Source organism: Polyodon spathula, chromosome 8 (assembly GCF_017654505.1).
Source record: "Polyodon spathula isolate WHYD16114869_AA chromosome 8, ASM1765450v1, whole genome shotgun sequence".
NCBI lineage: Eukaryota > Metazoa > Chordata > Actinopteri > Acipenseriformes > Polyodontidae > Polyodon > Polyodon spathula.
Window position 1 is genome coordinate 8,854,015 of NC_054541.1, and position 144,179 is coordinate 8,998,193.

General features: G+C 38.8%; 5 protein-coding genes and 1 long non-coding RNA gene across 14 annotated transcripts in view; 3 read left to right on the forward strand and 3 right to left on the reverse strand.

Moving 5' to 3' along the window:
• The window catches only part of uckl1b (uridine-cytidine kinase 1-like 1b), a 21,426-nt gene extending 11,960 nt beyond the window's left edge, over nucleotides 1-9,466 (reverse strand). For 2 of the 4 annotated variants that reach the window (XM_041256616.1, XM_041256617.1), the window contains exons 1-2: nucleotides 9,353-9,466; nucleotides 930-1,123 (exon numbers count right to left, since the gene is read on the reverse strand). In XM_041256616.1, the coding sequence (XP_041112550.1) occupies nucleotides 930-1,123; nucleotides 9,353-9,411 (253 nt within the window). In that variant the 5' untranslated portion in view covers nucleotides 9,412-9,466. Of the gene's footprint in view, nucleotides 1-929; nucleotides 1,124-7,185; nucleotides 7,528-9,352 lie in introns of those variants that run through there. The other 2 variants (XM_041256614.1, XM_041256615.1) reach the window with 1 other exon arrangement.
• Nucleotides 9,467-13,525: 4,059 nt separating this feature from the next.
• On the reverse strand, nucleotides 13,526-31,094 carry LOC121319314 (zinc finger protein 512B-like). Of its 3 annotated transcripts, XM_041256619.1 has the most exons (16): nucleotides 30,954-31,093; nucleotides 27,278-27,357; nucleotides 24,416-24,544; nucleotides 23,516-23,700; nucleotides 23,160-23,374; nucleotides 22,349-22,420; nucleotides 22,002-22,133; nucleotides 21,352-21,476; nucleotides 20,054-20,146; nucleotides 19,327-19,425; nucleotides 18,560-18,727; nucleotides 18,005-18,208; nucleotides 14,818-14,919; nucleotides 14,431-14,493; nucleotides 14,089-14,187; nucleotides 13,526-13,902 (listed from the first exon to the last, which is right to left on the reverse strand). In XM_041256619.1, exons 1-16 carry the CDS (start codon nucleotides 31,057-31,059, stop codon nucleotides 13,606-13,608), a joined length of 2,169 nt encoding a protein of 722 aa, XP_041112553.1. In that variant the 5' UTR covers nucleotides 31,060-31,093; the 3' UTR covers nucleotides 13,526-13,605. The 3 variants fall into 3 exon arrangements, with proteins under 3 accessions (XP_041112553.1, XP_041112555.1, XP_041112554.1); XM_041256621.1 differs by lacking the exon at nucleotides 18,560-18,727 and having other exon boundaries at nucleotides 30,954-31,094; XM_041256620.1 differs by lacking the exon at nucleotides 24,416-24,544.
• A 7,990-nt stretch (nucleotides 31,095-39,084) lies between these two features.
• On the reverse strand, nucleotides 39,085-77,541 carry LOC121319315 (sterile alpha motif domain-containing protein 10-like). Its single transcript, XM_041256622.1, has 5 exons — nucleotides 77,357-77,541; nucleotides 63,222-63,403; nucleotides 49,679-49,847; nucleotides 43,778-43,918; nucleotides 39,085-39,702 (listed from the first exon to the last, which is right to left on the reverse strand). The coding sequence occupies exons 1-5, from the start codon at nucleotides 77,367-77,369 to the stop codon at nucleotides 39,683-39,685; spliced, it is 525 nt and encodes a 174-aa protein (XP_041112556.1). The 5' UTR covers nucleotides 77,370-77,541; the 3' UTR covers nucleotides 39,085-39,682.
• Nucleotides 77,542-84,927: 7,386 nt separating this feature from the next.
• LOC121319316 (pre-mRNA-processing factor 6) lies at nucleotides 84,928-103,735 on the forward strand. 2 transcript variants are annotated; one of them, XM_041256624.1, is made up of 22 exons: nucleotides 84,948-85,017; nucleotides 85,081-85,336; nucleotides 86,053-86,212; nucleotides 86,640-86,758; nucleotides 87,187-87,265; nucleotides 87,602-87,778; nucleotides 88,321-88,473; nucleotides 88,667-88,761; nucleotides 89,050-89,206; nucleotides 89,453-89,615; nucleotides 91,534-91,652; nucleotides 93,782-94,000; nucleotides 95,041-95,163; nucleotides 95,424-95,545; nucleotides 96,005-96,143; nucleotides 96,419-96,538; nucleotides 97,723-97,899; nucleotides 98,097-98,230; nucleotides 98,401-98,492; nucleotides 100,896-101,010; nucleotides 101,352-101,478; nucleotides 101,709-103,735. In XM_041256624.1, the coding sequence occupies exons 1-22, from the start codon at nucleotides 84,963-84,965 to the stop codon at nucleotides 101,859-101,861; spliced, it is 3,054 nt and encodes a 1,017-aa protein (XP_041112558.1). In that variant the 5' UTR covers nucleotides 84,948-84,962; the 3' UTR covers nucleotides 101,862-103,735. The 2 variants fall into 2 exon arrangements, with proteins under 2 accessions (XP_041112557.1, XP_041112558.1); XM_041256623.1 differs by having other exon boundaries at nucleotides 84,928-85,336.
• Nucleotides 103,736-108,850: 5,115 nt separating this feature from the next.
• On the forward strand, nucleotides 108,851-112,830 carry LOC121320252. Its single transcript, XR_005950800.1, has 4 exons — nucleotides 108,851-109,063; nucleotides 109,420-109,485; nucleotides 109,921-110,073; nucleotides 111,194-112,830. It is a non-coding gene; the product is annotated as an uncharacterized LOC121320252 (long non-coding RNA).
• Nucleotides 112,831-114,585: 1,755 nt separating this feature from the next.
• On the forward strand, nucleotides 114,586-117,904 carry LOC121319318 (protein AAR2 homolog). 3 transcript variants are annotated; one of them, XM_041256626.1, is made up of 4 exons: nucleotides 114,586-114,691; nucleotides 115,467-116,234; nucleotides 116,392-116,621; nucleotides 116,996-117,904. In XM_041256626.1, exons 2-4 carry the CDS (start codon nucleotides 115,475-115,477, stop codon nucleotides 117,161-117,163), a joined length of 1,158 nt encoding a protein of 385 aa, XP_041112560.1. In that variant the 5' UTR covers nucleotides 114,586-114,691; nucleotides 115,467-115,474; the 3' UTR covers nucleotides 117,164-117,904. The 3 variants fall into 3 exon arrangements, with proteins under 3 accessions (XP_041112560.1, XP_041112562.1, XP_041112563.1); XM_041256628.1 differs by having other exon boundaries at nucleotides 114,589-114,691; nucleotides 115,470-116,234; XM_041256629.1 differs by having other exon boundaries at nucleotides 114,591-114,691; nucleotides 115,448-116,234.
• The last annotated feature ends 26,275 nt before the right edge of the window (nucleotides 117,905-144,179 follow it).

Consider the following 144,179-nt stretch of genomic DNA (forward strand, 5'->3'; position numbering starts at 1 on the left):
CAACACCTCACACATAGACCTTACAAGAGAGTACCAAGTCTGTAATAAATGAGGACTTATATATATATATATATATATAATCTATATATATTATATCTATATATATATGTGTGTGTGTGTATATATATATATGTTGTATGTATACATATATATTATATATGTGTGTGTGTGTGTGTGTGTGTGTGTGTGTATATATATATATATATATATATATATATATATATATATATATATATATATATACACACACACACACACACACATATATATATATATATATATATATATATATATATATATATATATATATATATATATATATATATATATATATATTAGTCAGGGCGGAGGAGACTCACTCTTATACCAAAAGTGTCAACTATACAGACACAGGCTGACAATAGCACCTGCTTGTCTGCTATTTAGTCCTACAGCCACCAGAAGTCTAGTGCTGGCATTTAATTAAATTGATAAAAATTATAATTAATCACATCATCATAGCCGGCTTTACTATTGCTTAAAGAGACATACAGTACCTGTGACCCCTGGGATATGTCGAAGCCAACAACTAATTAAGACTCGTCTGTGGCTTTCAACTAGGACTACTCACATGCAATAATGAGCAAACAATCATGTGCTGAAAACATGGAAGCATGGTGTAACTAATTCTGATCACAGTTGCAACATAATGGTTGTAAAACCAGTTTCCCTGATTAAGCTGCAGCTAATGTTGAGCTATAATAAATCTTCAATAGTTAAGTAAAAAGCTGGAAATATATGATTTGTAAAACTGAAATTTGAACCCCAATTTTCTTTTTTTCTTTTTTTTTTCTTTTTTACTATGGCTTGAGTCCGTCACAGAACTTGTAAAACCACTACTGTGTGGATGAAATCGGACCTCAATACAAACAATTTATTGCTTCGCTTACCAATAACAAACGCTTCTTTTGATTGCGTTCCCTGTTCATTGTACCAAGGAGGCCGCCCGGCGGTGTAGATCGTCCTCTTGCTTGTTCTCAGCAGAGGTGGTTCTGATTTGCATTGGCTCGTGGTTCTTTTACGCGGGGACAGAGTTGTGTTCACCGGAGGAAGAAGTCTGTCTAACGACTCTTCACTGCTGCCACTGGAAAAAAAGAAAGTAAATACAGGATGTTGCTAGGAGTATCAGCTGCTCTCTGTTCTTAACTTGGAGCTGGAATTACAACTTCTTTCATTGAAAACGTGTCATCATTGCTTTGATTGTAGTTTATTCCACTTTGGTAGCTCCCACATTGATATCCCTCAGAGATCACAAATTGCAGGTTTGAAAGAACTGTTGACACTGCTGCTTATTTCCACAGAGAGCCATAGCGATAACTGGAGCTTTGAAACACAAACGTTGTAAACAACCAAAACGTAGCAAGCCCAGTCTGCTCATGCTTGGCTCAGCAGCTGTGTTATTTACCGGCATGTATTTATTTATTTATTCTTTATTTGGTCATAACACTGGCTACTTATTCTCCTGATGAGACTTATTAACAAACATGGATTATTTACTGCTGCTTCTCTTCCTTGTTATCAATGCGTTTTGTATTTAGTATGTAAAAACGTGAATCTAAAGGAGCTTTTACAATCTCCCAAGACATCAAGAGAGGCCTGGTTAAAAAAAAAAAAAAAACCTTGATATAAAAAATAAACATATTTAAGGGTTAATGTTCCTTTTTGCCACCAGGAAAGCACTACATAGAAGCCAGCATCATATAATAATAATAATAATAATAATAATAATAATAATAATAATAATAAATTACTGCACCTTTAAATGTGATAATGTTGTCTGCATTTTAAATGCTACAAAAGGGTATATTACATTGTGTTAATAAACACATTAGTAAGTCAAACGCTTAGAGACAATGGAGTAATGCTCATTATTACTTACTGTAAGATAATTGTAAAGTGCATCAGTGCTATTTAAACTATGTTGGGTATGGGGGTTTCTTTCTCCTAGTCAGGGCTCCAGACAAACTTTTTGACTTAGCACCATTGGTCACCAAATCCAATTGCTGGGTGCTCTCATATTCAACTGCTTGCAACAACTTGCTAAGACACTACAATGATTCTAAAACAGCAGGTTCATGTTTCTTCCACTCACTTATTTTTTTTACCTCATTCTGCTGAATGGTTGACCTATGCAGCAGATGACGGCAATGGTCTCTGTGAGTTTGTTCTGCTTTTTCCGATAATAAATGCACCACAGCAAGCACGATGTCATGCATTTTTAGATATTTTCATTAGCACAATCTGAGAGCTTAATTTAATGCGTGACAGTTTATTTTTTTACTGCAATCAAGTAAGCTGCAATATACTTCATTTTTAATTCTCTAAATGTTTTTTTTTTTTTTTTAAGTAAATTAAATGTACTAATTGCAGTCCCAAGTATTTCGTTCTGTTTTCACCTTTCTTTTATATCTATTATAACTGGGAATGTTGCAGCTGCTAAAGATGCAATACACGGGAATACACCTCTTTGTGTTGACACAAAGTTTTATTTAGGCAGCCTATGATTTGACTGGGTAATGTTGGTTTATTGGAGTTCACAAAGACAACTTTTCCAGCTTGCTACAGTAGCTTTTTACTTCCTTTTTTTGTTAAATGATTTATCTTTTTTACTGCGCTACAACATTATTTTCTTTACTTGAAGTTGTCATGGCATCTTGTTAATGGCACGTGTGCAACACACAAACCTTACTTGTATTTTTATTTTCGTGTTTCTCTCCCAAATGGCAGCCTGCCCACATCATTCTATTATCAGGCCAAGGATACTACGAAGAACATTACCTGGAAAAATACTTTAGGGGTTACAGGCTATCCTCGCATTTATGACACAACTGGTTCCTGAAAGTCGCATTGTAAGTCGAAGCACATTTTCCCAAAGGAACAATGTTATAAATTGGGGTTACACCGAAAGAAAATGGAGTATGTGAGTCAAAAAAATGGCATAAAAAACAGGAAATCTGTCCAGCAAGTAAAACAGCGTGTAGAAAATTCCAGAGAAAGGGACACTGGAAGTGTGTTTGCCGTAGCAAAGTAGCGAGAGAAATTACAGAAGCAGCAGAGGGCAGGCTTTATTTCCTGGGTTCAGTCCACAGTGCTACTAATGGTGAAGACAACCGAACAGTGGAAATTCAAATTGGAAACACCCCAGCAAAATTTAAAATTGATACAGGAGCAGACGTGATTAGTGAAGAGACCTTCACCAAACTCTCACCAAGTTCAACAAAGATTGTGCTGACTAGACCAGGAGGTCAATTAAACTGTTTAGGGCAGTTTCAAGCAAGCACTACATATAAAAACAAACCCTACTCCTTCCAAGTGTCATTCTTGTACAGAGTGTAAACAACCTGTTAAGTCATTCCACAGCAGCTGAAATGGGATTAGTGAGACATGTAGAAGTAGTTTGTGGGGTGTTTGGGGAGAACGGCATGCTTGCAACTGAACCGGTTAAAATCTCCTTGAAAGAAGGTGCACAACCCTACGCGGTCCACGCAGCCCGCAGAGTGCCTACACCCTTGTTAGCTAAAGTTAAGAGCGAGCTACAACGAATGGAAGAAAACAGCATAATTGGGAAATAATTGAACCAGCAGAGTGGTGTGCCCCCACAGTGCCAGTTATGAAAAAGAATGGAAAGGTCTGCATTTGTGTGGATCTCAAAAGGTAAAACAAAGCAGTCTAGAGGGTGAGGATCATATTACTTACCTCACAAGAGATAATTTCCAAGCTATCAGGAGTGGCAGTCTTCTCTTCACTGGATGCTGCTTGCAGATTTTGTCAAGTTCCCCTGCATTGTGATAGTAGTAGACCGACTACATTTATAACCCCCTTTGGGAGATACTGGAAGCTCTATAGAAGAACATGGCAAAAGACTGGGCCGAGCCTTACAAGTCATTGATTCGGCAAGAATGAAACTGAATCGGGAGAAGTGTGTGCTGAGACAACGACATCTTCGCTTTCTGGGACACCTGATTGATGAGAAAGGGGTCACACCTGACCCAGAGAAGGTCAAGGCAATAGCAGAGGTGCCTCCACCAGAAAGTGTTCAGGAGCTGAAACGAGTTCTCGGCATGATTAACTACTTGGGCAATTATATTCCCAACCTAACAACTGTTGGTCAGCCACTCTATGAACTCTTGAAATCGGATACAGTATGGACCTGGGATCATGCACAAGAACAGGCCTTCCAAAATCTAAAAACAGCAGTCAATCACCTCACCAGTGCTAACATTCTATGATGTGACAAAGCCCACAGCCTGTGTCTGCTCAGTACTACTTCAGCTGGCGGAGAGGACTGGAAACCAGTATCGTATTGTTCCAGACGACTTACAGAAGCTGAGACCAGGTATGCTAAAATTGAGAAAGAATGCCTTGCGAGTGTGTGGGTATGTGAGAGGTTTGATAAATACCTCTAAGGCTTGGAAGACTTCAAGTTAGTGAATGATCACAAGCCTCTTGTGCCATTAATAAATAGTAAAGATCTGGACAACATTCCGCTAAGATGTTAAAGACTGCTCATGCACTTAATGCGTTTCAAGCCTACAGCAGAGTATGCATCTGGAAAGACACTGGCTGTTGCAGACGCCTTATCCAGAAACTCAGTGAGTGACTTGGAACATGTTGACACCCATGAAGATGTTGAATCACATGTTGCAGCAGTATAAGCAGTTTGCCTGCTTCACCACAGAAGCTCAAGTGCATACGAGAGGCTACAGCAGCAGATGGACAGTTACAGACAGGGCTACAGTTCATAAAGAAGGGATGGCCTGAATACATACAGAAAATTCCAATTGATGCAAGAGAATACTTTCCTGAGAGAAATCAGCTGTCTGAGATCAATGGCCTCATCACAAAAGGAAACCATCAGAAATTCTAGAAAGAATACACGACGGACATCAAGGCTTGACTAAATGTAGAGAGAGAGCCAACATGTCAGGTTGGTGGACGAACATGACCACAGAACTAAGGAACAAAGTGCAAGCATGTGAATCCTGTTGTGAAACAAACAGAACACAGCAGAAAGAGCTACTCATTTCCACAGAGCTGCACTGGACCTCTGTGAAAACAACAGATAAGTCTACTTGACTACTACAAGACTCATTGTAAATCTGCACTTACCAACCACCACCAGTGGGCAAGTTGTGGTAAAATTAAAGGCCGTCTTTGCATGTTTTGGCATCCCAGACAACGGTCCACAATTTGTAAGTTCTGAATTTAGAGAGTTTGGAATGCGGTTTGACTTCAAACACACCACGTCCAGCCCACATTATCCACAGAGTAACGGTCACACTGAGAGAGCAGTGCAAACAGCGAAGAGGATCTTGCAACAAAAAAGATCCACTGCTTGTGTTGATGAGCTACAGGTCTACACCATCCACTGTGACAGGGGTCAGCCCTGCAGAGCTTCTGATGGGATGGAAAACTAAGACAACGCTGCCAACCCTAGAGACAAACCTTCACCCCAGATGGCCAAATTTGAAGGAAGTCCAACAGAGATGCTAAAGCCAAAGAAAACCAAGCTTTCTTCTTCAATCGTCATCATGCAGCAAGACACCTGTTTCCGCTGAAGTCTGGGGATGCTGTTCGTATGAAGCTAGACGGACAGGAGACCTGGACTGTTGTTACTGGATGCAGCTTCACACCACGATCCCACATGATCAAAACACTACAAGGGGCCCAGTTCCTACTTAACCGTCTTCACCTACAGCGGTTGCCAGCGGAATGTTCGCCTCACCTCCCAGTTCCAGATGATGACAACCCTGTCGTGAGTCTAGAGCCCGGTACGCCAGAGCCTGTTCCACCTGGGACTCTTACCCCTAACAAGGTTACCATGACTCCTACATCCTGAGATGGACTTACAGTTACTCAATCTGGCTGTGTTGTTCGACCAGTGATTCATTTAAATTTGTAAAAAAAGAAATAATAAAAAATTTAAAAAAGGGGGAAGATTGTCATGTAATTGTTATCGATGTCATAAAGTCGAAGCAGGGTAATAATGCAAAAGAGTCGTAAATCGAAGCATGGTAAGTCGAGGATCGTCTGTATTAGCTTACTGCTGCATTTACTCTGCATGTGGTTTTAAATTCCTGTAAACTGGACAAATTAAGGGTTGTCTGTAAATACTGTAGCGTCGGGTCTCGCGGACCCATTGAAATAGACTTGTTGCTGTTGCAGCTTGGTTCCAACCACGTCCGCTCTTTCCCTCCTGCTGACTAATAAAGCTGCAACCTGCGTGCTGTGAAGGAGTGCTGAGTGACAGCAGAAAGAGCTAAAGACCGTTTGCGAGCTAAAACAACGGCACATAAGCGCCAATCCAATTCTGCAATAAACGGCCCTTTCCAGCGCCAAAGAAATCTTTAGAAGTGTGTCCTTTCTTCCCACTGGAACCCACCACACGCCACTGCCACAATGCACTAAAAGAGTGAAAATAAATGATTTCTCAACGGTCCACTTCTATTAAATAAATGATTGATAACGGTCCACTTGAAGATATAAATATATATATATATATATATATCTATATATATATATATATATATATATATATATATATGTTAGTGACTGGCTCAGTAGGTTTGGCTAACATGCAAACTAGTTGTAAGAAATGAATAACTGCATAATACTGGGGGAAATATATAATTTTCCCATAATCATGCTCAGTGTTATATTGAAGTTCTATTGACCTAGATAGTGGATTTATCTAACAAGGCACATGCTGATTTATCTAACAAGGCACATGCTGCTGCTTCCTCCCCTGAAACTACGTCACTCTGTTTGCCAAACATGCTTGTACTTTCTCCAAAGCTAAAGTCCAAAAAGCACAACAGAAATTGTACATGCTAATGTTTTACAGAAAACACCTGGCTCGTTTGTATATCCAGTGTAAAATCTCAACACAAATAAACTGAAAAATAACTACAGAAAAAAACCCTGTAATGAATCCCTGTCCTTTGTCTCTTTCTTGACCTTGTACTTTGCATATTGAAGTTATCCACATGAGATTTATGATAACACTCAAACAAAAATGCACCTTAGTTATGTATAATACAGACCACAGGCCTGTGTCACAAACACTGCAGTGCTAACAAGTTTCAAGACAGCACTTAAAATATTTAAAACACTGAAATAAACAACGAAGAAAGAAAACATGCTTACCTGGTATCAGATCTGAGCGCCCAACAGCCAGATATCCTGGCTCCAGAGTATGCTGGAAGAGTGTTCATGTCTTCATGCACACACAGGAGAACCTATATATCCTTGATACAACACCCTTAGCTCACAGCCCCTGAAACCAGTGCTTTATAGTGCAATGAACATATAACAACACTGTGCAGTGTAGTATTTAGTGTCCCTGTCCTGTGACTCAGCACTGGTGTGGGATGTGGGGAAAATGAAACTATAGTTGCTTATCTGTTTTGTTTTATCTTTACTGCAGTGTTGGTTAGAACATTAGCCTGCAATTGCAACTGCTTTCAGATCTCCACACAGCCAACACACACACACACAAGAGGATAACTTATCCTACAGATTACGTTCATTACATGTTATTAATAGCAGCCTCTTCGTAAGAGGCATCCCCCCCCCCCCCCCCCCCCCCCCCAGCAACATGCACTGCCCGTTTTGGAGAGGGGCTGTCATCTGTCTCTGACATTTAGCTTTGTTGGAGGCGCTGCAAAGGCTCCAGCTAGACACTGCTCAAAAACCACAATCACATTTGTGTTTAAAAGCTACATATAGCACGACTGACATATGAAATATTGTGTGAAAGCCCGATTTCTGTTTTGTAGGTAACGACAGGCGTCTCCGCTGCCCCTTTTGGAGCCTCTGCCTACGCATAAACAAATTGATGAAACTCAACACCTTCCCAGCTGTATGTTCCGTGTCCCCCCCCCCCCCCCCCCCCCCAGCCCCCCCCAGCCCCCCCCACCCCAAAGGCCAATCAGAAGCTACCTTAAGTAAATGTGATCTTATTGTTCTTTTATATACATTACAAATTCCACATGAATCCTTTGCGAGGCTGAAAAGAAGGTAAAAGGCACATGGAAGATACCGGTGCCCGGTACACTGGGAAACGCACCTGCAATTCCTGCAGTGTTATTTTGTTAACAAAACGCAGGTACGATTTACTCAAAAGTCTTGAAATTATGTATTTATTTTTAAAATCTAACTACAAATAACAATACAATAAAATAAAAAGGAATACAATATTTGTCATATGTCTTTCATGTCCGGATGCTCACACACACATATTTTATTTATTTATTTGTTTATTTATTTAAACACGTGAAGTCAACAGCACTGCAAAGTCCGTTCTGCGGAATGGCAGTCAGAGTCCTTCTAAAACGACTGCACGCTGTTTGGAGATTACTGTAACCTTGTTATATAAAACATACCTCTCTACTCCCCCTTGCTGGTAATACTGCAATAACAGAAGCATGTGCAAGCCGTGTGTTTCTGCACAATCAGTAGACAGGGCTGTGTTTCTGTTCACTGTTTACACAAAGTAATCAGTTTACTTCTGAACGCTTTTGCGATAATATATATATTATATAGAATATATATATATAAATATATTATATATATATATATATATATGTGGTGTGTGTATAAAATGATTATATATTGTAATGATTGTTTAACTTTTATAATTAGAGGTTATTTAATGAGTTTAGGACGCAAGGGTTTTTTTTTTTTTTTTTTTTTTTAGAACAGTACAATATATTATTCATTCAAGTGTAGTCATAAAAAATGTTATTAGTAATAATATTCTATAATAATAAATTGTCCGAACCGCAGAAGTATAAACAGTCGACAACCCACTTGGCCACGCTGGGTGAGTCATTCATTACAACGCCGTGCGACAGCAGATTAGACGACAGGACCTGCATGTATGGACTGGGGCACCACACTGGAATGACTGCTGGCTGAACAGATTTCAGATCCCGTGTATTTATTAAACCGACATACACATGAACAGTATATTTGCTGCAGAAGTATCACGAACTAAGCGGTAGTAATAAACGGTCCAATTTCGCGTTATGAAATAATGAACGACATCATTTCTAAAAACTAAAAATAGTATATCAACTTGTAGAATATTTACAATATTTACCACTTTTTTTTTTATTTTTTATTTGTGTTTTATGCAAACTCCTTGCTCACAACATGTATGATTATGTGACTTCCTGGATTTGACAGCGCCAGCGTGCATCTATACTGTGCGTTGCATGATGATGACAACTCGCGTCGGGTCACGGAGTTGAAGTGTGTGTTACAATGAAAAAATGAAACATTACCAATTACATTATAATACATGTATTACCTGTCAGACCGAGTTGTGGCTTTGTCCATGCTTTCGTGCTCGGGGACCTGAATCTCCATGCTAACGTCGGATATTGTTATTCTTCTTTATCAGCTGTTACGGTATAGACGTGGCCCATTGCATGTTGGGGTTTGTCGTCCTGTCGTCGGAAAAGCCTGTCTGCAGAACTTATGGTATGTTCAGAAATAGAACTACATTTTCCAGAACTCCTGGGTCCCTATTATTTTATGCACCGTGCTTGCTGGAGTGTAGTTCATATAAGGGTAGTTTTAAGAGAAGCTCTACCACAGCCTGTTTTTGAACGGTGAACAAATATAGCCACCAACTCTGAATTACGGGAACGGCCTGGCTATTCATGCACGAGACGTTCATACTTAGCATTCTGCAACTATAGTGAACCGGTATAGTACTGGACACATGTTTGCAGAGCGGCCTTGCATATCAATGGGTCTAATTGACTAAACTTTCACACCAAGTTTGCACTGTGCTCACTTAAGCATACATGGAAAGCATATATAATAAAAAATGTTATGTATTTATTTTTAAGCTGGCTCATTAGTGGTCTTATTTTTTAAACATTAAAAAGAAAAAAAATAGTAGTCTAGTGTTGTTAGTGGCAATCAGGCATGAAGGGAGAACACAAACACACTAGGCAGTCAACAGTATCAGAGTTCTGTTAGAGTGCACAGAGGCTATGAGCAGAAATGATGTAAATAGACACCAAAGAATAATAGATTAATTAGGGGCAAAGCTAATAAAGAGTAAAAGGGAGCTTGGTAGAGGTACATCCTTTCTTTTCACTGCAATGCATTTGATATGCTTTATTCTCAGTGCATGACTGCAACCCTATATATAGCTCATGGGTACTGTAAGCGTGTAACGCTACCCTAGTCCAGTTGCTGGACAAAAGTCAATCGTTTGTGGACCTACAATACACATGTTTAATTTTCATTTGTATGATACAAAAATAAATAAATCTATGCCCATTTAGCGGCAACAGCTGTGGAATTTTTACAGTTATGATATCTGAGGATTCCAGGCCACTGTGATGTCATACTGTTGAGAATATATCACTTGGCAAGGGTATAGCAGGATATTTCTAACCTGCCCCTTTTTATTAACAGTGCTTCCCTTACCTATAGTGGAGAATATCTTGCTTTACTAGTTAAAGTAACAGTACATAAAAAAAACAACTTTATTCAACAACATTTTATTATCTAGATGAAGGGTAATTATACACAATTAATACAACAGATTGTAAAATTGTAAGTTTAGATTAAGCAAATATGCAGGAAGTACACCCTTGAATTAATGACTCAAATATAATAATCACTTTAGAACAGAGAAAAAAGAACATTTTTAGAATCTATTACTGTAAACTTGCTACTCTCTGGATGGATGTAATGAATAGTTCCTTCACAGATTCTAAACACACTGAATTTCACGAACTAGTCGTGGAGGCTTTGAAATAAACTGCTTGCAAAAATCGAACGTCGTGATTGCTTACTTTAACGGCTTACTGTAAATGACCTACCGGTACTACAGCAGAACTCTTAAAGGGAAAGTCAAATCATATGCAACACCGATGATTGCCAAAAAACGTATTGTATCACACAGTTGTAGCTAGATCTACAGTAACAGGGAACAAATCAGTAGACCTACAAGATACAACTTTTGCTTGCAGGTTCTTAACATGTACTGGCTTTCAATGAAAAAAAGATTTAATTAACCTTCACACCTGAGACTGTCACCCTGGTGCACCTACCAGCTTTGTCTCAGTCAATGGAAGCACACAGATGCAATGGTTAGGTACAAGTCTGGCTGAAGATTTTAAAAAATAGATTTTGGAAGCCTCTTCTTGCTGTTGCTCTCATGATATTCCATTTGGAATCATGTGGATCTGATCCCACTCTTGTGCCAGCCTCAATGAAGCTGCTTGAACTAGAGTCCTCAGCCATATTATATTTCCATAGCTAGGGGGTTTGCAATCGTTTCATCGATTTATTTATATGCAAAGTGCAATACAACAAAGAGTTTTAAAGTGCAAGGCAGAACAGGCTTTTAAAACCGGCATTAGATATTTTCTCTTACCTCAAGGGAGTCTCCCAATATTTTAGAGATGTTGCAGTTAAATGATATCATCTTTTTCTTCTGTTTTAGACTGCATATTTATTTTTAATCTTACCAGTAGTATAAAAGGATTCCCGCTCCCTGTTTATGGTGTTCAAATGTAAGTAAAAAAGCGAATACAATGCATTTAGACTATTGCGATGTTACAGTATTGAAAACTAGCATCACAGTACTGCTACATTAAAAGAAAACGTAATTAATTGTAGCTCTCAACAAAAATGGTGTTCGCTCCAAATAAATTGCCAGTCATTTTTTTGTTTTGTTTTTTTTAACACCACAAAATTAATTAATCCTTCAAAATTTCAAATGATATTATATATATTTTTTTCTTTATATCTAATTTAAACTTTTTGAAAGACAAAAAAAAAAAAAAAAATAACAAATGTGCCATGCTGGCACTAACTCACTCACGCACGAGCACAGCTGAGGAAAGGTCTATATGACAGAATCAGGTATGTGATGATGGAGGTTCTAAGGATATACGGTATCTTCCATGAACTTGATAGGGTTTTTTCATTACTATTTTTTTGTAAACATAATTTCTTCCTTTACAACTAACATTTCCTACTTGGCTTAAAACTGCTGTCACTTATAAAAGTAGTATTACAGTATAATATTATACAATATAATCAGCGGCTGACTTAACTTTTCTTTTGATCTGAGGGAAAGTTTAATTTTCTGTATTTAATGAGGAAATCTAACAAAACATCACAACCCCAGAACCACCGCCTTTGCACACAGAACCTTACAAACATATGCTCTGGGGGTACAATATACTCCGCTCCAACAATTAGAGGCTACTCTGGGATGGGAGTATTAAACGTTACAAATCCCCAAATCCTACAGTCATTTAAATGCAAAGCTGGTACAAGTGGATGTGTCAGGTAATGGTAACAAGCAAATATTAAACATTGCAGACTATGCTGAAAAAGGGGTCCCGATTCTTCCATATCCAGACTATTTTGAACCATTCATACAGCGGTCAGTCAGCACAAACACTCATACAGCCTGGGTATCTATGGATTATGCACACTGGAGCGCCTGCATAATCAGCTTTATAAACATACATATATGTTAATATCCCTTAACTGTCTGGAGCAATGTATTACATACACATATTTAAAATCAGGAGGAAAAGATGCTTGCTATATTCTAAAGTATATTCAGCTGCCATACAAAATGCACTGATCAAAATAAAACAGTAAGGACAAATTATTCTTCAATCCCCTTCTGTTCTGAAAATGTTGGACAACAAAAAAAAAAAGCAACTCTTTCAAGTGAGATATTGAAAGTGGAAATGGCTGCCGCTATCCAGTTATGTGAGTGGATTGAGATACACTGTACTGCCAACCTGACCCCCAGACCTGTCAACTCACCCATACTCACCGGGAGTCTCCTGTATTTTGGAGCCTTCTGCCAGGCAACTCCCGGGACAGATTTTCTCCCGTATTTTGCTCAGAACTCTACTGTTGAACCCCCTTATGTCAGCAAACCTTTAATGTCTGCAAAAGTCATGGCCGGTGTGTGGTTACTGCAATCCTCTGGCAGGGTTTAGCACAGGGGATCCCTGTGGCAGGCACGCATTCAGTGCACGAGGCAAGTTCACATACTTAGCCACACATCTGCACCCCCCAGAAAGTAGACAGGTATGGACCCCTTTGATACAGCAAACCCTGTGGTAAGAAATGAACCAGAATGAGGTTAATAAATACTGTATCTTACAGTGCATTTTAACACCTTCCTTAAACATACATACAAGAAAAACACTAGTGGTTAAAAAAATATTTTAAAAAACAAACAAATAGACTTTATATAACAGGGGGATCCCCAAAATATAGAAACCTAAAAACTGGAGTCTACGGAACTTGATTGACTGATATAATATATATATATATAATATATATATATATAAAATATATCATATATATATATATATATAGGTGCAATCTTATTTGGATTTACTTCCTCAAGTAGAAGTAAACATAAAATAAGACTTCGGCCGCAATAGAAGCCAAACTAAATTTGTATCTATTTACTGTCAGCCTGATTTTTTGTTTTCTTTTTTTTTTACACATTTTTCTTCAAAATCCCAGCCAAAGCCCTATGAAATTGTTCTTTCTTTGTTAAGGTTTATTGGGCCCTTTCTTGGCTCGCCCCCTTTTCTTCGCAGGTGGTTCTGTGTCTTTTCTCTGGTCTCCGGTGATTTTGTTTGCAGCTGAAGCCGCGGTATCTGTTGCATTTGTGGAGCTAGTCTCTGATTCAGCCTTTTCCGTGTCTTTTTGCGGTGGCTCCGGGGGCCTTACTTTAGGCTTCCTGCCCCTCTTCTTTCCGGCTGTGCTGTTCTTTCTGTCTTTCTTTACATTGTTGAGTTCTTTCCTTTTGCCATTTGGAGAGACCGGGTTTGAAGTCCGGAACCAGTTCTGTTCATAGATCAGTAACACAAAATAAAAAGCAAGGTGGTCAGATTCAATTGGCACTACTGTACAGTAATCACCTTCACGTCTACTGTCAACCCCTGTTATCTTTCCCTTCTACTTGGAACAGAATTGTCACAGCAGAGGTCACACACAGGCAAGTTCCCCTGAACACAGAATGACACTCCTTACCACCGAATGGGTCTTGCCGATGTGGTATTTAACTCCACTCTCAGAGCTGAACTCCTTCTGGCACAGCAGACACCTGTACTTCCCAACAGAGCCGCCTCCCTGCATGAGAAAACACAGCAGCATCAGGCTGGGTTCACACACTGATGAATACTATGTGACACGTGGGATCTCTGCCATTCACTTTCTTTTCAACTCCTGCGATAAAATATCACTGATAGCAGTAGAAGCAGAGGTGACCGTCTACTTTACAGGAATAAGGACAACAGGCCAGTTGTGTGGAAACCGTTCCCACAAAGTTTTGGGAAAAAGTTACAGGGAAAGCTTTGGGAAAATTGTACATACCATGTTACAGTTGGCCAAATGGGCTTTTAGACCTGAAACACTGGAGTAGACTGCTTCACAGCGCTGGAAGAAACAAAAACACATCATAATGAAATTAGCCCTGTTGTCATTCTGTTTGAAGCAGTGCACATTTTTTTCAAACTATTAAACAAGATGATGCTCTTATGTACGTCTGCACTGCATATTTCAAAGTAGCAGTTTTCAATTAGAGCCATGTCTACACAAATCTATTTTCTAAGTTATACAATGATTACAGCCATGCTTTTGTCTATGATATTGTTGGCCTGGACTGGGTTTAAATCTCTAATATACTGTATCAGCAGGCATGGAATATTCTTTTCCACAACATAATACATTTCTTTAAGGAGTTTAAGTAACTTGGCCTACATTATTCGCACAGAAGATGAACCCTTTCTCCTTGACTTCTCTCTTCCAGTTATCCAGCATTTTGGGGTTAAATTTTGGAAGCCCAGGGCGAGTGTAGTTAAGCTGAAACACAAAAAACACACACACACATATATATATATATGTATATATATATATATATATACACACACACAGTGCCTTGCAAACATATTCAGACCCCTGACCAATTCTCTCATATTACCGAATTACAAATGGTACATTGAAATTTTGTTCTGTTTGATATTTTATTTTTAAACACTGAAACTCAGAATCAATTATTGTAAGGTGACATTGGTTTTATGTTGGGAAATATTTTTAAGACAAATAAAAAACTGAAATATCTTGCTTGTGTAAGTATTCAACCCCTGTGCTGTGGAAGCTCCCAGTTTGCAACGATGATAGAATTTGCCCTAACGAGGACACAATTACCTTACCATTGGCCTCCACCTGTGAACCATTAAAGTTGCTGTCACATTTTCTGGATAAAAACCCCACTGTTGAAGGATCATTGGTAAGGCTGTGAATCTGAAGGAAAATGAAGACCAAAGAGCATTCTGCAGAAGTTAGAGATAAAGTAATACAAATGCATAGATTAGGGGAAGGGTACAAAATAATATCCAAGTGTTTGGATATCCCAGTGAGCACAGTTGGATTAATAATCAGGAAGTGTAAGCTGCATCACACCTCCCAGTCACTGCCAAGAAAAGGCCGTCCCTCAAAACTCAGCGCTCAAAGAAGAAGGAGACTTGTGAGAGAAGCCACAGAGAGGCCAACAATCACTTTGAAGGAGCTACAGAGTTCAGTGGCTGGGAGTGAAGTAATGGTGCACCAGTCAACCATATCAAGAGCTCTGCATAACACTGGTCTGTATGGGTGGGTGGCAAGAAAGAAGCCGTTACTCAAAAAGTGCCATCTGAAAGCACGTCTGGAGTTTGCCAGAAAGCACGAGAGTGACCCAGCTGCGATGTGGGAAAATGAGACCAAGATAGAGCTTTTTGGCTACAACTCAAAGCTCTACGTGTGGCGCAAACCTAACACTGCCCATGCCTCAAGACACACCATCCCTACAGTGAAGTATGGTGGCAGCATCATGCTGTGGGGATGCTTCTCATCAGCAGGGACGGGGCATCTTGTTACAACTGAAGGAAGAATGGATGGAGCAAAATAGAGGAAAATACTACAAGGGAATCTGCTTCAGTCTGCTAAAAAACTGAAGCTTGGGAGGAAATTCACCTTTCAGCAGGACAATGATCCCAAGCACAAGGCCAAAGCAACATTGGAGTGGCTCAAGAACAAAAAGGTGAATGTCCTACAGTGGCCCAGTCAAAATCCTGATCTCAATTCCATTGAGAATCTGTGGCACTATTTGAAAATTCAAATTCAATTCGGTCCACAAACATTGTCCAACCAACCTGAACAACCTGGAGCAAATCTGCCAAGAAGAATGGGCCAAAATCACTCCGACACTGTGTGCAAAGCTGGTACATACTTACCCCAAAAGACTTAAAGCTGTTATTGCAGCGAAAGGTGGCTCTGCCCAATACTAATGTGTGAGGGTTGAATACTTATGCAAGCAAGATATTTCAGTTTTTTATTTTTCTTAAAACTATTTCCCAACATAAAACCAATGTCACCTTACAATAATTGATTTTGAGTTTAAGTGTTTTAAAATAAAATATCGAACAGAACGAAATTTCAATGTACCATTTGTAATTCAGTAATATGAGAGAATTGGTCAGGGGTCTGAATACTTTTGCAAGGCACTGTATATATATATATATATATATATATCATATATATATATATATATATATATATGAGTTTTATATAGAAGTCAAGTCCTGTTCGGACAAGACATTTGGACTGTATTGCAGTATTTGTACTTTTTGGTTTTGGCATTTGGAGCGGTCTTGAAATTGAGGGTGTGAAAGTAAGTTAAATGCACCTGGTCAGAACATTCTTATTATAACTTTTTGAAAATCCTTTATTACCTATACATCTACACAGAAATACAAGTGAAATGGCAATAAATACACCAAAAAAACCACAATAATTTCAGTTCCTTAAAATCCCATCTGAATAACATCAAATAAACCCCCCTTTACACAAACACTTTAAATATGCACAAGCAGCTGTTGATCCTTGTCAATTTCACAGATTATACTGTTGAGGCACCAGATCATTTGAAACATTTCTAGGTTTTGCAACGCCTTGTAATAACTCAAGTCTAGTTCTGCCTTTGTTAATACAATCATTATTGGCAGCGACAAACTGATTTTGAGGACTGACATGAAGGCGGGAGCTACCTCCCTAGTCCAGTCTCTGTTTTGACTTTTTTTCATGGTTACAAGGATTTTTCTGCCTATCAACTGATCACGTTTGCCTGTGTGTTTTGAGACTTCCCTGCCTGAAACAAACCTTTAAAAGACTATCAATTTACATCACTCATGATTTGTGAGTACAAATGAGTACTATTACATCATTTTTAAAGGAAGCTTGTTATGGAAGCAGTGGCCAGAATCAAATCACTACATTCAAGTGGTCAGCAGTGGATCAATGCCCATTAGCATTATTATCGCTCTGTTATCTTCTATCACCTCTAAATAAAAGTGTTCCAGTGTCTGCGGTGTTCAGCGTAGAGGCTTACACCCACCAGTTTCACACAGACTCCCTCTGGCCTTCCTGAGAACTTCTCTCTTGTTTGTTAGATTAGATTAAAGAGAACTCAAAATGTTAGAGCTCGGTTTCAGTAAACCGACACGCTTTGAAATTCACACTGACAACCAGACTGTAGACAGCATGACGCAAACACATAAGAACAGAACACTGTTTCTGTAAAAGCTAACCTCAATACGTGTATCCTTTTCCTAACAGCTAACACTGCCATATCCCTTGTTCTTACATTTTAAAACTGAATATTGATAAACTGCAGTCATTCAATGGGGGGGTTTCAAAATGAATGAATCTCACTACTATAACTAAGAATGCAAGGCTCTATATTGTCAGTCTTTGTTACCAAGACAGTTGATATAGATTATAATGCGGTATGGTAATACTGAATGTGGTATTTGGCAACGCTGAGTTTAAATGAAGTAATCGTCAAACCAGGAACCTTGTTCCAGCCCATGTTTGTATGTACAGTTCTAGCACTAGATTTGCTGGCTCTTACTCTATTGATGTCAGGGACCAGGTCGTCCTTCATCTTGCGCTTGTTCCACTCCTTGGCCAGCTCATCCTCTGCGATCTCCTGCAGATGGAAGACAGCGACCTGGGCAGACCTACGGCGCACTCTGCCACTGGGGGTCCTCTCGAAGTCCTCTACCTCCTCCTCCTCCTCCTCCCTTGCAGCAGCCTGCTCTGACTGCTTCAGACTCTGCACACACAGGGACCCCAATTCACATTGCAAAATAAACCAACAAGAAACTGGGGTACAAAACACTGACAAGATTAAGGGGACTGTAAAACAAGGCACTTGATAGCGTTGTGTGTCAATGATCTGCACAGGATCTCCCATAAATAAGACCTACCTATTTTACAGTTAACCAAATGCTGTCATGGTAAAAGCAAAAATCTACCAGTCTGCAATTGGAAAACAAAGCCCTGATGTGTCTGTTGAATTTTAAACTGTATAATTTCTAAATGGTGTTTGATGCAATTGTACAGTGCTTCAGGGCACTGTTTATATCTGCGAACGGCTCTTTATAAATAGTGTGGAGGCACTCACAGTGCTGTGCTCGGATCGGATATGGTAGTCGTGGCCAGCCTTGGATTTGTAGTTTTTCCTGCAGTGTTTACAGATAAAGACAGGCTTCTCTATGTCGGAAGGGTCTTTTCCACAGCGCTTCTGGTGGTACTGGTAGCCCATTAGACTGGAAAAAGTGGCTGAGCAGCCCTGGGGGACGACAAGAACAACAGGAGGCCCAAAAAGTGATAATTCCTCCGGAGGAAAATATACTTGAACTTTGACCCATTCGACTCCGAGACCATCACTTTCAATTCAAACACAAAACGTCTTCAGTCACTTGACATCACCCACAGTACAGAAATGTTCATTAATGATCAACAAAATGAGAATACGTTAAAAAAATAAAACATGTAAAGCTGGTACATTCGTATCTCAGATAAACTAGAGGAACGAGAAATTAAAAAAAGGCAATCATCCACATAAAGCTGAAGCACTAATGGATAATGACATAGAACGTATGTACAGCCCTGAAACATGATGTTTAAAAAAAAACAAAAACAAAAAAAAAAAACAGTTGTACTGCTGAACCTCGTCTTCTTTAATAATAGCATCACAAGGGTATCTATGTATGATCAAAAAATAGATGGGACTCTTCAGTGAGTTACAGGAAAACAATTCCATCTCGGGTTTCTGTGACCTTTGATCTCGTAATTTATGACATCACAGAATCCCTAGATGGAATTATTTTCCTGTAACTCACTGAAGCACATCTATTATTCTCTCTCTCTATATATATATATATATACCTCATTAGGACATTTCAGCTTGCCCATTTGTTTGAGAACCTTCCGTAGTCTGTCCCGTTCTTCCTGTTCGTCTGCAAAGCTGTCTTTATGTGCACTGGGCTACAGAAACAGTAAGAGAACAGATCTTCTTATAGTAGGGTGGCAAGCAACGCGGGACAAGACCACAGTGTTTATTCTGCACACGATTACTTTGAATCAATAATAAAAGAATTTTCTCTCAGGAGCATTAGCAGCTTGCACCTCTGGGTTTCCACTGCTAGAACTCGCATTGTGCTGGGATTGATCGGAAAGCTGCAGATCGTCTTTTTTACAGTGGTCAAGACACCACATATTATTTCCTCTCCTCTGATCAGCATTAGCCCCAGGCAGTAACAGCTGCTGGGAACACAATCTGGTCTCCAGGCACATTTTAAAACTTGTTTTTCCTCATGTAATACGCCCGCCTTCAAGCTAGCGCCACGTTTCTATAGTTACTTAAAAGGGATGGCCAGGAAGACTGAACGTTATCGTTAATATATATTAAAAGCATTTTCTATATATATTTACTTATATTTTAGGGTCCAATTGTTAAATCTAAATATTCTGCCCCCCTCCCTACACACCCTCTTGCTTATAAAGTACTGTACCCATTGTGTATTTTATCAAGTACCGATGCTATACAAACAGCATGCTTCATTCAGGCAAAGCTTGCTGAACCCAAGCTCCCAGACGCTCAAGTGCGGCTCACCTTGTTAATGTGTTCTGCCATGGTGTGGTAATTCAAGCCCGCTTTGGACTTGAACTGCTTTTCACAGTCTTGACACTTCAAGGCATCCTGCAGCTAAGAACACAAGACCACAGTCACTGATTTCAGAAAGGACTCAAAACAGAAGCCTGGGACAGGACAAGACTCCAAGCAGAACTGTGTATCCTTGCAGGTGCTGGCTTGCTGGTGAACAGCAGTAGTTGGGAATTGGACCTTTTTATATTATTAAAAGAAAAGAAAAATCTGTGCAGGCAGCACAGGGTTAAAAGGTTTCTACAAAAAAATGTACATTGCTCGAGTAGGTATGAAGCATGATCAGTACTGTACGTTACTTTACTCAACAGTAATTCTTGGAAGGTCAAAACAGCACTGAACCACATATGTGAATGAATTATCTAAGTAATTATAAATGAATAATTTCTAACGCACCGGAATAAAAGCATTGTTTGTTTCCATGGGTAGCACGATCCCAGACCACCTTTATTATGTTTTGGGTTTTTTTCAGTGCCGGTACAAAATGTTGGATCATGTGGCTGCTGCTTTCTTACAGGGACCATCCTTGTATTACTAATAACAGCCTGGGTGTCTTTCTCACAAAATGTATTCTTTGATTTGTCATTCAGACAGCACAGAACTTGCAGAAAGTAGACAAAACTTTGAAATCAGAAGCAGGACAGTGCCCTTTCTATCCTAATAATACAAATATAAACAATCTGAATTATTGTATGGACATTTTTTGTAACACTTTACTACGAAATGTAATTGCATAGGACATCCTCCAACAATGGGGCAGTATTGTGATATGAGGTTAGTACAGATGTAAAATGATTACTATAAACGACCACCCTGTGTAGCAATACAGTGCCAACACATGTTGAAGGGTACAGAGAATATGAAGTAATCATTAGTTCACTGTGAATTCTGCATTTGTTTAATTCTGCCACCTATTGTGAAGTTTTATTATGTGTGGTTTCTCTTATACTGGCTGGAGCTGACCAATGTCCTCTGCTCTGTGAATAACTGCTACTTGTCTATACAGTCCCTTGTCAGTGAGAGGAGAGCAGGCTTTGGTCTCTGCTGGTTTAAACTTCTGCTCACAAAGTGCAGCAAGAAACCAAAACCCTCGCCCGCCTAATGCATAACAGCTGTGAACTGAACCAGGATGTTAAAGAGATGCTCTTTTCAAACATGTCAAGGGCAGGCTTTTCTTACAGTCTTAATAATAAACCATTTAGACAGAAAACACTAACAACAAGAAGATAAAAACCCTCTGCACATACCTTCAGGCAGATCTCCATGTGTTTCTTGAGACCAGGGACAGTTTTCCTGGAGATGAGAGAACAAGTCGGACAGACAACCTCTCCCTTCTCTGCGATAACCTGCTGCCACCTCTCCTCCGGGCTCCCTGATGAGTGACATCAACACAACAGCCCCATCACTATGGTAACAGACCCCCCAGGCTTTTGCTCCAGTACTCCCAAGCTTAGTGATTATACAAAGAAGTAGGTCTACAACAGATCAACAGCATGTAGATCCACCACAGTTTAGATCCTTAAAATATGAAGTCATTAATGCCACGCAGTGTTACTGTACATACACTTGTACTGTTTCGATTTGTCCCTATCGCAGTGTGCACAACAAACCCTTTTCATCCTCTTACAATGAAAGCCATTGCTGTGCCAAACCACAACAATGATTAATAGCCTTACTTTCACAAAATGCATGCAAAACTCTATGCAGAATAAAAATGTGTTTTCTAGAAGCAACTTTTGCGCATCAATTTTCCATATCTGTTTTATAGCGACGGCATTTTGTTAGGAGCTCTGATGCTCCTTAAAATTCTCCCCTGTAATCGTCACTGGATCGAAATCTCTGAGCCTGTTCACATGTATAGCTGCGTTTTGTTATGTTTGTTTCAGTGTGGGTTTACCTGGGGAATAAGAGGCAGGGTCCTTGCGAAGGTTCATGCCCTGTGCTTTCCTCTTTGGCTGTTTATTACAAGCGTTTCCTACAACCTTCTTTCCTTGCCCAGACTTTATCTTCTCTTCTGATTTGCTCAAACCTTAAAATACAGAATAATACTTTCAAACATTTCTCAAATGTTCTGATCTGACTCCTTACAGGTTAGAAAGCTATAACTGGAAAGTAAACGAGTGAAAGATGACATATAGTGGTGTTTACTTGCAAAGTGTTTTACTTTTTACATTCGTTTTTTACACTGTGGTTGAACAGAGCGTTGAAAACGGCACCTGCTACCAGCGCAATGTGTAAAATTACCTTTCATGCCGAACGTTCCTGAAATGGAAGGCTGTTCCCCAGTGAACTTCTTCGGGGTTCTCTGTTTCCTTCCTGGCTCGAGATTAAAACAATCGAGTCAAACCATTATAATCAACAAGAAATACACAACCTTTTTCAACTGTCACTCCTTATCTAAATACTTAGACTGGGGAGATGTCAGCCTCTTTACCACTGATACATACGGTCACTGTATCAATGCATTGACATAATAAACACCAAAATGAACAGCAGTACTAAAAGTACCTTTGGAGCTGTAGATGTAGATGACTACTACATTGATTAAATGACATCGGATTATTCATAATGTCCTACTACACAAAGGAATTTGGGGAAATGTGTACCTTGTTAGTGTCAGCATCGTTCATGACTTATCATATTTTATTTATGCTCAGAAAGATAACAGCATCCACATGTGATGGTTTCAATGACATCACAGTTTGTTTACTGTCTGCTGCACTGTCTGAATACTGGTACCAGACCACAAGGGAATGCTGTTGCTAGGATACTATTAGGAGGAGCACACTAAAAAAAGGCAGGCCTAGTTGTTTTTGTCACCACATACAGCAGGTGACCTTCATTTATTTTCAAGGGGAATGTAATCTTAATTACTGATTATATTCTGTTTCAGTTGCGTGGGATGAATCTTATTGTTTGTTCGCCTCAACCACAACACATCAAAAACCAGCGAGCAATTTGCACTGTTTTTGTGGAAAGTGTTGCGTCTGTGTCTGAAAGGATCAGTAGGGTGCTGTGCCAGGCCCTGCTAGTCTACAGAGTGTAATAATCTTACTGTGCCTTGTTCGTTCTGGGTCCTCCTCAGGGAAGCTTCCCCCCTCACCCTCGCTGCCTCCCGGAGTCGTGGGAGAAGCCTTGGAGTCCGCCCCCTGCTGGTGTTTCCTGCCTGCTTTCTGTGGGACATACTCTCCGTTCTGAGAGTGCTGGAACACCTCCCGCGTCTTCTTCACTTTGCTTCTGATTGGGGAAGCGTCAGAACTTTCTGCGGCTCTGTGTGAAACACACACAAAAAAAAAAAAAAAAAAAAAGGTTCACCTTTTCTGGGTCAGTATACAATGGCGTTGTAGGATCTTGAAAACTGTCTGTAAAGGACATGCTTAGAGAATGTCCCCTGAAATACATGCCCTGTACCGTTTCTTAGCACTCCCCTTGACTGGCGTTGTCTGCACTTCATTGTCTGCTTCATTGCCAGCTGTCGGTTCTTGTGAGACTCTATCAGCATGATTCCATGTCTTGTGCTTCTCCACACGGGTTTTAGATGCAAATGCAGCTTCACAATAAGGACACTGGTGGTTCAGTTTCTCTGATATTGTAGCCTGAACAAAAAAACAAGCAAAGAAATTCTGAATCTTGTAAAGACTGTTGGTACATAGTAGTAGCTACAATGCAATTAGTGCCAGTTCAGATACAATATTACAGTAGAACAGAACACCCTGAAGGAATTGTGTACTTAACTGGTCTCTCCCAGTATCAGTCTCAGCTGTTCCAGAGGTAATACAACTAGCTTACTAAGCATGTTAAACAGGCAAACAATCTCACAGCTCCTCTACGACCATGCGGCGGATAACCTGATCAACTGGCAGAATGCAGTTTCATTCCTGTTTTATGTGAACAGCCTAATACAGCATGAATATGTCTGCAGACAGGAGCGTGGAAGCAGAACAAGAAAAAAGTGGATTAAAATAAAGCAGATCAATGGCCCACTGCTTATAATCAACATACCGGTGAAATATCACTTTACGTAGAATTCAGGGCTCAGTCCATGTATAGGGGGTCTTACTAAAAAAACAGGCACTAGGGCAAAGCTGCATGACCTCTGGAGCAAAAGTCTTCAGTGTGGATAACCACATCGGAAATAGGGACCTGGTTGTAAATAGGTTATTAATGAGTAAGGGCTGTTTATAATAAATGTACTTAATTACACTTTTAATTAAACCGAGGTATTGATTTGATCAGCCTTGGACTGCAACAAGTTAAGTTTAAATGGTTGATGCAATCCCATATTTGAGGTGCTTTCAAGAATTGCCTTACCCCCTGGCAGCGCTGATAATGGTACTTTACTCCACAGATACTTGGGAATTCTAGCCAGCACCCAGAGCTGGGGCATTTTACTCGAGAGCGATTCTTAAACTCTTCTTTCCACTGAGCCACCATGCTTGCCTACACAGTAAGGTAAGAGGTTAGCATTGATTAAACAAGCCAGACACAGGAGTATTAAACAGAAGGAGAAAGTCAGGAAGAGGGCCCAGTGCAAGGTGTTTGTATTAAATAAGAGGTGGTTTAAAAAGGCAGTTCAGGAAAACTTGAGTGACTGTACTTAAATGCCTGTCCAACTTTTTATTTTAAACCATCTGGGCTGAAGGCTTATTATCTGGCCACTGGGTAATGAAATTCAGACTCCCCCTTATGTTTTGGAAATTAGTTAGACCATAGGGTGATTCCAAAGGCAGATCTGCCTTGCAAATGAGTTGTGCTTTAAGTTTACTGAATTTAACTTTTAAAATATAATTGATATGAAAATGTTTTAACGGTGCCAAGCATAACAATAGTTAAGCATTTCAATCCTTCTGCTGAAACATTAAACAGAAGTTCCTGTCTACTCTGGAAACAGAAAACTATCCTAATGCTTGGTCAAATCCCCCAACCTCCAATAAGGAGGCTTTTAAAATGGATTTCAGTTCAGAGCAAACTTTTTCAAAGTTTATTTTTACGAAAGAAATACAGTTTGATATACATGAACACATTTCAAGACAGTAGACGTATTTTTGAATAAACGTCTAGGGTAGTTTCAGGAATATCAAACGTCACTTTTTTGGATATTAAACAATGTATTTTAAGTTATCTTGACTCATTTTAAAGTAGGTTGTACGTAACAGTGCCAGTATTCTGCATCTACTTAAACATCCTCAAGACACACCTATTCAGAAGGCATCTATAAACCCCACAGCTCTTGACCATAATAGACTAGATGGCACACAATTGTACCAGTGCTTGCATCATCTTGTACTTGCACTGAACTGCTCCACATTTTGCCGTATTCTACTATTGCTCTTAATTAGAACTATTTCTGTTTCTTGCAGTTGATTTTACTCTTAAAAGGTATCCGTATTCATGTTTTTTGTAATTGCTCTTATTTGAAAAATCGTTCTTATCCAGTTATTGTACTTACTGTGCTCTTAATTTAATTAAAATATTTGCTTATAATTTAACCTTATAAGAAAATATTTTTACTACAAGATTAACAGCTCTTAGTCAAATTCGCTCATAAATTTAATTGTTTGCTGTATTCTTTATTTGCTCTTATTTGAATTTGATCTTATTTTCTACTGATTTTACTGTACTTTATAACTGCTCTTATCTGTAATGTGATATTTTGTATTATGATACTTTGTAACAACTGTAAGTCACCCTGGATAAGGGCATCTGCTAAGAAATAATAATAATAATAATAATAATAATAATAATAATAATAATAATAATAATAATAATAACACTATGTAACACAATTTTTGTTCCTGGGTAGTAAGTGTTATTTCCTAATTGCTTATGCCTCAAAAGTATAGAAAATGGCTATTATTCCCCACAAACTTTGCTTTTGTGACCAGGACAGTGATATTTCAAAATATCACTATTTCCAATGGGAAAACGGGCAAATGTGTGTCTTTTCGTTCAAATAAAGTCAGAAAAAAACAACATATGAATCCAAATTAACATGTATTTATACTAAAGTAATACAAAAATGACTACAAAAGATTTAGAAGTGAGTAGTTTTTCGAGATTTACGATTATACTGTAAATACACACATTTGCCCGTTTTCCCATCGGAAATAGTGATATTTTGAAATATCACTGTCCTGGTCACAAAAGCAAAGTTTGTGGGGAATAATAGCCATTTTCTATACTTTTGAGGCATAAGCAGTTAGGAAATAACCCTTACTACCCAGGAACAAAAAAAAAAAAAATTGTTACACAGTGTAATAAATAATAATAATAATAATAATAATAATAATAATAATCCAGCTTGGCCTAAACAGTGTACCACACTGGCTTGCACACAGATCTCATTGTTTACAGGTTTGGCATTGAATGCGCCCCTGGCTTCTTCAGTAATCACTTCATGCCTGGAATGCTTTGTACCAGCCTGCCTCGTGCTCCCAGGACCTTACAGACAGTGATAAATGTGACAATGAAAATGCTGTGTTAACCTCTGGGACTGTTTATTTGCAATATCATCTGCAGTGTGCCCCCCTTCAAGAAGAATCATATATTGCTGTTCAAGCAAACCAATACTTGAGGTGGAAGGTTGATGCTGAAGGCTTTATATTTTAATGACATTTCGGGGATGGCTGGTTCTGCACTGCAGACAATGGTGCTGGAGATTAAGGGAATAAAAAAGTAATATAAAAAGAACAAGCAAACACTGTGCTTTCTAATTATATGTATCTAAGCAAATAATGCGGCCGCATCATTACATGCCAGTCACACTCAATCCTAATGCTATATTACCATGCAAGCTTATAATAATCCCCTACCTGTTTTGTTTTTTATTTGATAATTTGAAAATTTGGTACCCATGGACAAGCAATATCTCGGTCAAACTGCCTTTACAGTATTTAATATCAAAGAGAAGCATGGCGCAACAGTTTATATACTACAGCAGACATGAATCCCGAACAATAATGGTAAAAAAAAAAAACTTTCAAATTATGTTTGCAGATCCGCAGCAATTCCTACAAGACTGTATTTAGATGATATTTCAGAGGATTTTTTTTTTTTCATTTTTAAGGACAACACCTAAAACTTGTTGAAGGGGGCAGGAATGTATTGAACTGATTGTGCATGATGCTGATACGGTCCTTCAAATACGTCCAGCAACGCCCTCGGTTTGCTTACAGGTATGTTCCTAAGCTCCTGATTGTCAGCTCTGGGGCGTCCTTTTTTCTTGCCTTCTATCTTCTCAACAGCTGCACCACCTACAGTTAAAAAACAAACAATGCATTCCTCATATTCCTCCTGTACTCGCATCCTAAGAGTTAAGAACCAAAAAAAAAAATGCAGAAAAGAGCTACGTTTTAAACAGGAGGTAGGAGGTACCATTCAAATCAGTTTGAATACTACATTTAGCTGTGATGCATTTGGGTGTGGTTATTGCAGGACAGCAGTATCTGTTCCAATGCTGTTATTCTCTGGTAGAGTGAAGAAATGCTGTATAATGTTTACCAATCTAACTGTGCACAGTATGCTCATACTATGCATTTACCATAGTTTACCATGGTTTGAAATGTTTTTTTTTTTAATATGCTTTACTGGAACTCTCTCGGCTTTGCAATGCACTCCTTACCATGCTTTCACTAAGCGTAATTACACTATGCTTTTACTATGGGAAACTTTGATAAGACCTACTCTTTTCTAAAATGACCTTGACTGGGAGACCAGAGTGTCTCCTAATTTCGTATTTACCTTTGAAGGGTCCTTCCAGCTTTTAATTACACCCTGTTTATTCCTGCATTGAAGTGTGTGTGCAAATGAACACAATCTTCGGCTGTCGAAACTGGATCTCGTTGAAATCAAACAACGACCCCTGAGCAGTAGTGCCCCGTACGCTGTCAGCTTTTTAACAGAAGCCGATTGATTACGTTAATTTCATGCCTGTGTAATCAGGTCAGCAGCAACAGGCCTTTTTTTCAACATTTAATTCAAAGCAAAATATAGTGAGCAGTGGGCTGTGGCCACCGATGGAGAGGTGCTGTTGAAAAGAGGAATTATTACACGCTCAGAACTCTTTTTCTGATTGATAGGGACTGCTAAACTGGTACACTGATACGCACTTACACTGTCTCACTATCACTCTGACTGTCCCTGTTTATCCAAACTGATTAGCATCCCAAGTACTGAAATTAATGTGCTGTGGTTCCACTCAGTGCTGTGTTAATTCAATCACTTGTCATGGTGCAGCTATACAAGCAATTTAATGTATTTTCAATTCTTTTCAACCCACGACTGGCCTTAACCAAAAGGGGTGTACCCCGAGAAGCCTTATTGGGTCTCTTGTGAATTAAAAGTGCAATGTTTTTTATATATATATATAGTATAAACGTTATCCGTAAATTATGTAGATATATAGTCAAGTATATATATATATATAGGTGTGTATCATATATACAATACCATAGACCTGAGAGTTACCACAAAAAACTGTAATATGATCCCTTAATGCCGAGACCATAAACTGACCGTTTTATGTTCAGGTCAATTGACTGGCAAAAGGCAAGGTCCAGTAATCTTTTGCTTCAGTGTTTTCTCAATGACATTTCAAACAGAATTAAGTTTATTCTTTGACATCCCCTTATAAAAGCCTCTCTGCGTTAAAGCATGGCAAAGTGTAATAAAGCATAAAGCCTGGTAAAGCATAGGTAAGCACTGTAAAGCCCACAGTAGTGTGAAAAATGGTGAACTACAGTAATTGCATACTGTAACCATGGAAAACACATGGGAAATCTGCTAAATTACTGAGCAATTATAAGGGTTGTTCAGTAAAAGACCTAAATCTCACCATGGAGCACGGAATAAATCCTCACATAACAGCAGAAAGTCCCAAATTAAATGTGCTTTCTGTTCTTGTTTTGTAATAGGGCATGTCTGTCCTTTGTGAAATGACGAATTGGAGTTGAGTTTTGAGAATGCAGCCCATGGAGGTCACTTGCAAATCTTTCATGAAATTAAAACATTTTTGATTGGCTATTGGAAATGTGAGTTTATCCACTCTGTCAGGCAGTAAAATATTCATGTTGCTATGGGAAAGTGTTAGATTGTTGCTATGGGAACAAGGAACAGTATTTTAGCAAAAAGTATTTCACTCATGATGGCTCATTCTTTTTGCATTCAGACTGGATTAGATAATAAAAAAAAATGCAAAGGGATTCATCGACTTCAGTTTATTGAAAAAGTTGGCAAAAATGAACTTTAATTTTTTTTTTTTTTAATAAAGCAATTGAGAAAGACAACTAACATGCAGAAAGGTTTAAGGAAGAAAGCTTAAATAATGTGAACACAATTTGAAGGTATTTTTTTAGCTGTTTTTTCAACTATAACAGTATTATGTTGATTTTGTTTCCCTTTTAGGAACTAGATGCATGGGCCAAAACAGGATTAGTTCCCAATGGTTATTAAAGGACTCAAGCGGCTGCCAGGTTATTAATAAATTTAAATAAGTAACTCCTTTGCTGAACTGCTTTTATGAGGGTGCAATTCATTTTATTTTATTTTTTTTCTGGAAAGTGTTTCCAGTCTTTTTTCAGAGTGGGTTCGCTTCTATGTATTTCTTGGCTTGAAAAACTGGGGCAAGTTTGTTTTCGCTGGAACAAAAGTGAACAATGAATATGAATTCGAAATTTAAATTCAGAAGGCTGTTTTGAATGCTAAAATATATGTGTCGCTATAACAACGACTGTTGTGTTAAGGATCAGACAAAAACTTCCTATGCAGAATTGATCATAAGAAAATAAACTCTTGTTTATATTTTCCCTCAAAGTTACCGGTATCTTTACCATTGAAAAAGTAATCTGGTTGGAGCTTACTGACTAATGGGAAAGGCAACTGCTTAAAATTGTATTGAACTAATACTTAATTTACCAGCAGTTCTTTAATACATCTTGAAAAATCATATTTGCAACTTTGGCTATATTTAACCATATTAATTAAGGTCAGCAAAGTGTGGCATTTATATCTAACCAATTTAGATGAATCCTAAACCATTTAACATACAATATGATACTCATTTCAAAGTCAAGTAAACGTTTGATTCATCCTTATAAATAAAATAAAAGGACTAAATTAACACAAACTGCACAGCAGGTAAAAGCATCATTGCTGTTCTTTCAAATACAATACCGATGTGTGTACAGAAACTGGTTAATTTTTTGTACACCTGCATTGAGAGGATCAGCTTGCGGCAGTTTCATGAAAAACAGCAGAGATCAAATAAGAAAAGCTGTATAGGAATGGTGTAGAAATGTGTAAATAAGACTAGCTTTGTTTTTGTCAAGTACTGGCAAAAATGTGAAAAAGGGGCCCTCATGACTTGATTCATTAGTCAGTGAAAGCATTCTTAAAAATACAGTGCTCATCTTTGTGGGCTTGTAACTAAGGCTGTGTAGTGAACATACGTTTACAACTTCTAATAACAGCACTATAATTGAAGTGTAATCCTGTGGAAACATTAGTCTACTTGACTTTCTTATAACCCCAGAATTTCAAACTCATCAGAACAGGTAGGCTCTCCTCAAAGTAAAACTATATGTTCATAAAATCCTGCCAAGATGTGCAGTGTAAATTACATTAGCTGCCCTGAGCACAAATGAAACCAAAATAATTCGAATCTGATTGTCACCATCACACTGTATGAATTTTTCCTAGAGAGATGAGACTTGTGCCTAACTGCCCATTCCTCACAGCTCCTTTTAGTGACACTCTACAGCATCAGCATCACTTAGCTAAATTCACTTGTGATCCCTTATCATTATGTAAAAAGCACTCAGCATGGCAATGAAAGAGGAATAGAACCGCTCACCATGCTTGTTGCCTGTGGCAGCTGTTTTTTTGGCTGTCTCTTCTGACTGTTTGGCGGGCCGACCTCGACTCCCACTGCGTGCTGTGCTCTTACTGAAGTCAGCCATACCCTGGAACACAGGCACACCTGCACTGTAGCAACACTCAGCACCGAGACTATTAGCAACATTTCAACATACTGCTATATTTACAGACGGTCCCTACACCAAATGTTTTAGCTTTATGCAGGGGTAACACTAATTTACTGCACATGAATTATATTTTAAATATTAAACAAAAGCATTGTACAAGTGGCCCTAAATGATTAAAATGCCAGGGTGTCCTCAGCTCACCATGCACCAGCGACCCCCGTGGTCTGGCGGGGCGCTTGCGGGCTTGCCTATAATCTGCCCAGAGCTGCATTGTCCTCTGACGCTGTAGCTCTGAGGTGGCTGCATGGTTAGCCTCAAGTATGTAAAGAAGTAGGCGGCTAAAGGCACATGCTTCGCCCCTCCCGAGTCAGCGCGGGAGTGGTAGCGGTGAGCTGAGCCCAAAAATAACTGGACATTCGAAATTGGGAGAAAATTCATATACAGTAGAAAGATACTGTACACAAGAAGATATGCATACTGTACATAGGTAGAAATACACTACATAGATAGACACTGTAGATACATACATAGACAGATAGATATAGAAATAACTATGATGAAAACTAAAGAAAAAGAATGACAATAAAAAGCAGTAATCAGACAGCACATTATTTATTCTTTTTAACTGTTCACCAAGTCTGAAGTATTCATTTTACTGGGCAGTTACTGGGGCTCTGGATATCTTAACTAATTGATTTGAATGGCTAAGAAATGGCTCTGTATAACATGAAGGTAAACTAGGACAAGCTGGCTTATTAAAAGGGGGCGGGGGACTAATTATGAAAAATTACAACACAGGAGGCAAGTCAATGCACACGTGCTAATTAATCAGCAAGCCCATGTAAATGACGTCATCGTTGTATACTGTGGTATGCACCCCAGTCCCCATTGTATTCCCATGTTATTCAGTGTGCTTGACACAAAGTATTCAGGATTACTCTTCACTGTATGCATGAATGCAAATGAGGGAACCATAGCAGTGGACAGTAATTCAGAATGATACAGCATGGTAATTAATACATATATAAGAGGGTACTTTGCACAGTTATTATATTTTAAACATCTCTCCTTTTATAGAAACTAAAATTTGTGTTTGTGTGTGTGTGTGTGTGTGTGTGTGTGTGTGTGTGTGTGTGTGTTGTATATATATATATATATATATATATATATATATATATATATATATATATATTCACCTATATAAAACTATATATTATGGAATATATATATGCTGTTAAATGTTATCATAATAGCTAAACCGGGCCCAGGTGCAACACACGAGCCAATGCTTGGGCCCGCGGAGAGGCTGGATGACTGAGGAATGCTACGCGTGGGGGACAGGTGAAGGGTAGACCGTGTGCGGTTGAGTGCAAGCTCAACAGAGGACGACACTAGCTTGCCCTTCCCCCTATCATTCGTACTTGGAATCACTTGCGTGTGAGGGATTATGAGGTGTGTAGGTGGGGCGTAAACAAACGTTGAACGGGGAAATGTGGATGAGGGAGCGCCCACGTGGGGTCACCGCTGTGCACTCTGCGTGTTGCCTTTTATGCTACATGGCAATCACACCTGCTGTCTCTTAAGTCTGATCCTTAACCGGCACTCGTCATGGGCAGCAATCACTCGAGTGGCTCCTGCTGTGAATCGAAGGGAAGGGGGTAGGAAAGCAAATTAAACAAGTGAACGCTTTCACCTCTATGCAGATACTTACCACTTTCCCTCATTAATATGCAAAATATGAGGTACTTCCTTTACCCTAGCCATGCTAGAAAAAAATATAGAAAAATACAGACAAATGCCAGAAAAGAAGTGTTCGCTTTACACTGAAACAAATAATACAAGAAGCTTTTAATACTAGGCACTGAAGCAAAATGGCGACTTTTAGACGAAGGAGGAGGAAAAACCCTCCTTGTGCTGCTAAAGCAGACAGGAAAAATATGTTTAGTGTAGTAATTGAATGCAGCTGCATGATAATTGTCTGGAGTAAAACAAAACGAAACGAAGGAAAATGTCCAGAGAGGTGCCAACACGAGCATGTTAGCAGTAGTCTCCAAAGTCTTACCTCTGTAATTTTTTTAATAGATATTATCTCCGGGTCCGTGTACAGTACTACAGTAATGTGCTGGGTCATGCGCGATTCCACTCTCTACCTTTGACAGTTGTACAGTCGAAAGGCAACTTGCAAACTCTCGCGTTATTATTATTTTTTTTTTTTATCCTGCAAATAAAATTCAAATTCCTGCAAAATAAAATGCAAATGCAAAACTGACCGTCTACAGCGCTTCCACTGGCGCGCTGCTGCAGGGGCTCGTGCAAAGGAAAGGACGGGATTTAGATCTCTGCTTGAACAGAATCATGTCAAGTACAGTAATCATTAAAAAATAATGTAGGCGCTCGTTTTTCGAAAACACTTATACAACATTTAATGAAATATTGCATATGTCTTTTGCATTTTTAGGTTTTCTGATCTATGTGGAACGGCTATCCTAGACCGTGCAATTCTAAAAACAGGCCAGTATATAGTACAGTATATATGAATATACTGCTCCGATCTGATAAGTAAAAATAAACAGATACATAAATAAAGTTGGGCGAAGGGAGACTGTATACAAGTGTACTTTTTAGGCATAGAAAAATATAAGTGATAGCTTGTGTAAGATATAACCATAGACTACAGTATTACAATACATTGCAGTGCTATCACCTTGCAGTAAGTATTATAGATCTATGTTATTTATTACGGACAAAGTATTTTTTTGTTATTTCACAGTGCTATTGCACAGTCGCTGCACCCAAAACGACCAAGTAATCCTAAAGTATTGCATTTTTTATGAGGTGTATACGAAGATATTATATTAAAAAATATGAAAGATGTGAGTGCAGTTGGTACTGCTTACTTGTACCCGGGATCCGCCGTCCTGTCTTAATTTCAACATCTGAATGTACCTGCCCTTGAACGTTTAGTACTAAAGCATGAACTATCAACAACATTCCTGCAGATGGCGCTCTCGACTACAGAATTGTTTCAGTCTCACTCTGAACTTCATTTGGCCTGCCTTTATTAACCACAGGCAATTTCCATTCAGAAACATTTAACCAGAAAGCTGTTAAATGTATCAAAACTGACACGCTGCTCTAGACTTCTGTATGTCAAGGTGCCAACTTTTTGACCTACTGCCAAACATCAGCTTACTTGATGTGACACCCCACAATATATATATTTACATCATGTAGTATATTATGTTACAACAAATAGTGTTTTTGTATATATTTTTCTTTGTGGGATATTGAGGGGTTTAGAATGAAATAAAGAATCACCAACAAATCCCATTAATGTGTAAAAGCCAACAGCCATGACTTTAAGATGCTGCCAGAGAGAGCTGAGACTCTGTAAAAATAAGTAACCCAGGTGATGAGACAGGTTCGACTGCCTGTCCCTGCTGTGCTAATGAACCTCTTGCAGTTTGTGCTTGCAAAGCTGGAATGTACTTCACCTTCAAGAGGCAACATCTCTTTAAACAGCATCCTGAAAAATGAATCCATGCTCCAATAAGAGCCTGAAAGTAAGAACTCCCAGGATAGTCCTGCTTAAGACATTAAGAAATACATCTAAAATTAAAAATCGCCTGGTTTCATGTGACAGTAGCAATCTACTCAAAGTGTATCCAAATCCACTGAAGGACTGGAGACTGACAGGGAGTTGTTTGAAGACTCCTCTTCGGTTCTCAAGAGGCTCCCCCAGTCTAGTGGCTGACAGCTTTTCCGGGGTGCAGACGGAGTTGCCTCCAGTCGGGAGTGGAAATGAATATACATGCTGTCAACATGGGTGAAGCGAGAGTACTGTTCAGGGGTGTATTAGTGTCTGAGGCAGTAATAGCTAGCTTTGTGAGATAGATTGCTTTCCTGGTAAAGCCTTGAAAGTCTGATGCACTTGTATGGTGTTTTCAACCATTGACCTTATTCCAATTAGTCAAATATTGTTTGTTTTTGTTGCTGAAAGGGCTGTGAGCAAAAGGGATAAATATATAAATGCATGAATTCAAACCTGTCATTCAAAACATGTACACATACAATTCAACCATCGTGCAAGCAATACAAATGACTTCTTGTCTGTCCTACAATAGAACTGAAGAGCAGCTCCTGAAGGCACTTTAAAGTCTTTTGATTAAAAAAAAACAAACACCCTCTATTCCAGTGATTGCAATAAGAACCACACAGACTGAAAGCAAAAATTATTGTGAGGGAAGTTTTCCTTCTTAGTCACTTGAAGGGAACACAAGAATACCATCATATTTGCTGGATTTAAAAAAAACTTTATTTTAAGGCATCAATCATATTAATATTTGACAAGTATACAGTACAAAGTGACAGGGAGGGCAGTGAGAAGCACAAAGGCTTTGAGTTTCTTTGAGCGCACTTTGAGAATCTCAAGCCCATAGTGAAGCTTGTCTACAGCATTGCATTGCAGACAGACCGGCAGACAGGTGTGAGCATGGGCTTGAAGGGTTAATGCTGACGGCTGTTGATTCTGTTTCCACAGAACATTTTGGAGAGAACTTGGTACTTAGTGAATAAATAAAAGTCTAATTTTGAACGCTTGAGATGTGCAGATGCAGCCGAGTGAAATGCTGTCGGTGTTGTGGGCTGGCCCTGGGGTGACTCATCATCAGCAAGTATTCTTCACTCCTCACATTCAAACTTGTATTAAATACCATTTATACAGAGAGAGTTTATCAGATTACTGTATTTCATATGGCATGTATCATTTGTATCATATGCATGAATTTTTTCACTAGATTTATCATTTTTGTGGAATTTTACAACAGGAGTTTTTATATAGATATTATTATAATAATAATAATAATAATAAATAATAAAATAATAATAATAATAATAATAATAATAATTTAACTTACATGAAAGATACACAACACATACCGTCACTATACAATCTGTTGATTAGATGTATTTCTCCTCTTCACTGTATGCAATGCACTGTATAGTGGATGAGGAGGACAGTATGTTTCCTACTAGGCTACAGTTGAAGCAAAGGCTAGGGGCCTAACAGAGTCTTTCATCCTCGTCTCTCTGATGCCTGCTAGCTGTTTTGAGGCTTGATACACTGCAGCACACTGTGACAGTTTTACTAATTTGCTGTAAGTCCTTCTAGAGCATGTCTCTCCAAAAATTCCCCAAATGTGCCGCTCAGATTGAATTACCCAGATGTGCTCAAAGCTTGTGTTTCAAACCCAAGTGTGTTTAATTGAAAAGTTTTCTTCCTACTCTACCCTTTTTATTTGCTTCAGGACCATATTCTTATCACCATTTAATTGCAATTTGACTGCATATAATGCATATTGAATTGTCTTCACAAGTTTTTCTTCATGTTGATTTACATGGTTTCAGTTGGGACCTGCAGAGAGTGGAAAATTGATTTTTCCAAACCCTTACTGGTTCCTCACCCTTCTAAGTGCCGCCCTGCTTCTTTGCACGTTTCTAGAATCCATCTGACGGCTTTCTCAAAAAGCGGTGCAAATTGATCTGTTTCAGAACGGTGGCGCTGGTGTTGTCTTTGCTAAGCTGTACACTGTTTCACAAGCAGGTCACATGGGTGAAGGGTTACTGCATACCTGATGTTCGCCCTCATGCTTATCACATACAGCACAGCAGCATGGGTTGTTATATTGATCAGAGTTAACTGTGGAATACCATAGCAAAAGCACAGCACAGTGCAGTAAAGCCTGCTGAAAGCATGGCAAATCACCAAATTACAATGGGCATTAATTAGGCTAAACATTTTACAGTGGGCATGTATGGAAAACCTGTGCTACATTTTTTTTTTTTTTTTATAATATATATATATATATATATATATATATATATATATATATATATATATATATATATATATATGGGGTATAAGTCAATAAGACCCAACTCAAATGGAATTTGAAGCAAAGTGTATATGGGAAAGCAAAGTGTATATGGGAAAGCAAAGTGTATATGGGAAAGCAAAGTGTATATGCAACAGACGGATGCTGTACTTAACTGCCACACAGAAATCGACCCCCCTGGACGTTTGTTAACCTATTACTTCATCTTCCACACAACATTCAGCAGTACCCAGACCAGCAGACCCTCACACACCACTGTTGGTTACATGTAAGGTACCAACGATAAAAAATACAACACATGCCACATTGTTTATCATTTTAATACAAATATATTACAAGAACAAGCTCTGATTCTTCCGTATTCACATTCCTCTATAATTACCATGGTTACCTACAATCAACGGTAGAAGATCTCAGTTTTTGGAAAAAATATGGAAAATAAGTTGATGGAAGCAAGGTACTTTTACATAAGACAATATCTATGTATGCATTAATGGAAACCCATTCCTAATGCATTTGTCAAAAGTGTGAATCGGGGCTAGCAAGATTAAAAAAAAAACAACAAAAAAAACAAAAAAACAACAAAGTGAAAATGTGTGAAATCCAAGCTAAAGTGGAGCTAATGTGGTGCATTGGCCCCTCATACAATTCTACTGGGAGCCCTTTTAAATTGTGTAGACTGACTAATAATGTCACGCGCTACTGTACACGCTAGAGCAATTCACAACAAGGTTGTTACCCTATGATGCAAATTCAATCCCTGCAGGTGTTTTCTGTAGATTAGTATCAATATACCATTTGTTAAAAATGAGATCCATTTCTTTCCTTTGTTCAATTTTTGCTGCTGCAGGGGTATGTCTGTTGAGATCAAGTGATAAGAAGGCTTCAGAGATAAAAGGAAATTTGTGCCAGCAGCTAAAAACCCTCTTTAGTTAAACAGGATAGCCAACATCTCCTTTTTTGGAGGAATGTATTAAACTGTGACCAAAGGAATAATACCCAATTATAAAATGTGACATGAATGTGGGACACAAAGCAATATGACTGGTTTAACAGTCCCCGATGAGCACTAATGTTGCACTACAGTACTCAAGGGGGTCTGTGAAACCAGATGTATAGTAAAGACTGACAGAAATAGAGTCTTGGGAAGAGAGGGTTTCACTTCAACAGATCCTTCATTGCGTCTTTTCTGGATTGACAGCTGTCCTTGAATATTGAATATGTTGTGCATGCACATTGTACCAAACAGACACTTTCACTTTCTTTTAGGGAAGAACAACCCTGTGGAAATCAATTGAATGTGATTCATTTGTTCTGTATAATTTAAATACCAGTAATAAATACATCCACATTTCAAACATTTTGTCTTTCCAGGCTGAAACACACAGTGATGTGCCTAGACCTTACAGACAATGAACAGGTTTTTAAAAATGAGGGGAAACCTGATGAAGCTGGCATGTAAGTAGCAGTGTTTTCTACAGGATGAATACACAGTGAGTATTGGTATAACAAGTTAGTCCTTTTACTATCACCGGTCTCATAGATATAATATTGGGTACCACGTGATATTACAGAACAGATTACTGGGCAATGCTTCTTCATTCACACAGTGGCTACTGTGTAATTATATGAATGGCTTTGGGAACAATATTTTGTTATTTGATGTAATTATATTATAACACCAGGATCAGGCCATTTCCATACATACTTATTCCACCAGTAGTTACCATCTAAGAGCAGGAATCATTGGTAGTTACCCAGTTATTACCATGTTATTACATGGTCGTGTCCTGTACTAAGATAATACCAAACACTGAAACCTTTTCAAAGTCTAGAACTAAACGACTCAGCTACCAGATAATGGAAGACTATATAATATGTATGTGTACATAGATTACAGTGCATTAGATGTTGTACACATTTAAGGGCTTTATTTTAAAACCATTGAAACGATAGCGGTTTGTGACACTAAAACGAATTGTCATGTTTAAGAGGATGTTGGCTAATTGAAATGTGTTACAATTTAAAATGAGAATAGTTTAAAAACAAAAAAAGCAATGTCAACATGACAAACATATTAAATATAATAACCTGAGATGCAAAATACATTAGAAATACAGTATTTTGTGGGGTTTTTTTATTAATTATTTTTATTATTATAATTATTATTATTACATATGGCAGCATAAAAGCTTTTAGCATTCAGTTTTAAGATGGTGAACAATTTAACAGTTAGCATCAACCACCATGGACTGACTGCAAGGTCAATCAATTAGTGTAAAAGAAAACCACAGGAGCTGTTAATGCAAGTGGTCTGAAGTCTAAAGGATACACCATATTTCAATTAAAGGAAATGCATTTTAAAATCTGATCATCAGAGGTGCTTAACAGATTCCATTTTCAACCTGGAAAAAAAAAAAAGAAATCCATACAGAAGTCCTAGTGGGTTTCGCTAACAATGTTCAGCTGCATTGCGGGCCATTGTACGAATCCCCAGCGACACGCTTTCAGTGTCCGCCCTTGTTATAAGCATGTTCCTCTAAAGCCTCGCAGAGTGCGGTTTGAATCAGTCCCTCGGAGGCCAAATCCTTTCCAATTGAAAGCATGATTTTCCATCTTCCTATCTGGAGTCTGCAGCAATCCCTCCCAAAGGAATCCCAGATGCATTGTGTCAGAAGAGAGCTGCCAAGCGGACGGATAAGCTTTTAAAGATTTCCAAAAGAAGCTGTTAAGAGAGAAGGCAGGGAATAAATAATGTAGTAAAGCAAAGATGGGGTAACACAACGTTAGACGGCTTCTCTGGGGTCCCTCCATCTAACCATGCACAACTACAAATCATTAACAGCTGTTTTTATTGTTGAAATTCCAATCACTTGCATATATGTTGGTTTTCATAATATATACACACAGACACCCACACACAAATTAAAGTTACATTTTAAGTGCAACAATTATTTCAAAGTTTTAACCAACCTCATAGCTGCATGATTATATGTAATTCTATGAAGGAAGTTAAACTAGAAAAAAGCATATGTCACATTAAGTATGAATGGGTCCCTTGTTTCTCCTCAGTCTGTTGTCAGATGCTCTGCAGGAAGTTCACTGGAGCCTTAACATATTGAGCACCCTTCAAGGAATATCACATTATGCTTATCAGAGGTGCAGAAAAGTACATGCAGGCTTATGTAACTCTCAAAACCAGTAGGTTTCAAGTTTGACAACATTTTACAAAAAAAAAAAACTAAAAGAAAAAGGGCAGAAAATCTTTCTAAATTGAATCTGGCACAGATTTTCATCAGAACGCCACTTCTGCAGCATTGTTCCCAAATAACAGCTCCCTATTCCAAAGACCACAAGCTTGTACTGTGTATGGTAACCACGAGGCAATTGGGTTGGAAAGAGGAACCAGGGAAGTAGCATGTAGCATGTAGCTACAAACCAGCCCTGGTTACTGCAAGCTGCTGCTCATGGAATAAACCCAGCAGCTTTGCCCAGTTGATGAGTGTGAATAAATAAGAAAAATATTGTTTGTGACAAGCACCCGGTCTATCTGATCATGATAGAGTTCCCCTCTGGGCCATGTAGATAAAACCCATTTCACTAAATCTGCACCCACATGTTTCCCTTTGTCCCTGGCTACCTGAATGCTTTCTGATCATTTTCACCTGCCAAACCTTTTTAAAAGAACGATTCCCCTGGGTTGACTTTTAAAAGCCACTTGTGGTTTATGCATAAGAATTGTATCTGCAAATTGCAAAGTTGTAACTTCACATTGATATTTTGATAAACCAGAATAACTGGAAGTGAAGAAATGGTTTGTGTGATATTTGTGTGTATGTAGCTACAGAATTAATCAGGGTCCAGTCTAATTATGAATGCATATGTACTTGCAGCTGATTCAGATTGGAATAAAGATATACTGTACTGTATTTTGAATCCTGAAGTACAGTAAGGGATAATATGGCACTGATGGCAAGTATGATGATTTAAAAACACAGTTTCCTTGATAACATGCATAGTTGTGTTTTTCATTCCTAAAGACTAAATATACGATCGCCATACGATCAAAGCACGCTGTGAAAGCTTGTTCCTCCCTTTGCTATAATCGGTACCGAGCCTGTTCTACTTGTCTCTGCAATCTTCCTGCCACAGTTAAGAAGCCTGGATCTCCAGGAGGCACTGCCCTCTGGATTAGATGTTAAAACGAGATCTCATCTTCTTTGTGGACATTCCATGACACCCATTTAGTGAAGAGCATAGGTGTTGACCAGAATCCTGCAATGGTCAAAAATACTGACCAGTCTGCAATTCTCCCTATTCACAAACAACTAGCCTAGTTCTCTTCTATTTTTCTGATAAGCTGTTTCTTGGTGGACATCATAGTGCAATTACTATCAGCTATAGAGTGTTAACATGCAAATTTAAATTTCCCTATCAATGCTTTTACTAATTCTATCTTCTCTCGTGAAATGCCTACATTAATTTGAATGGTGTATTATCTAATTCCCCTTAAAAAGTAAGGTGGTGAACCTCATTGGAGACTCTACTGTTATAAAACGGCTCCAAAATATAGTGGAGAATCAAGGGCTCACTCCCAGAGCTCAATCCCCTATGTCAAGAGCCCCAGGCAGCTGTTGTCAGCACTGCCCGCTGTATTTTGTTCACTGGATTCAGACAGAGGAATAGTGTGTCTACAGAAACATCATACATGGAATCTCAATGTGCCTAAGACCACAACAGATGTCTGAATTATGCCCCTGAAAACATACACTAAAACATGGATTAAACATAGCACAACATCCCCATGTTCCACAACCCCCATTCCTGGAATGCAGTGTGCCTGATTTGACGATATACTGTGCATACTTTATTGCCCTTTATAATCCCACTGTGTGGAAGGGAAAGGTTGTGTGCACTTTGAATCAGAATTGTCTTGTGAAGAAATGTAAAGAGTCACACATGACATCAGTCACACAGGTTACTGTCTTGATTATTAAAAAGGGCACTTTGTGTACCAAAACAATAAAAATCAACATTCTATGTGTTATGATCTATTTTTTGTATTTATGCACATCTGTCTGTCTTTCCCACTGTCTTTAGTAAAGCATATAGCAGCATCTTTTCCTATGGAAATGCTGTGCATTTGTTTCGAAGATTATAACATTTAAAATATTTTAAATGTTCTAAGCAACTAAATTGTCTTTCTACGTTGGAGCAACATGTGTTGATAAGCCAGAAAGGAATTCTGCAAATAAATGATCCCATCTTACACACACCAGGCTACTAGATCAAATAAGCAAGCAGGTTCTACTCCCCAGCACAGGCTATTAATAATACAAAGGGAAAGTTTATAAATGCTTTTTTTGGGCTGTCGGGCAAATTTATGGTCCTTTCCTGCTGTGTGAGATAAGAGTTTATGGTCCAGGCTAATGCTCTCCTTCTTAATCGAAAAGCAGGTCTCCACTCTCAACAGAGGCTCCCTCTGTCTCGTTCACAGACTGTTCAAACCCTTCATTACACCTCTGCCAGTGACCATTCTTCTTTCTACATTTAAAGTTGAGGAAAAAGATTAAAGTGTAACCATGCATCCTGAATTGTGTTGCTTTATGTGCCAGTTAAAATGCAAGTGGCTTCATTGTAGCTGTCAGACCAGCTGTACTGTAGCTTCTACTGTGCTGCTGACTCTGCTTGGTTTGTAAATTATCATCTCTTTGCCTTGCCGTAAGTGAAAACAGGAATGGTGCAATACCATTTCCACACGGAAATCGCTCTTCGAGTTGGCCTGAGTGGGATTTGCTTAGTTACTCTTTTTAAAAACAAAAAACAAAGACAAATCAAGCCAGAGGGCTGGCAGAATGACATTGCGATTTCTGTCCCTTCACTCCCAATCTCTGGAATTCCCTAAGGAGTTAGATATTGGGAACATGGCGTCATTCAGGTTGTTAAAAAACATCTGCCGAAGAATCTCTTTTTAAAAGGTGCCCTGGAAGACAGGGGCAGTACAAGTTTACATGATGGTTAATACACTGTGGACCACTGGCTCAGGAAGAAACCCAAGGGCGAGCAAGTTGACTCCCTGGTTCTCATTCTCTTTTATTATATATGTTTTTTAGGTCATAAGTAAATTGAGTGCTACAATTATTCCAGTAATAAAAGGTACATTCAATTACATAGAGTAGAGTAGCGCTAAGTCTCTTCTACTGTAATTAAAGAGATTATTCTCTCTGACAAGCATATTGCCACTGTTATCAAGGGTACAGTGTTAACAGCAGTCATGTGTTTTACTGGGAGTATTTATTTGAATCATTTTCTGGAGATTTAACCTGTGGTTAAATATCCTCTCTTGCATTACTCTACACACTGCTGTAGTTGTATGGGCCCTGACCTTGCCTTTCTGTCTCTCCGTAGCTCTGCATTCCCTCTGGTATAACTATGCTCTAAACCATGTTGGACTTGTCAGACATGCTTTGCAATGACAGGAATTACAACTACAACGTTTGTGTGGAAGTAGCATGTGATCTCCACCTATCACGCATACTATTATCCTAGTTTACAGTAGAGCAACTGTTTGATGTGTTACAGTGCAGCACAGATACACTGGTCCTTAGCACACTACATACTGTATTGGGGAGCAACAAAAGTAATACCTAAAAATGTACTTTCCAGATCAGACAATCTAATGTGCTGCATTTGCCCTGAGAAGTAAACAAGGCTGCTTGGGCTTGGCGTGGATGTTATGTTTTCGTTTATACGATCAGTGTGGGACGCTCGCTGTTAGGGAAACCCCCCACCCCTCTTACCTTGACTGAGGAGCTGCAGGTTGCGCACCTCCTCTCGCACCTGGAGCTGCAGCACCTGCTGCAGGACCTCCTGCCGCAGAGTCTCCTGAACAATGCCCATGCGCTCCAGCTTCTCCCCGTTCAGTCTCAGGAGGGCTCGCCCTGGAAACGACACCAAACGCAGGGTGAGCAGGAGCTCCACACCATGGGAGCTGCCCACTCCTTTCTACAAAGGGTAGCTACAGTACAGCGCTATGAGGGGCTGGTAGGATGGTACCATTATATACATACGGTGCCAGGAGTCACAATGGTATGAACCAAGTACAGTGCATTGTGGTACCACGGTATTGTATCAGTGCCAGTGTGCCACAGAATAGGGAACCTTCTTTTTTTTTTTTTTTAAATCGTCTGTCTTCTAATGATTTGGGATTTTAAGTCATAATCTGAGGAATAAGATAGCAATATAGTAAAAGTCAAATAGAGTTGAGCGCTATAAAGGCGTAGCATAAGCATGGGGAAAGCAACTGCAATAAGACTGTGCACATTTCTATGGCAGCAAGCAGTTTATCTGTAAATTGTAGCTGGAATTTATAACTAAAGGCAATTAGAATTCAATCTGATAAGCTAGGAATATTACTATTCCCTTACCAGGCAATTTAAGCAGCATGACAATTAAATCAAATTAAATCGCTGCTGCTGAAGTGTAAAACATTAAACAGTAAGAGAAAAAGAATCATCATTTGAGTACGACCATGATTTGTTTTAACTGCTCATGCAGACCTTTGCCTATGAAACACAGGGGGAACAGAAAGATTTATGCATGAGCACTCTGAGGTCTATATTGTAATTACAGATATCAATCACAGCACTCGTCATCCATTCATTCCTTTATCTTACCTCTCCTTATAGCTAAACACACAGGCTGTCTCCGGTAGAAGACAATTATTTCCAACAAAAGTTGTGCATAAGCTAAAATTTTAGGATTTACTTATGAAGTTATTTTGTAATGTATTCTGCGGGAGTACACTTAGCATCCAAATGCTGTCTTAAAAAGTAAGGCTAATTAAATAATGTGATTAAATATCTAAATATTAAGTGACCTTGGCTTATGCAGCTTCAAAAGCAAAGATGTGAAATTCGATTTCCATTGCATTTGCTATTACAATAACTTGTTCATACTTCCTTCTTTCTCAGTCAGAGGCTAATAGAACCTGACCCAGTTCATACTCAACTAGTCTCATGGTACTTGATGCAAATCTAGCCAATAACCATTCCTACTGGGAAATCTCAATGTAAAGATTCAACCAATAGGTTTTGTTCGCTGCTGCCGGTGACATTGTGAAGGACAAGAACTTCTGTCTTAATGGCACAACTTGAAACACCTCAGTGGAAAGTGTCGAGATTCAGATCTCTACTACAGTACCGAAACCTCTTGGAAAGAAGTTCACGCAAACGTATTGATCCTTCAAAGTCACTGGATGAATCATCCTTTCATGATTTGTTTTTATATTTTTGTCTGAAAAAAAAAATGTCATTGTCATATTCAATATTTAAAAGCCCATAGCTGGACTAAAATCCCCCCTGTGAGAAAAATTTCAAAAACCCATTTTGACAGTTTGTTCCCAGCCAACCTGCTTCTCTTCAATCAACCAACCAACCAACCAATCAGCCAGTCAATCACTTCCTTTATTTATAAGTTCTCATCTACTATGTTGACCTGGCAAAGAAAGCACAAACTGCAGGAACAGCAACATAAAGCAATACTGATGTAGCAGCATACTACAGTATACACATTAAAACACCAAAATATGTCAAACAAAACAATACAATTCAAATCAGGAGCTGATCCATTTTATGACCATAAAATGTTCTGCTACAGCCATTTCAAACGAGTGTCTGCCATAAGCAGATGAAAATCTTGGAACTGACAATTTTATAAATGCATCGGATCTAACGCAACAGTTTGAGGAAGAAAACGTCTTCTTAATGTCAAAGTCAGCTCTTCTACAGTTCAATGCTACACTGCCCCCAGCCCTTGAGTATAGCTGCTACTCCCACTCCACCAGCACAGACACATTGCCGTGTCCGCTGTCAGGGAAATGATTTGCAGGGCAAAGACCATTGCTGACAGCTTTTTACGTGGCTTGCTGGGGCTGATCTCAGAATCCACACAACCACAGCACTGCTGCAAGCTGTATTTTTTTCACATTTATTGCAGATTCTTTTTGTATAATAAATATAGGGAAAATTATAAATTATGAATGTGACAACCCTATTTTTTCTGCTTCAATAAACCATGAAGTCTATTTTTAGACCATGATGTGTCCTGAACTAAATACAGCCAATGCTTGTCTCCAGATGTGTTGATTTTTTTTTTTCCAGAAACAAAGCTTTGAAAATCGAACCTCTGAACTCCTGCGTTTCCCGTGAAGAGTCAGACTTTTGTTTACTCCAGATTCTCTCCTTTACTGTTTCTCACTTACCTGTCTCCTGTGACACTTCTTTATTTCACACCAACAGAATTTCAAACATGTCTTTCATTGCAAACACTGGCACTTTGCTTCAACATCAACTCCCAGCGGTAGTGTACAGGCTTTTTATACCACTTCATAATGCATTTTGCATTGATTTTGAACACTATACCTGTTGTTCGCTGTGCCAGTATCTACTTAGCCTGAGGAAACACTTTGTTGTTGTCCATGATCCTTTTGCAATAAAAATGCAGGGGAGATGCATTCAGCTCAATTCAATTCTCTTCAGGCAGCAGTTAGTATGCCTGCAGACAGCAGAACTGCCAACAATATCATTCTAACACTGCAGGCAGCAACTAACCTGATTCAAATCCTTTGCTTAGAAATGGAAACTCTTCTAAGAAGGAAACTACACGATAGACACATATCTTCACTTTGCGCTTTTTTTTATGTATTCCAATACAAGAAAGTGTGAAATGATAGTGCTTTTATATGGATTACTGGTAGTGGCAACCACATTACAATTTGCAGTAGAATTAAATCACTGTATTTACATATCCGTTTCTCCAATCATTAATATGCATGAAACTTGAAGTACAGAGGCCAAGGTTTTAAAATCCATATTCCTATTATTACCACCAGCAATATTGTCCCTGGAAACTCCTTTCAATTACTGAAGGTCCTTTGTTTCTTTGTTTGTATATTGTACTTCACGGTATTTCACTATAAAGTGTTGCAGTTCAAAAGGACTCCAATGTTGCAGCTGCAATCAGATCATGGGATCCAGCTAGCTAGTCTAATATTTAAAATATCTGCAGCTCCTGAATTTTATTTAAGTGTAGAATTAAAAGATTCTCAGCACAATAAAGGGGGGGCAATACATGGTAAGAACGCTAACAAGATTTAAGAACATTGCCAAGCGTTGGTTTGCATTTCTTTCACTCAGCTGAATAACAGAGGTGCTTGAAGACAGCTTGAAAGGCATTTTTTCTGCATAAACGTTGCCAGCAGCTGACATTGAGTGCCGACGATCTGGCTCTGGCTGCTTTAGGCTTGCACAACGTTTAAATCACAGCTTCAAAAATACTCGAGTGGAGCTTGCTGCTCAGAATTCAAAGTCCCTGCACTAAACAGACAACTCCCCGGACTCACTGCACACCTCCATCACTCCAAAAGGGGCAGCCAGTCACTACACAAGGGTCCCAGCATTAGTAGTAAAGGTAACACATGAGGGGTAGCTTCTAAAGCTCTTCTAATGCTGGTTTTCTTGCACTACTGAAGAAAACTGAATTCCATGGACCTTTTAAAATCTGGAATACAGGTTTACTGCATTTTTCACTGAAGAAAATAACACTTTTCATGTCAGAATACTGGTATGGCATTATATACCAAAAACAGCACATTCGAAAGAGAATTATGACAGCTTTGCTTAAATTCACCTGTAATTCAGGACAGTATCCTAAGGGGAGGTATCTAATTTTATATCTGCCAGAGCGCTGGAAACAGACAGAAGCCCATGCTGGCTAAAAACTCAGTGTGCTGTGTATTTATAATCTGAAAGCATCTAGCTATCTTCTCACTATTCTAATTCTTAACACAGTAATGCCCAGCGTCCCATATATGGGATGAGGTAAAAATGTGCCTCTCCCCAGGTATGCATTCACTGAAATGAAACAATGAAACCTGGAAAATATTCCCCACATATAGCTGTATTATTCCTGCTTTTATTATTTGTCTGCCAGGTTATTTCCTCCCTCAGCATCAAATGTAATTTCCCAACTTGAGCAAAAAACCCAAAGAAATGATCGAGCAAATATATTGCTAGGCACGGGTGGGTACAGGTTTTTTCCTATGGTAACATAGTACTGATTTCGTTATAGTTTTTTTGTTTGGAACAATAATTGTTGTATCTGGTTAAATATTTGTTGTGTCTAGTTCAGGACCTGTATATTGTTGATAGCTTGTTTGCATGTGCACATTAAGCCTCAAGGGTTTATAGGCAGTGGTTGGCAGATGTGGGGCTGCCATGGTCTGGGGTATGTTCTGCTGGAATGGGACAGCTCCAATGTAGATCACTCTGGACAGTATGCTCTGGGATACCTCAACACATCGTCAATGATCAGGTTCATTCAGGAATGGTCACCATCTATTCACATGGGGATGGCATATTCCAGCTGTCAATGCCACTGAACACAGACTCAAGTGTGAAGATGATAGAGACCTCAGGCTCTCCCCTTGCTGCCATAGCCCCAGGATCTCAACCCCTCTGAGCACATATAGGATATTTTGAAACGCTGCATTAGACACAGTTCACCACTACCCACATTTCATGCAGAGCTTAATCAACTGCTGTTGGCTCAATGGTCAAATATTTCCACAGATATGTGTGAACATGTAATGGATGATTTGGGCACTGTATTTTTGATACAAAGATTCAACCAGATATAACAGTACTGCACCAAACAAAAAAACTATAACAAAATCAGTACTATGTTACCATAGAAAAAAACCTGTACCCATCTGTGCCTGGTGTCCCATATATGGGAAGCAAAAGAAAATATGATTTTAAAAGAAATAACTAAAGCTAACTTTAAAAAAAAAAAAAAAAAACTGGAAATGTTCATAAGTCACCTCTGCACACAAGTACACAAAGGAAAATTAAATCAGAAAATTTAGGCACGAGTGGGTTACCACAATAAGCTTATGCAATGAACCCAAATCTGTTATCTGTACACAATTTATTGGGACAGAAACCTTTTTCTCTCTTCTAAATTCTAATACTTAATATGACATTGGTATGAATAGAACTGGTATGTTTTGACAGCTGAGTAATAGCATCTTCAAGACCTGCTTTCAGCCAATGCAGAGAATTTGCACTTATGACAGCCCTTCCTTCAGTTTATAGACACTTTTTGTTTGCCAACCTGTCCCTTCACTTGACATTACAGCGCCCTGCATATTAATGGTAACAAGCATTGCCTGACAGCAAGTTATTTTCACAGGCTGCAGAACAATGCAGAAATGAGGAGAAGGTGCATGAAATAATACAAGCAGTAGGACTATTTCCAGGGTTTTCTTTAAACAACCAATAGTATAAGTCAAGGCTATATTCAGACTCATTATTCATGTAGGTATTAGGGTTATCATCATATTACGAAAGACTGTATTTTCGGTTTAAAAGGTTAGTAAGAGACCTTGCCCACTGTATATAGTATGGATGGACAGCAGGACAGTTTCCTCCATCAAAGTCCAGATTCTGCAACGCTCTGTGACTAAAGAATGCTGTAAAAAGGTTTTAACACAATCGTAAAAGTGGTTCTCTTGGTGTAATTAAAGTGTAACTATGACATAGAGTATGTAGGCGTGTAAACTCAAATGGACAGACAGACTCTCAGTCTGATACTCTCAGTGACATGTTCTTGGACTGTGCTGTGATGTGTTTGCTGCCTACCTGTAATGGCGTGGTGTGAGAAGGCCTCTACATAGGTCAAGTAGTTGTGTGGACAGTGCTTCTTCAGCCATTTGCAGACGTCCTGCTGTGTCCAGAGGACGACCGGTTTGGACAGACTAGTCAGCGTGGGGCTCGTGTGGTAAACACTGAATGCCTGACCCGATCTGATCTGAAACAAGATGAAACGAGAGTCGTGTTAGAGCTGGAGTGTCCCATATTTGGAAAATATCAGCTCTATAGATTTTGTTTTCCTGTAGGATTTTAAAAAACTCAAATGCAAAAAAAAAAAAAAACGCTTATAAAATATTCCGAAATTAACACCGGGCAAAGTCGCCAGCGGCAAACACCGGTTTCACCAAACAACACGTGTTCCATGATGGATGCCGTGCTTAGTAACAGCCGTCCAACAACAGTTTTATGGTGAAAACAAAGCTTTATTAATTGCTTTTTAATACTGACTATTCACAATAATGTGTATAGCTAGTCAAAACCATAGGGTTCAGTCCCCAAATAATAATAACAAACACACACTTTAAACAAGTACATGATCACCAGTCCAACAGTGAGTGCTCCAGGTGCAAGTGATGTTGTGAATATGATACAAGCGCTTAACAGTGGTTCAGTGCAGCCCGGGTGTGATGCTGGCTTATCAGCGACAGCTCCCAGATAGTTAGCCGCTTACAAATGACAGACAAGAACAGTTAATAGACAGACAGTACAATATTAAAACACTCATGGTTTCTTTTTTCTCCTCATGATCAGTCCGTAACCATAACAGAGGGACAGATCATTCGGCCACATCCCCTGATATACTTTAGGTCCCGCCCCCTTCGGTAATGAGTGCAATCACGTCTCCTCCAGTCCATGACTGACACATCGCCTACCGTATTAGGGCGATAACTTCTGGTACAGCCAAATTCCAACTGACCCTGGAAATGAACTGTCAAACCATTCAGTCCAGGGCACACTGTTCCTGTTACACAGCACCCTCACAGGTCAGGAGGGAGATTGTTGACTCTGATTAATTCGCTCTCTTTCACACTTATCCATTTTCTTCCATTCATCAAGCATTTGTAAACAAGGCCGGTGCTAGGATTCACTGGGCCCTGGTGCAAGAATGTGAAATAGTCTATTGTGGAATATTGTGGTGTGATGTAGGAGTTTGCACAGAGCATTAAAGTTGGCTGATAGGCTTATGTGTTTATTTTTTTCCGAAGTATTTGCGATTATATACCTTGTTAGTAAACTATTTGTTATAATCTTTATAAACAGCAGCTGTGAAAGAAATGCACCCACCCTCCCCGTAAATGAAATGGGCAAAGATATTATACAATATCTTTGGTATGGGTTCCAGCAGAGGTGGGGCCCGGGTGCAGTCGCATCCCTCGCGGCCCCCCTGACGCCGGCCCTGTTTGTAAACTAAGCAAATCAAGCTGGAAACAAGCTGCCCTCCTAAGTGTACAAAGGTGGCTGACAGCCAGAATGTTTGAGCATTTTTCTTTTAGCTTATTTTACTGTAACCATCTGCCTTTGCCATTTAAGTCTACATCACTCCTGTTTGTGTATCTCCAGTTGTTAAAATCACAAAATACATAAAGGGATCCTCTTTGGATCAGTCGAGGAGACACATGCTTCACCCACACCAGTGTTATACATTCAAGGAATCTCCTGTGGAATGAATCAAACCATTCATTCATCAATAGATTAATCTAATCCACTAAGGATTTTGACTTGTTTTTGTATTAAAACGGCATTGACCCACACAGAGATTTTGCCATCAATAAGGTTGTGAAAGTAACATCAAAAGCGAATAAGCAGCTTTTTATACAGTGAGGCAACTTCTCAGCTATAGAGCAGGCACTCTGTTTGAATGATTGCATGTGTTTATTGAGAACATGGAATACAATTACATTTACATTTATTATGTTTAGATTCTGAGATCATTTATCTTGCGATCTCGACATAACAGTTTGAAATGTCGAGATCCTGAGATAATTTATTTTGTGATCTTGACATCACATTTCTATTAATGAGCCACTGTATGTTTTAAAGAGAACTGCAACAGTTTCTGTTACAATCGCACAACGACACAGAACTAGTTTTGAAGGGTATATCATCTTATCTACATTTTCAATATATTTGATTTCTTAACTGTTCAACACTGTTATGTGTGTTTTGTAGACCTCTTCATTGTTGACTCTTCTTATATCATTTACTAAGCTTATCAACTGCTGGTTAAAATAGAACAGAATTTCTTAAATGTAGTGGTTTTAGGAATGTCCACTAGGGGGGCGTAAAACTGTATTTTCTGCCCCTTTTACCACTGTGGCAATTGCGAGTAAGTAAATGCAAAATCTCTGTACAGTCACAGTTTCAGCGGGGACGGAAATTACAGCTGCACATCTCTAGTGGCCAATTTCCTAGGCGTTTAGAAGTAGACACTGAGGTTGAAAAAGGACACTTTGCTGGATTAGCCATTAAGCCTGGTGCATAATGACCTAAGCAGAAACAACAATAGAGAGAACCGGTACTGTAATACAATATCAAACAGGAAAGAAACTCAATACAGTCATCCTAAAGAAAATACATTGCTGATTCACTGCAGACCTCTTGCCATTGTACTGCTTTGTGTTTCCTAATGCTAAACAGAAAAACACCAGCAGTGACTCAGAGGCGGTACACATTTACTTTCTTCAAACCACTCTCTTAAAAGCACGACTTTCAGCTCGGTGAGGAAGGTGAACACCTCACAGCACAGAGAACGCCTCACTCGAGGGACTGTTCTGGCAATCTCCATCTCCAGCTACTTAACCAGTTACAGTAGGTCATGACGACATTGAAATATCACCTAAAGATATCAACACAGATGATATTTGTTGTAAGCTCTTGCTGTTTGTACTGTATATACTATGACCCTATGCACAGGTCATTTTGCAGAATTCCCAACTCCAAGTAGAGTACTTTAGGTGGAATTATAGCAATGCATTCGCCATGACTCACACTTTCAATGCAAGTCACACAAATTACACTGCAGCTAACCCTATTTGGAATTGTCTTTAAGAAGTATTTATCAGCAGGTATTAAGTAAATCCATTCATTAATGTGTCGTTTTCAAAAGAAGAAAAGCTGTCCTTGCCTCGGCTATACAACTGAGTACTGATCAATGGCAATTAGAGCGTTTTAAAAGTTGACTGGAATCCAGTAACATGTGCACTTAGCACACAATGAAGTGATTGTGAGGAAGAAACACCGTATTTAACATCTATTGTCCTGATCATGCCATTTTGTTCGACTTGTGTTAAATAATGGAATACAAGTTTGAGTTCAGTATAGTTTTTCTGAAGTCAGTCAGTAATTCTTTGTACATCTTCTCACAGTGTAACTGAGGGCTGTTTCCTATTGTAGGCACTCCATTGTAAAGTGCTGTACTCTATCTTCTTCCACTGAACACAGCTTCCATTACTTATCCCCTCCTGAGACCTTCAGGGACACCTGCCACTGAACGTGTAGCCACTGCTCTTTGAATAGGCTGCATGTATTGAACTTGCTTCCAGGATTTTTATTTCCAAATAGTGCTCTTTCAGTTTCAAGAACAGATGGGTTTTTGCTCTAATGCTTCTCCTCCCTGTTGTCTTAAACCTGGAACTCAAGCTGAAATGCAAGGTAGTTCTGGCTTTTCTGTGCCCAACAAGTGTCTGTTTGTCTGGTGATCCATGAAAAAAAACAGGCTAAGCTTTGCACAAAGAGATATTGTATTTACAGTGTCTACTAATGAATATGCTATAAAGCATAACAAAGTATATGGTACTGTAATGGATTACCAGTGTGTATTGTGAGTTATTATCATTGTGATGATATTGGTATGCCAGAATATGATAATATTAACACTGTCTTAGCATCATTTCAATGACAACCACTTAAGATTTGTGTTGCCCTTGTCCACCATGTCTCTTCCAAAGCCAGTGCAGTACCACTGAATTGACATTTAAGACCCTTAGGTAAGGGATCTGATTTTCTATTGACTTTATATTGACTCCAGGTGAAGCAAAGCACACTCACGTGAGTCTTTCTGCACTTACTAAATATGAAAGCCTCAATGCTAACATTAATAAAAGGGGGAGTTTCTCAACACTAAGGGATTCCTGATTAATGGCTCTTGTCAGCATCCTCAATGAGATTTAATTAGCAGTTAGCAACAGCTTTGTGAAGCGTTTATACCACTGCTTCACAAAGCGATAGGGCTGGCAGTTTATTTTTTTTACTTTGTGTCTGCAGAGCCAGCACAGGTACATCATAATAGTGCAAGCACTAATACAAAGAGAGACCTAAGTACACCATACTCAATAACTAACAATAGAACAATAAAACCATCCCAAACAATTGCGATAGGGCTGGGAGTTCAATAAAGTTCACAGCTGTTTACACAGATCTGCCTCTGGAAAACCGGTCGAGCAGTTTCGATAACACTTTATATCTATTGTTGACAGCTCCAATGCGAATCCATATGAACTCCAGTACCTGGAATGCAGTATACAGTGTCTTTCTGAACTCATAATGAACTTATATATCCAGAAGGATTTATTTTATGAAAAGATCCATTTAAGCTGTCAGTTTCATGATCGGTTTCCATTTTGTTCTCCTGCAATAATTCTGTTCCCAGGGCATCATGGGCTGTGCTGTACACTGTATAGTGAAATAGCAGTAGGACAGGATGATTAGAACTGCAGTAACAGCTAAGTGTCATTCAACTCGCAAGAAGAAAACGAATTGGATTAGATCAATTCTTTGTATCGTTCACGATATACAAATACGATTTTGAAAAACAGCCATCACTAAAACCTTCACCTCTAGAGTGCTCTGATTTCTATCACAGGGTTATTTCTGCTATTTCAGGTAACACAGCCAGTGTTTCCAGTTACAAGGGTTAGTGCATGCAGCAGGATTGTACATCCATTGTTTTTATAATTGTATGTGGCCTTATTTCCGTATGTGTGTGTACAGTCTGTGTGTGTTCGTGTGTTGTGTACAATACATGCTACACCATCTAAACTGTAACTTTAGCATTTTACCATCCAAAGCATCAATGCAAATATCTAATGGGGATGTCACACACCATTCCAAGGGTTTGCTGCATTATAGAAAACACATTTGTGTGTGTGTGTGTGTGTGTGTGTGTGTGTTGGGTGCACAACCATATATAATAAGCCATAGGTATAGTGAGCACAGAGTCAGTTAATAAGTCTTCTTCTGCATCTTTCTTAGACATTTTGAAGCGATTCTGTAGCAGGTCCCATATCAGCATTAATCCATCAATAGCAGTGTTTTAAAACTGCGGGAGAGTTATTGCACACAGGACTAATGGTACTGGCTAGACAGCCTCAGAAAGTGCATATAAATACTCTTACCTGGGGAGTCAAGGCAACAATCCCCTTTGACTCAGGCAGATCTGTCATTTTTCAGTCAGTACATTGACTTTTGTATACTTCACCTGATTCCGTATTGTCTTCCCTTAGAATTCTAACACTTTTGAAGGATGATAACATATTTTAAACATCTTGAGTAGTTTTTGAATTAAACAACATTTAGGGCAGTTTGGTAGCCCCTTATAAACAAACAAACCAAAAAATCCTTCACGGTCCTTGTATCAATAATAAAAGTTGTACAGGACAGTACACGTTAGTTTTTTTGTTGGTTGGTGGGACCTAGAATCCATTTACAGACTCAACAAATACTAGGACAATAAAAATGTCAACGCCCTAGATGAGAGGAAAATATTCTTCCAATTGGCTTTTAAAACACTCAATGCGGAACTTAATTGCCACTGATGGGTACTCAATTGTAAAGGTGAGGGGAGGACATATTTTCTTATTTTGAAACCAATGCGTTAATGAATGGGTTTATTTAATACCTGCCGATAAATACTTTTTAAAGGCAATTACAAGCAAGAGTGCAAGTATCAGCACACAGCTAAATAACGATAACAAATAGTCTGTAGGATTGCAGACACACTAGTTTATCTAATGATGTAGGACAGTGCTTTTTCATATTGGTCGGGGTAATAAGTCTTTAACACTTAAGCACCGTCATGTCTGGAGCGTTGCCTGTCAGTGTTGTTTAGCACCTATTTATAAAGCCCCGCTGCTCAGGTCTCAACCTCCTCTAGTTTTTGTTCTGTTTACTGCAGCGAGAGCCGAATGCAAAGCAGGACTTGTACAGCTCTCAGCAAAATGACCTTGATGAAAAGCCTGCAGGACTCGAGGCGCAAGTCTGGCTCTTTGCTCAGGATCCCAGAGGAGCCGATTCAAGATTAGCCAGTCCACATCTTTTTTTTTTTTTTTATCCCTCCAGCGCTCTGAAGGTGTTGTTGGAGAGTACACCAGGCTGGCCAATTAGCTTTTAAAGGAAACAGCAGAAGTAATTAATGACCTAATTGGCAAGTTATTGATCATTTTTATCTGTTATTATTTGTATTTTCTCCGTCGCTAATCCAGATATAAGAACATAAGAACATAAGAAAGTTTACAAACGAGAGGAGGCCATTCGGCCCATCTTGCTCGTTTGGTTGTTAGTAGCTTATTGATCCCAAAATCTCATCAAGCAGCTTCTTGAAGGATCCCAGGGTGTCAGCTTCAACAACATTACTGGGGAGTTGATTCCAGACCCTCACAATTCTCTGTGTAAAAAAGTGTCTCCTATTTTCTGTTCTGAATGCCCCTTTTTCTAAACTCCATTTGTGACCCCTGGTCCTTGTTTCTTTTTTCAGGCTGAAAAAGTCCCTTGGGTCGACACTGTCAATACCTTTTAGAATTTTGAATGCTTGAATTAGGTCGCCACGTAGTCTTCTTTGTTCAAGACTGAACAGATTCAATTCTTTTAGCCTGTCTGCATATGACATGCCTTTTAAGCCCGGAATAATTCTGGTCGCTCTTCTTTGCACTCTTTCTAGAGCAGCAATATCTTTTTTATAGTGAGGTGACCAGAACTGAACACAATATTCAAGATGAGGTCTTACTAGTGCATTGTACAGTTTTAACATTACTTCCCTTGATTTAAATTCAACACTTTTCACAATGTATCCGAGCATCTTGTTAGCCTTTTTTATAGCTTCCCCACATTGTCTAGATGAAGACATTTCTGAGTCAACAAAAACTCCTAGGTCTTTTTCATAGATTCCTTCTCCAATTTCAATATCTCCCATATGATATTTATAATGTACATTTTTATTTCCTGCGTGCAGTACCTTACACTTTTCTCTATTAAATGTCATTTGCCATGTGTCTGCCCAGTTCTGAATCATTTTGAATGACCTTTGCTGCTGCAACAGTGTTTGCCACTCCTCCTACTTTTGTGTCGTCTGCAAATTTAACAAGTTTGCTTACTATACCAGAATCTAAATCATTAATGTAGATTAGGAATAGCAGAGGACCTAATACTGATCCCTGTGGTACACCGCTGGTTACCACACTCCATTCTGAGGTTTTTCCTCTAATCAGTACTTCCTGTTTTCTACATGTTAACCACTCCCTAATCCATGTACATGTGTTTCCTTGAAGATAAGAAGAGCAGCGCGTAAGCATGACAGGATTCACCAAGGTAAAGAACAGAGATGGCATGCACATTTACCACGGCCAACTTTTACAAGGAGGAGAAGAATGACAAGCACTCACCGAACGCTAGCAATCATGCTTTCATGTTTTATTGACCAAAATTCATTTTGCTAGAAGAATCAAGAGTTCAATACAAAAAAACACAATTCCAGGTGAAAGCAAACGGCATGGTCTTTCAAAAGAAAAAAAGTGCAATTAGAAATTCATTTTTACACCGACATATTTAATAATGTCAATGAAATGGTTAACACATTATGAATACATAATTTTATTTGTAGCGATATGTTATCCAAAGGCTTACAATTACTTTACTTAATGTGGTGATGTTATTGATGTTACTATTAGATCAATTTAGTATGACAATTAATTTAATAATGTGTGTTGACTGTATTTAATGCTGATGAAGGCCTGTGGCCCCAACGCGTTTGTTTTGACCTTGAATTTTCTCTTCTTTTCATTCAGCTCTTGATTTGAATCTTCAAGCAAAATTAAGTTCTCTAAATAAAACATGAAAGCATAATTGCTCGTGTATGGTGAGTGAATGGCGTTTTTTAGACGTCTTCATTGACATCTTGTGCACCTCAAAAAAAAAAAAAAAAAAAACTTTGCATACAATTCCTTACAGCGTGCTTTCTCTTTTAACTATCTAACTTTTATAAGGTGTCTGCAGAAGTCAAAGTATTTTTTTTTTTTAAATCAAAGAAAATATTTTAAACCACTAAAGAAAGCAGATTATAATATGCAGCTGTGGGTTTGAAACAATGGAGTCTTTGTTAACAAGCCATCCTAGCTTAGAACAGCTCTCTGTATTTCCCAGTTTTACATTATGGCTAATTAAGTAACCAGTCAATCTCTCATTTGAGGGCTGATTGGCAATTCACACAAAGTTTGAAACTCTACGAGGTACACGAAGTGCATTGTTTCTGCACCAACTCAACTGGCACAAGCCTATGTGTCTATTGGACTCATTGAGAGAGACAAGAAGAGGAAAATGAGTTTTGAATGATGTCTCTAGCGGACACCATTGTAAAACACCACATATTATATATTTGTGAGAGTTATTTGTAGTGGAGATACAGCAGAGGAGAATATTCTTCCAATCGGCTTTTAAAACACTCAATGCGGAAGTTAATGGCCATTGATTGGTACTCAATTGAAAACGTGTTTTGACACCAGCTCGTCAGTGAATGGATTTATTTAATACCCACCGGTAAGTACTTATCAAACAGAATAATGAGTTTGAGTAACGAGTTTCTGCACACTACTACTCACATGGTATGAAATGCACTGTAAAAGCATGTGAAAGTGGACTAAATCATCCTGGCTTAGCATAACAGCTTTCTGAGCCCTGTTTTGGAGTCTGAATGCTCCCAATCACAGGACCTCTTTGAAAGTGCAATTGTCAGGGTAATTGGTCATTCTGACCTCAAGCTGGGACACTGCTGGTCCCTTTCGAAATGCAAAAACTCCATTGATCCTTCTGGTAAGGTTTGGTGTAATTTAAAACCAGAACCGCAGGACGCCTGTAAAGACTTGAGAATTCTTTATTTTATTTTATTTTATTTTGAGGGCTCAGTCAGGGCTTAATTAAAATGAGCTGGGTGGTTTTTCATGTCCCATTTCCTTCTTTAACAAACCCGTTTTCCCCGCAGGGGTCAGCAGCAACCTGTCGAGGTAATGAGGAAACTAAAACAAATCAAAGACTACTCTTTCTAGGCCAGCGCTTTTGCAATTCAAATAGGGGCTTGCAGTCATGACTAGCGCCAGCTGCATGCAAAGTAGTGTCAGAGTTTGCTGCAGTTTATTCATTTTTATGCAGGCTGAGGATTTGGTCAGTTGCTTCTTATGCTGTGCAGATTCAACAAATACTTTTTTAAACTCAGAATCAATATTGGAAATTATTACTTATTGAACTTTATCACATGAATTCCTCATTAACAGGCATTCATTTTAAAGTATGACTTTGATGGCTTATGTAAAGTGTGCACTTGACAAAGGAACTTAAGGCTTGTCAGACCTGCCAGGTGCCGATTAAACTTGGCTTGATAAAGACACACTCAGTGCAGGGGACAGTCCACACTCAGTGCACACCCAGCAGGGAAGAGACACAGTTCAAGCTAAATGTAAAACGCCTTTCAGAACCTGTCAGTCATGGGTTGGGTGGTTCTCCTCTACAGGACTTTACCAGAAAGAGTCTGGTGGTGTGAATTTGCATTTTCTCCTCCAACACCAGCTCGGAATCCATGTGTAATCTTTTCATACTAATGTGAAACAAGGGAACCCAGTGAAGAAGTCTTTCTGGAAGTACTTAACCCAGGTCAAGATGAAATCTGTACCCTCCGTGACTCTCTTAGTCACCTGTCACAAGGGAGAGTGTGACCTGCTCCACATTCCAAAGTCGTGCACTAACACTCTACGTTCTGATTCTGTTTTTCCAAAAGCCACCGTTTCAGCTGAAGCTTGTGCACTCTAATGCCTCGAGATGAAACCAAGCCATCATTCCCAGAGAACTGCATTAGACTCGAAGTGTGTACTGTTGTGGGACTATGCTATGGTCAAGAAGTCATAAAATGGGGTTAACTGCACCTTTTAAAATACACAACATCCTGGAACAAGATAAAACTTTTAGTACAGTATTTTGAAAACAGATTGCCAGATTCAACGTAACTTTGCATGGACATGGTACTGAGCGCTTATGTAAGCACTGGAACATTTACACCTGGCTGCCAATCAGTTTATGGCATCTCCATTGACGCATTTTATTATTATGATCTTTTCAGCTGAATTGTGCAACTCCTGGGGAAATATCATATACAAACACACAGCCTTCAATTACCCTTGCATGTCCTTGAGCTTAACAGTACTCCACAATCACAGAGTTGTTCATACAGTACTTGTAAGGCTCCATTCTCTTGGAACTCCCACATTTCAGATCAGTCAATGTATTTGACTTGACTTGCACAGCTCTGCTGTACTCTTCCAAACGTGAATGTGTATTTTTATATTAAATGTACTTTATATTTGCCCTATTTTTTTTTTAATCCTACACTAGCTTTAGTTCTATGACATTATATTTCATGTATCAAATGCCGAGATTCAGACACATAACAATGACCTTTGACAAGCAGAGAAACTGAATGACAACCTATTAAATGAAAAGAAAACAAACCACTCATTCTGTAACAGTGGCCTGTATATGCATTTTAATTCATCTCAATATCAGGTAGATTCAATTTCTCATATAATACCCATATAAACATAATAACAATGTATTTTAGACTGTACTAAAACAATATTTTAACTGCATAAAACTATGCCTATATCTGTTATTACAAAATAAAATAAAAAAAAAAACCTTTTAAAACAGCTTTTTTTCTGCGTATTTGATAATGGAGGTACAGTATGTAAAACAGGTTTTTAAAAAATCATATGAAAAGATGGGGTTACTTTTACACATACAGTGAATTAAGTTTGTTTTTACAATTGCAATTTCAAACCTCTATCCTGTCAGTATTAAAAGACAAACTTATAACGATTACAAACCCAAACCTCACTGGAAATGTAAGGGTATTTTTAGTGGAATAAATAGTACTCCCTCAGATGAACCTTTAAAGCTGAAAATTTCCATGACTTTCAGACAATATCTAACCCATCTGCTCAATCACTGTAAAGAAATTCCAGTCTCTATAAAGCAACTCTTTGAATGTTTGATACAAAGTCAGAGAGAGCCTCTCTGGCTACAGGCTTGTTGCCCAAGCCTCTGGAACAAAGTGGCCATTTGAAGGGAAGAATTGGGACTAAATGAAGTCCATTTATTTCTTGTTTTAAAAGCCAAGTAAGTGCTCACTTCAAGAAGAACAGTTTCATACATTTTTAAAAGAAAGTACGCAAGACATTTCCCCATGACAAGCATGGCTCTGTTCTTCTATTTTTTTTTTTTTTTTTAATAAGTCAGTATTTTATCATTTCGGCTTATTTTGTTGAATTGTTTAATGGGAGAAAAATGCAATCATAAGTTTAATCAGTGACTGAAGTTAAACATCTGTGTTGTTGGTGGTATTTAATACAAAACCGTGCTTGTACAGTGCATATAGAAAGCATTCACCCCCCTGGACATTTTTCACAGTTTGTTGTGTTACAATCTGAAATCTTGATGCATTTAAATGGTATTTTTTCCCTTTGATTTACCTACTCAACATTTCCAATTTGTGAAAAATGGGGGGATGGGGGGGGAGTGAAAAAACAAATCAATTAAAAATAAAAAATAAAAACCTGAAAAGTCTTCATTAGATAAGTATTCACCCCCTTTGCTATGACACTCCTAAATAAATTCAGGTGCAACCAATTGCCTTCAGAATTCACACAGTAAGTTAAATGGAGTCCATCTGTGTGCAATAAAAGTGGTTCACATGATTTCAGATTAAATACACCTGTCTCTGTAAGGTCCCACAGTTGGGTAGTGCATTCAAAGCAAAGATACTACCATGAAGACCAAGGAGCTTTCAAAACAACTCCTGGATATAACTTTAGTTGTGCAAACGCACAGATCAGGGGAGGGGTATAAAAAGATTTCAGAGGCATTGAATATCCCTTGGAGCACAGTCAAGTTGATCATTAAGAAGTGTAAGGTATACAGCACCATCCAGAATCTGCTTAGAGCAGGCCTCCCAAACTGAGCAGCCGGGTAAGAAGGATATTGGTCAGAGTAGCCACGAAGAGACCAATGACAACTCTGAAAGACCTACAGCGTTCCATGGCTGAGATGGGAGAAACTGTCCATGTGTCAACAATAGCTGAGGTACTCCACACATCTGGCCTGTATGGAAGAGTGGCAAGAAGGAAGCCATTTCTGAAAAAAGCCCTTGTAAAATCCTGCTTGGAATTTGCAAAAAGGCATGTGGGAGACTCTGAAAAGATGTGGCAAAAGATTATATGGTCCGATGAAACAAAAATTGAACTATTTAGCCTAAATGCAAAGCGTTATGTCTGGCGCAAACCCAACACAGCACATCACCCAGGTAACACCACCCCTACTGTGAAGCACAGTGGTGGCAGCATCATGCTATAGGGATGCTTTTCATTGGCAGGGACTGGGAAGTTTGTCAGGGTAGAAGGCAAAATGGATGGCACTAAATACAGGCAAATCCTTGAGGAAAACCTGCTTCAGTCTGCAAAAGACCTAAGACTGGGACGGAGATTCACCTTTCAGCAGGACAATGTCCCCAAGCACACAGCCAAAGCGACACTGTAGTGGCTTAAAAACAAGAAAGTGAATGTCCTAGAGTGGCCCAGTCAATGCCCGGATTTGAATCCGATTGAGAATCTGTGGCAGGACTTGAAGATTGCTGTCCACCAACGATCCCCAGCCAACTTGACAGAGCTTTAACAATTTTGCCAAGAAGAATGAGCGAATATTGCACGATCCAGATGTGCAAACCTGGTAGAGACTTACCCCAAAAGAATCACAGCTATAATTGCTGCCAAAGGTGGTTCTACCAAGTATTGGCTCGGGGGGGGGTGAATACGTATCTAACCAAGACATTTCAGTTTTTGTTTTATTTTCATTAACTGTTGTTTCATAATAAAAATTCTCTTGCTTCTTCAAAGTGTTGAGTAGGTTGTGTAAATCAAAGGAAAAAAAATCCTATTTAAATGCATCAAGATTTCAAGTTGTAACACAACAAACTGAAAACGTCCAAGGGGGTGAATACTTATTATAGGCACTGTATCTGTACATAGCGTTGTAAAGGGTGGTGGGCTACAGCTGCTGTACCTTGGGAGTCGTAAACCAACCAGATTGCTAACTGAGTCTGTTTTCTAAAAACTGGAGTGCACAGAACTCTAAGCAGACAAAAGTAAACTATAAAATCAGTAGAAAGCTGAAAAGGATTATGGAACACTGTGTCTTTCAGTACTGGATAGTAAACAACATCTACCTGTGTTGTTTCTGTCCCTGGCTGCTGCAGCAGTTTTACGGTCCTGCCCCCTGCCATCCTTTGCCCTCTCCCATCATGCCAGGTAAGGCTGCCCCCTGGCTGCCGGGGCAACTGGTAGTTGAGTTCCTCCGCCGAGACAGTGTGCTCCAGAACATTCCTGCAGAAACTGAAACTGGCAGCCGCTGGGGACACAAGAGCAGAGAAATACTGAGTATCGAATTAGGTGTTAACGCAGCATCACCGACAACAGGAAAACAAACTGCTGTAAGAAAATCTGTAGTTAACTTGTCCCACAACTAGAACATCAGTTAAAGCAGTATATAACTCATAAAAAAACTGCCCTATTAATGCTGGCAGGAAGATTTTGTTCTCAGCCTATCCTGTAAGAAAGCACTTAGGAGATAGGGTTTAACTTTCCCACACTCCGATATAGCCTGGAGCCATAACAACTTGGATCCTGATCTTGTAACATCTTCAAATGAAACAGAATTGGGCCAGTAAACTACAGTGTCTGAAGTGGTGTTGGCAGCTCAGTAAATCTCTCTCTCTCTCTCTTCCTCCTGGGACTTGACTCAACAGATGCACGAGCATTCTGTCTGCCCCAAGTCACTGGATTGTTGGAGACACCATCCTTTTGATGAGGCTGATACTTGATCTTGTTTTGTAGACATTAAAGGGGAGCAGAGCCCAGGTGAAAGTCTAATCTGTACCGGTTAAATCCTATCCCCTTTCTAATTCTCAAGCAAGCCTGCAATTCTGCTACCCCTGTAAATGGGAACAGAACATTCGTGAAAACGTTGCAGCTCAGTGGAACTAAAGTGTTAAAGTATCTGAGTGTAACGCCAGGTGTATGAGGGTGGGCTAATGGGCTCCCCCGCTGAATATAACCATTACTGATGAGAAGGCTCCAGATGCCTTTCTAACTCCTCTCTCCTTACCAATGTTTATTTTCTGCTGCTTTTCTTGAAGAACTTTTAATAGTTAAATGATTGTGTTGGTTCAATATGGAAGTCAAGTGTTCTTAATTAAGCATAATTATTTTGTATAGATTATAGACGGTTGCTACAAGTACATACATTAAATCACATCCGTATAACAAAAACAAACTATTAGTTAATAAAATGCTTTGGTCTGTGGGCAATATTGACCCAAGCCCTGAAACTAGCAAAGATTGCACTGACTGGAAACAACTGCAAGCATTTTACAGACTTTAAAAGCACTAGGCTGCCAATTATTAACCTTTATAGTCTGCAAAACCGATATTAATGTTTATTGGGACATGGTAAAGGTCTTGTTAAATGGCAAGACTTCCAGGTAATCAGCTCTGTATTGAATAACCTTGGAGGAATCAAAGTGAACATAACTGGAATCAAAGTAGTCAATGGAAACAACTTGATTGTCAACAGAGTGCCATTCTAATTTTAGACATATTGACATTGGCATGGGTATTGAAGTGAATATAAATATTTAGTTCTTATAGAGTTCAAGGTCTCTTGAGAAAAAGGACTGAGTGCTATTCTTTTCTATAGTTTAGTGCTATTCTATAGTTTTATTCAATTCCTTTAAAAAAAAAAACAAAAAAAAAAAAAAAAATAATAATAATAATAATAATAATAATAATAATAATAATAATAATAATAATAATAATAATATATCTGTTAAGTGCCAGAAACAGACCAAACTCTGACCTCATTACTGTCCTTCTTCAGCTTGCTTAGATTTTTCTTGTCTTTCATTAGGAATGGTCTGACTGAGAGAACACTGTCCAGACAGAACACTGGGATCCTTCCAGATCACTAAACAATGGCTAGCTACCTGGAACCAGCTGTCTGGGAATGTCGAATCTCAGACTACCTGACCTATGGTAACATCGGATAGTCCAAGGTCAGTGTTAATCATGGTCATTGAAGCCAGTCAAAAATGTAAATTAAAATACAAAACCAAAGCAGATTTATAGTTAAAAGTAAATTTACTCGCCTGCAGTAGGTACATGTTAGGACAATATTATCTAAAAAATACACATTTTTAAATACAAATATTCTCTGGTATTTATCTACATTTTGTATACTTTGAATGAAATTTTGCTTTTGGGTGGGGGGTGGGGTGGGAGTTTCAATGTTTCACTGTCTCTTTGCTCCAGCGATTGCACTAAAGATTATAGATCCCCTTGACAAAAAATATTCATAATATAACATTTACAAGAACAAATAAAGTCAAATAAAATGCAAGTCATTCTATAGCCAATTGTGGTTTTCATTCTGTAGCACAGATTGGACAATGAATTTGTTTCCATCACCTCTCCCGCATAGTGCATTGACTCTAAATCACCAGTCTGAACTGCATGTTTACAGCCTTTAGTGTGGAGAATGAAAAGTCTTATTTGTAACAGCAGGGATGGAGCATAAAATTCAATTTTATCTTGAAGATGCAGTTGTGCAGACTTTCCTATACACCCAATTCCACCAGCAACAAAATAATACTTTTGATACTGTTGACGGAAATAAGATATGCCAATGAATAGCAAATTGATCAATTCCAGGATTTACCGAGAGATTAAAATGTGCAAAACCTAGAATGGCTTTGCAGTGATTATTGCAAATCCACCCCTGCTTCAGATGGAAAGTAGGTTAAGGTTAGTAAGAAAACACAGAATATTAAAATGCATGCCCCCCCCAGCCAAAACCAAACAAACAAACATACCCTAAACAAACATCAACTTGATTATTTAAAACTCAGCTAAATGCTGCCAAGTGTTGCTAACTGCGGAGCGCTGCAGTGCCACTGCAATGGAGCCTATTGATTTTTTGAGTAGATTTGATAATGGGCAATCTGGTATGAAGAGGATTATCACAGTGCTTCCATTTGTTGCAATGCTTTGTGCTGCTGCATTTGTTCCTACACTGCTGCCTAATGGTGAAGGCAGAGCCTCAACAAATGGACCTGCCTGCATTATTTATAATGCCAGAAGAAACTTAACAGCAGCACTGCTAATAGGTCTCTAGAGAGTCAAGCAAGCAAGTTGGTATGTGCAGATGTATTTCTGTTCCTTCTCCACATCTGCTCTAACTCTTAACAGCAATGAAGGACCAGTCTCAGTATTCTCAGTTTGACCAGATTGTAAGGTGCTGAGGCAGAGGATAAAGAGACAATGATTGTTACCATTAAAAAAACACACAGAAGCCACAATTCCAAATCTTACAGTCCCTATAATGATACGTGTGATGGTTCAATGGACTTGACGTGTATAATAGCAAATAATTGTTATTGAGATGTGGGGGAACATGTATTCATACCAACAACAATGACCACAATTATTCACCACTCAAGAGCCACTTGTGTAAAATGCAGCTATTGTAGATGTATGAAAAGGTATAATGAAGTATCTCAATTCACAGGCTTGTGTATAATGCAGGTAGCTGTTGAAAAGGTATAATGAAGTATCTCAATTCACAGGTCCGGGTATCTTGTTTCTGTGCTGAGAGCAAAGATAATGTCAGGGCTCATCCTGTCTGGGGTTGTGCTAAAAGGTAAGACCACACGCACAGGAAGTGACACATATAGCTAATGCATCCTATTCATTTATTTTTTTTTTTTTTAGAAAACTAGAATCAACCAATACAATCATCTTGCAAGGGCTCTTTAGAACTCTCAGGTTTGGTTCTCATTTTGCAAGATTTTTTCTTTCCTCTTTTTAAGCAATATCTTGGAGAAACTACTGGAACCTTGTTTGTTTCATGTTTGAATAAATGTACCATAAATACAGGTACTGTACCTGTTACTTTTTACATGACAGGATTTACTATGCTCCAACAATATATAATACAAAGGAATTATTACCATAAAATCCTATTGTTGCGCCATGCAAAACAATCCTGCATCAGTGAGGTGATCCCCCTGGTGCTACTGGGTTAAAGATGTATGAGGGATCCTGTGAGGCGATCCCCCTGGTGCTACTGGGTTAAAGATGTATGAGGAATCCTGTGAGGTGATAAACCTGGTGCTGCTGAGATGGAGATGTATGAGGGATCCTGTGAGGTGATCCCCTGGTGCTGTTGGGTGGAGATGTATGAGGGATCCTGTGAGGTGATCCCCCTGGTGCTGCTGGGGTGGATATGTATGAGGGATCCTGTGAGGTGATCCCCTGGTGCTGCTGGGGTGGAGATGTATGAGGGATCCTGTGAGGTGATCAACCTGGTGCTGATGGGGTGGAGATGTATGAGGGATCCTGTGAGGTGATCAACCTGGTACTGCTGGGGCGGAGATGTATGATATGAGGGATCCTGTGAGGTGATCCCCCTGGTGCTGCTGGGGTGGAGATGTATGAGGAATCCTGTGAGGTGATCCCCTGGTGCTGCTGGGGTGGAGATGTATGAGGGATCCTGTGAGGTGATCAACCTGGTGCTGCTGGGGTGGAGATGTATGAGGGATCCTGTGAGGTGATCCCCCTGGTGCTACTGGGTTAAAGATGTATGATAGATCCTGTGAGGTGACCCCCCTGGTGCTACTGGGTTAAAGATGTATGATAGATCCTGTGAGGTGATCCCCCTGGTGCTGCTGGGGTGGAGATGTATGAGGGATCCTGTGAGGTGATCCCCCTGGTGCTACTGGGTTAAAGATGCATGATATATCCTGTGAGGTGATCCCCCTGGTGCTACTGGGTTAAAGATGTATGAGGGATCCTGTGAGGTGATCCCCCTGGTGCTGCTGGGGTGGAGATATATGAGGGATCCTGTGAGGTGATCCCCCTGGTGCTGCTTGGGTGGAGATGTATGAGGGATCCTGTGAGGTGATCCCCCTGGTGCTGCTTGGGTGGAGATGTATGAGGGATCCTGTGAGGTGATCCCCCTGGTGCTGCTTGGGTGGAGTATGAGGGATCCTGTTCTAACGATGCTGAAATGTGTGAGCAAGATGGATGTGGTGCAACTGAGTAATGCATTTCTACCGGTGCACAGCTACTCATCTCTTTTTATCCAGAGAGATAAATATTATGAGCGTGTGACTTCAGGAGTGAGGAATCTAAACCATTCTAAATAAAATATTTCAACCAGTGGCTAATCAAGCATCTCAAACCTCGAACCAGTATTTCTAACAGGCAGACAGTTTTAAGGTTCAAAACGTTAGTTATACAAAGCCTAAGCAGGCATTAAAAAGAGCCATTTCCTTTTTAATTGCAGAGACCAAGACATGGCTCCTCTATAGATTAGACATTTTCATTGTCCTTAACCAAAAAGGGTATCGTCATGGTTGGCAATCTATCAAATGATTTTCTGTCAAACGACCAACACAAGTGTAAAAACCACAGAGAGAGGCCAGAAAGAACCCTTTCTGCTCTTGCCGGTCTAAATAATAATAATAAAAAAATTAAATTAAAAAATTGGATAAAATGACATTTGTCCTCCTATCACATGAATCAATCTTAATCTTTCAGTCCATTACATTCAATTATAATGATTTCCTGTTGCACAGAATGGTATTTGCTTCTTAAAAGACTTTATCAACGTATGTTGCTCTATTTCTCTGACTGGTTAAATAATAATAAATAAACAATACTACTAATACTACAACGACAACTACTGCTGCTACTACTGACTGTGGATTTGCTGGCACTTGTACTGTCCACTTATGATACTGTTTATATTTATTTGGACTTCTTGCTGAGACCAGTTACATACATGTGCACTTCCACACGGCATGATATTCCTGCTTTTGAAAAACAAGAGCTGTCTAATAATCCTGAGATGTACCCTCTGGGCCAATTCAAACCATTGCATACTGTTTAATTGAACATCTTTAATTACTGTTCCAAAAATAAGTCAGCCTTTCTCTTTAGTAATACCTGAAATTACCGTCAGCATCTGCTGTCAGCCTGTCATTCATCCAGCAAAGAAAGCAGAATCTCCTGCCAGACTGGATGTTTCTGATATTGCTGGGTTATACAAATCACGTGGAAAAAGCTAAATCATTTTTTTTTTTTAACTGTGCATGACAGATACAATATATAAACCTACAATGTGGCAGCATGTATTAGTGCTTCTACTTCAGTTAAAGGCCACTGTGATAAAACACATGATTTTCAGCAAGATCATTTTCTGAACCTAGGAAAGCAAAGTAATTAGAGAAGAGCCTGTCTTATCCCTGTGCTCCTGTCTACCTTATCTGAGGAGCCACAGCACATGACAGGAAACAATTAGAAGAAGGCAGCCACTCTGTACATCTGCATAGACTGGAAATACTCAGAATCATACCTAGGGTAGCTCAGGTTAATAATGTATCTGTAGCTGCAAACGGATCCCTTCAATATTGTCATTATTTGGACCCTTCAGGCAGGTAAAAAGAACGATAATAAAATACAAGTTCTTTTTTGCAGAGCCTTTGAACGTAACAAGGCTTCCTTTATACAACTCTGGGGGAAATAACATATTCTTGAGATTTAATTTCTCCTGCAGCAGGAGAAATTAAAAAAAGGGATCCAATGTGATTTTCCCAGCTACTGGAGAAAAGCAGTGACCCGTTTGCCACTGGGTGAATACAATTACCTTACGACAAGCGTCAGACTGGCATTCACCTTCATGAGCACAAAGTGAAACTGAACGATGAGCTTCAGCTGTGCAGAACACTGGGACCTAGCCACCTTGTATCTGAATATAAGCAAATTAAACCGGTTTGATTTATATTGAGCTGCCATCCAATAGCAGCGAATGGACTTTGATTCCAAAGCCATCTATGCCCCAGATGCTCAGGCAGGTGGCTACGGAAATTACACAGGATTTGTTTTTTCTGTGATGTAGATTCGTCTCTGTCATGCCAAAGCACGGCTCTATGTTTTGACCTTCAATTTGTCTGTTCAGTGAGCCCTGCTAATTTCCCAGCTCCTGTTTATTTGAATCAATTACTTCTGGACTGCTTCCATCAATACCGTTGTCTGCCTCTGTGTGTACGGCAAATGTCCTTAAAAAAGAGACATCTCTTGGCTAGCTGCCAGCAGAATAATCCCATTGACAATTAAAAAAAAAACAGACCTGTTGTCTGGAGCAAGTGGGTTTGTCTCTCTACTTCAAGAAAATGGTAATATTTCACAATACTGTATATACTGTATAGGTGTCTTATTGGGATTTGGAAATTAGTTGCATTTTAAGGACTGTGATTCAACTATAAACTTTTAAAAGATCAATTAATTAAAGCAAATCTCAAAGACTCTCTCTGCCTGCCTTTCGTTCAAACCACCAGTCTTTTTCTTTCCTTATTTAATTGATACTCTTGCTGCATTCTGTTCCATTAGTTTGTTTCAGCCTGCGTGTCTGAGTACTGAGCCAATTAACGTCAAATTTGTAACAAGGCATTTAGCGCCCAGGTAACAGCCAGCAATTAAAAAGGAGTTAAAGCTCAATTCGCCCACTCTGAAAATCTATATCACCCTGAACATTCCCCCATCCCCTGCCCTACAGTGTCAGTCTGCCCCTCTACACACTCCCCTCTTGTTCTATGATAAAAAGAGGTGTTAGATATGGAGGGCAGAATCTGACCCCTGTGGTATTTTATCTGCTCTGTGCCATTTTGCTTTGCCTGCCTCTTCATTTCCTGTTTAGTCTGGACCCCATTTGTTTCCTGCATATCACTGAAATTCACATCAGAGGACTTCAAACCCCACCAGCCCTTAGAAAGTAACATGAAGTCCAGGAGCCAAAGAGATTGCATAGTGACAGGTCGACAACACATGAGATACTCAACCAGATCTCACTCTTGGCTCAGAGTGAACACTGATAGTGGATGCTTTTCGTTTACTAGTCAGTGAAAAGAGATCAATATGTAAAGGAAAACAGAAAAGTAACAATACAAGGATTTTTTTGTATAATACCCTTGGTAAACTTGAGTTTGAAATCCTTTTGCTAGGACAGAGGAACGGAACATGGCAATAAAAAATCTTTCCCGTTGGGCTCCATATTCCAGCTTTCTCCACAAATATATCTCACTCTAACCTAAGTAACTCTGTAGACTCTAGAGAGAGCCTGGAATGTTCTTACACAGTCCCAGCAGGGCTCTATAAAAGCTGTGTTAACGTTAACACTAGAATACAATGGATATGTTTTATCACTCAAAGCAAAATGTATAAATTAAACAAATATTACTTAGAACCAAAGAATAAACTCTGGAAATGCCTTGTATAGTTATTAGTGAGCTTGTCCATACAGGTTATCTCCAGCTTAATAATGTATTGTGTGTTTAAAATTTATTCCAGCCACGAACTAGGATTGTCAGTACTTTTCAGGGGTTCGCACCAATACTGATATTTTGATATATCGATAACGTTCGATATCGATAATAATTTCCATATCACAATATCCCGAGATTAAAAAATAAATAAATAAAAAATCACGTATGCTCGCAGAGACATACTTTTTATTGCTAGTACTGTTACAAACGCAGTACAATCAGGTTTATTTTACATTAAGCTATAACAAACCCTATACATACCAATCATTGTCAGTCTCGTAGGCAAACACCACAAACTGAAGTATTATTTAACTGTTTTATTCCATTGATTGGCGTTTAGGTACCAAACGCTCCTTGTGTGCTGCATTAAGCACCATTGCCCATCCATTTTGCATTATTTTGATATATTCGTTGCATCAGCGGTTCAAAACTTATGCTATTGTAAATGTATTTTTAAAATGTGAGCTTTCGGTATTATAAATGAGATGTACTTTTAAAACATCAAAACACACCTCGAAAAAATGCAAAATTCAGCATGGCACCGTACTTTACACTTTTAGCAGCAGCTGAAGATTCAATTACTTTCAGATTGGCTAGAAAATGAATAACCCCGAAGTCTGTGTGTAGTGAAGTATATAAATATTTCGGCTTTGAGGTGGCTGATGATGGAATAGTAAAACAATATAACAAAATGTATGCACACAGATAAAGCCCCAGACATTATCAAGTATGTGATTTATTTATTTATTTATTTTTAAGAGGTGACTCTTTTTTACCTTGACTATTTGACAAGAATGTAGTGGTTCAATTTACAGATTGTAAGATATTCTTAATTGCCTTGGTTGGTGGCGGCCTCCGCTTTCACAGAGCTATCAGTATTACAGAATGCTCTGTTGTTGATGGCCTTGTTTACCTGAAGACCTCTCTGCAAGACCAATCGCTGATTGTACTCAACTAAACCGAATACCATGGTACATACTACCAATCAGTTGTGGACGAGATGTAGAATGCTTATAAAGATTAAGCCAGACTGCTTGATGAGACCTGGATTAAGAGCGTTTAGTGGAGAACTCCCTGGTGCAGAGCAGGATCTGAAGCGCAGTCCTGGGGGTCTGTGAAGGAGATGCACAGACCTGCACACCACTCGACTGAGGTCTCAAAGAGAAGTTTTACCTACTCCAGTCCTAACTCTTACATCGCCCTCATTAAAAATGTCCCAATTGTAATTAGTATTGATCTACTCTTAATAAGTATTCATCTCTTAATCTGACACTTTTTCCCCCCAGTGTCCCTACCATTCACAATACTGATAAATGTCTAACAGAATGGGTATCAGGAAATGTCTAATGAGAACAAAACACTATCCGAATTAAACCTGTTTCCCTATGGACATGGTGGGAATATTATATGATTATGTTGGTAAACCGGTGGCAGATACAAAAAAATATCATGGGTGATAATCTGATGGGATTTTTTACATGGAATCGGGGACCATATTGGAGATTATAATTGCTCGGACTTGTACACCTAGAGGTTGTGGGCAGAGTTAATTGGGATAAAATCAGAACTGCAACATGTTTTCCATGTCAGCTCTGATTACTGTTTCTCGTTGGAGGTCAAGACCCCACCATGTTGAAGATGGTGTGTTGCTTCCTGCCTGTGCTGACAGACACGCTGGATTGAAAATGCTGCTTATGCTGATGTATAACCTTTAGTCTGCATGATAATAAATCCCATTTGTACCTTCACATTATTATGCTCCAGGAAGAAAAACAGTTTGTGGCAGCCCTTTCAATATGTTGCCTGATGAGGTAGCACAATACCATTTATAGAGGTTTGAATCCATAACCACTGTGTCACAAAACTGATGACACAGAAAAAATGAAACAGGTGTAGAAATGCATTTTAGCAGGCTTGTTTCTCTTCTTAGATTCTGGGACAGGAGTTTGATTAAGCCAATGCTGGTTTCAGATTTATCTACAGATGCTCAGTCTTTTAAAGAGTGCCATTCTCGTGCAGCACTAATTGGACAATGCATGCTGGTCTCCATTTTATGCCACATAAATAAGCATTTGACTGACAGATGCCGTGTCCCAATCCTTTTAATTAAAACGTAAGTATATTGCTCATATAAAATGGGTGACAGAAGAGGAGAAATGAACAGGTTCCACTGTAGACTAGCAGCTTAGGTTAGGTCAGGAGCTAGAAACCCTATATATAGAATTATAACTAATTAGCTTCACCCTCTCAGCACTTTTTGCACACCAAGCAAAGCTAATTAAAGTGGAGACATTGGACACGGCCTTGTGAGTTTCACAATGTGAGGAAGGAAAGGTAAAGACGAGCAAGATTTGCGAACTCGAATAATGAGACTGCAGCGGTCCCTCAGAAATCAACAACTTAGTCACCACAATTTCTTTTTTAAAACGACATTCAACAATCAAGTGTTTTTAATACCTGAACTACACACAGTCTGCACTGCTTAAACCCATGATCACGCTGCTCCTTTCAGATGACCTTAATTCCTTAATAGGAGCTGAACACAGTGTCTGGAGGCTCCAGCAGATTTATGGGGTATTGGTTTTCTCCTCAATCAATGTGTTTAATCCTCACAGACTAATAGGCAAATGTTTATTGGAAACCACACTGTACAGTAATCAGTGTACTGCATTCTGCACAAGCCATCTTTGTGTAAACAAAAAAATATGGATATATTAGGGATGTATAATTCAAATCAGAAACCAATGCTTTAAAATCTATGTGACCTCTTATCAGTTTTACTAACATTACCTCTTTTTGTGCTAATATTCTTTGTGGACTTCATTTGTTTTGGCTACCTCTTTTTGTTATTTAATTTGGCTTGTCTAAATATTTCAGTCCAAATATCCAAATATCTGTTTGTATTTTATACTTCAGTTTAGAAAAGGTACAACAGAAGACAAAAGGAGACCCAGTAGGAAGGAATTAAGAAGTAGAATACTTATGAGTAGGAATAAATATGCATTAAACCTTGAATATTTTGATTGCTATCTAGTCTCTTTTAACAGTTACTCATTAGTGTTTTGCATAGCAAACAGCTTAATCGGCAGCTAAACAGTGTATTAATTGCAGTTTATTTAACTGGTGTTTTACTTATATTCTGTAAAGCTATGGCCAAAAGTTTTGCATCACCCTATAGAATTGACAAATGTTGCTTAAAAAATGGAATGAAACCTGCTAAATAATGTTACGCTAACATATTGAATTACATACCACTTTGCAGTTTTCCTTATACTTAATGAAAAACTGACAAAAAATTTTAAAAAATGTGACATTTCAAAATCGATTTGTCTTTAAATATGTCTCAATTGTAAAATTCTAGGTGATGCAAAACTTTTGGCCATAGCTGTATTCTTTGAAAGAAAACTTGAAAAAGAAGATTCATTGGGAAGTGGTAATGCTGGGAACTGAAAGGGAACAGGCTAAAGCAAGGCTTTTTGACAGCAATCCTGCAAGGGGTGTCTCGGATTTCAAAGCCAAATACACCAGTGTGTCTGGACACAACCTCCTGTCAGTGTGAAGTTTAAAGCCCAAATCAGTCTTTGTGGTTTAAAAGAAAACAGCATTACATAAATGTGTGCTGCAGCTGCTAACTGGCACAGTACTTAAAAGCCGAAATTATAGACAAATGAAACAAAAAAGGCTGGGCGATACTGAATTGCAAACACATTACTTAGTTGCCTATTGTAAAACACTTTTTGCAGAAAACTTGCACAGGTATATTACGGTTGATTTGTAAAACAGTGACTCACAACCAAAAGCACTCCCGACTGCATCTTGATACTGTGACACTCAAAGTGACAAGTGTAATGTGAATGGAGACTGGATGGACCAGCTCTCTCCCCCTTCACTGCTTTTTTAGTTTAATTGGCTCTTCTTTATTTTAAGGTTTACATTTTTTTCCTTCAGAAATGTAAAACTGCCCATGTGGGTTACTCTGTTTGAATGAATAAATGAATGATGGCATGCTTCTTTTTTTCAGTATTTAAATGTAACTGTGCATGAACTAAGTCATTATTTAAATCTTGAATTTGGATATAAACTAAAAATTCCCCACTTACTATTATTGACCACATACTCATATCTGCTTAAATGAATACCAGTAACACATGCCAATTTATATTAATGAAACAGAAACTCATCTGCTAGTCCATAGGCCAGTGTGTTTTACAAACAGCCATGCAGGTCGTAGTAGTTTGGCACACTGATGCAATAAAATACAATTACTCCCCCGTCTAATTTGACTAAAATTGGGGGAAACTTCAACATCGTAGCTAGACTATGAAGTCGTCTGATCAAATATCTTGTGAATAATTTGTGATTATGACTGAGCCACCAGAGAAGCATGCAATTAGCTTTGCAAGGTGATTTTGTTATGAATGCACGGAGCTATTTATGTCACACATCTGCACAGGCTGCGGCCAGCACAGCGGGATCTATCGCTAATCATCCAGAGCGAGTGAGTGTCATCAGCACATAGCATTTGCTGTGTGTGGATCGTGTACTTCTCATGGGTCCTCTGTACAGTCAGCTCTACGTAGAACACTTCCTATTTTCAGAATTCCACGAGGTTCATTAAAGCCTCACTTAGTACGTTTCTGTTTCCTCGATTGGAAATGTATGCCATTATTAGTTCGGCTATATGTTTGGTTTGTTTATTGTTACGTGTGCTAATAAAAGAAAAACAAAAATAATAAAAACAACAACAAAAAAAAAAACATGTTACCCATTTCCATTAGCAAGGAAACTTATTGAAATAAATAGATAATAGATTATTGAAATAAAATCTTCAGAATTTGGAGGGTTCGACAGCAGCGATTAATGCAATGATACTGCCAGTTTAAACATTTCCTACTTTGAATTATTCTACTAATTGCATGTAACCTAATAAAATATGTTTTGTTTATTTATTTATTTGTTTATGTATTTATTTTGGCCTGTGAAAGTTAAACGTCTTTATTCCTTTCTATTTCAGCACCTAGTCATTAAACAGCGCTTTTCTGCTTAAATAACGGTATTCTCTTGAGACGGACCACAGCGCTGGCCTGTATTTTAACACACCTTCATTACTAGTTTGTAACAAACATTTGGCACGATCAATCAAAGTTTGTGACAAAACCATATTGCGCTTCTTAGTAAAGACTCAGCAGTATCGTACCGGTATTGCAACTGTTAATGACGGCTAGAACTCAGCTCATCCAGACCACTGGAATATATTTGTGCAGACTGAACATTAAGTCAATATTTACAATTACAACAGATGCCAACCGTCCCTTTTTATGATGGCTGACTACCCTAATGTGGCGTTAACTGTACCCCACTGAAAATTAATTACAGTGGGGTGAAAAGGATGTCCATGAGTTTTTGTATTGGATTATTGTAGTGAATATGCAACACTATTTTTTTTCTCTCCAATTCTAAGTAAATGTTCTTCCGAAACTATATCAGTGCCCAATGCACAGTGCATATGATGAAAATCAAATAGTTCCATTATACATAGCAAAACTGCTATATTTGTATACGGTTTTTAAAAATTATTATTAAAAAACGACTTAAAAGGCATTAATAAAACTGCTGTCTTGCAACTTTTGTAATGAAATTACCTGTATCACACTTAAGCAACCATCGATTCTAAAACATCACGGCTACAGAATAAACTGGAAAAATTAACATCAACAAGAAACAAAATAATTTGTATTGATTGCCCGAGCTGTCTGAAAAAAAAAAAAAAAAAAATCCTAATTTACGTTAAACTACAACAACTCCTATAATAACACAACGATACAGTAAGATGCCTGGGAACAAAAGCGTGCTCCTCAATGAACGCAATAAACAACACGAGACAATCAAATATTACAGTAGCAGGAATTCCTCAGCGTGCTTACCATCCACAGCCATTGTAGGTCACAGTGTCTCCCAGAGTATTTGTTTAGAAAACGCCCATGCTGTTAATGGTTTGTTACGGTTTGTTAGTGTGAGAGCTGCTGATAATACACAGCACAGCTCAGCTCCCGGGTCTGTTCCGCTCTGACGGCTGTTTGACCACGACTGATAAAAATTATTCCAGCCAAACCAGCACTCGCTTTTGATTTTGGTACTGCCTTCAGGCAGCCGGAAACACACATATAAATAACTCCTCCCCAAGTACCTGCTTGTTCGTGGTCAGCAAGTGCACGTTCTCGTGCTACTGCTGCTATGCCTGTAACCAATATGCAGATATAAAGGTAATACTGCAATAGTAATACACGATAATCTGTCTTCAATGCAAATCAGACTTTGTGGAAATCTTGGATTAAGGGTGTATTCAAGGCACAAATTATTTTGAAGGAATTTTGAAAAATACAATATTATTTGTGTAGCCTGCCGACCCTGCTCCCAGAGTTAAATATAACTGGATGTGCTATGCATCTATTAAATGAAATTAAATATGTTTCAATTGATGTACTAAAGAAAGGTGACCACAGCACATGTCCCTAAAAAAAGGTCCCATGTGTATGTTCACTGTGTATCGGAAGAGAAGTAAAAGGGGGTCCTATTGTAAATGACTGCAGCAGCAGTTGTTCAGCCTTTATAGTCTCTGTTTGGATAAAAGCGTCTGCTAAATGACTAAATAGTAATAATAATAATAATAATAATAATAATAATAATAATAATAATAATAATAATAATAATAATAATAATAATAATGGCTGTCTAAACTGGACAGACGACAGACTAGTGGGCATTCAAACTGAAACCCTCAATGGATCTGGTCTGATTCTAGATGGTGGTGGATATGTCATAGCCTTGGAGTTTTGGACTGAGTGAGTTGGGTCCTAGTGTTCTCAACGCCGTTCTGAGTAGACAATGCGCCATATGGCCGTCAGCATTGGCACTGGTATAAATCGCTAAGCACACAGAATCTGCCTCCCGGCAATGCAGTGCATTTGGTCAGTAACGTACTGTGCATAACATGTTATTTTAATTCACAGTAAAAATCTATTTCATTTTTTTTAATCAAATGAACACGTTTACAATGTTGTGTCTACCAAAATAGTTTTCCAATAAAATGATGTTAATTGACTGTGAATATACCTCCCTTAAGTGGGGATTAACCTTACCCATTCACAGCATCTATATATTTTACTGTTCAGACCCCTATACAAGTTTACCATAGTAAAATCATAGGAAAGCACAATGAAAGCATGGCAAAGCATCTATGCATTGTAAAGCACAGACACATATGGTAAAGCATGTTAAAAAGACATGGCAAACTATGTCAAATGTATAGTATAACCATGAAAAAAAGCATGGGGGAGTTAGTGTGTTAATTTGCAGTGGTAAACCTGAATAAGGGAAAGCATGGTTAAAAGCCTGGTTGACACAAGTTAAGCACTGCACAAATGCAGGCAGGTTCAGTCCGTCTAATCTAAGACCCCACTAAAATGCTTTTGACATGAGGAACGTTACCATAGAAATGAGGATTATTCATGTATAGGTTAAGTCAGTGTTAAAGGTCTGGAGCAAAACTGGCACTGATATTCTACCTCCCTATTCTTTCCCATGGTACAGTGTGCCTGCTCTGTTGTACAATCAGACTTATTTCTAAGGGCTTTGAAATCCAGTTGCCATTCACTGGATTTCTTCTAGGATAACTTATTTCTGTGGCTATAAAAACAAGTAACCCCCTATAAAGAGAGTGCAAAAAAAAATCAAAGAAGCTTCTGATGTCTTCAATAACTGCAAACATGCCTTCAGCCTAGTGTCAACAGCAGCATATCTACAGAGCGGCATCCATTTGCCTTGAAGTTAGATTCCAGTAAGCCAAACCCCCGCTTTTGGTGTTTGATTGTACCACATATTTCTACTGATGCTGCCCTTTCTTTAATATAAAAAGCTGTTGTCAATCGTTCAAGTAATTAAGCATAAAGTGAAACCCTATTAAAAGAAATCGCACAGTAAGCGGGAAATAGTTTTATGTCCAATATTCAGTTTACCAGGACAAGTTTTCCAACAGCACTTTATTTTTCAGAAAGGCATCAATTAAAGTTAACAAACTCGAAATAAACAATTTAGTCTTCTAATTTGATTCTTTAGCAGATTTAAAGAAATGTTCTTACACCCTGTGTGCCCTTCTTGTTGTCAGTTAGATAGAAAGAAGTGTGTTTACTATTCCAATCACACATTAGACCCAGTTAGTCTTGTGCAAATGAGTTCATTTAATGAACCAAGATTTACTCCCATTTCAAATGCTGTTTATCTGCCACATTGATTTCAAAGAACATAGCATGGCCTGCTGTGTGGTTTATTTTGAGGGTAATGTTTGTCTCTGGACTGACATTATGGACTGAACATGTTCTTGATCTGAAGGATGCCAAATCATTTTAGACTTTTTGTTTTTTTCTGACTTACAGTTAACAGCTTAAAGCTGTTCTTGCATGTGAATCCAAAGAGTTTAAAATGAGCGTGCATTCATTTCTACCACAGTGGTACAGTAGCATTAGCAATGACTGCAGTTCCTATTCTGCCCAAACAGATCATTATCCTGAAATCCAAAGCCTTAAAGTTAATCTGTAGTGTATGTATTATTGCTACATGTTAAATAAATGAATGTGAAAAGAGTGCTGGCCTTTTACTGATTGCAAAAATGCATTGCATTGGGGACTCTGATGAATGCTAATGGAAAATGGAAATTGCAGGGCTAAGCTGAGACAAACAGGCAAAATAACAGCGGTGCCCAAGCCCTAAATAAAATACAAGTACTGCAGAACTGTTATTTATTTTTTATTATTGGTAATTAATTTAATAGTGTTTTTGTCACTACAAAAACACTACCCTAAAAATGAGAGCTTTGCATGCATACTGTACTTCTGTATTTTTTTTTAGCACTAGTTGTAAAAATAAATTAAAATTATATATATACTAAAACATTCATGCAAAGTTAATGTTTAATGCGTGAAAAATCAGCATTGACACATTTCTCTTCACGGGACTATTAATAGCTCCTCCACACTTTATCACTTTTAAAGGATATTAAAAGAAACTCATTTCAACACTGAATACACTGAAAAAGCCTTTCAGTCATACTGTCTGTTAAGTTGCCTTTAGCATTCCTAAAAAAAAAAAAAAAAAAAAAAAAAAACCTGTACTATTTTCAACTCTTCAGTTTTTGAAAACAAAAGGGCATCTCAAAACACTCTTGTTCTTGTAAGAGTCGTTTCCTATGTCTATGAAATGTATTCCGCTGCTTATCCACTTCACAGAAAGAATCAGCCTCGCTTCTGTTCTTAACAAGTCTTTGATTGAAAAGTGGTTTGCATGTGATGGAACAGATTAACATAGGGATTTCATATTTACAATCACTGCCCTTGCAATCCCACACAGCAGCTCTTAGGATCACAGCTGCTGGCTTTAAGCGTTCCATAGGAACACCCATTGGGTTCACAGCACCAACCAATATGCAGAGATGCATTCTCATTCAAACCTGCCAATTGAAAAAGGAATAGCAAGACATGCAACAGCAGTAAGATGTGAAAAGTTCATGGCGAGTTTAAAAAAAGTTTTTTTCAACGTCAATTGTTAAAATACTACAGAATCCTTTGTGTGAAGTTAAATTGATTTCCCTCTTGGATGACTATATACACAAAATATAATATGGGTAAGATTGTATTTTTGTTATGGTCAGTGCATATTAAAAACTGTTTTTTGGGTCAACGTTGTTAAATGCTAAAAGCTTCAGGAATATAAGTGGATCATACTAATGCATTTGTGCAATGTTAGTAATGTGTCAACAAAATGACAGAATAGTTTTTAGTGTTGATATGGAGGCTATGGGTTATGTTTATTGCATGTTCAATAAATACTATGTTAAAGAAACAAATAGCCAGTAATATGATACATATCGCATTGCACTTAGAAAAGTGTACAATAATCAAAATGTTATAATAGGTAATAATAGCATAGGTAAGAATTGTAAAGCCCAGAGAGGTATGGCAAGGCATATTAAAAACACTGCAAACCAAGGTAAATATATAGTATAACCACGGGAAACTCCACAAATACTGTGAAAAAGTATTGTGGTAAAGGTAGAGGTCTTTATAAAGGTAGGGGTCCACACATACAGACCTAACATGATATGATACATATATAACATGACTCTTGTGAATAATGTTGAAAAGCATATTTTTTAGCCAATATATTCTTAGAAACAGTTTTTAAATATAGAGACGTAGGGGATAAGTATAATAACACAAATACAGTAAGAAAAAAAATTAAAATCTTTTTTGAATTTTTCTTTGTGTCTGCTTCAGCAGTTTTTTTTCTATCACTTGACAATGTGAAAAAGAAATTGCCTCTGGGATAATGAAGGGCTGGGTGGGAGATGTTTAGAGGAAAAGCACATACAATATTATTCATTGCACAGTGGCACTGATAGATCTGACATTAATTGCCTAGCTCAGACCTTGACACCTCTTTCATGGGAAACATTGCTGTTTATTTGGCATTTCTGTTGACGAGCTTCTCTTGCGAGATCAATGCAAACTGTATTCAAGCCTCTTTGATGAATACTCTGCTCTTGGTGTCACATTTGTCTCCCTTCCAGGACTAAACTATGTTTGTCACTTCACAATCCCCATCTGCTACAGAGGAAGGATTCCATTTGGTGTTTTTTCTTTTCTAGAACAGAGAGGGTGTTAAAAACAGAGAACAGTTATCTAAGGTAGATTCGCATAGTAATTGAACACAATTTTCTTTCCTATCATGTGGTTTTGTTGCTAATGCGCATATTAAATAACATAACAAAAATGTCCAGATGCTTGAAACGTCAGTGTAATCAATGAAAACCCATGCTCTTTTATTTTTATTTTTTATTAGCTCAATAGAACATTACAGAAGATTTGTCCTGAAATATTTTTTAAACGCACCCCTCCCCCCTATCCAGCAACTGCAGCCCATATCAGGCACAATTGAATCAATGTGAACAAAATGGAATCACAAATTGACAGGGTGGAAGTTATATTCCTTTTTACCAGGATATATGGACCTGACTGACAACTTTCTGTTTCACTTTGTCCCAGTTTGATCTTTCATACTGTGCTGTGTATACATTAGCGTCATTGCCTTGACATCTGGGTCAATGCCTATGACACGGGTAGGAAACCTGGGCTCCTGGGCATTGCAGAGCTTTGTTCCAACCACTCCTTTCATAATTGAAATGACCCTGGTGTAGATGAATTAAACACTGTAGGGCCTGGATGGAAGTGTTGCAATGGAATGGACTGGAGGAGTAGGGGTTGCCTGGCCTTGGTCTCTGGACACTGAGTAGTGTATCTCTGTTGCAGAGAGCTGTAATTATTGTACTTATCAGTGCTAACATTTATAGAACCAGCAAAAACAATGAAACATACCCAAATTAAATAAACATTTGCAAAAGAAAAATAAACACAGTCAAAGAGATAAATGTGGTGTTGTCTAATTTTAAAAAATAGTAAATGACACTAGATTCCAAGAATCAAGATTAGTAGCTTTGTATTAAAGTAGCAGTGACTAGAAAGTATATTTATATATATATATATATATATATATATATATATATATATATATATATATATATATATATATATATATATATAGTCCATGCTATGAGAAATCTATTTTAATACAATCTATGTAAGCTGAGTGCGCGTTCCTTTTTACCTACAAAGGTTTAATGCTTAATTTCCTGTTGCCAAAAGGCTTACATGTGAACGTGGAGCAGCTACATTATTCCAGTCTCTGCTTTCCTCAGTAATGTCCTGGAGCACAAAAGGCACATTGACCAAAAAGGTGCAGTGCCCTGGGAGAGACTGAGGCAAATTGCAAAGGCTAAGTATTCTTGTGGAACACATCAAAGGGGACCACGAGATCTCTGGGTTAGCATTTCATTTCTTTTATAGGGTTTTATTTATTTTATGCTTCATCTGTCTTTCCCCCTCAGCACTGTTGTGCCTTCATTTCATTTCAAAGAAGCTGCCGAAGTATATTAATAGCAGGTTGTTTAGACAGCAGGGTTGATGGTAACACATTTCACGTAAATTAGTAAAAAAAAAAAAAAAAAAAAAAAAAAAAAAAACAAAAAAAAAAACTAACATACTCTTATAACTCATTTTAAGGTTTAGAGAGAAAAAATAAATAATAATTTTGACAGATGTTTCAATTCCCCGATTGAATTTTAGAACCGTTATAACCATTTCACAGTTTACAACAGCTTGCCATGTTTTTTTTGTTCTGTTTTTTAATACCCTTTGACATACCTCCCAGAGCTTCATTGTTAGCTATGCTTAGCCATGTTTTCACTATGCTTTAATACTATGTGAAACTTTTATAAGGGACTGATTTTGAGCAATGCAGTCATACCCAATCTTTTTTCAACACTACAGATAACACGTTAGCCTAATTCCTTTTTTTTCTGACATGCTTCAAACTCTAGAATAATGAACGTCTCGATGAGCAACCTCATTCTAAATGAAGTGTTTGTTTTGGTGTGGAATAATTGTAGCATAATCAATAGCAAATAAATGACGCATGACATAACTGAATAACATTTATATAAATAATTAAAGTAAACGCTCACTAGCGTGTGGGCATGACAACTCACCAAAGATTTAAACATATCTTAAATTGCATTCAGTTAACACATTCTTAATGAACAGACATTTGCAGTAGTGTGAGCTCCAGCAATCCTAATCCTAAATTATCGGTTGAATCAATTATCTCAAATAATTGTGAATCTGGACTAAAGGACGAGAACTAGATACCAGCACATCAAAAGTGAGAGAAATGGTTATGCCATTGGTCAAATATGGGTGAAACTTTAGCTCAGATAATTTTGGAGGCGTAGTAAATCGCTCCATATTTGAGTGCAGTTTGTTTTTGATTACTCTGCTGCCCTCTGGTGTTCATATTGCTTTCTGCATATATTACACCGAACATAATTCCATTTTTTGATTAAACTCATTGTTAAAAGTGATTTTTTTTTTTTTTTTTTTTTTTTTTACTTTTTCATGAGAACACATAGCTTTTATTTTCTTTCTTTCTTTATTTATCTTTAGGGGATGGGGTGGATTTCATTTTATTTAATTTGTTTCCATATACCAATCCAAAACTCTTGTTTCAGTATCATTAGCTAAATGAAGCTTGCGGACAGTTTCATAAAACGTTTGTAGGTAGCAAACTGCTAAATCCAGTTTAATTCAATTGAATAAGATAAACTGAAAAACAAAATAATAAAAAAAACCGTTACAAAACTAAACCGTTTTGTCCTGAAATCTAAAAAGTTGCGTTCCCACTGAGTGATAGGCTCACGGGTTATGAATTTAATTTCAACCCCCACCCGCCGCTGGGGGCGCTAACTCGATATTTATCTTGCTAAACGGAGACACCAAAACCGGATCTGAACCTCTCCAACGTGACGCATTACTGGGACCTAAAGACGAGCGTTTCCGGGAAGCTGCAGAAGAAACGACTGGAAAGATGGCCTCGAAATCAACAGGACCGCCTGGCGGAGGCAGAGGCGGTGGCGGTGGAGGCAGAGGCGGCGGTGGTGCCTCCGCCGGTGGAAGTGGAGGAGGCAGAGGCGGCGGCGGTGGAGGCAGAGGCGGCGGTGGTGCCTCCGCCGGTGGAAGTGGAGGAGGCAGAGGCGGCGGCGGTGGAGGCAGAGGCGGCGGTGGTGCCTCCGCCGGTGGAAGTGGAGGAGGTAGAGGCGGCGGCGGTGGTGGGGGTAGCTTAACTTCGAGCCTGTCCGCTGCTGGCGCGTCGACAGCCCTGACCGGCACGCTCAAGAAGAAGAAGAAGCCCTTTCTGGGCATGCCAGCCCCGCTAGGATATGTGCCTGGGCTCGGCAGAGGGTACGTGCATTTGCTTGGCTGCGGTAGCCCCTTTGCCTTCATTTTACATTGTACCTTTTTATAGCAGTAAAATCTTTTCTGGAGTCTAGCTAACCCAAACCGGTCGGTGTATGCAACTTCGTGTGGCAGATTTACTGTGTTTTTGTTTTGTTTCGATGCGTACTATGCATGTCGCTTGAGTGCCGTGGTACGTAAAGGAAACGTGTGGTGGGCGGGTTATCAGTAACAGAACTGTAACTACATTGGTATATTGTGTGTGATACACCGTTAAACAACCATTAGCAATACATCTGGGAGAGTGTACACCATCCTGTAAGTCTTCTGTATGACAGTGAATGCTGCAGGTGCCTGTTTTTACAATGTTCAATAACCTGTCACACTCTATAAAGATATATATAGTAAAAATCCAGAATCAACATTGCTCTACTGCACATCGCTGTTTTTAATTTGTCTTCAATAACAGTGTTATTGGTATTCTTTCTAATGCCCTGTAGCTGACTAACACAGAGTGATGACTCATTTATTAAGTAAAATTTAAGTAAAACAAATAGCTTATTTCTGGTTGGAAATACATGCAGTATAAACAGTCCAAAAAAAGAATATTGCTGTTATTGCTCAAGGGTTAAGCTTGATGCTGTGTTTTAGTACCAGGAATATTTGTGCAGCGATTTAGTAGTGGTGACCCATTTCCCCCCCCCCCCCTTTTTGTTTTCCAGTGCTACTGGTTTCACCACACGTTCTGATATCGGTCCTGCCCGAGATGCCAATGACCCGGTGGACGATCGCCATGCTCCTCCAGGGAAGAGGACCGTGGGGGATCAAATGAAGAAGGTGGAGGACGAAGAGGAGGATCTCAATGACACCAACTATGATGAGGTGTGGGACAGTGCATATCCATGGTGTCTTGAATTATGAAGGAGGCCAGAAATAAAAAAACAAAAAAACGCACGTAGCATAGATGGCTCACAATACATATTGTATCTTTTGCATCATGCACCAGAAGCAGTTTGTCACACATCTGCTGGGTGCCTCAGTATTTCAAACACATTAACCTTCTGCACCCTGGTACCTTTGCTGCTGGTCACATGGTCTGATTGTAGGTGGACCATTGGTCTACAGAACTAGGGGATGCAGCAAGCACTTCACATCCTTGAAGTGTCAGCATATTCTTAATTGAAGTATAAAATACAAGCAAAATATCTTCAAGGGGATCAATAACTATATAGTTAGTGCAAAGAGAATGAAGTTGATCTAAAAAGTCTTTGGGTTTGCACTCCTTTTTAAACTTTTTTTAAAAATGCAGTTTAACGGATACGCTGGTAGCTTGTTTTCAAGCGGCCCGTATGAGAAAGATGACGAAGAGGCAGATGCTATTTATTCAGCGCTTGATAGGAGAATGGATGAAAGGAGAAAAGAAAGAAGGTAAGTGCTGACTTTCAATAAGAAGTCGTCCTTGACGAGGAAAATAAATGCGTTCAATAAATACAAGAAATCACTGGCTGTAGTACAGTTTATGACAATTTCATCCATCTATTGAAAAAGATCATACAGGATAAATTAAATGAGTGAGCTACTGCATACTGCAAGGTCTCTCCTTCCCCAATAATATTTTTTAAAAGTCCACGTGTAGTTCATGTGTGTCATAGTTGGGGTCCGACAGGGTCTTTGTTGTCAGAAAGCACTTTATATACAAAACAATAAAATAAAATTTAAATTAAGTTGTGCGTTCTTGACTTGGTTTTTAAAATGGGAACTACTATGTCAAAAGATTCAGGTAACACTGCTTTGTGTTTACCTTTTAAATACATGTTTTTGTGGGGTTTTTTTTGTTTTTTTTCATCCTTGTCCAGGGAACTGAGAGAAAAGGAGGAAATCGAGAAGTACCGTATGGAGCGTCCCAAAATTCAACAGCAGTTTTCCGATCTGAAGGCATGTAGTTCAAAAATTGCACGCTTTGCTGGGCTGTGCTTATAAACACTAAACTGAATGCTTAAAATATTGTGCACTGTTTATTTTGTGTAAGTGCTGCATCTGTCTTTTGCAGGACATCTTTAGGAATTAAATCTATAGGGGTGTTAATAGTTTTGAATTCAAACATTGGAATATTGCCTTTATATGTTGTACACATTGTCTTGCACACAAATACGTGTTGCATTCACATATTACAATAGTGATGGAGGTTTTTTGGTGGTGTTACCGGTAAGATTTCGGTTAATACTGAGAGGATTGCTCATAAAAGTTAATTTTGTAATGTTTCTAATGTAGAGGAAGCTGGCAGAGGTCACCGAGGAAGAGTGGCTCAGTATTCCTGAAGTTGGTGATGCCCGAAACAAGCGGCAGAGGAACCCACGGCATGAAAAACTGACTCCTGTACCAGACAGCTTCTTCGCCAAACACTTGCAGTCTGGAGAAAAAAACACATCTGTAGATCCGAGGCAAGCGGTTAGTATTCAGATCTGTATCTTTTGCAGGGATGGAAATAAAGCTCCCATAACATAGCAGTTTGATTTGTTCCTGGTTTTGCTGTGAGTTTAATAAGACACACCTGAGCTTATTACCTATGCACAGTGTCTAATAAGGCACATTTTAAGACCTGGAATGGGTGAAACTGCTGTGCAATAGGAGATGTGTTTCCATCCCTGCTTTAGCTATATACATAGCAAAGCCTACTCACCCCCAGGATGGCATAATGCCCTTGGTGGAACAGAGCCAGCGTTGACCACTTGAATGTATTGGAACACCAGGTAAAATGCTTCTATTTTGCTATAGTCTGTGTATTAACAGCTTAAAATCCTCCAGTAGATGTCAGTGTTTCACATAGTATTTTGGTAAGTGTTGCAAAGCTCTGACTCCAGCATGAAATGTTAAAGATTAGAGGTCAGAAAATATTTACAACATTTAAGTCTGATTTTGGGTGCTACTGAGTTTTAAAGCTGCACGTTCTGGTTCCCGGGAGTTATGCTTGTCTGTCTGTTTAATCGTAGCAATTTGATAGTTTGAACGCTTTCCCTGGTGGTTTGAATTCTCCTTTTCCGGGGGGAATGACCCCTGGACTGATGACCCCAGGGACAGGGGAGCTGGACATGAGGAAGATCGGCCAGGCCAGGAACACCTTGATGGACATGCGGCTCAGTCAGGTGAGTGACTCCTCTTAATTACCTTCTGGGTGCTTATTTGAAACTGTCCAGTTTAACGAATGAACATTGAATTAGTAAAGTTCAACAACAAAAGGGAAACCAGTGCTAGACACTTGCTCGTGTGGCTTAAAATTTCAAGCATTTGTTCGCTTGTGCTTCGCTTGGTCAAATTGTTAGTCGTTTTTTTCTACAGGTGTCTGATTCTGTGAGCGGGCAGACAGTTGTGGACCCCAAGGGTTACTTGACCGATCTTAACTCCATGATCCCAACTCATGGAGGGGATATAAAGTAAGCTGACAATCAGTTTTTCGCTTCTTAAAATAAATTCTGTACATTTTGAAAATGAACTAAAAATGGAAAATCTGAATTATATTTAGTTATGATTATCAGGGTTGGGGTCAATTCCTTTTTTTTAAGTTCCAATTTGAGGATTTAGAATTAGAATTGACCCCAGCCTATTATTATTATTATAAATCGCATTGGAAATTGGCCAAACTGCACAAGATGACATCTTATGTAATTGTTATTATTATTATTATTATTATTATTATTATTATTATTTACCTTTTAATCCAGTGATATTAAGAAGGCCAGATTGCTGCTGAAGTCTGTGCGTGAAACTAACCCACACCACCCCCCTGCCTGGATTGCCTCGGCCCGACTGGAGGAGGTCACAGGCAAACTGCAGGTCGCCAGGAACCTCATTATGAAGGGCACAGAGATGTGCCCAAAGGTGAGGGCTAGAAACAGAACTCTACAGGACATTCGTTCTGCAGGCTCTGGCGTTACTATGTCATAAATATGAGACAGCCTCCAGGCTTCAGGGTATGTGTATGTATAAGTACCTTTAAACACGTGATATTTTAATTTATTCAATGAATGTGCTTGATAAGGGTAGATGGTGTAGATGGGTAGATGGTTTTATAAACATTTACAATAAACCCATACAATGGGAAACGTAAATGCACATGTGTTTCAGAGTGAAGACGTGTGGCTGGAAGCAGCCCGGTTGCAGCCCGGGGACACGGCGAAGGCTGTGGTGGCCCAGGCTGTCCGGCACCTGCCTCAGTCTGTCCGGATTTACATCCGAGCAGCCGAGCTTGAGACAGACGTCCGGGCCAAGAAACGCGTCCTCCGGAAAGGTGAGAGCCAACCAGAGTCGCTTCGTTTGCATGCACGCTAACCATTCACTGCCCTGGGTGTGTTCCCATACCTCTTTAATGACTGTTTTCTTGATATCAAAAATATTGGACACTGGGCAGCAAAGGGTTGATTTGCTATCTATAATATACCCTACTGCAAGTAAATATTTCAGCCTTCTAAACTGCTTGCTAGGCATTCTATGCTTCATAAAGTATTAGTGAATTGATGTGTACTCTAGCATTCTTCAAAGTATGTACTGTGTCCATGGTCATGTTTTTATGTATTTAAGAATAAGTGTCCATGGTTACAAAGACGATTTAAACAAGGTCTCCGTAAATAAGTTCTTAAGACAGTAAAAACAGTTTATATTGGAACTTTCACTGTAACGTGTGCATGTTCATTACATTGGACTAGATCCCTAGTATTTAGTTATACACAGCCATATGTGAGACTTCATTCTTAAATTGAGTGAAACTTTCTGCTTGTGAAAGTGTTGGCAATCAATCAAACCCGTTTTATCAACTGTGTCAACAACTGAGAACATATAAGTGATTTGCAGGCAAGTTTGGGATTGAGACTTTAGCTTAAATAGTCTTGATGTCATAGCTGGTTATATGAGAAGTTGTTTAGAATAAGCAGTTTATTAAGGTTTAATATTTCAAAATTGCAGCTGGGAGATGCTTCCTGACAAGCTGCTGCTTTTTTTTGTTTTTTGGGCAAAAAAACCCCAAAACCTGATAATTTGAATTTCTTGGCTGGGAATAAAGTAAAGCTGAAAAACTACCAATCTGATAAAACTGAGTTATAGTTAATCTTTAGTCTCATCTGTGAGCTTCTGGTATTTTTTGCTTCCCTTGGCCCAGTATGTTTCCATATAAGTTTCAAGAAGCATACTTTGATGACATAGATTAATGGCTTGCTTCCTCTTTTACAAAGCTTTCATTTCTGCTGTTGCTGGCGATCTGTGCCTACTTGCTTTAAGCATTTATTACATTTACTTTTTTTCTTTGCACAGCATTTTGCAAGAAAAGACAGACATTTAATTGGCAGTTTATTATAATTTATTTTTCTACTGGGGGGGTGGGTTTGGGAGAGGAATGTGAGACTGGATCAGCCTCCCTTTGGGGGCATGATACACTGGTTACTCTAGATAAACTGTTTGCGGTTGCATTAAGAGGTTTTAAACGGGTGAGCAGATGCACACACGCAAACACGTACACACCCCGGATGTGGATTGTATCAAAAATAATTTGGAAGAAATTATTATTGTTATTTATTCGATCGGCACATTGTTTGAGAGCAAGCACGTTAATAGAGTGCAGTAGTCGTGTTCTAGAAAAGCAGCCTTTTCCTGCCTGTTTACTGTAAAAAGAACAACCATCTGCATTGGAAAATGCAGACATTTCTTGTCACCCAGTGTGGTTTTGCAGTTCCTGGCACTACTTCTATAAGACTTAATATCATTCCTCAGAAAAGTAATTGATGCCTTATGAGAACAGCTTTTCTTTCAACATTTTTAATCATTTATGCAAGTGGAAGTGAGAACCCGTATTTCTTAATGGAATCTGTTCACAGGCACAGTTGTGTTTGATGCGCTCAATAGCAAGAGATTAAAAGGAGGACCAGGTATTAAAGCTCACTCGCATGGGCTCAGGTGTCTCATTCCTACACCCTGTACCTGCAATGTGCTGCATGGCACTGTCTCTTTGATGGCATACAGTATTTCATTGGAATATTCAGTGCCTTTCTTTACACTCTAGGGAATCTTCTTAGTACTATGCCTGATGCAGCTGCCAACAGAAAGCTGTTGTGAATGAGTTGTGGACTCTGTTGTCTTGCAATCCTGTAAATATTTTACAGCCAATGTAAATAAGAACTTTTAAACTGAAAACATGATTGTGTGTTGTCTCACTGCAGCCCTCGAGAATGTTTCCAAGTCGGTGCTTCTCTGGAAAGCGGCTGTTGAACTGGAGGAGCCCGAAGATGCCAGGATTATGCTCAGCAGGGCTGTAGAGTGCTGCCCAACCAGTGTTGAGGTAACTATACTGATGACAAGTGACTTTCTGTCATACCTCAGACTTACTCTGAAGACCTTGGTATTGGACTTTTACAGAAATATCACAAATTATACTTTAAAAAGAATAGGACTATAGACTAGATGGTTGGTGAATCTTGGTTGCCAGTTCTGTCTCTGTGCAATACAACAAATACAATAGAGAAATACATTAAAAATATATGGATATTCACCAAACAGTATCCACAACTCCAAAACAACAAGGTTCAGACCAATAACTGATTCATTCAAAGAAATGTTTGAGCAAGAAAATAAAATAAAAAAATCTTTTAAATTTGCTTTTTACACATATGTACAGTGCCTACAGAAAGTCTACACTCCCTTTCAAATTTTCACCTTCTGTTGTCTTATAGCCTGGAATTAAAATGCGCATATATATATATATATATAATTATATATATATATAATATTTTTAAAAATTTTTTTTAAAAAAAAAAAAATAAAAAAAAAAAAAAAACAAAAAAAAAAAAAAAAAAAAAAAAAAAAAAAAAAAATTTATCTACACATCCTACCCCAAACTTCCAAGTGAAAAAAATATTTTAGAAATATGTAGAAAATTAATTAAATAAAAACTGAAATAGCAAGTCTGGCCTGTATGGTAGGGTGTCAAGAAGGAAGCCATTACTCAAGAAAGCCCATCTTGAATCCCATTTTGAATTAGGCAAAACAAAAAAAAAAAAAAACTCGGGAGATTCAGTAGCCATATGGCAAAAAGTTTTGTGGTCTGATGAAACTAAAATGGAATGGCGCAAACCCAACACAGCGCATCACCCAAAGAACACCATCCCTACTGTGAAGCATAGTGGTGGCAGTATCATGTTATGGGATGTTTCTTATCGGCGGGACTGGGGCACTTGTCAGGATAGAAGGGAAAATGAATGGAACAAAGTACAGAGAAGTTCTTGAGGAAAACCTGCTGCCCTCTGCAAGAAAGCTGAAACTGGGATGGAAGTTCACGTTTCAGCATGACAACAACCCAAAGCACACAGCCATAGTTACAATGGAGTGGCTAAGGAACAAAAAGGTAAATGTCCTTGAGTGGCCCAGTCAGAGCCCCGACCTAAATCCAATCGAAAATTTGTGGCATTACTTGAAGATTGCTGTCCATCAACACTCCCCAAGGAACTTGACAGAGCTTGAACAGTTTTGTAAAGAAGCATATTCAAATATTGCCAAATCTAGGTGTGCAAAGTTGGTAAAGACCTATTCGTACAGAATCATAGCTGTAATTATTGTGAAAGGTGCTTCCACCAAGTATAAACTCAGGGGGGATGGAGACTTATCCAACTATGATCTTTTGACTTTTGTATTTTTAATATATATAATTTTTTTCTCAATAAAAACTTTTTTCACTCTTAATAGTGTGGAGTATGGTGTGTAGATAAGTGGGAAAAAATCCTCATTTAAATGCATGAAACTTTGAGGGACTGACACAACAAAATGTGAAAAAAGTTTAAGGCGGTGTAGACTTTCTATATGCACTGTGTGTGTGTGTGTGTGTGTGTGTGTGTGTGTGTGTATATATATATATATATATATATATATATATATATATATATATATATATATATATATATATATGAGTATCTTCAGAATATATATAGTCAGTAATGTCTTACATATTAGTCAGAATATATTACCACTCAGTAATGTCTCTCATGGACAGGTGTCTGTATTATCTGTAAACAACCTGTTATCGCTACTTCTGAGTGCAACCGTTGTTCCTGTCGCAAACAAAGCACTCTTCAGCATGATTAGAATTCAAAGTCATATCTCTTAATTACTTTACTGTCATTTTGCTAGACAGTACAAGGAATTAATGACCTTTTAAAGGTCTCACCTCAGCCATGCACTTTGTCACTGTGTTAGACAGCGTTTTGTTTTTCCAGTCACCAAATCACAGGAGAGTGGAATTATCCCAGTATATTTGTTTGCATTTATAAAACAAAAAAATCCATGTCTTGTGCCTTTCAGGGCAATTAGAAACATGTTTGTCTTGTTTATGCCAAGTGGAGTTCTCTGTACTTGTGTTCACAGTGGCCTCCTTTATTGCTTCATTTAACCCAGTTTTTTTTCTTGTTTGCTCTTTAGCTTTGGTTGGCCCTCGCCAGACTAGAGACCTATGAGAACGCCAGGAGAGTGTTGAACAAAGCTCGTGAAAACATTCCCACTGACCGTCACATCTGGATCACTGCCGCCAAGCTGGAGGAAGCCAATGGCAACACTCAGATGGTGGAGAAGATCATTGACAGAGCGATCACCTCTCTCCGGGCCAATGGAGTCGAAATCAACAGGGAGCAGTGGATTCAGGTGAAGGCTCTTTGGAGGTCTACAACCATAAGCGGCATCTTGCACACAAGCACTCATATTTGTGGCAATAAACAAAGACAGTAAACTAAGACCGTTGTAACTGTTTCTGAACAATTTAATCCCAGTTGTGGGTTGTCTTTTCGCAGTTTGGTTCTGGCGGTGCAATATAATGTCTTTCATATTAAGAGATGCTCTATACATACCCATATTGGCTTACTATAAGTCACAAAAATGATCATACTCAGCAACTGCTTTAAAAAAAAAAAAAAAAAAAAAAAAGAAAAAAGCGGCTTTTTTTTTTTTTACTTTAATGTGTTCTATGCACATGGGTGACAGCTGTACATGTTAAGACGTGCTGGTACAAGAAAAACATCTGGAAATGGGATATAGTTGTCATTTATAAAATGAATGAGTGACACTCACTCTTGCTTATAAAAAAAAAAAAAAGGAGCAGGGTTTTATGATTTCAGGTAGTTTCTGATAAACATGCCAGCACTAATGAACAGTTTTTACTCTGGGTTATTTATCATAAGGCCAATTATTGTAGCAGTTTTTATTTTCTTTTCTTTCCCTTCGAGACGTTCCCTCTAAAACTGCCAGGCACCCATGAGAATATTAGGACTTGGCTGGCCTGTGCACAGGCCACTTGGCATTTGTTACACCATTAAGAACAAGACGTGGAAGAATGCAAAGTTGCCTTTTAATTAAATACATATTTTTTCTTGCTGTGAGGACGCCTCTAAATATATGTGACACTTTGCATTTTTTGATCTGGCGCCTGTTTAGATATTAGAAGTTAGTGTTACAGTTTAATGTCATGGGACACTAAAATGAGAAGAGAGCATTTAGAGGACAGGAGTTTTAACAGAACAAACTAATATAACACCTTTTCATGCTTGAGAGTCCAAAACACTAACTAGGTAAGCCACCAGGTTTCAGAATTTTGGTCAGCTTGATGTGAGTTACTGTTCTATTTCTTGTATGTGTATTTTTTACATTTGAAATGTATTTAAGCACAACACCATGCTGTTGATTTTCAGGATGCAGAGGAGTGCGATAAGGCTGGCAGCGTGGCAACTTGTCAGGCTGTCATCAGAGCAGTGATCGGCATCGGGATTGAAGAGGAGGACTGTAAGCACACCTGGATGGAAGACGCAGAAAGTGTATGCATTCTTGTTTTGCATGCAGTCAAACATTGCCAGGAATTACCTGCATAATTAAAAAAACAAAACATGTTGCCTTTATTTAATATATACTTTGGCAAATCCATTTTAAATGATATTAGTAGTATTGTATAATCCTGCCAGGCAAATCCAAATTATTTTCAGACATCGGTTGCCAGTAGTTGTAAACTGACTGACAGTTGGTGATAACATTCTTGATCAGTATGTTCATTCTCTTACTGCTTTTACTCCCTCCCCAGTGCATTTCCCATGGTGCCCTGGAGTGCGCACGAGCCATTTATGCCCACGCTCTGCAGGTCTTCCCCAGCAAAAAGAGTGTGTGGCTGAGAGCAGCATACTTTGAGAAGAACCATGGAACCAGGTACTCTTGAGTTACAATGGTCTGACTAAAGACCACACCTAGTAGAAGTATTGACTTATGTTGATAATGGGTAGCAGCACAGGATCTTATTAATTTGTAGTGAACACCAAGTTCAATGTATGCTGTTTGGTTTCTACATTCAGTTGTTGGCATTGGCCATTGGCTCACCATTGGATGTGGTTACATTTTTAATGGGAGTTTAATCCATTTGACTTATGTGCAACTGCTGCAGCTAAGCAATAGGCTAATTGTCAGCCCTCCCAACATTTACACTCAACAGTAATAAAGCATGTGTTAATCTCTTTGACCTTCATCGAAATTCTATAAAAGCATCAATTAACAACAACAGCTGTCTTCAGTTGTCTGTAGATATTGTGTGAATATAGTGATAACACCGGGTAAATGGTTTTATAGCGTCTGGTTTATTGTGAGGGTAACTGTCTAGCTGTTTTGTTGCAGGGAGTCTTTGGAGGCATTGTTACAGAGGGCTGTGGCTCACTGCCCGAAGGCTGAGGTCCTGTGGCTGATGGGTGCAAAGTCGAAGTGGCAAGCAGGTGATGTCCCTGCAGCCAGAAGCATTTTGGCACTGGCTTTTCAGGTATGGTTGATGAATGCACCATGCATATTTGGACAAAAAAATCTGCTGCAGATAGTTTTCTATTTTTAGTTAAGTAGCTCTCACCAAGACCCACTTTGAGAACCCATTGACCTCCAAGGGGGGGTCCTTTTAATATAATAATTAAATGTAAATCGACGTAGCCATTTATTTAGTGCCGACAGTTTTGTAAAGCCTGTTTAATGACTCCTGCATGTTTGTTGTAATTGCACCATACCTTTGATGTCAGTGGCAGTACAATGCATGTTCTCTTTTAGGCAAATCCGAACAGCGAGGAAATTTGGTTGGCTGCTGTGAAGCTTGAGTCTGAAAACAATGAATATGAAAGAGCAAGAAGGCTTTTGGCAAAAGCCAGGAGCAGCGCCCCCACTGCAAGGGTAAGCAAACCAGCCAGGGTGTTGATCACTCTGCAGAGAGCTCGCCTGTTCCAGATGTGTATTTGGGTTTCATGAAGATTAATTGCTACATGTACTTTTGATAACCTTTTAATTTAAGAAAAGAACGTACCGTACTTAATGTAAACTTGGCAATTGAATTATAAAATCATTCATCTCCATTTTATACAACCTTTTGGTTTGCCCTGAGGCAACTTCTAAGAACATCTAAGCTGAAAGGCATTCTCAGAGCAGTTGCTGAAACGGAAGTCTCTTGTGAAAGGGGTTTGACCTCACGGCGAACTACAGTGAGTGCACAGCCTGCGCTTGAGAGGAAGTTGAAGTTTTGATTTTTGTGTAGGGTTAAGACAACTTTTAAATCTTTGAATAAACAAAAATGTATGGTGTATGGACACCTATGGAGCAGTGCAACAGCCAGGTCTCTAGAGAAGTGACATAATGCACAGTATTCAGCATATTATGTATTAAATGCATAAGTGTGATTTGCCGATTTTTAAAAATAAAAAAATATATATATTTCTCTATCCATCCACTTCAGCGCTGGGTATACAGCTGTGTTTACTTAAGTTAATGGTGCATCGAGGCTTGTAAACCTGATACTTCCCAGAGAGGGAAAGCATTTCGCACTGTTCCTTTCATACCTTGGCTTATCTCCAGGGTTCCAGCACTGTCTTCTGCATCGGTGGCTAAAACTGCCTCTGTTGCCTGCAGTGTAAGTGAAACCTGTACAACGGGAAAGCATGGATTACTGAACGCAGTGAAATTGAAATGGCTTGTAATCCTGTTGCAGTTTCACGCTTCAGGGGTTTACAGTATGAAATTAACAATCACTTGGTTTACATGTTGGTAAGATTCCTTTTCAAGTGCTAATGTTTTAGATGGGAAATTCATGTTATTGTAATGCTGTATTACAAGTGTGTTGGACATACTGATTCGTGTCTGTAATTTCGTACTTGACTAAGCGTTTCTCTTCATCCTTGAAACGCTGATTGCAGCCTATGTACCCCAACATCTGTGCACTGTCCTTTTTGTGTTTTGCGTGTCTTTGGAAATCCTTGCCCTTATCCCTGACTGCTGCTTGTAAACGCAGTGCTCTTAAACTGTTTTATGTACAGGGCACTCTTTGTATCGTCTCTGATGCCTCTCTGTGGCTGGTGTGTTTCCAGGTGTTTATGAAGTCTGTGAAGCTAGAGTGGGTGTTGGGAAATATCGCTGCAGCCCAGGAGCTTTGCTGTGAGGCTTTGAAACATTATGAAGACTTCCCTAAGCTGTGGATGATGAAGGGGCAGATCGAGGAGCAGACTGAAAACATGGACAAGGCTCGAGAGGCTTACAACCAGGGGGTAAGGGTCTCACTCAACAGGAAATCTACTCCTTTTGCACCAACTGCACCATGCAATCCAGACTGTACCTAATCTATAGTCTTGTATAGTTCCGTTCTCTGTACAATTAGCACCGTTCATACTTGCACTGAATGTGTAAAATGCATTTTTATTGGCCAAATCATATTTTAACTCTTGGTTCCTTATTGCTGTTCCAGTTGAAGAAATGCCCGCAGTCCATGCCTCTGTGGCTGCTGCTGTCCAGCCTGGAAGAGAAAGCCGGGCAGCTTACCAGAGCCAGAGCCATCCTGGAGAAATCCCGTCTGAAAAACCCCCAGAACCCAGAGCTCTGGTTTGTGGCTGTGTTTTACTATTGTTTCAGTGACAAGTCTTTTAAATCTGCCTATTATGAATCCCACTTGGTGGGAATTTCAATTATTTATTTATTTGTATCAAGACAAATGTATTTTGATTGCCTATCATGTTATTGCTGTTCTGGATTAACTGTCATTACTGTTTCAGGCTGGAGTCTGTAAGGCTGGAGTACAGAGCCGGTCTCAAGAACATTGCGAACACACTGATGGCTAAGGCACTCCAAGAATGTCCCAACTCTGGTAAGCACCGTTTACATTAAGCAGAGGTTAACTGCATAGGCAGGGGAGCAAAATGTCATACAAATGTATCTGGGGTGCCATAAATTCCTCCATGAATTCCTCTAAGTCTGCTGCAGATTATGATCTTTGCGTTGTCTCTTTCATTTCAATAAATGCAAAATATCTTGCAAACTAATTGGCCTGAAGAGACAAATAGGTCACACTGTGCAGGGCAGAAGTGCCTGCTATGGTTCAATTGAAGCAGGATGAAAACAAGCTAAAGCAATGCAGCTCTGCTGTACCTTCCTCATCTAGAAGAAGCAACGACCAGAGGTTTACCCCCATGTAACCAAAATCTAAACCTGAATACATCCCGTTTTAAAGAGGACCATGACAATGTTTAGTTGAACCCTTTAGAATATTTGAATATATAGCAGCTCCCTAAAGTTCTGTATAGGGTGATGTGCTGTAGGTGCAGACAGTCCGTTTTCTGGCTAGAATTGCACTTCATGCATGGTTTGTACTATAGTGCTGTACCCTCCGAGGTGTTTTCCAAAGATTACAGCAGTAAAAATGACATCTTTTTAAAAGCTTATTAGCTTGTTTCACCTTTTGATTGAGGTAAAACACATGCTGGTTAAATGCATAGCCTGCAGATTAACTTCTGTATGAGGAGAATGTAGTTGGTGTGTAAAGTCTGTATATGAATGATGTAAACTGTTAAGTATGACTAGTGTACTATATGACTGATTCACATAGATTACTGTTTTGTAAGTGTAAATGCCAGTGTGTTTCTTTTTAAATGTAGAAGCTGCATGAAAATAGTTGTTTAATAGTCTGTTGCCCAGGTGTTATGAGAAATGGACAGCAAGCTGATTCATGCCTTGGAAAGTAGTAACGGAATTTCAGGCTTGGCATCACATGGTTCATTGAGATTGTTAAATTGGTATAGAGTTGAGTTGTGTACAGTTGGGAAATGTTGCGGCTTAACAGTGCTTCATGTGTAGTCTGCCGTGGCAAAAACTTTAAGAGAAAGTTTTAACACAAGTGAGTAAGATGTATCTTTCAGATATTAAACATGTGGGTTAAATCTAGGGTGTTCTTTTAATTTATTTTTATTTTAACTGGAATGTTTTCACCAAGAACCTTCATAGTTTCACAGTGTTCCTAAAAGGGGCGAATTTAAATCATCATTTGATTTTAAATGTCAAATCATGCCAAAAACAAGCCTTCCAAGTTCGCGCCAACTGAGATTCTCTGTGCCAATGTATGAAGCAGGCTTGATTTTATAATACGTTTTCTACTAGCATTTTAATTGTTTGTTTTAACTATTGTATGCTGTCTGACTCAATTAGCTATACAAACATTTTGAACGGTTATTCAAGCAAATTGGTTTTCTAAAAGAATATGAATAAATGCAATGCTTTGTCCAGAAAGTCAAACTTTTCATGATTTGAGGGCCTGGCATGGAAATGAAAACTTGCCATAGGCCAAGAACAGGCTGTTGAGCTCCTCTTGAACTCAGGCTACAGGACCAGCACACCAGGTGTGAGCTTGTAATCGCTGGCAGGCTGTATTTCCTGTAATCCCCAAGCTGTTTATGCTAACGTTCTCACCAACCCGTAAAGATTGTGCTTCTGAGTAAGGTGTTAGCCAGGTCTGTGAGGAGCATGTTTTATTATTTGTGTGTTGTTATAATGGTTCACTAACTGGTGGACAAAGTGATAAGCAGCATTGTATAAACATGCTCCCAATTAGCAGTTCCATATGGGTGTCAATCAGTTACACAGATACAAATATTGATGTTGATGATTTAAAAAAGTGTTTCAAAGTGATGTTTTTAAATGTTGGATGTATTCATATGCAAAACTATTTAGTGTTAAAAGGGATTTTAGCTTGGACCTGCGTTCATGCATGCTGGGGTTCAGGACCATAGAAATCTGTGGTTTAGGATTTAAGAATAAAATAAATAAAAAAAATTATGCCATCATAGCACTTGGAGTGCCACCGAACTCCCTGATAATTCCACTAACACTAATCCTGAGCTTTCTGCACACAGAGTAAAGAAAAATGAAAAACTCATTTTTTCTACAAAACTCGCAATGGTTTGAATTAATGATGCTAGAAAAAGGCGGAGTTAGTGGTTTGTAAAATTCTTCCGTGGTTAGATCATTGTGAGTGTCTGCTTTTGCTGGAATTTATAAAAATATGTAAACTTGTCAGAGGATGCCTACAATTGAAGAGGCAACTGGTCTGGTAGGGGGTGTTAGCTGCTGTTCTGTAGGCTTGGCCTTTTCCATACTTTTCACCTGTCTTTGTGAGGATCCAAAAAGCTTGCACAGTGGTGTGTTGGAAATGGGGAAAAAGGGTAAGGTGTGTGTGTAACCACTAACCTGTTTTTTTTTTTTTTTTTTTTTTTTTTAGGAATACTTTGGGCTGAAGCAGTTTTTCTTGAAGCTAGACCGCAAAGAAAGACCAAGAGTGTCGACGCTTTAAAGAAATGCGAACATGATCCCCATGTCTTACTGGCAGTTGCAAAGTATGTGAATGATTGAGCAGTGTACTTAAAAAAATGTCTGTATAGTAAGTTGATGTAAATAGATTACACTAGGATTTACTGAAATTAGCGGGTGTAAGCATGATTGTGTTCTCAACAAACCAAGTCAATTTAATGACACATTATAACACGCTGCGTTGTGTAGCAAAAACCTGAAATGAACCTCTGTTTATACCGACAACTTGCATGCTTTTTCACCAGTTTGTTATAATTTGAAAATGCACGTGCAAGTCAGTGGGATCTGCTGTTTCTTTTACATGCGCATGTTGAATCGATTAGCTGCCCAGAAATGATAATGAGGATGATTTTGATTTCTCTTGCAGGTTGTTCTGGAGTGAACGAAAGATAACCAAAGCCAGAGAGTGGTTTCACAGGACAGTTAAAATTGAGCCTGATTTGGGAGATGCCTGGGCTTTCTTCTACAAGTTTGAATTGCAACATGGAACTGAGGTATGGGGTCTTTTACCGGGAACAGGAGCAGCACAAAAACTGTGCTTACTGGCATGTACCCAAAATGCAGTGCAGTCTGTATGCGTGATGAAAACTAAAATCATTGTTTAATATTAATATACAGGGGGTAGTCAAACACTGCAGGAGATGGCTAAGTCAGCAGTGTCTAGTATTTTTAAACGGACATGTGGACTGTGAATTGTGATGTGTGCGTGGTCCTGTCTCTACAGGAGCAGCAGGGGGAGGTGATGAAGCGCTGTGAGAACGTCGAGCCGCGGCACGGGGAGCTGTGGTGTGAGCAGTCCAAGCACATCCTCAACTGGCAGAAGAAGATCGGAGAGATCCTCGTCCTCGTTGCTGCAAAAATCAAGAACACGTTCTGAACGGCACACTAAACATAAATTATTTTTCTACTTTATTTACCCTTGCACAGCTAAGATAGAACACGCTCAGGCTTTAAAGGTAATGTCTGTTGTGTGTGGGTTTTTTTTTTTATAGTGCAAACCATGATTCCATGTCAAACCCCCCCCCCCCAAATATTCTCCTGGCAATTCATTTTAGATTTAAAAAAAAAAAAAAAAAAAAAAAAGTATGTGCCTTTTTTTTTATGTTTAATCCATAACATTTCTATTTCTGCTTTAGATTTAAGGTCAGTTCACTTACTGGTGGCCATGAACAGAAATGTGATTTTAAAAAGGACACACATTTTTAGGTTTGTTCTGTATAGTTAAGATTCTTGTAAAATTAAAATATACAAATTCATTGCTACAGTATTCGTAAAGAATTTGTACATTCTTAATTGTGTCCTGTACGAGAGTATCTTTTTACATAAAGAAGCTTGTTGCTTATTACATTTTTGTTTGTTTTTTTTTTATATGTATTGCTAACCTGTAAGTTTCAATTGTGTCCAACTTAATTGTAAATGTTAACAAACTTGGCTGTCAACACATTCTGCTTATGTGGCTATAGGAAAAAGGGTATTAATCTGAAGAAGCCCAGTGGAGTGTAAAATTGGACATTGTTTCTGGACACTGCAGCTTTAAGATCAGAAAGTGCTTACTGGTATAAAATAATACATACCATTAATGTACAGGTAAAGTTTGTTTTTTCTCATATGTACATAAACACAATATTTACAAACTGCAGCTCATCAAACTATTGTCTGAGAGTTGGTTCACTTTTCCATAAAAATAATAATGACAAATAATAAATAAATACCTGCCTTCAATTATTTTCTGGGCAGAATTTCTTAGTGTTTCGCATGTTTGTCTTCAAACTGATCTCAAATGCCAAAAGATATAAATTCCTTGATGTTTTACAAGGATGTGAAAGAAGAGGTGTTTGTTGGCGGACAAGGGGTAAGAGCCTCCTGTTAAATTAAATGAGAAATTGGGACCTATAATGTAAAGGAGGTTGGTGTGCCATGTTGCCTTAGGCTAGGATGGTCCAAGATTAGTGCTCATCAGGGTTTGTGAAACCTACCATTAATCCTGTCAGCATCCCAAAGGCTTGAGCTCTGTCTCTCCATTGCATAAAATGAATCGTTTTAGAAATGTAAAAATTCCACCGTTTGGATTAGATGTCTTGCTCAATGTCTGGAGCCATTTTCTCTGTTTGAAGACTGCGAGGAAGACTTTGTTGCATGTTTGTCATAAAAGTAATTAAGTTTCTTTCAGTATTTCTAAAATGAGTACTAATGATGGTTTAACAGTTAAAGATGATGCAGTGGTGGTGTGTCAACCTGATTAAGATTTTCTTCTGCTCTCTAAAGCAGTTTAAAATAACAAGGTGGAGGTAAGATCTTCCTCCAGAAGATTCAACCACAAAAATGTTCTGTAGAATTCCAATATTTAAAAAGAACTGTGCCATGTGCATTTTGGTTGAACAGCATAGCTGGACCCATCAAACCTAACTGGGTAGTTTGTCAGGATTGCAAAGTATGGTATTTGTAAAGAATTGCACATGTGGTCATAAAGTGTTACAAGACTTTAATAAAGCATGTATTAAGTTGTTATGAATACTTTTGTATCAAATGCAAAGGAAGCATTAAAAAGGCAATGTAATTTTATGATGCTGTTTAAAATGTCTATTAGATCTCACAGAATGTGACTTCGTTCTGGTTTTCAAGTTGAAGGAAAATAGTTTGGACAGGATAATTTCTCAGGGATAACTTGCCAAACTTGTCTTGGTGGAGCATGTATATCTTGGTGATTCACTTGAAGTGGCTAAACACTGCAATAAAACGTGCTGTGCCAGATCAAGTGTCAAACTCCAGTGTTCTTGTATGCACATACATGCCTTCTAAAAACACTGTAAAACACAGCTGATACACTCAGTGCTTGAAATGGGGCGGTACTCGCCGGTACCAAGTACCTCCACTTCTCAGTTTCAAATATTTGAGTCCCGCCACTTCTGAATTTAAAACATTTGAGTAGCACTTTGGCGCTTATCACTGACTATCTGCCTGTTTCCTTTTCCAAACTCTCAGCTGCAATGATGTAATTTTCTAGTTGTTACTTTGGCTGAGTTCCTAAACTCAACGCTGAGAAGCAACAACTCTTAAAATCGTTCCTAAACTCACCGTTGAGAGCTAGTGTCTGGCAGCGTTGGACAGGGAGAGAGGGAAAGAGAGACAGCTGGACAGGGAGACGCACATTTTCACACATGCCCACCCGAGCCGAGATGTTTACATTCACGTATTGTACATCATATACAGTAGTAGTACGTGTAGAAAAATTAATTAAAAGGCAACTGCAGGACAAATACATAAAATAAAAAGGCTTTATACATATTTTATTATGGTTTTGCATTTAAATGGTTTAAAAAATAAATAAAAGGCATTCAGAGGACGTCCAGAAGGAAAAAATACGAATCCCAAAACGAACATTGCATTGGTTTCCATAGACTGCATTATTATCACCGATGTGTATGCAACACAAGCCTCTTCTAGATTACAAAAACGATTAATTAAACTTGCGCTAGGTAGTTGCGCTCTCTCTCTCTCTCTCTCTCTCTCTCTCTCTCTCTCTCTCTCTCTCTCTCTCTCTCTCTCTCTCTATATATATTCTCTATTAATTCAATTGAATTCATTTAAAAAAGGCAAGAGAGAACCAGATCGTTATTATTGTTTTGGTTTTGGTTTAATTAGTAGAGATGGTATATAGATATATATATATATATATATATATATATAATATATATAAGTTGTCGTTGTTCTTTGTTGAAATTAATCAGCTTTCCTATTTTGTTGTGTAGTACATTTAATCAAACCAAGTAGTGTAAGAAGTTGCTTGTATCGTTCATTATGTTTTTCAAATCAAGTAAGCGTATTTGTGTATAAAAAATGACAATGGAGTTGCAGCCAGTGTCATCTTACTTAAAGGCACTCAAGCTGAAATCGTACAGTAATTTAAAGTAGGCTACAAACGAGGCAGCAGACTGTCTAATAATAACTTCAAAACGTTAGAGATAGTATTTGAAAAATGTCAGTAAACATTTCAGAAAAATAGTTAAAGTAGGCCTATTAAAAAATCTAAATGTAAATATTTAAATATATTTTCATTACAACTTCTAAATGCAATGTTAATATACGTTTTTTTTTTTTTTTTTTTTTAACCATATCGATCGTTGCAGGTCTGTGACCAAGAACTGCGTCCATTAAATCATAATATTTACTTTTTTTGCGGTCTGACCCCCTAGATATATATATATATATATATATATATATATATATATATATATATATATATATATATATATATATATATATATATATTTTTTTTGTAATCCTGTTTTATTTATTTTTTATTTTTTCACAACATTGTTTCGCGCTGTGGTTTACAGACCAGTATTTCTCAGTTCATGTGATATTATATAGACTTCATTGTTTCGGACAGTACGAATTAACCGCGCCCCCAGCCTTGCTCAGCACCGAGCCAGTACCAGATATCTTGCGAGGCCAGAGTTTCACGGTTCCGGCTCGGCTCGACAAAATCACAAGTGTGAAACTAGCCGTAACCTCAGGGCTCGGCTCCGCTCCAGTGTGCAAGTGTGAAAAGGGAGAGTGCTGGGCAGGGACAGGTGGAAAGGGAGCCTGAGAGCACTGTGAGTACCGCCACTTTTTTTTCTGCATTTTAAGCACTGGATACACTTTTGTCAAAGCCATGTTGCATGTGACGGTCATAGAGCACTTAAGGGAGTTTATCTAAAATCTTAAACGGGAAAGCTGATCAACGTGGCGATTTTTAGGCAGGCAGTTTGCCAAGGTCTAGCTGCATTGACACATGTCATATTTATTAAAAACAAATACATTTTTTGTTGTTTTGTTTTAACGAAACCGAAAGCGTTTTGATTGATCGCGGAAGTTTGCAGAACTTGATCGGACTAGTAGAACTGCGCGAAGAGAACCACACCACCGGCAGCAAGGGCGAGGTGAGAAAGCTGAGATCCTGCTTTGAATTACAACAGTATGGCACAACGTTCAGCGCACTGGAGATCCTTCTACACACATTCAGGCTTTTGGTAAATCTGTTGGAATACTCCACACCTTACCCAGCGAAAACTCTGTGCTGTCCTAAAATGAGGGATATGTAGCCTATGTGTATGGGGTTTGATGCAGACAGTAGGCGTCTAAAAGACACGTGTGACCATGAGCGACCACTGCTGCTGTGGCTGCGTACCAAATGGGATTCACGAATCTGAGGATCATCCGATAGGCAATGATAAATGGTAGGTAAGAACGCCTCAGTCACTGTACTCCTGTCTCTTAAAATAGCTGTTTATGGAAATCAAATATGAGACAGTATGACGTATTTGCTAAAGGCATTACATGGAATAAGAGTGCTCTTTTACATGACATATATGTGCGCATTTGCAACGAGTAGGTTTTCTAAATGGGAACTTAAAAGCGCGTTGTCTTGGTCAGACACGAGCTACGCTAAGAGCTTTATGTTTTAGTTTAGCTGATTTCTGAGTTTCTGTGAATGGGTTCACGAGATACGGCTTTAGACAGCACAGTGGCATGCTCGTCCGCTCACTATTTCTTCAGTTCATTTCCCAGTTGGGACACCCAATAGCGGGTTTATGCATACGCAGCCCATGCAGTTGCACGGAGTACCGGGCAGCAAGGTGACCCTGTGGCTTAGTTACTGTTATATATAATAATAATAATAATAATAATAATAATAATAATAATAATAAAAAAAAAATAGTCACCTCAAGTCTGCACTTTATTATTGTAGAGCGCTGTGTTTTTCACGACGTTTTTTTAACAGGTAATGAATGTAGTGCTACAGTCGCAATATGCCTGTACAGCCGCCACATTAAACCGCGTAATGATCATTATAACCCATTACGTTACGTTAACCATTTGAATTTGTCATCCCGTTGGATTGTTAGCAGATTAATAAACAGAACGCTGTAGATGGCATCTGACATTTGTTTAACCCTTACGTCACTGTCTACCAGGATTTTAAAAGGAAGTTGTTTTCAATATTATTTCAGAGCCCAATATAAGTGTAAATGTTCCTTATAGGTTTTTATTTACCAATACACTTTTACGCAATCAAATAAAAAATAAACTTTTTCTTGATATGTCGATCTCACCTAGCACAAATATATATTTTGCCAATAGAAAGGAATATGTGTGAGTGTGTGTGTGTGTGTATGTGTGTGTGGTTTATTTATTTATTTTATAGATTTGCCGTTTCTGTCACCGATCCCTGTACAGTAGAGATATTATACCCATGTACTGGAATCTCGGCATCTGATAGATTGTGTAACATATGTATTGTAAGGTTGTTCGTAAGAAGCCCTTACGTGTTACTTATCTTTGCATGAAAGACAAAAAAATCCATTCTCAAATCTTGTGCTTTATATTTTGCTATTAAACTTAAACGTCATTAGTTGGTTAGCCTGGTCTTTCATGGATTGACGTTGCTCTCTGAAAATGTCTCCATGAAGAAATGATCCTTTTAGCACCCACAGAGGTAACAGCTGACAAATAACAGTCTTTCTTGCTAAAATGAAACTGTTTCTCCAAAAATTCGGTCAAAGAAATGTCACTACCGTTTCCTTTTGCATATAGTTGATATCCTTCCATTTCGGATTTACAGTAAGCATAAAACCCTGGAATACAATATAATGGGAGGGGTTCTTTATCCATACTACAAACATGGGTCTAAAATTGTTGCTACCTTCAGAAACTTGATCTAGTTAAATAAAACGTGATTTTATTCTGTATTGATCAGGGTTGTAGTAACTCGCCAATTTTTCAAAAAATTGGTGGAAAGTTTAAACACACTATATATTCTTCCGTCCGTGCTGTGTAATTCTTATGCAAGTGCTGGGTATGTATTTATGAATTCTGCATTGTTATTTACGTTTGATGAATTCTTTCAAAATAAGTTCTACCCATCAGTGTGCAGCACATCAGGTTGATATTTCTGCGTGCACTTTCTCAAAGAAATGCTTTTTGAGTTTGTTCTAAAACAGCAAGTCTCGATGTAAGCTTTCTGTTCAAACGCATCCATTTTTAGAATGGCAATAATTGACCCTCGTAGTTATGGGGTGTTTTCTAATTCGCCATAATGTTATCGGTTGATTTATTGTTTTGGTCAGTTTAGCTGGGTGGCTACATGGACATCTGGAGTTTTAGCGCTAAAAACAAAACAAACAAACAAACAAACAAACAAACAAACAAAAACAGTGTTGGGGTTTAAAGCCGTGCGCAAGTTTATGTCCGTATCAGCAGCGTAATCTTGTCACGCACTACTTAAAATTAAAACGGTAAGACATTTAAAAAATTGGCACACAGAGTTCACCTTCACAGATTTTAAAACCGTACGTGGCTCTATTCCTTTAGTGACATCAGTGCAGACTTGAAGGGAAGAATGCATGAAGTCTCACACTTGAAGGACTGCGTGTTGAATTCACCTGGAAACAAATTAAAGTAAATGCGTTCCAAGCCAATCTGCCTTCCTCGCCTATTGCGGTAGTACAATACATTTAATAGTGTCGCTGCCTTGTTTAAAACAGTCCCCCGACAATTCCCCGATGGAATTGCGCTGGATGTTTGTTTGTGATATAGAAGTTTTTTTTTTATAAGCGTTTATAAATATAAGGTTGTAGTGCAATTGCTGCTTATTATTATTATTATTATTATTATTATTAATAATATAATAATAATAATAAATAATATAATAATAATAATAATAATAATAATAATAATAATAATAATAGTACGTTATACATGTTAAATAAACAAATTACCCCCAAATGTGCAATGAAGAAACTAGCAGACATGAAACTGCTGTTAGTGAACAATTAAAGGGAAAAACGACTCCACCAGGCAGTAATAGTTCTAGCAGTGCTGTAGCACGGACATGTACAGTGGTATAAGTACTGTTGATATGTCCTTGTTAATTATCCCAGTGTCCTCTTCTAGTTTGTCCCCAGGCCTGCAATCTGCATCTTCTTATTGGTAACAGCGTTGTTTCCGCAAAGCTCCAACAGCAAGAGCAAGTGCAACATTTCAGAGATCCTCAAAGATTACAAACTGGTCATCTTCCAGGACGTCAAGAGCCTGGTAGGTACAACCCATAACATTAAAACAAAGCTAGTGACAGACAAAGACTGTCCTGGCAAACACCACTGCATTTTACTGTTACATACAGTAGGGTATACTGTTTCCAGATGATATACTGAAACAAAAGTTTTGTGGCTTTTTTTTTCTTTCTTACATTTGATATTACAATAAAAAAAGATCTAGGTTATTGTGACATCCACTTTTTAATGGCAAAAATGCCAAACGTTCTCCTACCATGCATACAAACCGTTTCTCTGCAGTGAGCATGTGTAGTTAGCTGTGTGGAGCTTTTGCATTCATTTTGGAACAGTCTGTTCATACAATACTGCTGTTTAAATCTGAAACTGACTTTTCAGAATCTCACAGGGCTTGAATCTTCAAACAAAAACAGGAATCTGGGAAATTCTTGCCAGTCTGATAAGGTAATGCTGTTTCTGTTTTCTTATATATATATATATATATATATATATATATATATATATATATATATATATATATATATATATATATATAAAGATATAAATGGTGTACATGCCTATTTCAAGCATGCCACTTAACTTTTTCTCCATGTGGAAAAATGTATGTTTTGAAAACATTAGAGGCTGCAATTTTGAAAGAAGTGCAAAAGCAGAGTCACATTTTCAGAAGAACAATTTAAAGCAATAAAACTATTAACACACTTCAGTGATATTTGTTGCTCACATACTGCGCTGGGATATTCAATAAGGTAGATTATATAACAGGTGGTGATACAAACATTATAAATGGACATAGAGAAACTGGCTTGGTCTGGCATGGAGTTATCTGTCCTAGATGTCTGTAAACTTTCTCTTGGTCATATTCCCTATATGTTTTAGGAATACAAGATTCTGCAATCAATATACAAAATGACCCTTTTACTGAAGTGTCAAGTCAGAGTAAATAAAATGAATGGCGTCAAAGAAGCTGTGCATAAAATAACCATGCAAATTGAATCTGCAATCAGCCAGCACTGCAAGAAAATGAATAAGGTAAGTTACAGTAGGCAGTTTAATGCCAGATCTCAGTGTCATGTTGTATGTGCTTTAGTAAAAAAATGACTGGGATTAGGAAAGCTGGAAATTAGATATTCTGTAAATTGTACATTGTGGACTGCTCAGGAGTTTTCAGCCAATCAGAGAGCACATTGTGCCTTCTGTATTCCATGCTACACCACAGAGACCCCCCTATTCATGACATCAGCAGTGCCGTATTCAGCTTTTACAGTGCTGTATTTTCAGTTGTGTGCAAGGTTGACATGCCCTGCTTTAAAAAAACAAACAAAAAAAAAACACCTATTACATTGAATTAGAAAGTCCATTCAAAACAGTGACATCACAACCCTCCCCCTACTTAACAGTATTCTCTTCGTCAACCATGTCCCTCTTTTTGAATGAAATTGACGATGGACTAAATAAACATAGCTGGCTATTTAACTTGTAAACTAATAATAAAGCAGTTCATAATAGTGTGTGGGTTATAGCTGCACTCTGTACACAGACCTCAGCTTTGAGCCTGTACTCTACATGTACCAGTATAACCTACATACACAGTCGTTTGCTTTCCTAATACCTTATAGTATAGTGTACTGTTGTAAAGTATTGTGTATTTAATATAGTGTAGATCAGATGGAAAGTTTCATCACTGTCTCACACAGACAGCTATGGTCAGAGTTGTCAAGAGCTTTAACTAATATAACTGGTAGGATTCAATTCTCAAAGCTATTTACTCAAAATTGGCATTAGCATATTTTTTTCCTGACGGGAGAAATGCACTCATTAAAGTCCCCAAACCAGATATAAACCACCAAGACTTGTGACTTAGGTCTTTGCAAGTAGTCTTATTTTGTTTTATTCATTTTAGAATTGTAATGGTAAAGATCTAGCCCATAATGTTACAAAACCAGTAAGGAACACTTTTGTGTGCTGAAATGAACCTTCCAAGTTACTTGGAAAATATGGTACAAATAGCATTGTGGTTTACACAACCTTGATTGAACACTTAGTCTTTTGCAGTAGCTTTTTACTCCCTTCAGAACTGTGCACTGGACCTTTGTAAAACTGGTCTTATTTTTACATAATCCAAAGTACCTTGTTTAATCTTTACAAACAGAAAAAGAGTCAACAAAAGGACTCCAGATGTAAACGGAGAAACTTGAATAGCCAAAGAAGCATAAGGAGATTTAAGAAGGACTTGTCAAAAACCATTGAGACTCTGGTGCTGTGTTGGGCAAAACTAGACACGATGCATTCCCAACATTAAGAAGAAGTGAGACCTGGGATTGGACTTGGTATATCTGAGGCACTGAGGTGTCATCACTGGCCAGACAGAGAGTAGAAGGGGAGGTATTAGAAACTGTGTACAACAGCGTGTCTTTATCTTTTTATAATCTGTGTTTGTAATCTGTGCACATGCTTGCTTTAGGCCTATAAAATGCAGACATCCCATGATGAATTTGCACTGCAAAATTGGCAGTTGTTCATCATGCTTTCCCCTTGCTCATTGTGTGTATTTATCATGGTTATCCACAGTTTATAGCAAGCTTAACAATGCGTATCTGTGATTTAGTATGCTGTACTACACTTTGCTATGCTCACCTTGGTGTACAACAGGGATGGGGGAGTTTACACACACATGTAAAATATTTCTGATTTCAGTAGATAAAGCTGGCTCACTGCTTGCATTCAGTGTTTGGGTTCTGCTAAGTTTAATCCTCTTCTTCCCTTTACAGGTCGGTCGGGTTCGACTGCATGTTGAGTGGTTCCTAACTGGGACAGTTATCATTCTTTAAATGCACCTGACAAATGCTCAGTCAGACTGCACTTTTAAATCTTTCCTAATGGGCCTGATAAGTATTACAATAGATCATAATAAAGCGGCTATCTAGATTTATATCTAATTGTTTATGAGTACTGTATTATTTACTTGTCGAACCTGCTGGGGTCAAGAGAAGGGGTAATGATGTTTTTCTTATACATGAAGGCTTCAGCGAACTGTAGGCTCCCTCTTTATGTTTTTTGTTTGTTTGTTTTGTTTTTTAACTTTATTTTTAGGATAGGTCTTTTGAGATTAGCTGTCTTGTTTTCAACAGTATATTAAGATAAAACAAAAAAAAAAACGAGCTTCATAAATCTGATCTAGTTGGGCTTTTTGACAGTTGCAGCATTTTTATCAAAGAAAACTGTTTCTTTTACACCTCTTGTTGTACTATGCTGTTTTAATCAAAGGTTGTAACATCCGCTTGTGCTGTTAGAAGTTAATGTACAGTAAATAACTACAACGGTGCAACCATATAAAACATGAATAAACATTGCACCTTAGTGCCAGACCTACCCACCTAATGAAGGGTATTCCACTGTAAACTGTTTTATCATTCTGATTGGTTAGCACATGATGTAGTTTTCTGTTAGTTTCAGTATTCAGTGACATGCCTGTTTCATACCTGACAACAAAAAACAGGCACAAAAATCTTGGTAAGATGTGAGTTGTTTTTCATTTTTATCACATTTTATTTTGCTATATTTGTAAGATATTTCTTTTCATTGGTGCTTTGTTCGAGTGCAATAAAGTCAAACCCCCCCCCGCCCCCCCCACCCAAGACATAGTTGGTTGAATAACAAGGTTTGTAATAGCTTTCAGGGCTAAGCCAGCCTCCTGGTGTCTCTCTTGGGCTCTCGTGTGTTGCTTTAACTTGACCATGGTCATTGTACAATAATGATGATCATACCCAATGTACTGTACATTGTACCTTGCCACTACAGTAATTAAGCTAATACAATCTTATCTTTGTGTCATGGCTCTTTTTTATACTGTTATTAATGAGTGAAAATGTTAAATTATTATTATTATTATTATTATTATTATTATTATTATTATTATTATTATTATTATTATTATTATTATTATTATTATTATTATTTTGTATAATTAATAAACTAAATGTATTCAAATGCCTTGGGCCTGTACCTTGGCACCAGAACACTGGTATGTTGTAAGATTGTATATGATTAGTGTGAAATCATTTACAGTTTGTTCATTAGAAAATTATCCAAACCAAAATGAGTTAATACTAAAAAATAAAAATAAATTCATTCTACTAGCTGATGCTTAGGGTTACCAGATGTCCTGGGAAAATTGGGATTGTGCCAGTGTTCAACCTTCATTTTTTGTCCCAGTCAGAAACTACAGTAGCAGTGTGCTCAGCAGATTGACAGCACAGTATTGTATTATACAAAGATAAACTAGAGACACTTATGGATTACTTGTTTAATACTTCTTATAACTGGCTGGTTTCACTGACCCTGATTGGCACTGGTCTTGGACTAACCAATATTAATTTAGGTAAGGGAAACCAAGATTAGTGCTAATCTGGGCCTGTGAAACCAGCCATTTAATAATTGTGATTGTGCTTAACGGGCTGGACCATAGCTATTTCATTTTATCTTGGAAGTGCCACCACCCAAATTAGTCTTTTAAGTTAGTTCCTGACTATTAATAAAAGGGACCAGTTTCTTTATGGAGACGGGAATAAAATTACATTGAGGGGTTTATGACCCGGAATGTAAGAATGATCACCACCATCTGAAACACCAAAGCTGGAAGTAAGAACAACGTCAAGTGGAAGAATTGTGAGGGTACCTCTGCGCTACACAGAAAGTTGCTAGAGTAGAGACAGCAAATGACTGCAGGGGTAGAATAATCCCCTTGTTGCTGCAGACCAAGGGCAGTCAACTCCAAGGTTCAGTTAGGCAATGTTTGTGGCATTTGTTGCAATGTTTGGAAAAATAAAGGAGGGAGATGTAATGAAATGAGACTATTAATAAAAGGGGCCTATCTCTTTATGGAATCGGGACTAAAATTGCATTGAGGCGGTTATGACCCAGAATGTAATAATGAATCGCGATGGAAGTGATGTGATACACTGCCTGTGTTTTTATTATATACAGAGTTGCTACAACTGCAGTGCATTGATGAAAAAAAGAAGTCTTGGTTTTTCACTTTGGAAAGTGGGTAACCCTACTAATGATAAAAATTTACTTCTAAATGTGACTGTAATCCTGGCAATGCAGAATGGTTACAATAATTATTGATTAACTTAAATCAGATCTCAATTAATTAATTCTAAGGAACAGAATGAGAGATAACAGCATAGACTACATAGGAATATTGTTTGGGGGGTTAGGTATAAATAAAGGCAACAACAAACACAGATATACATACAAATACAGGTACATTAAGAACATGTGATAGTTACAGTACCTTAAACGTCCTTCTCTCCAGACTTACTGTTAACCTTTAAACAGTATTATAATGATCACTGTAGGTATGGGCGTGAGTTGTGGGTTTTAGAGTTAAACATGTACGGATGTTAAAGTTATATATTTGAGAGTATGTTTGCATTATAAGATTGCTTGTTTGTTATATAAAAATGTCAAAAAAATGTGGGCAAAATCATAGCAATAGTGTAAGTGGGAACCTTTGTACGGCAGTTTTGTTTCCCTAACAAAGGACCAGGAAGAAATGATGCACAGGACGTTACACTTGGGCATGGAGAAGGGAAAGCAATAGGGAGGCGTTTGAACTGGAAAGCGTACAGATCGCGAAGCGAAGGTAATGCTTGTTGTGGCTTACAGAACAGTAGCGTAGCATTTTAGGAATGTTTAAAATGTATAGGATATATTTTAAAATACGAAAGAGGGCTGTGAAATTAAACGTGAAACTCGAGTCTCTATTGGTGTTAGGTCTGAATCATTTCGGAAATCTGATTTAAATCCTGCTTATTTTATTTTGAGTACAGTTTACGAGATTATTATTATTATTATTATTATTATTATTATTATTATTATTATTATTATTATTATTATTATTATTATTAGTAATAATAATAATAATAATAATAATAATAATAATAATAATAAATAACAACAACAAGAGCTGTTACACACAATAGTGTAAGTGTAATAAATAGTTGCAGATATTACAAACATGCATCACTAAGCACAGGACTCAGTAAGCATTGACTAGTCTTTCCTTATGCCCTGAACTCCCTCACAGGTTTTACTTAGTTAGGTCAAGCTTATTATTTTGAGTGTGTCCTGGAAACATTTGAGACCGTGGTATACATTATTTAATGGAGTTACATTGTGCAGCTAAACTTGGAGGGGGATGAGAAACCTGCTCAATGTTCATACATTTTATTTTTCAAAGTGATTAATGGTTATAACATTTTGAAAGTACTGTTTTTGAGGCGATGAGACCTAAATTAAGAGTCTGGGTTGTCACATCCAAGTGGGTTATCGCAGTTTAGTTTAATTTCTGAAGTAAATAACATGGATGCACAGTATATGCCCTCCATCTGTGTTTCAGTTGTGTGTGTGTCTTGTAGCAGGAGGCATGGCTGAGGTGCAGATGGACCCTGAGCTGGCCCTTGGGCTGTTTGAGGAGGGGGCCACGCTGGTGTTGCTGGGAGTGCCTGAGGGGACAGAGCTGGGCATCGACTATAACACCTGGCAAGTGGGGCCACGCTTCCGTGGAGTCAAGATGATCCCACCAGGGCTCCACTTCCTACACTACAGTGCTTCCAACAGGCCTGACCGTGGCGGGGAGGTAGGGCCTCGCACTGGGGTCTTTCTCAACCTCAAGCCCCGAGACATCTGTCTGGCTCGATGGAACGGGGCCGAGGAAGACTTGGACTTCTCCGACTCTCAGGAGGAAGAAGTGGAGCGTGTCCGAGCTGGGCTGCGAGACCTGGATCGCTTCCTGGGGCCGTATCCCTACGGCACTCTGCGCAAGTGGGTCTCGCTGACTAACCGCATGACCGAAGATGGCGTGCGCAACCTGCAGCCCCTGAGTGGCAAGATCTGCGCCTTCGCCCAGGTGCTGCCCGAGCTCGCCCTGAGGCACACCCAGGACCGGCTGGAGCAGAATCTGCCATCCTACGATAGCGAGTGCCACAGCATGCAGGAGGGGCTGGAGCGGCTGCCAAAGATGAAGCAGAAACCAGGGACAGAGATGCGCTTCTCTGAGATCCCCAAGCAGAATTACCCTGAGGGGGCCACCCCTGCCCAGATCACTCGGTGCAGCATGGACCTTAGCTACGCCCTGCAAAGCCTGATCGACCGCTATTACAAGCAAGATCCGCAGCAGATACTGGGTGAGTGGAGAGCTGGGAGCCATAGCCCAGCAATTTTTAGTCAGTCTGTGTGTATATTGTTCAAAAGTTTAACTGTTCGTTCCAACTGGGTGGAGTTGAAATGTCTGTTTGTGTTTGAAGTGATCTCCTCTCCTTCTCTATATGTGTGTCTGTGCAGGGGAGCTGCAGTTTGCCTTTGTCTCTTTCCTGATTGGGAATGTGTACGAGAGCTTCGAGCACTGGCAGAAGCTTGTGAACCTGCTGTGCCGCTCGGAGGAGGCCATGCAGAGACACCGCAGCCTCTACCTGAACCTCATCTCTGTCCTGTACCACCAGCTTGGGGAGATCCCACCGGACTTCTTTGTAGACATTGTCTCTAAGGACAACTTCCTCACCTCCACGTTACAGGTACAATCCTCCATACATCCAGGCCTGAGGGGTTGATTTGTACATGGCAGTGTTCATGCAAGGCGAGGTGCAATCACAAAACTCATTTTGTTTGTGGTCTGAGCTGCATTTGAACCAAGGTCTCCGTAAGCGAATGATATGAGAGATCTGTAAAATATATCTACCATCACCATTATTTTATTTTTTTCTTATTGCCTTCCAATTGCACAGCGGTTGGGTAATTTCAACTGTTGGTGTGTGCTTAATTGGACGACTCCAATCTGAATTAGGCAATCCATGACTGTTTGGTGCATGCAGGAAACCTTGAATTGCTTGAATAATGTCCTGAATATGATTGCCTTCACTCGGCGTGTCTCTTTCTCTCACTCTTGCAGGAGTTCTTCTTGTTTGCTGCTGGCCCCGATGTCGACGCCACTCTGCGGAAGCGGGCAGAGAAGTTTAAGTCCCACCTGACCAAGAAGTTCCGCTGGGATTTTGAGCAAGATCCCGAGGAGTGTGCCCCTGTAGTGGTGGAGCTGCCGGAGGGTGTGACGCTGGACTGAACCTCATCCCCTTACCAGCCTCTTGCACCGCACACACACACACCACTGAGTGACCATCTGAACAACACTGAATTGCTGTTTGGGTCAGCTTCCCATATCCCATTGTCAGGAGTACAGTCAAACCAACTGATAGAAATCACAAAATGAGCTTTTTAGAGGCAAACTCCAAACTAATATTTTTTAATGGCAGTACCATGCCCAGAAACAGTAAAAATAAAATATGCTGTCAGGGGTATAACATCCTTTTAATAATTATTATTTTTCTGCTTTGAGCGTTAAAATTATGTCTGTATGAAGTGTCTTATGCGATTAAACCAAGGTGACCGGTAACTTTTTATGCATGGCACAAATATTTTCTCTGTGGCTCATGTATTTAGTAAATATACTATTACATTGCATTGTTTGTGCCCTTGTGCAAGTCCATGATGTGGAAGTCCTTTCAGTTTTAAAATGATCCACTGGGTGGCAGACTTTAGCCAGGATTTACTTGTTTGAATTAATCAGGCACCCCCCCCTTCTTTTTTTTTACTTGTGTTTATGATTTATGAAAGAATAAGAAAACTGCCATTTTAGGCATACTTGTGAGAAACAACTCCTCAGGATACTATAATGATATACATGTTTTGTAAACATTAACTTTGAATTTTCCAGTCTTGCAAAACACTCACTATAGTAAACAGTTTTAATAAAAAGTGGCTGTTTTTTTTTTTTTTTTTTTGTATTAAAATACTATGACATCTTGGTCAGTTCCCTGGTCCATGTTTCCCCTGTCCACAAATCAGTTTGCATTTGTCATTTTGACGTGTTTATAACAGTTTGTGTATAATAAGTGCTTAGTTGTGTTTCAGCCTAGTGTAAGCCAGCATCCACTTCGATGTCTGTGGAAGGATGGTGAAACAAGTTGTCAGGTTCTGTGGGACACTTTTTATCCAAGCATGCCCCCCCCCCCCCCCCTGTCCATCCAAACTTTCCATAAGAAGACTTATATGTTTAGGGTGCAGGGATAGCAAGAAGACCCCTATTTCAGCTTTTACTGTGAGCTTAATTTGGAAAACCAGAAAAGAAAAGTGCATGTGGTTATACAATTAAGCTAATAGCTGGCATGGCACAAACTGCTATGCAATTGAAATCTTGCTTTAATCACTGGGGGGTCTTTCATTTAGTTTTTGAAATTAAACACAGTCAGCCAATAGGACGCCCCCCCCCGATTGTATTTAGAGGTGCCTCTGTAAGACCGTTCGTTCAACACTGTCGGGTTGGATGTGACTCCACAGCTGAGAGGCTGACCTGCCCAGGCTCAGCTCGTGTCTTTTCTGTAATCCTTTGGGAAAGGACTCCATCCCTGGCTGCTTTGAAGTGAGGAGCTGCTGCTGGGACCTTGTGACAGGCCAGTTGTTGCCAGCTAATAAACACGTCCTTCAAAAAGAAATACAAAAGGTCTTCTCTTCATAAACAAGTGGGGTATGTATCGCCAGACAGGAAAACAGCCTCTGTCGTTGCCCAGCAATGGGAACTGATAAAGTACTGTTTTCTCAGTTATCCACTGCTGTCATCTCAATGAGCATGGAAGCAATCTGTTCAAACCAGCACAGCCAACCTGCATCTTAATAATGAGCATTAAAGTGTTTAATTCTTAGATCTCTTGTCCTATTGCAGCACTCATATACTGTTCTGCTGCAGTCGCTCACCCGATCTGCATTCTTTCCCAGGCCCCTCTGTAGAATGTTTTTTAATACTGTCATCTGCCTTTGGTTCCAGTTCTGAATGTTAACATTTTTTCCTCTAATTGCTCCTTTTCTGTTTAATTTGAGCAACTTGATCATGTTTGATGACAGTGTTATCATGCGTTCTTGTTTTCATCAGTTAGATGTAATCGGCGGCCACAGGGCAATTTCCCCTGCCAAAACAAACAACTTTTCAATCTCAGCAAAGCAGCGTTTCAAATCGAGGGGTGATTTAAACAAAGAGTCTGGGAAACAACTGTCCTGTCAGGCTGGGAAAGGCAGACTTAAGAGAACAAGCACATCAGGAAGGGACTTGAATATGCATCTATATGCAAGAGTGTTCTCACAATGGTATGTGTCTGATGTGTTAACGTGCCCATTTTAATTTGGGTTGTGGACAAATACCAGCCACATACACACTTTTCTGCCAGTCACTTGCCTTGTCTGCTTCTGAGAAATGGATTAGGAAAATATATTTCACAGAATGTGCTGTTTGTAATGACCAGCAGGTGGCATTGGTGTCAATAGGTCAGTATAAGACAACATCAGATCTGGTCAGTATTGAGTTACATATTTCAATCAGTTTGCTGAAGGCCCTGAGTGCATGTGTGAGTATGAACCTGTCCTGTTTACTGAAGCAACGAGACCCAGGGGAGTGCAGAATATGTCAAAACACACAAAGCTTTGTCTTTCCATTCACAGCTGCCGAGTCAGCTCAGGTTTCAGCAAGCGCAACCCTTCGCTCATCGACCGCTTTACCAGCACTGCCGCATCTCTGGAGGGTCTAGTCTGACCCTGTGCTCTGCTAACAACAGACTCCTTCAATATCAAGTCTCTATGTACCCAATTCAGGACTCAAGATGAAGGATGATTAGATCTCTGGGCTAGGGCAGCATACACGCTGCTGTGCTACAAGATCACCAGCTTCTGGTTCATATCTGAGATCTCAGTTGGGTTCTACAACCCTATTGTTTCTGTCATTACCAGGTGCTGATCTTTGCGTGGAAAAAGATAAAGGTATAGTAAGGTGGAAGCTTTCAAGTTATAACAGATAGGACACTCCATTCTCAGCTCACAAGCATTGTCATTACCATTGTAATAAAGACCACTACAGTTCTAGAAGCTCTATTTTGCAATGCTGCATCGTAAGAAGCTGGAAATCTGCTTAATCTGAAAATAAAAAAAACAGGGACACAAGTCCTATGGTTTTGTATTAATTAGTACTTGAAAAGGGAAGTACAGTATATAAAACAGCTGGCAGGTTTAAAAGCCTCTAACACGGAGACTGACTCCACATGGTAGGCCTTCAGCTTTACTGAGGGCTGAGCCAGATAAACACTGTCCTCTTTGCTATGGACTCAACCGGGAGAGTGGCATTGTGAGCCTTAGCGTGCGGGGGGCAGTGCAGGGGGTTTGTTTGGGTTTGATAATTCCACCTGGCACTCACACTTACACTTTAAAAAAAATGTTTTCATTTCTTGGAAACGGGGCGCAGTAGAGATGTGGCTAGCTCCAGAGAGGAGAAACAGCTACTTTATTGAATCCACAACTTTCATTGACTAATTAACAGCGTTCATTGCTGTGTAGATAACAATTTAGAAGCCAAAAGCTGTATTTGCATTAATGCAAACCATGCAGGTTTCACAAATGGTATTCCACCATGTCTGCAGTGCATTCCTCAGAGTGGCTGTCCTGAGTGTGTCTCCCTCGCTCAGCTGCTAATAGCAGGGCGCTTGTGTTGTTTAGCTGGAAGCAGTGGTGTGTGGTATGTGTGAGTTAGGAAGTGTGAGGCTCTACTGTACGTGGCCCTGCTGCACCACAGCCCCCGATGCAGCTGTAGGATGGGTACCAGTAGTGTAGTCAGGGGTAAACTAGGGGTAAACTGAGTTAACCCACTTCTCATTAGGAGAATATGGGTTACCCACTTCCCATTTAGGGAATAAAGCATTTACTCACACCTACTCTCCTGCAATAAGCAAATCCGTGCTATACCAAGGGCTACTGTAAATCCAAGGCATTTTCCAATTTATTATGTAAATTGACTCGGGCACATTTAATGATGGGCAGAATCTATTCTGATTAACCTTTAACCCACAATTCTGCCTGATCACCAAATGGTAACTGTATGTGACTGCTGGCCGAAGTCCTTTATTGCATCATGGCTGATAAATTAAACCTCTTTCAACACAGCAGTCCTGTATGGGGCTAGTACTGTGTTGCATAACGAAATGGGATCTGACTGAACATTTACTCATCCAGTGAATCTGCTGCGAAAGGTGCTTACCTTTGTTTCATGTATATCTGTTATTTTGTATTCATTTTGGTGATGCATTACATGTCAAAGCTGGTGTGCACAAGTACAGGTATGTTTAATTAAATGTAGTTATTAAGTATAGAACAGAATAAACTCTGGTAAGTATTTTAGATAATGTAATCAAGTAAAGTGCTTCTGCAAGTTGACAAGTATATGAAACCAATTCTGAGACGAATCGTTTTTTTTTTTTTTAAATTTAAATTTAAAGGAATTTATTCCTCTTTCTTCAAAAACCACAAAGTGCTTCCCATGTGTGAGTGTGAGATGGATCCAGGTACTTTTTTTTAATTAGATTTACATTAAATGAAATCTTCCCAGCCTTGAATAATCTCTAGGAGATCCATGCCCCATTGTATAGTGATGCCTTTTGGAAGTGGAAGGACAGCAAGTAAGAAAAACAGCAATTTTCAGGCATATGCAGCTGTGGCCAAAAGTTTTGCATCACCTAGAATTTTAGGATTGAGACATAATAAAAAAAAATCAAAAAAACTGTATGAAAACAACTGTGATCTTTTATTTAATATCATGTAATCATAGAAACTACAAAATGATATTGCAAAAGTTTTACAATAGTAGTGCATTATTTCATGTTGGATTTCAAAATGTCACATATTTGTCAGCTTTTCGTTAAGTACAGGTAATTCAGTATGCTAACGTAACATTATTCAGCAGGTTTCATTCAGCTTTATAAAGCAAAATGAGTTAATTCTATAGGGTGTTGCAAAACTTTTGGCCATAGCGGTAGGTTCAGAAGCAGGTAACTGCCACGTTCTTCACAGGTGAAGTTCGGAGGTGTGTAGTGGTCAGCACAGCTGTCCAGCCTCCTGCCTGGACAGAGATCAGCCCAGCACACCTGCAACTCACAGCTGTATCAGAGCAGAACAAATGGAAGATCCATGAGTTCCCTCACCTTGTTTTGTCTTACTGTGTGTATTCCAACACAATCACACAATTGCAAACCAAACTGATACGTGCATTTATAACTCAATACTTGCAAGTGGCTGTTAATCCCTGCATTTGTTCAGTTCCCTTGAGAGGTTGAAAAACTGAAGGAAATATATTTTAATAGTTTTACTGTACCTATTAGTAAAAACACAATCAACATGTTTCAACATGTTTGCAAGCTACATGCTAAATATGTACTTTAAAAAAAACAAAAGAAACATGTTGTTTCATAATAACGTTGATAGCCTTCAAAACGGATGTTACCTACTCGATAACTGATCCTGTATTTACGTCACTTTCTGGGTAAGATGTGTAAAACTGTTCTGATTTGTTTCTTTCAGCTTGTTTCATTTAGGTTTACTGACATTCCCCATTAAACCTCTTAACACTCAATACACTGTATGTGTTCATGAAGTGTGAAGAGGGCTTGTGGTGTTGCCGTGGAAACGTTCACCTCCAGCTGATCCCATGGCAGGTGTGTTACCACCCCGTCATTAATCGCCCTGTGTCCCAGTTCAGGACAGCTCTGATTTATCATAGCCACAGACCAGTTTTTCATTATTTATCTTTAAATATAACAGCAAATTTCAGCACATCTTGCAGCTCACTTAAAGAGTGTAATTTTATGGTTGGCTTCCATGACAACTGTAAGTGGATTCCTTCATGACGGTAGCCTGGCTGAACAAGTTTCCTTCTTTCTGAATGTGAGTCCTGCATTCCCGCTGATTGCAGAATCACTTATTGATGGCAGACCTCCAAGACCGTGCTCAGTGCCTGCAGTGAGGGAGCCAGTCTGTCCCCTGAGCTACACATCCATCAAGCCCAGTGGGGCAAGGCACAGTCTCCATCAAATAAGAAAAATACTGTTGAATTTTGAGTCTGAATTCATTTTAGATTCAAACCTAATCCTTTTGCTAGAATGTTTTAGATTAGTAGTTTCTTTATGCATTCTTTTTCAGTAAGCCCAGTGTTGATGAATCTTTTCGTGTTTTAAATGTATTCGGTACACAGTCACTCTCCAGTAATAACCATTAAGATTGATTGAAGGGTAGAGTTGAGGTAAGGGTTGGGGCAATCAAAATAAATAATACTTGGTTATCTCTAATATCAGGTGTAATTACAGTTCGGGCATGTCAAGTCTATCGACCAGGTTGTCCATTAACTGGATCACTACCGTTTCTATTTAAGATAGACTTTAATTTGGTTTTGCAGGCTACAAAAGTTAAGAACTGGCAGCTCTAGATAGCAGTAGTTTTTCATTCTTAAAATGCATCATTGTTGCTTTCAGGAAGTAATTTACCCAGATAATCATCTAACTCCCATTATTCCAGTTACTTGACAGCTTACAGTACTGGTATTTATTGCGGTTGTTAAGATATAGCGTAACTAGAATTATTTTTAGAAGGTCCAGAAAATGGCGAGCGCTGTAATTTACAACGAATACAAGTAGTCTATTGTGCCTCAAACGTTTTCGACTGTAGTTAGCGAGAGCTGCTCATATCTACCAAACTAGTCCTGCAACACCTGCTCACATCTAAAAACAAGATTTATAGGGGGTATTATACTTAAATAAATAGATTTAAAAAAAATGTAAATTATTCATCAAAGCATAGTCCAAATCCTGTTTGGGATGGAGTTGATCAGCCTGTGAGTTATATCTCCTCCTGCTAGTATTCTTGGCTGCCTAGTAGCCCAGCTGTTGGAAGATGGAATGCTCCTGGCTGGGTTTTCCTGTAGCTGCATTGTCATCAGCCTCATTTACTGAGGTCAGTGCACTGTTAGAAAACCAGCAGTCCCTCAAGCAGCAGCTGAGAATTGGTGGCAAGCTTCATGTGAGCATGATATGAAGCGTGGTGAATATCAATGCAGGTTTAAGGATGGTAAAGCATGGTATGTATGCAACCCCCTCTCTTCTTTAAATGGTTCAGCTCCAGTCAACACATACCACCAACTTTAAACTAAAGAGGTGGATTTATTTTAAATAGTACTGATTTATTCCTGGATCCCTGTCCTTTCAAAAACATGTACCTTTTCCCGATAACTTTCAAACCCATTAAAGGGGCTTCATGGGAGTAATAGTGATGACCTGTGTTATAACCCCAAAAGAAGGGAAGACTTAACTGGTACTTACAGACTGTAATAGTATCTCGTAGAACAAGCATTACACTGTAGTAAGAGCATTTACAGACACTCTAAAATTAGCTTATATATTTTGTGGGGTCACGTTTTCTCCCACTGAGGTTTTTGTACCAACACTACCACAACTGAAAGCTGTCCTGATGAAAACTCTCCCTGCATCCCACAAGCTGCTTTGTTCTTTTTGTTTTGATGTTAGGACGTTAGGTGACAGTGTGAGAAATGAACTGCAAATGTTTTATCTGATGTGTGCTCTATAATTCTGATTATCCGTGAAAGCATGGTGATCTCATTTGAGAACATCTATTTTGGCAGAGAAAACACGCCTAGGGCCAATATTATTGCATACTTCTGTTCCAGTTATTGCTCAATGTTTTCCATAACACATACACTGGATAATAATAATAATAATAATAATAATAATAATAATAATAATAATAATAATAATAATAATAATAATAATAATGTAACTGTATATAAAAAGTCTGTAATTCCATCAAGGAGCTCTGGTCTACAAGAGCGAGAAGAGAGACATTCAGTCCACCACCTTACCATTAGACCTCATTCAGTACAGTAGAAGCATTTAGTTTGCAGGACTCAAAGGCTGGTTGTTGTGCTTGTATAGGTCCAGATGTGCTACTGGCCCCTGCCACAGAGGTCCGTATTTCCTGGTGCTGATCAAGAACAGGTCTGTCAGGCTTAGAGGAAGGGTAGCCAAGATAAAATCATACACACATTTCTGCAGGATTTATTTTTCCTGAAGGGGTATAATGTATTCATACAGCTTCTGCATTGTTCCATGACTTAAACATTGAGGATTCAACGTACTGAACTGTGGGAATATGAGATTTGGAAAACACACGATGGCAAACTTTTTTTTCTATACATGTCAGGGTTGAAAATAAATAAAAACGCATTGACTTCATTTAAACCTAAGACACGCACTGCACATAACAGAGAGGACTTTACGAGATGTCTCTCCCTCTGTCTAGTATGAAGAGCTCAGCAACCAGCTTCCTGTGTCTCAGCAGTTTATCCACCCAGGAGGGCTATTTCCATGTATACTGTACACCTTGAGTTTATCACTTCAATACTTTGGGATAAGGCAGCATGTTTCCCCAGTTTAACATTTTTTGTGTGTTGGCAGCTCAATAAACTTCGCTATTCACATACAGTATTCTCTAGTCTGTTTGAACAATTTAAAAAATGGCAGATGCAAATCCTGCTCCTCTTTGACTCTGTATTAAGCCAGCTGAAGCTTTCTTTCAAGGGCGACTTCTTGAACTACTTAAAGCATTATTACATACAATAACAATACAGTGAAATGAGGTCCGTGAGAAATCAAGGTTATACATGTTACATAGAGATGGGTTTGGAGCCTCCAAAAGGTACAGTAGTAGAGAAGGGTTTAGACTCTGTTACAGATCAGAGGTTTACAAGACAGGAGACTGAAACCCTTTATTTAGGGGTCCACCTTCTGTAATATTTTTCTGTCATAATTTCAGTCACGGATATTCGATAGCTGCCAAGCAAGGTTTACGAGAAAATTCATCCCCACTTGATATTCAGCCTTCCGAAATTTACTGCACTACCTACCTGTCAAATATAAATCAGCCTGACAAAGTGTCTCCTCAGTGACAGCCCAATAAATCCCAGCGTCAATTTACACCCAGGGTTATGGGGCCAGAGGCAAGTCACAACCAACAGGAGAGCTAGAACTATACTGGAGAGAGGAAGGATTCATGATCTCAAACAGGAATACACCACCTACTGGCTGCATGTGCCGTGCACACCCACCAACAAGGCAGAGATAAATAGACATCAGGCTGATCTAAAAAGTGTAAATAATTTTTACTCTCCTCTAGTTGATCCAATTTATGAGCGCCAAGTCAACAGGCAGGGAGTAGCCGCACACGGGAGCCTTTACTGTCCCAAAGTGAGCATCTAAACCATTGAAGAAAAGGATCTAGTTCCTATTCATGACTAGCTACAGAGCTTGTATCTTATAACTCCATCTCACTACTAGGGGAAGCGCTATCTGGAATGCATGATAACTTCCTCCCAGACTAGAAATGCAATTGAAAGAAGCATCATACAAGTAAAGAGATATGTACCGTAATATTGGAAGATTTGAAAACAGTTACAGAAAAACTCTCACATAAAGTTTTTGCATATCACGGTTTTCATGGTTGAGCGAGGGTACACTCCAATTTTGTATTAAAAAAAATAAACAGATTCATTTGTTTCTGGTTGTCCAATTACTTTCAGGTTATATCCCACTGGCTGGTATGGTTTTGCGCTCAACTGAGTGTATGACATTCAAATCATTCAGCTCAACAATTTCCTGAAGGTTTTATTTTCCTGCCAACTGAATCAGCACAATAAAATCCAGGATCCAGGGGTCAGTCTCAACGACAAACCCAACTGCGTTCTCAAATCCCTGCTCTGGCTGAGGAGCACCCAGCCCGGCAGACCTGCCTCACACCAGCCATGGCGCTGGTTTGACACATCCAGAGGGAGAGGGGGCCTGCCCTGAAAGGAGGTGAAGAAATCTATACATAAACACGAGATGGCTGGAGTGATCCAGTATGTGCAGCAGTGGATGGCTATTTCCAGACAAGCTACTCGGTTCCTGACTACTGGAAAGCATCTACATGCTAACAAGTGAGCACACGCTAAGGAAATTCTATAGCAGGCTTCATGTTCATGTTTAGAACCCTTGTGTGATAATGTGTAATTGTTGCCCATTCAATGCAATTTGCCTTGCTATGAAAATCAGCACATCATAAAGCAAATGATAAATAAATAATAATAAAGTACTTGCATTTTACTGCACTGAAGTAGTTACATTTCATTATTTGTTATATAATTGATCTTGGACAGTACAATAACTGTTACAGTTTAACCATATTTTGATCGTTAAATGGCTGAATACAGGTTAGGAACTTTACTGCAGGTCTCTGCGTTTCCTCCTCTGATTCACGGGGAGCACTTTCCTCGCTCCGGGGGAAGATACAATTACATGTATTTAATCAGATACCTCTGTGCACATGTCTGCTTGCCTTTGTTTATATATATATATATATATATATATATATATATATATATATATATATATATATATATATATATGTGTGTGTGTGTGTGTGTGTGTGTGTGTGTGTGTGTGTGTGTGTATATATATATATATAATCTTGTATTTTGTTAGGTTACATAACATACAAATTGCAGTTATATTGGGTTGGGCCAACAAATTCGAACTGTAACGCTGTTAATATAGTACAGGGCCGCTATGGTCTTCCAGGACAACTAAGGTGTTAAATCTGTCCTGGGTGGATACGACTATTCCTTTAAGAATGCTGTGTGTGCCTTCAAGATAATTGTGATTCGAAATCTGCATCAGTCTGTCCTTCAGATATGATCTCAAGAATGAATGAGTGCCTGCCCTCCACAGTGATATCCAATCACATTTAGCACTATATAGCTAAATAAGTCAATTGTTTCACATTAATGTGGGTGTGTGTTAAGGTTGTGTCCTATCAAGCATAGAAATATTGCAGGTCAGAGAAAGACACCACATTGAAAGCTATAAATCGTAATCACTGGTTTCATTTCTTAATTTTCTTCAATATATTTTGTGTCCCAGGAGAGCAGTTAAAAGTAGAAAGGGCCTATTGGCTGGTTTCACAGACCCTGATAAGTCCTAATCTTAGCTGTACAGTATTAACGCTAATCAGGGCCTGTGAAACCAGCCTCTGGAGACATAGTGCTGGAAGGCTGGAAATTGAGTGTTCTAGGGTTCAAGTCAACAGAGAAATGATTTCAGAGCAATACTGCAGCTGGTTTTTCAGTTCAGAGCCTAAACTGAGCTGAAGTCTTAATTGAATTGTAGAGGCAATTGTTCAAGAGGACCTCACTGTTTTTGAAAGCCAGTAAATGGAGTGTGACAATTACTCCCAAGTTCAGCAGCCTCTGGCTACCCTGACCTTTCCTCGCTGCCTGTAATTAAACAGTGTAGGATTACACAGGGAAACCTTTAAAAAATCAACACATTCTCCACAACAGCTAAACAGAACCAGACACAGAGTGCATTGAAGAAGCCACAGAAGGGTTCATTCTACACTGGGTCAGCTGCTCCAGTCAAAAATCCTTAGATTCAAAAAGCATTTAATCAAGGTTATTTTTTGGATTTGAAATGCATTGTTTTGGCATTCAAAATAGATGGCTGATAATTGTTTCAATCATATACAATTATTTATCGCTGTTGTTTATCAATTAAGCTGTGAATCATAGCACGTATTTCTTTCCCCCTTCAAAGTAATGTTTCCACCCAGAATAAAGCACTGCTAATATAACTGAACATGATTGTTTTTTCTCAACAGAAAATAAAAACTTTGTGATTTACTGACTTTTCAGCTATAAAATGTATCTGGAGTGGGCTGCTGTGGTATTGTTTGCTGTGGATTCTTTCACAAATCCTCTGTGTTTACTTTATTTTGATAGCAATTAACTGGTGATTTGAGGACTACATCATAGCAATGTTGAAAGGGCTGCTGAAATAATGAAAAATTGAAAAAAATATGATTACATTGTTTTTTTTTAATTTAGCATTCATTTGGCCTCACAAAAATTAATAAAGTATAATAATCTTTCCAAGTACTTTTTTTTGTGATAGAGGAAAACTGTTCCCAAAGTATGTTGCAAAACAGAATGTTTTATGTTCTCTCTTTTAATTATTTAATGGCAGAATTCACTGCATTGTCACTGTGCTAAAAGCTCCCTGGTATGGCTTTCCCACACAAGGATGCTCTTTGTCTTACTTACCAGTAACTATTTTGTTGTCAGCATCATGGACCTCAGTGTAGCCAGCAATGCGTTGCCAAGCAAATGATCTGGACTTGCATCTGGACTCAAAATGGTTGTACAGAATGTTGACATGACTCCAAAACGACTTTTGTTCTCTGTGTCTCATAGCATGGGCTGGAATTGTTTTTATTCCTCGTTTGAGAATTTCGCTTCTCATTGCACAACACATTTTGAAGTTTTGTAGTTATTTGTTCATTCCTGTTCTCTGACCCGCTTGCACACCTGTTTACCAGTTGCTCTCTCTCTCTTTTCTGCTTTTTCACTAACACATACTTTGCTGTTTTATTGAACTTTTTATTTTTATTTTTATTACAGTCTATATATATATATATATATATCTATATATATATATATATATATATATATATATATATATATATATATATATATATAGGAAGGCATGCTGTATGTACCTTTTATATAGGATTTCAGACTGGAAACAAAAATGGATACAAAGTATCCAAAGCTGATTACGAACAATGCTCCAGAATGTAAATTCAGCTAAATCGCTTGGAGTCTACACATGACCACCAATAAGACAAGCAGGGATCTTATGGGAAAAAATGTCCCTTAGAAGAGAAAGTTCAGAAATGGAGAAAGAGGATGGAAACGAAACAAGACAACACAAACTAAACCATGAAGCGCATTCTGTTTTATTATTCTACATTACAGTTTTATTAAACAACTCATTTACAATCTAATAATCTAAGCCTGTCCAAGCCAGAGAAATCTGTAGACCCAGGCTTGCAGTCACAGAGATTTCTTGTTAGCTTTGGTGTTAAAACTGTTTACACAGGATCTGCCTGCTGAGCTGTAAGGGGTCCATTTACAAGGGCATGCTGTCAACAGTAGCAGAAAAACACCAAGAGACCAAACTATTCCGGGGTGTTATGTATCTGAAGGACCCCATTGTTCTCTGTATTGGTATATTATGCAAACCAACCACATCGCAGAAAAGTGCGCCTCACTCACAGTAATTCTATGATCATCACACTTCTAAATGGAATGGAGAACCATAACTACTACGAATGCCTTAAATGACAAGCAAAGAGTGAGCAAGTGTTCCAACCTGTGCAAATATGTCACCATGTCAACCAGGCTTCAGACTTTAACAAATACACTAACCCATTCACATGACAGCCATTTCACTTTGCTAGGGAGGAGGTATGGTGGTTTAATGATATATATATATATATATATATATATATATATATATATATATATATATATATATATATATATATATATATATAAAATAAAAAAAAAAAATGTAGAAAGTTACTTTTCATGCTTACAGTCTACATATGTCAGAAATAATTCTTTATTGAACCTTTAGAAAATGTAAAGGTTTAAATAAATAAAAGGAAATTAAGGATAATGCAGAATATTAAGAGGCAATAGTACAGACTTGTTGTTTTTTTGAGAGCACGCATAAGGAGTCACTACCTGCTGCTGTTGCTTTGTGGTTTATTTCCTGAGGCTTGGCAATATGTGACATGGTAGCATAGGCCTGACACAAGTGTTCAGCAAGTCAGTTGTAGTCACTCATGATACATGCATAAGCCACACACAAACACAAAACAGCATTGGAATAGTAGTACAGCCACGAAACATCTCTCAGTAAAAGAGTAACACATGTGTGATGTTTACATTGGAACATTCACAAGAGCTAAATAAAAAGAAAACTAAGCAGAACAAAACATGAGATCATACAACACATTGGGCAATGGAAAGAAATGCGATAATTACTACAAAAGATGAAAGGGAAATCGAAATAATCCAATTATTGTTCCTCTCTGAAGATCAAATGGGAAGAACAATTTTATGCAATCCTTCTTTCGTCCTCCTAGCAATGTTTTTTTTTAATTCTTTGCGGATAATAGAATTCTTGAAGAGCATGCCATCCTATTGGTTGTTTCAGGCTGACTGTGTTCTCTGTTGTATGGGAGTGCAGCTCTACAGGGTATTGGTTGGAGAGCAGAAACATCTGGCCATTTTCCATTCATCGTGAACCTATTAATCTCGCATCAGGATTCATGGGACTAGTGTAACCATCGTGAGCAGTCTTGGCCCAAGTGAAACACCCCATGGTAAGATGTCCATTCTTATTGAACTCTAATGAATGGGGTGTTTTGAACTGGTCTATTCTCTAGGGAACCAGACATCATAAACTGCTGCTTTGAATGGCTGGAGAAAAATTATTATCATTATGCCAATTACATGCATTGATTAAGTCCATCTGTTGGTTGTTAGAAAAACAATGGAAAAAAGAAAATGTAAACCTCAAGTAGGTCTTACTAGCCTCTACTTAAAGTTACAACGAAATGCCTTCCAATATAATTATTATTATTATTAATGTGCCAGCCTATTAATTTGAAACTGAGCGTAGAAGAAAGTATTACTGAAGAAGACAGAATAGAAACAAATGATATGCAATGGCCTGGATCCACTGCTACAGTGGTGTCCCTAAGGCATTTCTGGGGAGGGTTTGCTAGTAATATGGCCTGGAGGTGGTTATAGATGTCAAAAAGCAGATCATACTGTAATTCTCTAAACCAAAACTCTAAATGACTGGGTTTTTAAAATATATTTTACACTTACTGTATATTTCACCTCCCATTTGACTTCAGCCCCTATCTTGATATTTTTTAGAGAATTTTACAGCACCAAGGAATCCCCCTGAATTGCATAATCTGTTCCCGGGATAAGCATGAATAGCTGGTTTATGTTATCCAGAGCGATTCTCCAGTACTGTAAAATACTCTAAAAAAACATGAGCTCTTTTTTTTCCAGGCAGGGTATAGGTTGGTCAAATCATGCCCTACTAATGTAAATGAGTACAACACCCACTCGCTCAGAGGGTGTACAAACAGAGGGGTTATTTTTAATATGTAGCCGGACTACGCCACATCAGTGTGATAAAGCACAGAATAATATTAGATCATAAATGATCAGGTTCCTTTTATTCAGATACTAAAATACTGGGAGCAGTGGCAACAAGAAAAAATACATACGAAATCAATGAGAATGTTTGCATTTGAAGCAGCAACACATTGTTCAATATCTTTATATATGACCACAAGTGTTCAGTTCACCAGAAAGTGATCAATTACAGATTTTCCATTAACAGGTGCGTAAAACTATCAATAATTCAAATTAATTGGTACCCAATAAAGTCATAACAGCGAACCGAGTGGAGAAGCTACTAGAAAGTGCTAAATCATTTCCAAAGTGTTAGTCAATAATATATCACACGTGCACTAATTAAATTCAAGTGTAAAATTATAAAAAATGAAACATACAAGTGACAAATAAATACGTGAAAGATAACAGGGGCATTACTAACCTGTTACATGAGACTGACTTTCAAAGATTAACGTACTCAACATTCTGTTTGAAGCTCAGTAATTCAACAGCTACTACTGAGATACAATTCTCTAAACAAGCCCTCAAGCTCGTAATGTAATTGAAACTGAAGGTTTTTGAGTCTGCCAAATCAGCAGCCTGGAGAAATAAAATGTGCTTGAAACCGCAACCAAAATGACACTGAATGTTTCCCAGTGGAGCTATTGTGTTATGCGATGGTGCAATTAAAGAGGGGCATTTCTCAACATAGTGTACAAACTTCAAATGGAAGGCAGTTTGCAAAGAGGATCATGAAGTTGTACATCAAAAAACAATCCTTCCCTTTGAGGTGTTATTGGATACGTTTCACTCTAATAGGATTTTTATCTAACAAGGAGGGGTATCTGTTGTCTGCAGAATGGATCAATTTACATATATAATGACTGACAGCAACTTCAGAATGATCAAAGAACACCTGGATTATTTATTAAAATACCATCTTGGTGCATGCAAATCAAAAAAACTAATCAAATCCACAACAACCCCACAAGCCTATGCACGATGACATGCCTGACTTAGTGGATACACTGCTGACGTGTTTCTTGGCCCCAGTTCAAAACACGTCAAGAAATCCTGAAAATCAGTGGAAAAAAGCCAGGTGTGCATAGTTCTCTGTGCACATGGTATTTCTCAAGTGACTTGACACCAGGATGAATTGTTGATTTATTTTTGATTATAGCAATTTGAGTGATTTAACTCATTTTACAATGCCAACCTACATTATATACACGTTTTAACATGATCGATTTGAATGGTAATTTTGCAGTTTTTTTCCTAGGCTTTTTTTCTAAACAAATTATTTGATTTTACCATGGTTTACCGTTGATTACCACTGTGTTTTCCATGCTTTACCACACTTCTCTGTTCTGTTACTTTAAGGGTGACCTCTTAGCACTTACAGCAATAGAGCAATGAGAGAAAGACAAATCATACAATCAGCACTGCCATGCAAGTAGGACCATGAAAAGAGCAGGTGGCCTTGCAAAGTCCAGCATTATAAATAAGCCTATAAGCTCAGTTCAATTGCCCTGTAAGGAATGAGTCACTAGTTTTGCATGCACACCAGTAAAACATAATTGAATATGTGAACATATCAAATCATGAAAACCCTTTAAAATTAGATTTCCTTTGTTTGTAGGGCACCTTACTTTAATCAAGTCATCAGAAAAATGCCATGTATATATAAATGACATATATATTATAGCGGGATGTTAAATGAGATGCATTTTATGAATTGGATGTGACTGAGCGACCTGATTGAGTGGGTTTACACATCTGGTAAGGTAATAGAGTTAAGCTGCAGCGGAGTCAGGTTCCTTTTAGAATCTTTTTTTGGATTCAAGAGAGATGCTTGATCCTGTCTTGTTTGCTCTCCACTCAGTTTGGCTTCTTATTCAAACTACTACGAGAGACGTTAGTGATAGTTAAAACAATGTATTATTCAAGCCATTACAGATCTGCTAAGGGAGAACTCCTGGAGCCAAGTGGGAAGGTTTGCTTTAATTGCTGAGCGCATTACATTTTCCTTAGTGATGTATTTATGTAATTTCATGGATTTTCCGATGTTTCATATTTACAGTTATATTTCCATATAACAGAAGGAAGCTTGGGATGACATTTTTCTGTTCAGTAAGTTTATTATCTGTTTAGATTCTAAATATGTTCCTTTCACAAAATTAGCCTTTGATATGGTCCACAGTTATTTTTAGGCCAGAGCTTTCACGTCAACAAATGTAATGGCCAGTGTTATAGGAAGTCTTTGCTGCACAGTGGTTATGACACTCACTTGCAGTGTGCAGGGTCGCCAGTTCCCACCCAGTCTCTGTACTGTATATTGTTTTAATTTACGGCTTCTTTCTCAGATCCAGTGTGAAATCAGTTGCTTGAATGTTAATCAACACTGTTTCTGTACAAACTTGGAAGGTATATTCCAGTCTCTTCCGGTCCAGGATCAAGTCTTGCAAAGAGCGCTAAATTAAGTAAACAAGACCCTATCTGGAAAAAGCTCAGAGGCTGGCATGGACTGGAAGAGCCATGGGCTGGAGCTACTGTATGAGTGCCTGCATACTTGGGGTGGGGAGTGGGGGGTCTCTGGTAATGAAAAACCCAGACTGAGCTCCAGGCTGCCTCTGCACACCTTTGTACTGATGCCAACAGAGCTCCATCTTCAAAGCCTTTCTTCTGTGGCACTACTTGATCTACTGCTCCAAACTGTCTGCTATTCTGCATGCATTACAGAAAGAAAGAAAGGCAGACCAAACTGTGCATTAAACACCCAGCCCTAAGATACTCAACTTGCTGATTCACTGCACAACTATCCTCACGTTGCTTGCTGTTACTCTGATGTCTTTGCTGTTCTGTCATGATGCCTTGTTGCCAGGTTTTTATCTGACCTTTTGAGAAAACTGATTAAAAAAAAATCTTGATTTTCTCTTTAGCCATCTCCTCAGAGCTAACTCTCAGAACTTCACTTGCTCTACTCCCCCCCTTACTCTCCCCACTCTCTACCTCACATTTTCTCTTTCTCTGCCTATCTTACCCCTTTTTACCTCTCTTATTCCCCCGCCATCTCTTCTGTCCCTCACACTCCCTCTCTTGCTCTCCCTTTCCGGCCCCCTCTCTCCCCCGGGGGAGTGTCAACCCGCTCAGCTCGGAGTGTTTTCACAGCTGGCCCCTGAATCCACATGGGGAGGATGTGTAGGGGATCAGGCCTGGAAAACAAACAGTGTGTGGATTCAGGGTAATGAAGTTAAGATGCCCTGGGGCGGGTTTGTGAGGGAAAAGGGGGCCAGAGTTATAGACACAGGCCAGAAGAATGGCAAATGACATAAATAGATAGATAGATCTGTTAAAAATGAACTTTGATAGATTAAACAACTGTAAAAGGTACTAGAGAGACAGATAGACCAATGGCTTTTTTTGTTGTTATTGTAAAGCGCCCTGTGATGCTCTGCATAAAGAGCACTATATAAAGCAAATTGTATTGTATTATACATAGATAGCTAGATAGATAGTGTGTGAATGAATGTGTGGAATGTGGAATGTGGAATGAAACTAGAGCCCCAGAATGGCGGAGTGAGGAATGGTTGGACTGATGAGGTAATGTGTTTGAAGAAGAGGAAGCTGTAGATCTGAGGACTGAGGCCCTTCTCTTTATGCCTTGTATCACAGATAGAAAGAGGGGGCATGTGGGTGCAATGTTCAGTAAAGCATGCCTGCTGTCACAAAGTGCGTGACTCTATGTGTGTTTAGTTATACTGTCAAAAAGAAAAGTTATAGTCACTATTGAATTGTATACAACAGCCACCTGACATAATGCCTTTGTGGTGAACTGTATATATTCCTGGCAAAGATATATTGCACATATGTGTGCATTTATTATTACAGACGTCATTCTCATTCCACTTGCAATAATTCTTCTCCCCTGACAAGTGCTTGAAACTTGAAACATAAGATTGTAATGCCTAGCACAAACAGTGCTTAGCTGAAAACTGTATTTTTAAAACAGCTTGTCTTATCACAGCTGCTTTCACAGACCTACAATCCCGGACCCTAGATTAAAGCAAGTATTATTCTAGCTGTCCAAAGTTATCTACATGGCCAGGTTCATCTCTTGGTACAAAGGAATTACTGTATAAATTTTCTTATAAATGCCATAGTTACATTTTTTTATTGGCTGCATTTCTATAGCTTGCTATTATTCATAATAACTGTCCAATATAACATTTATAGATGCATTATTGACTGTTTGTAACAGATTCTTAATCTGAGGATTTTTGTCACGTCTGTTGTCGAGCAAAATTACATTTAGTAGAAAAAGACATATCATACAACAAAACTATATAAAGATTATCTAGATTTCAGTAGTTCATCCATTTAGCAATTTGGACCTTTTTCTTAAGCCTCTCTTCCAAGCAACTTTCATACATTTTTGCCATTGCATGCAAAAAGATTTCAGAATATATCTTAGTAGCTGTATCATGTAAATAACTCTGAGAAAGGCAGTTGGCTCACAAGCGGAACGGTTCAACTTTGTTTGACTATGTTATAGAAGACAGTTTGTTAAACCAGTAATGTAATAATATCTTCCACACTGGTACAGGAGCATGAAGTTAATATTACAAAACATCATTAGCCCCATAGATTATTTTATGACTCGTTTGGTTTTTCCTTTTCCAAATAGCTGTTTATGTCTTGCACTGGATGTCAAAACGTACTGAACCTGGCCCCATTGTATGGAAGTACTTGACTAAGTGTCAATAGAAAGGTTGATTGTCATGGTCATGATGATAGAATACTATTGGTTTCAAAGCTGGCTGTTGGGGTCAGGAGGTCAGCTAGATTTGTAAGTGAATCCCCAGTGAGGAGGTTGTGTACACGCACCAGTCGGACAGAGAGAGAGATGGGGAGGGAGAGAGAGTCAGCATCTGCCTCATAGACACCGTCGTCTCACACTTGCTTTACAAAGGAACCTGTTTTTAAACTGTTTGCACTGAAATAAACAATAGACACACCAATTAATCTTGTAAAATACTGCAATCCATACCTCTTAAATAACTGCTATGCATTGCTATATAATCCATATATCTCAAATATCAGCTACCGTATGCATTGCTATAGATAATTATGTAAACATTCTGAACTCTCTGGGGTATGTATTCAACTTTCTTAGGGAAGTAGAAGATCTATTAAAAAACATAATCAATATCAATAATATCATTGACTAAAGTTTTTCAATACGTGTTCCTACTTTCTTAAAAATGTTTTTAAATATCAGATTTTGACACACGTTCGTTTTCTACAACATCTGAAATGACTAATTTGAATGCAGCTTCGCCACTGCAATCCATTTGCCAGTCAGAAGAACGTAAGGCCTACGGATGACCACATAAACAATGGATTTTCCTAGCTTTAGACCCCCACGGAGGAGGCCTTTACAAAACTTAATAATAATGAAAAGTAGTAGTAGTAGAAGTAGTAGTAGTAGTAGTTTTCTGATAGATTTTTTACTTTTGAAAACTTAAACATCTGTCTCTATTAGTTACCTGTCACCCGTTATCGTATTTGGCAAATATCCCTGGCTGAACAATGTATATATTTATACATATTAAAATAACAAATAATAATGGTAATATGCTTTAATGTTTTGTGTATAATATATATGTATACCTCACAGATGAAAATGTACCCTTATTTAGGAATGAGTGTATGCAGTATGGTGCACAGCGTGGTTTATGTATATTCATCCAGACCATATGGGAGTTTTGAAATTGACGTTCCGAACAAACATTGAGCCTGATTCCGGCAAGTAATTTGAAGTGCTCCAAATAAATGACTCTCTGAACTCCTTACAAGACCCACAGCGATAGAGACTGAGGGATGAGAGGAAACCAAGAGGAAAAGAAAGATACGCTGCAGGCTGTACTGAAGAGAGGAAAGGTAGAATAAAGCGAAGCAGAGAGAGGGAAGACAGGGAGAGAGGAAAAGGAGAGAGACCCAGGCTTGCTGATTAGCCAAATAAAATGTTTGCCAATTAATTAACAGAGCATGGTGTTTGACAGAGAAAGAGTGTGTCTGAATTGTCCTTCACCGACATTAATATTAAATTTACACTGTATTATTGCAGTTTAAAAATATTCATATAATCATTTTGTAAATTGTGTTATTGTTACTGCAGTTTGTATCTTGCTCCTCAATTACACTGAACAAAAATATAAACGCAACATGTAAAGTGTTGGTCCCATGTTTCATGAGCTGAAATAAAAGATCCCAGAAATTTTCCATACGCATAAAAAGCTTATTTCTCTCAAATTTTGTGCACAAATTTGTTTAGATCCTTGTTAGTGAGCATTTCTTCTTTGCCAAGATAATCCATCCACCTGACAGGTGTGGCATATCAAGAAGAAGATTAAACAGCATGATCATTACACAGGGGCACCTTGTGCTGGGGACAATAAAACGCCACTCTAAAATGTGCAGTTTTGTCACACAAGACAATGCCACAGATGTCTCAAGTTTTGAGAGAGCGTGCAATTGGCATGCTGACTGCAGGAATGTCTATCAGAGCTGTTGCCAGAGAATTGAATGTTCATTTCTCTACCACAAGCTGCTTCCAACGTCGTTTTATTGAATTTGGCAGTACGTCCAACTTGCCTCACAACCGCAGACCACGTGTAACCACGCCAGCCCAGGACCTCCACATCCGGCTTCTTCACCTGCGGGATTGTCTGAGACCAGCCACTCAGACAGCTGATGAAACTGTGTGTTTGCACATCCAAAGAATTTCTGCACAAACTGTCAGAAACCGTCTCAGGGAAGCTCATCTGCGTGCTCGTCGTCCTCACCAGGGTCTTGACCTTACCAGTTTGGCGTCGTAACCGACTTCAGTGGGCAAATGCTTACCTTCGATGGCCACTGGCACGCTGGAGAAGTGTGCTCTTCATGGATGAATCCCAGTTTCAAAGGTACTGGGCAGATGGCAGACCACGTGTATGGTGTCGTGTTGGCGAGTGGTTTGCTGATGTCAACATCGTGAACAGAGTGCCTCATGGTGGCGGTGGGGTTATGGTATGGGCAGGCATAAGCTACGGACAGCGAACACAATTGCATTATCGATGGCAATTTGAATGCACAAAGATACCGTGACGAGATCCTGAGGCCCACTGTCGTGCCATTCATCCGCCGCCATCACCTCATGTTTCAGCATGATAATGCACGGCCCCATGTCGCAAGGATCTGTACACAATTCCTGGAAGCTGAAAATGTCCCAGTTCTTCCATGGCCTGCATACTCACCAGACATGTCACCCATTGAGCATGTTTGGGATGCTCTGGATCGACGTGTATGACAGCGTGTTCCAGTTCCCACCAATATCCAGCAACTTTGCACAGCCATTGAAGAGGAGTAGGACAACATTCCACAGGCCACAATCAACAGCCTGATCAACTCTATGCGAAGGAGATGTGACATGCTGCATGAGGCAAATGGTGGTCACACCAGATACTGACTGGTTTTCTGATCCACACCCCTACCCCTTTTTTTTTTTTTTTTTTTAAGATATCTGTGACCAAAAGATGCATATCTGTATTCCCAGTCATGTGAAATCCATAGATTAAGGCCTAATGAATTTATTTCAATTGACTGATTACCTTATATGAACTGTTACTCAGTAAAATCTTTGAAATTGTTGCATGTTGCATTTATATTTTTGTTCAGTGTAGTTATTAATTCATTATGAACACATTTTACCATATCTAGTAATTTTTATAAAGTTCATATTTTCTATTATAACGATTGCTATTTTAAAATGTATATTATATTTCTTTACAGTTATTTGAGGCACTAACCACATGAAAATAAGTCACATCTGGTGCCTATCATGAAAATGAGATTTTCAGCACACAGCTGGATCCACTACTAAGACAAGTCCACTGTACACAAGGGTTAATTAACTAAATAATTGTACTGATACAGCCTGTCACCAATCACCAGTAATTTCAGAGAAAAAAAAAAAAAAAAAAAAAACAGAGAAAGCCTAGCCAATTTCAGCTTGAATCTGTAACACACCTATGCAGCAAGATGTGGACCCCTGACATATGTTGCTTGTCTGTTCATAATAAATTCAGTGATTCAATATGGCTTGCCCAATGAAGGACAATTTAAACCACACATTAAAAACCGGTGCCCTAGCCTTTATTAAAATGAAACAAATTCTCTGCTCTCTGCTCTATTACAACCTGCTCTCTGCTCTATTACAACAACCCTACACAGGGAGGTTGTTCATTTACACATCTTTCATGTCTTAGTAGGTGTGAAATGAGATCTGATCTGGCTCTTTGAAAAGGTAAATAAATAGATGAGACATGTTAAACAAACAAAAATGATCAAAATAGAAGACTTGGTGAGAGGGTCAAAGGAAATGGATGCCTGGACAGTCAACTCCGAATTATATGGATCTCATGCCAAAGAACCAGAACAATTAAATTTCTGCTGTCACTAAGGTAACCATTCAATACAAGAGCATGCAAGTGCTTTTTCCTTGGATGTAAAACTGGAAAGAGTGATAGTCCCAGAGACTAAATGAATCAGTACATCTCTTGGGGATGGTTTGTGTTTTAATGGGCCATTTCCTGAAGACTAGCATTTTGTAACATGGATCAGTATGGTGCATCCGATCACAGTGTTTCCCCAGGATGTGATATGATTAATGCTCTGTGAAGAGTTATGAAGATGTATCTAATTAATGTTGAACTTCTTGAAAGACTTTCTAGCTAATTATGCAGCTGTTCTTAATTGTAAATACTGTAAGGACCTGAAATAATTTATTAAATGGCTCCTTATCTGTTAAGAATCAATACAGGTTTGTGGGTAAATTATTTGGCTATTGAGATTCAGCCCTACTTCCCACAAGTCTTGCATTCCTCAGAACAGAGGTGTCATGCTATGTTATATCTGGGACCAATTATCAATTGCAGTTTGAAGTTCAATCTCACATAGTGCCCAGCAACCTTTGGCTTACGACTGATCAGTGTCAAAACTAAACTGAAAGATCATGTTTGAAATTGGACCTAAACATAGGGGCATATGCACAAATATTTTAGATTTGTATGTTTAATTTAAGACTTACAGCATTAGCTGCAGTATTAATTTCTCAACTTACCTGCTCGCCCATGCTTTAGCAGTAAAGCCAGTTCCTTGTGAGTGAGATTTACCACAAACAACTTTAAATACAATACGATACATTGTACAGAAATCTTCAACAGGACATACATCAGAGGAAAGGCCTTTAACCTACATTCAAAGATGTGAACTGCTCCTGCAACACAAATTATAGCTCAGTGAATAGCTCCACACCACAGGAGCCCAGTCAAAAACCTGGGAAAGTAAGCAGGCCAGTCTCTGCAGACAACAATAGACCAGGCCAGGTGCACTAACTCTGTTCTGACTTTTTATAAAACTGCTGCAGTCTCATTTCTGAAACTATGCAGATTCCAAGTGACACACTTCTCAAAAGGGCTGTTAAAATCTGAGTTGATGAGAGATACTATACAGTAGTTTTAATACATGGGGCATTCCAATTGCTTGTTTGGGGGTGTTGGGCTTGTCAGTTATTCCCTGCAGGGAGAGTTTTGCCTCTGTGATAAGGCAGATGAAGCTGTTGGTGAGAATCTGTGGATTAGAGTCCCTCTCTTACCCCCAGGCCCAACCCTCATCTTGTCTGCCCTCATTAGAGCTTTCTGTGGCTCTGTATGATCTCCCCTTGCACACTTGTCTCTCTGCATTAGGCACGCCACCCTTCACTTGGGCTCCAGGGCCCAGTACAGACTTGAACAAATGAGCTAACCCAAAGCACCCAGCATAGTGAGAGAGCCCCCTCTAATAGGAGACGACAGATAACTCATCATCTTAGTCAACCTTAATATAGTACATGGAAACAGCATGTCTGTGTGTCTGTTTCACTGACTAATCCCTTTCTTGAGTTTGATTGCATGATTGTTATGTGTCATTGTACAAATTAAAACTGAGAGCAGCATCAAACATTTGCAGATCTACAAAACACAGCAATTCACAGGCTTGTAGGGACAGCATTCCAAGAAAAGCTGAATTGCCTGACAGGGGCAGAAAAACTAAATGTGACATAGGTGCTCAGAGCCCTTAAGTGAAGCTAAATTAATGCATTTTACAATAAAAGCTTTAAAATTTTATAACTGGGATTATAAAAACAAAACAAAAAAAAAACAATGCACTACCCTGAAGAACCCTCAGATGGAAGCACACTGGTACTGATACTGGAGTGTAATTATTATCAGCATGTACTGCATAGGCCCACAACATTGTTATTACGCATATCACGTTATGTGAGAACATGGTCTACAGAGGCATATTAATATACACTATATAGGTATGATTTGTTGTATCAGTGCTCTACACATCTGCACAGCTCCCTATGAACTCATTCCAGTTGTTATCCTCTGAAGGCTGATTGATCCCAGATGTTTGTGGCTCATGCCACAGAACCGCAGCTGACCCAGGGCTCGCTGTGAGTCTGCAAGACTGCGGTTTGTGAGCTTGTGAGAGGCAGAGAGAGTGGCATTACAGTGCAATACAGTGAGACTGCAGTGTGTGAGCTTGTGAGAGACAGAGAGGATGGCATCACAGTGTAATACAGTGAGTCTGCAAGACTGTGAGAGCTTCTGAGAGACAGAGTGGCATCACAGTGTAATACAGCATCGATTAGCAAAGTGCCTTTCATCACCAAACATCCCCCGACTCTGAACATGGCAACTAGTCTGGAAACAAATAAACATTCAAGTACATTCAATTACATTCAATCAGAATGATTGCAAATACCCTAACAAGGTAAAGAAAATAACCAAAATGAAGCAAATTTCAGCAACTTCCTCTTTAAGATATCATGAGGTGATAAAAAGTGAATTTTTAAAAATGGGGCGCTAGCACCACTGCTTGTAAACACCATCTGATGTTGCTGTTTGTTGCCGGCAGTAAACACACACGCTTCTGACCCTGACAAACTCCCAGCATACATAACTTTAGTTAGCCAAGAAAAGAAGAAGAAAAAACATTTCAATGACTTCCAAATGTCTTGAGAACCCCCCCACACACTGTATTTTGCAGGGTCCCTTATAAAAGTTTACCGTTGTATTGTTGCACAGTATCTTGTTGCAGTTTCACCATTCTTTTCCCATGGTTATACTATGCATTTACCATAGTTTTCCCTGGTTTGCCACGTTTTATAATATGCTTTACAATACCTCACAATTTTTTACCATGCTTCCCTGTGCTTTAGCATACTTTCACTATGCTTTATTACACTTTGCTAGGCTTTCACTCTGTCAGCTTTTATAAAGGCTGAGCCTACGTTGTTTTTCTTTTAAGGGGCTGCCATTTCTTACTTTTGCAATTTTTATTTATATGGAAGGCTGAGCTCCACATCCTGTAGTTGGCTGTTCGAGTGAAAATTGAGAAGGAGCTTTAGAGCAGTAAGTGGCCATGCAATCCTTCTGATATGGAATGTTTTACCTGGAACAAACTTTTTGATTTGAAAATGTATTACCTGTGAATGCAGCTGCATGGTGCTAGCTGGATATGTGAGGGTTGTCTGTCTCAATGAGACATTGCAGTCTGGCTGTCTTCACCTCTCCTTTATCCCTTTTGTAGACAATGGGATGTACAAGCACTGCAACTTTCTCCAACACTCTTGGTGTCTGCTGGCCCTTTAAAAGATTCCTTGCAATCACATGGCACTTTAAGCAGGGGGCTGCTTTTTCAATGAGCCTTTTGTTTCTCTTGGCTTCCTGAGTTCAGTTGATCAAATGGATTATCTGCTGCTTTGAAAGCCTACTGATCAGAAATTGTTATTCACAAATTACAAAAAAAAAACCAAAAAACACACACATGCACATTTTTGTTTTGTCCTGTTTGGTTGGTGCTGGATTTTGAGCATGGAGTTGGCTTGAGGTCTTTTATCCACAGAGCAGATTCAACACAAGGAAACAGCAATGCATGTTAAGCTTCCACTTTCATCTTCCACTTGAGAAATGACAAGGCAACCACCACTAGAAGATAAACTCCCCAAAAAGGGTGCTGCTAATTTTGATGGGGCCAA

Bases quoted from the DNA above. Each gene is read 5' to 3' on its own strand.
- LOC121319314 (XM_041256619.1), bottom strand. From the start codon at position 31,059: ATGGCTGACTTCAGTAAGAGCACAGCACGCAGTGGGAGTCGAGGTCGG. The intron at 23,701-24,415 runs GTAAGGCAATTC...TTTTTTGTTCAG, and splicing joins ATTATCAGCGCTGCCAGGGG to GCTACAATATCAGAGAAACT. The intron at 14,188-14,430 runs GTATGTACAATT...TTTCTCATGCAG, and splicing joins ATTTGGCCAACTGTAACATG to GGAGGCGGCTCTGTTGGGAA.
- LOC121319315 (XM_041256622.1), bottom strand. The intron at 43,919-49,678 runs GTAGGCAGCAAA...TGTCGTTTCCAG, and splicing joins CTCACACCACGCCATTACAG to GGCGAGCCCTCCTGAGACTG. The intron at 39,703-43,777 runs GTAAGAGGGGTG...CTCTCTTAACAG, and splicing joins CCTGCAGCTCCTCAGTCAAG to CTTCTTTTGGAAATCTTTAA.
- LOC121319318 (XM_041256626.1), top strand. From the start codon at position 115,475: ATGGCTGAGGTGCAGATGGACCCTGAGCTGGCCCTTGGGCTGTTTGAG. The intron at 116,235-116,391 runs GTGAGTGGAGAG...GTGTCTGTGCAG, and splicing joins AGATCCGCAGCAGATACTGG to GGGAGCTGCAGTTTGCCTTT. The intron at 116,622-116,995 runs GTACAATCCTCC...TCACTCTTGCAG, and splicing joins TCCTCACCTCCACGTTACAG to GAGTTCTTCTTGTTTGCTGC.
- LOC121319316 (XM_041256623.1), top strand. From the start codon at position 84,963: ATGGCCTCGAAATCAACAGGACCGCCTGGCGGAGGCAGAGGCGGTGGC. The intron at 91,653-93,781 runs GTAACTATACTG...TTTGCTCTTTAG, and splicing joins GCTGCCCAACCAGTGTTGAG to CTTTGGTTGGCCCTCGCCAG. The intron at 97,900-98,096 runs GTAAGGGTCTCA...TTGCTGTTCCAG, and splicing joins GAGAGGCTTACAACCAGGGG to TTGAAGAAATGCCCGCAGTC.